This window comes from Oncorhynchus nerka, linkage group LG25 (assembly GCF_034236695.1).
Source record: "Oncorhynchus nerka isolate Pitt River linkage group LG25, Oner_Uvic_2.0, whole genome shotgun sequence".
Taxonomy (NCBI): domain Eukaryota; kingdom Metazoa; phylum Chordata; class Actinopteri; order Salmoniformes; family Salmonidae; genus Oncorhynchus; species Oncorhynchus nerka.
The window spans coordinates 24,929,732-25,073,910 of record NC_088420.1 but is presented as its reverse complement, the minus strand read 5'-3'; the positions used below and the strand labels follow the sequence as shown (position 1 = coordinate 25,073,910).

At 42.7% G+C, this 144,179-nt stretch overlaps 3 protein-coding genes and 1 pseudogene across 3 annotated transcripts; 2 read left to right on the top strand and 2 right to left on the bottom strand.

Moving 5' to 3' along the window:
• Nucleotides 1-22,728: 22,728 nt before the first annotated feature.
• Nucleotides 22,729-27,787, top strand: LOC115109781 (interleukin-1 receptor-associated kinase 4-like; annotated as a pseudogene).
• Nucleotides 27,788-27,892: 105 nt separating this feature from the next.
• LOC115109269 (twinfilin-1-like) lies at nucleotides 27,893-41,379 on the bottom strand. The gene is made up of 9 exons (XM_029633997.2): nucleotides 41,270-41,379; nucleotides 38,796-38,876; nucleotides 38,411-38,589; nucleotides 34,105-34,200; nucleotides 33,637-33,741; nucleotides 30,181-30,306; nucleotides 29,632-29,782; nucleotides 29,338-29,459; nucleotides 27,893-29,083 (listed from the first exon to the last, which is right to left on the bottom strand). Exons 1-9 carry the CDS (start codon nucleotides 41,292-41,294, stop codon nucleotides 28,916-28,918), a joined length of 1,053 nt encoding a protein of 350 aa, XP_029489857.1. The 5' UTR covers nucleotides 41,295-41,379; the 3' UTR covers nucleotides 27,893-28,915.
• Nucleotides 41,380-49,467: 8,088 nt separating this feature from the next.
• Nucleotides 49,468-143,813, top strand: LOC115109268 (transmembrane protein 117-like). The gene is made up of 8 exons (XM_029633996.2): nucleotides 49,468-49,751; nucleotides 52,693-52,999; nucleotides 86,426-86,558; nucleotides 120,870-120,969; nucleotides 131,064-131,161; nucleotides 133,953-134,112; nucleotides 139,749-139,878; nucleotides 140,979-143,813. The coding sequence occupies exons 1-8, from the start codon at nucleotides 49,662-49,664 to the stop codon at nucleotides 141,656-141,658; spliced, it is 1,698 nt and encodes a 565-aa protein (XP_029489856.1). The 5' UTR covers nucleotides 49,468-49,661; the 3' UTR covers nucleotides 141,659-143,813.
• LOC135564608 (P2Y purinoceptor 1-like) lies at nucleotides 71,976-75,824 on the bottom strand. The gene is made up of 2 exons (XM_065009974.1): nucleotides 75,698-75,824; nucleotides 71,976-72,982 (listed from the first exon to the last, which is right to left on the bottom strand). Exons 1-2 carry the CDS (start codon nucleotides 75,822-75,824, stop codon nucleotides 71,976-71,978), a joined length of 1,134 nt encoding a protein of 377 aa, XP_064866046.1.
• Nucleotides 143,814-144,179: the final 366 nt, after the last annotated feature.

Genomic DNA, 144,179 nt, shown 5'->3' with positions numbered 1-144,179 from the left:
ACGGCATCAAAGAAAGGGGTGTGTTCCTGCACTGGAGTAAACGGCATCAAAGAAAGGGGTGTGTTCCTGCACTGGAGTAAACGGCATCAAAGAAAGGGGTGTGTTCCTGCACTGGAGTAAACGGCATCAAAGAAAGGGGTGTGTTCCTGCACTGGAGTAAACGGCATCAAAGAAAGGGGTGTGTTCCTGCACTGGAGTAAACGGCATCAAAGAAAGGGGTGTGTTCCTGCACTGGAGTAAACGGCATCAAAGAAAGGGGTGTGACAATAATGGAAATAGTTTTGACATCCAGGATTAAGTAATTATTGGATTTAAATAAGAGAGGAATCCCATCCAATGTAAGGTAAAACAAATAAAACCGGGGAATGCATTTTATTCCACAGGCAGAAGTCCCCCTCCTCTAGCCTCTAGCCTCTAGCCTCTACTAGCCTCTAGCCTCTAGCCTCTAGCCAGGGATGTTAAATGTTACATCATGTACAGTATGCCATCAAATTACAAACAATGGAAACTTGCATTTACATCCTTGTAGTCTATCTGAAAGGTCAGCAATGGGAGACAAGTCAAGCTCTCAGATATGTCCTACATGAGTGAAAAATACATTTCTAATAGGAAATGGTAACTTTACAACAGCAGGTCTAGTTTGGACCAGCAGCTATGAGAAGTTTGTGTGTAAACAAGACACTGTATTTCTTTGGACCACCTGTGGCTGCGCCATTCCGTTCCCTGCAGTACGGTATTTTTGAAATGCAACCAACTCTGACTAATCTTTTTCCATATTCTCTACGGTGTGTTCTTTAATTAAGAATCTTAGATCTAAAATGTAAAACAGCAACGAGTAATCATCGACCTGTGAACCATTTGTCTATTTTTCTATAACTTTCACAAGCAGGTGGAGACAAATATAAAAGAAACTCTGACTACACACACACACACATACAAACATACAAACACACACACACACACACACCGAACTACAGAGCCTTGCTTGCCATTGAACTACACCTAATCTAAATCAGAGCCATACATTTATCTGCAGTGCATTCGGAAAGTATTCAGACCCTTCTACCTTTTCCACATTTTGTTAGGTTACAGCCTTATTCTAAAATGGATTAAATTCATATTTTTCCTCCTCAATCTACACACATTAGCCCATAATGACAAAGTGAAAACAGATGTTTTGAAGTTTTTGCTAATTTATTAAAATATAAAACAGAATAACTTATATACATAATTATTCAGACCCTTTGCTATGAGACTTGAAATTGAGCTCATGTACATCCTGTTTCCATTGATCATAGTTGACATGTCTCTACAACTTGATTAGAGTCCACCTGTGGTAGATTCAATTGATTAGACATGATTTGGAAAGGCACACACCTGTCTATATAAGGTCCCGAGACAGGATTGTGTCGACGCACAGATCTGGGGAAGGACATCCCAAAAATTCTGCAGCATTGAAGCTCCCCAAGAACACAGTGGCCTTCATCATTCTTAAATGGAATAAGTTTGGAACCGCCAAGACTGTTCCTAGAGCTGGCCGCTCGGCCAAACTGAGCAATCGGGGAGAAGGGAGGTGACCAAGATCCTGATTGTCTCCAGACGGAAGCCACTCCTCAGTAAAAGGCACATGACAGCCCGCTTGGAGTTTGCCAAAATGCACTCTCAGACCATGAGAAACAAGATTCTCTGGTCTGATGAAACCAATATTGAACTCTTTGGCCTGAATGCCAAGCGTCACATCTGGAGGAAATCTGGAACCATCCCTAAGGTGAAGCATGGTGGTGGCAGCATCTTGCTGTGGGGATGTTTTTTAGCGGCAGGGGCTGGGAGACTAGTCAGGATCAAGGGAAAGATGAACAGAGCAAAGTAAAGAGAGAACCTTGATAAAAACTTGCTCCAAAGCGCACAGGACCACAGACTGGGGCAAGGGTTCACCTTCCAGCAGGACAACGACCCTAAGCACATAGCCAAGACAATGCAGGAGTGGCTTCAGGACAAGTCTCTGAATGTCCTTGAGTGGCCCAGCCAGAGCCCGGACTTGAACTCGATCGAACATCTCTGGAGAGATCTGAAAATAGCTGTGCAGCGACGCTCCCCATCCAACCCGACAGAGCTTGAGAGGATATGCAGAGAAGAATGGGAGAAACTCCCCACATCCAAGTGTACCAAGCTTGTAGCGTCATACCCAAGAAGACTCGAGGCTGTAATCGCTGCCAAAGGTGCTTCAACAAAGTACTAAGTAAAGGGTCTAAATACTTATGGACGTGATATTTCAGCTCTTTATTTTTATTAACTTTTCAAAAATGTCTAAAAACCTGTCTTTGCTTTGTCATTATGGGGTATTGTGTGTAGATTGATGAGGGGGGAAAAAAACTTTAATTTAATCCATTATAGAATAAGGGTGTAACATAAAAAAATGTGGAAAAAGTCAAGAGGTCTGAATACTTATGACGCCAATCTAGTCTATGTAAAAAGTATGATAGTCATAATTAATCCTGTAAAGAATGTAGATTTCTTGTAATCTTGACACCAGACATTAACATCAGATGTTGCTGTTTGTTTCTTCTCAGAGTTCACTGCGGTCTAAATTATGTAAATAAGGTTATAAGGAACAAGCAACTTCAAACAACAAGAATAACCAAAGTGTCAGGAAACTTCAAAGTCATATGATCATAATCAGTCATGTAAAGGATTTTGATGTCTTGTAGAAATGTACTTAAGCTATCTAACCTGGCCTGTTTGTTTTTTCTCCGAGTTCACTGAGGTCTGCATTGATTCAGTTCCAGTTTTGGAACACATCCTCAAACAGAAAGGGCATATATATGTGACCCGGTGCTTTGGCAGAGAGGTCAGGGGGATCCAAACAAAGATATGAGCAAGCTAGTAAACAAACCCATGCAGGAAGCAGACTGCAACAGTCCCACATTTATTTGCTTTGTTGCTGAAACACATCCATGATAAAAGTTACTGGCCTGTAAATTTAGATAAAGCCCAAATGTCTTGAACAAACGGCCAATGACAGAACTGTTAGTACTCAAGAATAAGTGGAATGTAATCACTGAGAGGTCTGGGTTTGATGTTCTCTGCTCTCTCTCTTTCCGATATCATGTGTGCTGTCATCCTCAGTACTGTCCTAAAAAATATTTTGGACAATTTGAATGGAAATCTATTACATTAAGGTACTTCATTGTTACCCAGAAATTATTTAATTTTGATATAAAAATGGCTGCATTGGGCCTTTAAAGAACAGCTGATACATGAGATCTCTAAGGGCCACAACACCTCAATTTGTCTTCCTTGGTCCCTGAGGGTGAGTGTAAAGCATGTCTCTATAGAGGGGATATTATGTGCTTACGACAGATAATGATCTGCTTTGCAATGACTAGTCTGACCGGAGGAAGAAATACGTTTAGGCTACAGTTGTCGTGAGAGACGTTGAACATCTGAGGATGACACATGCACCACCAGTCCAAGCTCTTCTCTGTCCTGGCACCTCATGAAGTTAGGACAGCAGAGTCCCTACCCATCTTCCAAAAGCACCTGAAACACCTCTTCAAAGAGTATCTTAAATAGTCCCCTTCCTCACCTCAACAACCCTCCCCCCCAAAATAAATATTTCCTGAATCAGCACTTGCACTTGACCCCCCTCCTTCTAGCTTCGACTTTGCTGATAGCTACTGTGTTGAGGAAAGGTGTAGTTACTATGCCTGTGACATGGAATGGTCCCACCTAGCTATCTCAAGATGGATGCACTAACCGTAAGTCGCTCTGGATAAGAGCATCAGCTAAACGCCAAAAATGTCAATCTAAAAATGGTTGAAGGTTCACTGGTTCGAATCCCTGAGCCAACTAGGGGAATCATTGGTTGATGTGCCCTTAAGCAAGGCACCTAAACAATAATTGCCCCTGTAAGTGGCTCTGGATAACAGCATCTGTTAATTTACTAATATGTACAAAACATTAGGAACACCTGCTCTTTACATGACATAGACTATCCAGATAAAGCTATGATCCCTTATTTATGTCACCTGCTAAATCCACTTTAATCCATGTAGATAAAGGGGAGGAGACAGGTTAAAGAAGGATTTTTAAGCCTTGAGACAATTGAGACATGGATTGTGTATGTGTACAATTCAGAGAGAGGGTGAATGGGTAAGTCAAAAGATTTAAGTGCCTTTGAACTGGATATGGTAGTAGGTGCCAGGCGCACTGGTTTGAGTGTGTCAAGATCTGCAATGCTGCTGGGTTTTTCACGCTCAAAAGTTTCTCATGTGTATCAAGAATGGTCCACCACCCAAAGAACATCCAGCATTGGTGTCAAAATAGGCCAGCATCCCTGTGGAACGCTTTCGACACTTTGTAGAGTCCATGCCCCGACAAATTGAGGCTGTTCTGAGGGCAAAAGGTGGTGGAACTCAATATTAGGAAGGTGTTCCTAATGTACATTTCTGCTCGTGGTCCAGAGTCCTGGTTATAGCGTTCTAACATTCTCTGTTATCTTGGGGCTCAGATCTGGAGCCCTCCCCTGTCTCTAACAACCAGGAAATGAGAGGCGTCCAGTGCAATTAGGAGCAGCTAATAAATAAACCCCTGTCCTGTCCAGCAGCGTGGCTGCAAGACATTCCTGATACTGATAGGATCTGTACAGTGCCGGCTCTAGCCTTTTGCAGCCAAAACTCAACAGCACGCGCCACCAGGCAAGATCTACCTGTATGCTTTGATTGAAACAAAATACAAGAAAGGTTAATAGTTTGTTAACACCATCTGCACTAATTCGCTCATTCGTCATTCAGGAAGATCTAAATGCAAATTCCAATAAAATTGATTGAGATCAAATTATTGGCATGCAGATGCCATTTGGACAGGGACGCAGGGGTGTGTAATGATGGTGGCAGGAGTGCGTAGTGCTGGGCAACCAGGCACCCTCAAGCGACAGGGAGGGAGAGCGGGAGCAGGCGTGACAAACTTGGCGTTTGACGGTATGAACATAACATGTTCTTGAGACAATATGTGTGGGCATTGGCAGACGTTTCAATTGGAGGATGCATTTTATGCATACTTTATAATTATATTCAATAGGCTACATCTGTCAGTACAAACTTTGATTGATGATGACATTGTAAAACATTTTGGGGAGCTGCCGTTCCTAAAAAAAATTGCACTATACCACTCCTCAGGGGCAAAACATTTTAGTGGCCCCCAATTGACAGCAGAGAGAAACATTTACGTTTTAAAGTACATTTCCTGCAGTTCTACAAATTTTGCCATGGGGCGTAGAGAAAATCTTGCAATTTTATAACACATTTCATGCAATTCTACACATTTTGCCATGCGGTGTAGAGAACGTTTTTCAGTTTTAAAGCTAATTCACTGCAACTGTCCGCCTGGAGGTCAGGGTCCCTGGACATGTGCCCTGCGTGCCCGGTCGGTACTCGGCTATGATTATTACAAGTTTAGTTGGCTAGACTAATTTACCAATCTAAAAATTGTTAGCTGACATGGATAATTGAGTGACTGTCAGTGACTGACAAGAGAAAATGCATGATGCACTACCAAACTTGCACCTTGTGTATTCTACTATTCTAACTCTCAACAATAAGTTAAAACCCTGACTGAGTTTCTAAAAAACATATATATTTGTTTTGGGGGGGATCTGGGGCCTAAAGCGACAGCGTTTATGCCCAGAGCTAGCCATGGATCTGCACACTCTCACAGCCAGGAGCAATGACAGACAGGGTGTGTCCACTGCCTCAGACAGAGCAGAAGAGCTAAGGGTCTGAAAGACTGACTGGAGGAGCAGGACAGGCCATTCAATGCGATTCATCTCCAGTCTACTTTCTGAGGAAATTGGCCCACCGACCATAACTTACACTAACCCACACTTTGAAGTGGTTGTGAATTTAGCCTACCATTTACATTCTTGTGACCACGTGTGTAACAACCTCTCAACTTCTGGGAAATGGTAAAACACAGACCATGGTAGTTATGTTGTCTAAACATCACGTGATGAGCATAAAAGATAATGGAGGTGAATCTCCGGTTGACTGCTTCTTTACGGTAATGACAGGAACTGAGACACACAGACGTAGCACAGATTGACTCTAATGAATAGGATTTTCTGAAGACATTCTGACTCACCTATGACAACTTTAACCTGTCCTAGTCCTCCCAGAGGTTTCTCATAACACGTCTACAGATTGGCCAGGTTAGAGGAGGATTTGCTCCTCATTCAGCTACAGTAATGAGGCCGATTATCTCCTGAACACAGGCATGTTCCCAGCAGTCCTACTGCAGCTCTGTCTCTATACTGGCCTGGCTGACACTTCTGGTACCACTGCTGGCTGTGCTTTTGATCTACTCGTCAATTACAGCACTTCCATGACAAAGATGTTTATTGAAGTTAAAAGCATCCACACTGATAATTTAGCAGCATGCTCTGGGTATTTTAAACATCCTTCTTGTAAAGTATTGGGTTTCGGTTCATTTCTCTACTATAAGAGGAATTATATAACAACTTTACAGAATGGATAAATGGGCAGAAGAACAGTTCAAAGCAGCACCACAGCAGTCAAAAAAACCTTGCTCCAAAACACCTCTGGCTTTGAGATGACAGCCAGGCTGTGGAAAAAGGGGTCCCTTGGTTTGCTCAACTACAAGCCTTTCTTTATGTGCTATGTTTTCCAAAGATGCAAATGTGAACATCTGATTGACTGTTGGCCTATTGAAAGACATTACACTTTCTCTGGAGACAGCATGGGATTCAGGTACAGGAAAGCATGGCTGGATTAGAAATCTAAACGTTTTTGAAGATTGTGCAAGGGTGATTTTACATATCAAACTGTGAAGAATCCCCCTATGTCAGACAACAAAAGTCTCCTCCTATTAACAAATTGGGGGTGAAAAAGCACATAAGGGCCCCGTTTTCCAGGACCCTGATTAAGCCTACACTTGGACAAAAGAATGCTCAATGGAGAATCCCCGTTGGACATGAATAGGCTTAATCTGGGTCCAGGAAACCCGAAACCCAAGAAGATTAATGTGCTGTACTGTACTACCACATGGACCATAACCATGCTGGCCACCATTGTTGTGTAGATTAATCCATAGACGTAGAGGTGTGTTAAATCCTCCATATCATCAGAAGACCACCATTATATTCCAGTCTATACTGATTTCCCCTCCACCATAAATGTGCCCATTAAGAGAGTGTTTTGTATGGAGAAGGATCAGTGTTGGGTGGGATTAGGTCGACTCAGCAACGGGGTGCTGACGAGACTTTGGGCGGCCAGCGTTAACGATAAGCGTTAACGATACGCAAGAGAAGGCTTTGGTGTTTGGAATCAGCTAGGATGTAAACACTCGGACACGGCTGGTTTAGCGTCATAATCTCTTCCGTGGTACATAGAAACTCAAGAGCCATGCCCCATGCTGTGGTCGAGTTTCAGGCTCACGTCACTTCTCTACATCTGTGTCAAGTATCTTTAAAAACTGAATAATACACAAGACAAGGCCATTTGACAGAGAAATTATACAGTATGTGTGCTGTATGGTGATTATACAGTATGCGTGCAGTATGTGTGCTGTATAGTAAGGTACAGTAAACAGATGTGTTCCTAAATCCTTTCCCTCCTACCTACATTAGTGCACCAGATGGACACAACACAACTCTATGACGAACTCTATGAACTCAATGATGTTTCAACACAATATTTTATGTTGGTTCAGAAAACTCAGTTATGGATGATTGAAATAGCATATCCATGGGAAAAACCATGGGATATTGTTCAACCAATTCATTCTACCTTCATTCTCAAGTTGTGGAAAGAGACCATTAACCAAACTAAATCCATTTACAGGTTCTGACAGGTTTCCAAGGGAAAGTGAGGAAGAACCAATAATACGGTACATTGTTTTATTGTTTGAAGAATAAACCACCTGTGTCTCTCTTTTGTAATATGTGAGCCCATCATGTTCCTAAGACTGAGGGTCTTGAACCTGCAGCTTTGAAGTCTCAGTCAGAGCCCTATAAGCTAATGGAGGGTAACCAGTCCAATTCTCCCTGGGATATTTACTCAAGGAAAGATAAGTAACCATCTCCTTTCAAAATGCTACAATTGAGGTGACAATGAAAAGAACGAGAACCGCAGGAACAATAGCTGAAAGGGTAATGCCGACAAAAGAATAAGATAAAAATTTATGGAGAGCAATTTGGCTAGACGTTTAGACTGCAAGAAAACCAGTTATTGTAAGGGAGGGAGGTTGACTTTTGAGATGGGAAGGTAGGTTTCCAAGCCCACCTGGAGAAGAAAGCATCTACAAACAAGACCTCACTAAATACTCTCTTAAAACGATTGCTTATTCTATTTCTATTCAAGACTGCTAGAGAAACAGTGAACAACATCAAGTCCTAAATCGGAAGTGTATTTCTCTTCCCCTCAGAAAAACTACAATTGAAAGAGGCACCCGGACACTTTGTCTAGGCTTGGGACAAAACTACAGCACATTATATCTTGAACTTAATTTCAACTCTCATGGCTCAATGTGCAACAGGGAGATGGAGAAACCAACTCAGATGTTACAGACTGGACCCTTGACCTCTAACAGGGCTTGGGCACCCAACCAGAGTAGGGTTTAGTTTTCGTGAATTAGAAAAAAAATATCTCTGTATCTTTTCTCTGCTTAACCAAACAGTCAGCAACTTAACAATTGGGTTTTGGAGTGTCCCCATTGTGAGAGTGTGTGTGTTTGTGTGTGTGTTTGTGTGTGTGTGCATGCGTGTGTTTGTGACTATGTGTGTGGTGAGGGATATTTGCGTGTGGGTGTGCGTGCATGCATTTTTGTTTACTCTCTTGCTAACTCATCATCTCTATGGTGGGGGAATGTTGTGTAGGGGAAATGTGTCCAGGGTCTTTGTAACTGGGGAGACCAGGATTAGTATTGACGAGCCCCTGGATTACATGGTCCCCGCTGGGATGTCAAAGAGCCACGCAGGCTCCTTTCACCTCCCCCTCTGAGGAGAAAAGCACCACTGCCAGGGGTCACGTACCATCAAGGACTTGCCTAAGAAAATCAGAAGAGCCTTTGAATGATCTGGGTCACTGTTGACCTGACACCCCTAGATTCCCATAGATTACCCTGGGCGAGTCTATATCCTGTCAGGTCCTCCTAATCACTAACTACGAGCCCCACAAAAGGACCCCAAACAAATCTGTCCCTCACAATGGGGGTTATAAATTCAAGCTCCACGAACTACAAAGCACTTTTCTGGAGTTGACCCTCAGGAAGTGGAGCATTGTGGTGGAACAAAGGGATCTGGCAACTGTCATTAAAAAATACTTGTAGGACAAGCTATTGTTGTATCACTTCTTGTCTGTAGTTGTTAATATCGTCTCTCTAGACCCTTTTTTACGTGGTTGACATGATATACTAAAAGGCCTTGTGTGTGTATGACCTTCAAGATGTTTTAACCAATTTGCCCAGCCTTCTCTATGGCTAACGTGTGCCCTCAGAGTAGTGAGGGTGGCAGCCAGGGAGGGAGGGTGACTCGCTTCAATGGACAGATCATTTGGGATCTGAGCCAGAGGTTTAGTGGGAAATATGAGAGGCCAACCTCCTGCAATCATGCAGTGTCGGTGACTACTGGACTGCGACGCACCAGAGAGCTGCCTCTCAATCCCAGGCAACTGTGTCAGAAAGCTTTGGCTGCTTTCTCTGTATTTATCTTTGGTGATTATGAGTTGTATAGATGATCTAAATGCTTTGTACTTTTTGGTCAGTCAGTGTTACAATACAGGTAGAATATATGCAGGCCACTACTGCCCTCTATGTCTACCCCTGACAACTACAATAAGTCATATAAAGCTCTGCTAACAAGAACAAGGCGTGTGTTATTAAAAGGGTCTGTACAGTGTGACAACAATAAACATTTGATAGCACACTAATAAAACACATTTTAATACAAAAACATATAAAATACATCAGTACCTAAGATAATGCAATGTATAGTTTTCCTAACAGACTTCTAAGTGCCTTTGCATTAAGGTACTGCTTGTACAGTATGTAGCATGACAGCGTAGTAAAGCCATTATCAAAACAAGACAACAGAATGGTTTTCAGATCATTATGATAAATAAGAGAGAGAGAGAGAGAGAGAGAGAGAGAGAGACCAGGAAACATAGTTGAGGACCTTAAATGTCTGTCAGTGGTATTCTGCCAAGCCCTTCATATAGCCAGACAGTCTTCATACAGACTCCTCTATGGTTCTGACACGGTGTCCTATCCCCTGTTGCTCACTCTCTGTACAAATGAGTCTTTCCATTCAGTTGGCTCATTTACATTCTCAGATAAAGGAATTCTGATCCAGCCTATTGACCTGTTACATCACCTGACATGACTTGATTTCCCTAGATACATAGCCAACGTATACAGTATGCTAAAGCTGTTAGATGTCTGGTAAATGTATCTTTAAATCACATGTGCTTGAAAGCAACACAAGTGTGCATACAACACCTGATTTCATACCCTAACAAACCAGCATGGTCATAGAGCAAGGTAAGGTCAAAGAGTTGAAATTCTGTATCTCTATACATGAGAGTAGAGTATCATGGTCCTTCATTATCTTGCTCTATGTACTCTGCATGCTCTGTTCAAATGGAGCGAGAAGTGCCAGAAAATGACTGATATCACAAGGGCCATGTACGAATACCCATACTTGCGTACTACATACTTAAACTGCACACCATTTACTCATTGTTGCATTCTATTTAGCAAGTACTGCTTAGTAAAAATAATGCAGTACGCCAAGGCCGCAACACAGTTGCGGCTCCTGGCTGCCTGAGTAGGTGGGGCGGGGTCGAATGCAGGTGGATTTTTCCAAATTCAACAGACATGCATCACATTAACCAGCCTGGTCATTGCTCATTTCCAATCTTTGAAAAGACTCTGGTCTTTGCTGGTTATAGGCAGACTATCACATTTAGCCTACACCGTAGTAGAGCATATAGCTCATCTATCCTATTTAAAAAGGACTGAAGACAGAAATGGATCATTTGGTTCCATACACGGGGTGTACAAAACATTAGGAACACAGCTCTTTCCATGACATACAGTAGACTGACCAGGTGAATCCAGGTGAAAGCTATGATCCCTTATTGATGTCACTTGTTAAATCCACTTCAATTAATGTAGATGAAGGGGAGGAGATGGGTTAAAGAAGGATTTTAAAGCCTTGAGAAAATGGAGACATGTATTGTGTATGTGTGCCATTCAGAGGGTGATTGGGCAAGACAAAATATTTAAGTGCCTTTGAACGGGGTATGGTAGTAGGTGCCAGGTGCACCGGTTTGAGTGTGTCAAGAACTGCAACGCTGCTGGGTTTTTCACGCTCAACAGTTTCCTGGGTCTATCAAGAATGGACATCAAAAGGACATCCAGCCAACTTGACACAACTGTATGGAAGCATTGGTGTCAAAATGGGCCAGCATCCCTTTGCTTCCATGTTTCTTTCGACACCTTGTAGTCCATGTTGCTTTCGACACCTTGTAGTCCATGTTGCTTTCGACACCTTGTAGTCCATGTTGCTTTCGACACCTTGTAGTCCATGTTGCTTTCGACACCTTGTAGTCCATGTTGCTTTCGACACCTTGTAGTCCATGTTGCTTTCGACACCTTGTAGTCCATGTTGCTTTCGACACCTTGTAGTCCATGTTGCTTTCGACACCTTGTAGTCCATGTTTCTTTCGACACCTTGTAGTCCATGTTGCTTTCGACACCTTGTAGTCCATGTTGCTTTCGACACCTTGTAGTCCGTGTTGCTTTCGACACCTTGTAGTCCATGTTTCTTTCGACACCTTGTAGTCCATGTTGCTTTCGACACCTTGTAGTCCATGTTTCTTTCGACACCTTGTAGTCCATGTTTCTTTCGACACCTTGTAGTCCATGTTGCTTTCGACACCTTGTAGTCCATGTTTCTTTCGACACCTTGTAGTCCATGTTGCTTTCGACACCTTGTAGTCCGTGTTGCTTTCGACACCTTGTAGTCCATGTTGCTTTCGACACCTTGTAGTCCATGTTGCTTTCGACACCTTGTAGTCCATGCCCGGTCGTTCTGAGGGCTAAAGGGGCTGCAACTCAATATTAGGAAGGTGTTTCTAATATTTTGTACATATTATTACTAAAATGTATTAGTGAAACCACACACCAACATTTTTCAACTCTTCAAATCAAAAGGCTATTGCACAGAAAAACGTGTCTGGTGCGTTGCAAATTCAGAACCGCTGGACAGCACCATAATAAACTAAAGCAATGATCATTGGGAACGACATCAGAATGACTGCTAAGGCTTGATACATACAGTTGAACTCAGAAGTTAACATACACTTCGGTTGGAGTCAATAAAAATATTTTTTCAACCCTCCACAAATTCCTTGTTCACAAACTATAGAATTTGGCAAGTCGGTTGTACTTTGTACACAACACAAGTAATTCAACAAAGTCAACAATTGTTTACTGACAGGTTATTGCACTGTATCACAATTACAGTGGGTCAGAAGTTTACATACACTAAGTTGACTGTGCCTTTAAAAAGCTTGGAAAATTCCAGAAAATTATGTCATGGCTTTAGAAGCTTCTGATAGGCTAATTGACATAATCTGAGTCAATTGGAGGTGTACCTGTGTATTTCAAGGCCTACCTTCAAACTCAGTGCCTCTTTGCTTGACATCATGGGAAAATCAAAATAAATCAGCCAAGACCTCAGAAAAAAATTGTGGACCTCCACAAGTCTGGTTCATCCTTGAGAGCAATTTCCAAATGCCTGAAGGTACCACGTTCATCTGTACAAACAATAGTACGCAAGTATAAACACCATGGGACCACGCAGCCGTCATATCGCTCAGGAAGGAGACGGGTTCTGTCTCCTAGAGATTAATGTACTTTGGTGCGAAAAGTGCAAATCAATCCCAGAACAACAGCAAAGGACCTTGTGAAGATGCTGGAGGAAACCGGTACAAAAGTATCTATATCCACAGTAAAACGAGTCCTATATTGACATAACCTGAAAGGCTGCTCAGCAAGGAAGAAGCCACTGCTCAAAAACCGCCATAAAAAAGCCTGACTACGGTTTGCAACTGCACATGGGGACAAAGATTGTACTTTTTGGAAAAATGTCCTCTGGCCTGATGAAACAAAAATAGAACTGTTTGGCCATAATAACCATCGTTATGTTTGGAGGAAAAGGGGGGAGGCTTCCAAGCCGAAGAACACCATCCCAACTGTGAAGCAGCATCATGTTGTGGGGGTGCTTTGCTGCGGGAGGGACTGGTGCGTTTCACAAAATAGATGGCATCATGAGAATGGAAAATTATGTGGATATATTGAAGCAACATCTCAAGACATCAGTCTTGGACGCAAATGGGTCTTTCAAATGGACAGTTACATCAGCTCTGTCAGGAGGAAAGGGCCAAAATTCCCTCCACTTATTGTGAGAAGCTTGTGGAAGGCTACCCGAAACTTTTGACCCAAGTTAAACAATTTGAAGGCAATGCTATCAAATACTAATTGAGTGTATGTAAACTTCTGACCAACTGGGAATGTGATGAAAGATATAAAAGCTGAAAGAAATAATTCTCTCTACTATTATTCTGCCATTTCACATAAAGTGGTGATCCTATTGGTTAGAGCCTTTCATTGTAAGCCTTTCATTGTAACCTGTTGTATTCAGCGCACGTGACAAATAAACTTTATTTCATAACTGACCTAAAACAGGAGATATTTACTAGGATTAAATGTCAGGAATTGTGAAAAACTAAGTTTAAATGTATTTGGCTAAGGTGTATGTAATCATCTGACTTCAAAGGGGCGGCAGGGTAGCCTAGTGGTTAGAGCATTGGACTAGTAACCGGGAAGGTTGCAAGTTCAAATCCCCGAGCTGACAAGGTACAAATATGTCGTTCTGCCCCTGAACAGGCAGTTAACCCACTGTTCCTAGGCCGTCATTGAAAATAAGAATTTGTTCTTAACTGACTTGCCTGGTAAAATTTAAATAAAAAAAAAAAAGACTCCAGCCACCCCAGTCATAGACTGTTCTCTCTACTACCGCATGGCAAGCGGTACCGGAGTGCCAAGTCTAGGACAAAAAGTCTCCTCAACAGTTTTTTCCCCTAAGCCATAAGACTCCTGAACAAGTAACCAAATGGCTACCCGGACTATTTGCATTGTGTGCACCCCCCCTCCCCAAAATACTACCTCAATTGGGCCGATTAACCAGTGTTCCCGCACATATGCTAACCGGGCTATCTGCATTGTGTCCTGCCACCCGCCAACCCCCTCTTTTACGCTACTGCTACTCTCTGTCCATCATATATGCCTAGTCACTTTAACCATATCTACATGTACATAGTACCTCAATCAGCCTGACTAACCAGTGTCTGTATGTAGCCTCACTACTTTTATAGCATCGCTACTGTATATAGCCTGTCTTTTTACTGTTGTTTTATTCCTTTACTAACCTATTGTTCTCCTAACACATTTTTTGCACTATTGGTTAGAGCCTGTAAGTACACAGTTCACTGTAAGATCTACACCTGTTGTATTCGGCGCACGTGACAAATAAACTTTGATTTGATTTGAAGTTACATAATTATATACGTAGCCTAGCATACAAAACTAAAACAGTCCATATTTTCCAGAGTCCCAGGCGCCGACAGATTCAGAAATCAAAAGATGGTTTATTATTTAGTTTAAAAGCTCTGACGAAGGCCAAGAGAACAGGAAACACTTTTCAGTGAGAAAACAGAAATCCACTTTGGATAAAAATAAATAAAAAATACTTCTGTTTTCAAAGATGTAGCCTATGATGCAATACTTGTGATCATTCTAAGGAGAACAAAATATACTTACCATACATTAAAACACCACCGTACAAGCTTCAGGCATATTTAAGCAATAAGTCCCGAGGAAGTGTGGTATGGCCGATATACCACGGGCTGTTTTTGCACAACACAACGCAGAGTGCCTGGATACAGCCCTTAGTCATGGCATATTGGCCATAAAACACAAACCCGCGAGGTGCCTTATTGCTATTATAAACTGGTTACCAATGTAATTAGACCAGTAAACATATTTTTTGTCATACCCATGGTATACAGTCTGATATACCATGGCTTTCTGCCAATCAGCTTTCAGGGCTCAAACCACCCATTTTATAATTAAGAAATAAGACCCGAGGGTTGTGTGGTATATGGTCAATATACCAGGGCTAAGGCCCGTTCTTAGGCACGACACAATTTGGAGAGCCTGGATACAGCCCTTAGCAATGGTATATTGGCCATATACCACAAACCCTGAGGTGCCTTATTGCTATTATAAACTGGTTACCAACATAATTAGAACAGTAAAAATAAATGTTTTGTCACACCTGTGGTATACAGTCATAAATACCACAGCTTTTAGCCAATTAGCATTCAGGGCTCGAACCACCCAGTTTATAATCCCAATTAAGAAGCCCAGTTTTGGCATTGGCTACTTGAAGAGAACTAGGGCCTATCACTCGCAGCCCACCTTTTCCAATGCATTGTGGAAAAAAGAGCCAAAAATAGTATTACATCCTGGCATTTAAATCATACTTGATTTTAGAAATATCTCTCACTATTAGACATTATATTTTTGCATACTGAGAATGTGTCATGCATTATTTCATTGTTTCCTGCTATTCATTGATTTCGGTAGCGCATCCCCATATCTAATTAATCAGCTGTTGTCAAAGCCGAAATTAGTTTGACATCTGGGAATTTAAAGTACACTAGATTTTTGAAATGCTGCACACTTTTAAACATAATTTATTCCATACTCAAACGCCTACTATTTAGGACACAAGTATGGGTTTTCGGACACAACCAAGGTCTGGGTATGTGACAAACCGTAACCTAGCAACCCTGGCAATGTGGATCCTTCACTGCCCCAGCACCGCCACAACACACTTTTTTTTCACTCACGGAGGCCCTTCCATCACATGACTTAGTATGACCACATCGTACTATAATATATCCTGGGTTCACTCACGGAGGTCCTTCCATCACATGACTTAGTATGACCACATCGTACTATAATATATCCTGGGTTCACTCACGGAGGTCCTTCCATCACATGACTTAGTATGACCACATCGTACTATAATATATCCTGGGTTCACTCACGGAGGCCCTTCCATCACATGACTTAGTATGACCACATCGTACTATAATATATCCTGGGTTCACCCACGGAGGCCCTTCCATCACATGACTTAGTATGACCACATCGTACTATAATATATCCTGGGTTCACTCACGGAGGCCCTTCCATCACATGACTTAGTATGACCACATCGTACTATAATATATCCTGGGTTCACTCACGGAGGTCCTTCCATCACATGACTTAGTATGACCACATCGTACTATAATATATCCTGGGTTCACTCACGGAGGCCCTTCCATCACATGACTTAGTATGACCACATCGTACTATAATATATCCTGGGTTCACTCAAGGAGGTCCTTCCATCACATGACTTAGTATGACCACATCGTACTATAATATATCCTGGGTTCACTCACGGAGGTCCTTCCATCACATGACTTAGTATATGACCACATCGTACTATAATATATCCTGGGTTCACTCACGGAGGCCCTTCCATCACATGACTTAGTATGACCACATCGTACTATAATATATCCTGGGTTCACTCACGGAGGTCCTTCCATCACATGACTTAGTATGACCACATCGTACTATAATATATCCTGGGTTCACTCACGGAGGTCCTTCCATCACATGACTTAGTATGACCACATCGTACTATAATATATCCTGGGTTCACTCACGGAGGCCCTTCCATCATACATTACATTTACATTTAAGTCATTTAGCAGACGCTCTTATCCAGAGCGACTTACAAATTGGTGCATTCACCTTATGACATCCAGTGGAACAGTAGTGCATCTAAATCTTTTAAGGGGGGTGAGAGGGATTACTTTATCCTATCCTAGGTATTCCTTAAAGAGGTGGGGTTTCAGGTGTCTCCGGAAGGTGGTGATTGACTCCGCTGTCCTGGCGTCGTGAGGGAGTTTGTTCCACCATTGGGGGGCCAGAGCAGCGAACAGTTTTGACTGGGCTGAGCAGGAACTGTACTTCCTCAGTGGTAGGGAGGCGAGCAGGCCAGAGGTGGATGAACGCAGTGCCCTTGTTTGGGTGTAGGGCCTGATCAGAGCCTGGAGGTACTGAGGTGCCGTTCCCCTCACAGCTCCGTAGGCAAGCACCATGGTCTTGTAGCGGATGCGAGCTTCAACTGGGTTCACTCACGGAGGTCCTTCCATCACATGACTTAGTATGACCACATCGTACTATAATATATCCTGGGTTCACTCACGGAGGTCCTTCCATCACATGACTTAGTATGACCACATCCATCACATGACTACACTCACGGAGGTCCTTCCATCACATGACTTAGTATGACCACATCGTACTATAATATATCCTGGGTTCACTCACGGAGGCCCTTCCATCACATGACTTAGTATGACCACATCATACTATAATATATCCTGGGTTCACTCACGGAGGCCCTTCCATCACATGACTTAGTATGACCACATCGTACTATAATATATCCTGGGTTCAGTCAAGGAGGTCCTTCCATCACATGACTTAGTATGACCACATCGTACTATAATATATCCTGGGTTCACTCACGGAGGTCCTTCCATCACATGACTTAGTATGACCACATCGTCCCTTTCCATCCTTCCATCACATGACTTAGTATGACCACATCGTACTATAATATATCCTGGGTTCACTCACGGAGGCCCTTCCATCACATGACTTAGTATGACCACATCGTACTATAATATATCCTGGGTTCACTCACGGAGGCCCTTCCATCACATGACTTAGTATGACCACATCGTACTATAATATATCCTGGGTTCACTCACGGGTTCCATCAGTATATCCTGACCACATCGACTATAATATATCCTGGGTTCACTCACGGAGGCCCTTCCATCACATGACTTAGTATGACCACATCGTACTATAATATATCCTGGGTTCAGTCAAGGAGGTCCTTCCATCACATGACTTAGTATGACCACATCGTACTATAATATATCCTGGGTTCACTCACGGAGGTCCTTCCATCACATGACTTAGTATGACCACATCGTACTATAATATATCCTGGGTTCACTCACGGAGGCCCTTCCATCACATGACTTAGTATGACCACATCGTACTATAATATATCCTGGGTTCACTCACGGAGGTCCTTCCATCATGACTTAGTATGACCACATCGTACTATAATATATCCTGGGTTCACTCACGGAGGTCCTTCCATCACATGACTTAGTATGACCACATCGTACTATAATATATCCTGGGTTCACTCACGGAGGCCCTTCCATCATACATTACATTTACATTTAAGTCATTTAGCAGACGCTCTTATCCAGAGCGACTTACAAATTGGTGCATTCACCTTATGACATCCAGTGGAACAGTAGTGCATCTAAATCTTTTAAGGGGGGGTGAGAGGGATTACTTTATCCTATCCTAGGTATTCCTTAAAGAGGTGGGGTTTCAGGTGTCTCCGGAAGGTGGTGATTGACTCCGCTGTCCTGGGTCCTTGTTCCACCATTGGGGGCCAGAGCAGCAACAGTTTTGACTGGGCTGAGCAGGAACTGTACTTCCTCAGTGGTAGGGAGGCGAGCAGGCCAGAGGTGGATGAACGCAGTGCCCTTGTTTGGGTGTAGGGCCTGATCGAGCCTGGAGGTACTGAGGTGCGTTCCCCTCATAGGCAAGCACCATGGTCTTGTATATCCTGGGTTCACTCACGGAGGTCCTTCCATCACATGACTTAGTATGACCACATCGTACTATAATATATCCTGGGTTCACTCACGGAGGTCCTTCCATCACATGACTTAGTATGACCACATCGTACTATAATATATCCTGACTCACGGAGGTCCTTCCATCACATGACTTAGTATGACCACATCGTACTATAATATATCCTGACTCACGGAGGCCCTTCCATCACATGACTTAGTATGACCACATCATACTATAATATATCCTGGGTTCACTCACGGAGGCCCTTCCATCACATGACTTAGTATGACCACATCGTACTATAATATATCCTGGGTTCAGTCAAGGAGGTCCTTCCATCACATGACTTAGTATGACCACATCGTACTATAATATATCCTGGGTTCACTCACGGAGGTCCTTCCATCACATGACTTAGTATGACCACATCGTACTATAATATATCCTGGGTTCACTGAGGCCCTTCCATCACATGACTTAGTATGACCACATCGTACTATAATATATCCTGGGTTCACTCACGGAGGCCCTTCCATCACATGACTTAGTATGACCACATCGTACTATAATATATCCTGGGTTCACTCACGGAGGTCCTTCCATCACATGACTTAGTATGACCACATCCTTCCACATCGTACTATAATATATCCTGGGTTCACTCACAGGCCCTTCCATCACATGACTTAGTATGACCACATCGTACTATAATATATCCTGGGTTCACTCACGGAGGTCCTTCCATCACATGGCTTAGTATGACCACATCGTACTATAATATATCCTGGGTTCACTCACGGAGGCCCTTCCATCACATGACTTAGTATGACCACATCGTACTATAATATATCCTGGGTTCACTCACGGAGGTCCTTCCATCACATGACTTAGTATGACCACATCGTACTATAATATATCCTGGGTTCACTCACGGAGGTCCTTCCATCACATCACTTAGTATGACCACATCGTACTATAATATATCCTGGGTTCACTCACGGAGGTCCTTCCATCACATGACTTAGTATGACCACATCGTACTATAATATATCCTGGGTTCACTCACGGAGGTCCTTCCATCACATCACTTAGTATGACCACATCGTACTATAATATATCCTGGGTTCACTCACGGAGGTCCTTCCATCACATGACTTAGTATGACCACATCGTACTATAATATATCCTGGGTTGGCACTTCTCCCCTCTGCCCTTGTTCCTAATCAGTAGGGGGTTCCCCTTGTCTCCCTTCAGTTCAATTCGAAGGGGCTTTATTGGTATGGGAAACGTGTTTACATTGCTAAAGCAAGTGAGATAAACAATAAACAAAAGTGAGAAGACACAAAACAACATCAACAAAAATGAGAATCTAACAGTAAGTATTGCACTCAAAAAAGTGTAAAAAAGATGGACATTTCAAGTGTTATGTTATCAGCTATGTACAGGGTTATATCAATGTGCAAATAGTTGTAGTATGAATAATAGGGGAAGATAAATAAACAGATAAATATTGGTGGTATATACAATGTTGTTTGTGCTCCACTTGGTGCCCTTTTCTTATTGCAACGGGCCACAAATCTTGTTGCTATGATTGCACAACTGCAATATTTCACCTAACAGAATTGGGAGTTTATCAATGTTTGATTCGTTTTCAAATTCTTTGTTGGTCTGTGTGATCTGTGGGAAATACAGTATGTATCTCTAATGTGGTCATACATTTGGCAGAGGGTTAGGAACTGCAGCTCAGTTTCCATCTCATTTCGTGGGCATTGGGCAGAAAGCCTGTCTTCTGCTGTCAATAACAAGGCTATGCTCATTGCCCCAGAGTCTCTCTCCTCTCTCCTTAGAGTTCCCCCTGTCCTCTCCTCAGGCTTTTGGTCACTGTGAATTAGAACCCTGCTCTGGACCCAGACTGAGTCCCACTACTCACTCCTCACTACTCAGGTCCTCAACTATGTTTCCTGCTCTCTCTCTCTCTCTCTCTCTCTCTCTCTTCCTCTTCCCCCATTTCTCCCTCTTCCTCTGTCTCTCTCTCTCTCCCTGTCTCCCTCTCTCACTCTGCTCCAAGAATTAACACAAAGAAGAAACCAGAGCTGGCCTTACTCCCTGCATCTGGGACTTTGCGTGTGAACGGTAGTGAGATCCTTGGGGAAAAACACAGGAGACAGTTAGGGACTTCAAAGGGGTCCTGTGTGCAGGTGTGAGGGCCGTCTGACACAGAGCTCTACTCTGAGGGCCCTGTGTGCAGGTGTGAGGGCCGTCTAACTCAGAGCACTAATCTGAGGGCTGCTTGTCAGTTGCACACCCCTGTCAAACATGGAACTCCTTTGAAGGTCTCTCAGGCATAATGCAATATCTTTACATTCCAAACAACACACCTAGTTGGTTGCACCCTCCAGCTTGTACACACACGCACGCACACACACACACACACACACACAGACACGCACGCACGCACGCACGCACGCACGCACGCACGCACGCACGCACGCACGCACACACACACACACACACACACACACACACACACACACACACACACACACACAGCAAACACACACACGCTCTTGAATATATAGTACACAGCAAACAAACCCAGAACAATGAACTCATAAACGTGTTGTATTTTGTCAAGGAAGGCCTCTATGAGAGACCCACATTTTCGGCCTCCGCCATTCTGTTAATGGTTTAAATTATGTTGTTTCATAGAAAATAAAAATAAATAAAAACAATTTTACACATGGATGGTTTGCATTGTTAATTCAGTCCTCATATGAGTTATTGTTGGTAGAATTATTGTCGTAGAAATAATTATGGCCCCTGTGGGAACAGATACAAATACAGTGTTGACAATGGAGAGTGTCACTTGGTCCCTTATGCAGGCTTAGTAAACAGAGTAGAGCATGACAGTATTTCTCTGTCCTATCAGTATGGGTAAAGTACATACATCTGTATTCATAGGTGGCCATGGGTGGCCCTGTGACCTCAGGGTCACAGTCAAGATATGATTGTACTTCCACATATCAAATCAACCACAAGGTTCATAACCAGACACTGAGGCTATGAATCATATGCACAGCACAACATCTCATCTATTCCATCTACAGAGTGGACCCTGGGCCTCTCCTTCACTCTCAACCACCCAGTCAGCCATACAACCTACCAGCCAGACCTACCCACCCACAACTCCAGTAATCCATCAAGCCAGCCAGCCACCCTGCCAGGCTACCAGAACCCAGCATCAGCATGTGTAACTGATCATAAATCCTCAACCAACACACTCAGAGCAAAAAGCAACTAGCAGGCCATAAACAGATCAGGTACTGCTTATAAAGAGAGAGATACTAACTTCCAATTAACAATCAAAGAGCAAGCATGCACAGCATTCTGTCATGGTTATTTCATCATAATTGTTGATGTGTAAGTATGCGCCAGACCTCTGGACCTAATCACAACAGCATCTTGACTTGCATGCTTCCAACATTAATATCAGATACAGGAATGGAAAGTCTGTCTTCTATTACTATACTGGTGGAGAATAGTGGAATTTTAAAATCCCTGCAGATATTGCAAGATTTCCCACAAGAGGGCACTGATGTTAACCTACATGCTACAGTAATGACGAATGTGAAACCATGTCACATGGTGAGCCTATAATGTTACACTTTAGGGATATTGCTATTTTTTTTAAAGAGTACCTCAATGAACAAGGAAATAAATTATTTAGATTTCTACTCCATGAGTTTGCAAAATTGTAACATGACATTGTAACGCTTGCCTTTGAAGTGAACCTTCTCGTGTAAAAAGGGACTGTCCAACCAACATGTGTGATCATTATTTTCCAGGATGAACAATACAATAAAGTCAGCTACATTTATTCGGAACCTCCACTATGGTGTTCAACGAAAATTCTCAGACTTCTTGGACCCTCAAGAGAGCTGGAAAGACGTTCTTGTTTCTATACACAAACCCACAGGGGAGCCGAAGTACTCTCAGGTACTCGCATTTAAGGTCATGTGCTGGTCATCTACAGTACTTCACTGATAGGAGTGACACCAAAGTTGTCATCTTTGATGACAAAATGGTTACCTTCTGTCAAAGCTGTCTGTTACATTGCAACATTAGCATTGTATTCATCAGATGCTGGTTTTTGGTTGTTCCGGTCATGGTCTACTCTGGGGGACATCTAACAGCACTGTGGGAGAGGTGGCATCTTGATGAGCCACAGGTTAATGGCTGCAGCCAGGATGCTGCTACCGGGTATGCTACGGTCAACGTGTGTGTTTCATCAAACAGCTTGTATTGACTGTCTATTCCACTCGCTGGTTTTGATCGTCTTGTATAGATTTATTATCTATGATTTCACCCAAACATAAAAAACCTCTGCTCAACCATCCCCCAGCCACATCCCAGCCACCTGTGTCTCCTGGGGGAAAAGAGACAGTAAACAACACTGAAACCAGAACCTTGGGAAGGACAGAGGAACAGCCACTTCCAGACAGCACCTCAGAGCAGCAGGAGGTCGAGGAACCCAATGACACTTCAGGTTTGGACTAATGTTGTATGACTTTCATATGCATGTGTTATAACCACTTGAGGTGTTATGAGCGCCCAAAACATAGTAATACATGGGGTTATATAGATTATAGGTTATTTTACTGGTGGTTTAATTACATAGATGTGGTGACAAGAAGCTATTATAGATTGTGTTGAGTGAAATTTGACTGATCGTTTGATCCTGTTCAGAAATGTGTCGCAATGCACACAATATCCAGTAGATGGCAGCATTTACCTAAAAAAACGATGGTAGTATACCAAGACTGTCCCTTATGAACAGGTTAATAATCCATTGATTCTCAGGTTTTCTAAGGCTTTCTTTCCACTCACTGGCCTTGGTGAGGGCATCTTTGGAACGGTCTACAAAGGCCTCATCAATGGTAAACCTGTGGCAGTGAAGAAACTACTCTCAGTAGGTGCCAATATTATCTGTGGCAATAACACTATTCATATTGTACACAGAGTATACAAAACATTAAGAACACCTGCTCTTTCCGTGACATAGACTGACCAGGTGAATCCAGGTGAAAGCTATGATCCCTCACTTGTTAAATCCACTTCAATCAGTGTAGATGAAGGGGAGGAGACAAGTTAAAGAAGGATTTTTATACCTTTAGACAATTGACACATTCATCTACCGCACATCTACCATTCCAGTGTTTAAATTGCTATATTGTAATTACTTCTGTCAAAGCTGTCTGTTTAAATTGCTATATTGTAATTACTTCTGTCAAAGCTGTCTGTTTAAATTGCTATATTGTAATTGTAATTACTTCTCCACCATGGCCTATTTATTGCCTTAACTCCCTTATCTTACCTCATTTGCACTCACTGTACATAGGCTTTTGTTTTCTTTTGTTCTGCTATATTATTGACTGTTTTGTTTATTCCATGTGTAACTGTGTTGTTGTATGTGTCGAATTTCTATGCTTTCTCTTGGCCAGGTCGCAGTTGCAAATGAGAACTTGTTCTCAACTAGCCTACCAGGTTAAATAAAGGTGAAAAAAATATATATATTTTAAAAAAATGTTCAGTTCATTCAAGAGGTCCAAATTCTTATGGCATAAGTGTCTATTTTCTGCTCTTCCATTGTCCTATTGTAGGGAGTCCTTATAAACTAGCTGACCTACTGTGTGACCACTTCATAACCATTGCAGCTCTATTTCTTTAACAGAAGCAATAGCTAGTGTGTGCTCAATATCTCAATAAGGCAACTCTACTGTAATAAAAATCAACAGAGAAATGTCCTGCGAGAATGGCTTTTACTTAGGAGCTGTCCAGATATCGGTTTTAGATTGAATGGATATTACTAGATTTGATTTAGCTTGAATTGTCTTTATGGTTTGAAGAAAAGCCTACTGTTTATTTGATGATAGGCTTCTTGTTCCACAGGTTGAAACATGAAAACCTGGTAGACATAATCACCCTTGTTTTGTGTATGCTTACATGTCTAATGGGTCGTTGCCAGACCGGCTGGCTTGCTTGGTAAGCATGCACACTGTACAATGTCAGTATCAAAATCAATATTGATTGTAGCTACCTTCATTTGTACATAATCAATTAAATAAAATTGATTTTGGAAGAGAGCTGTTTTACAGGTGCTTTCTCTTTAGAATGAATATGTTTGTGTGGTTGTAGGACCGTAGTCCTCCTATGTCCTGGTACAGATGTCTGACCGCCTTGGGAACAGCCAGAGGCTTGGATTATCTGCACAGCAGCAACCATGTCCACGGAGATGACAAGAGGTAACTGGAAGTTTTTAATAAATGCCTTTCTTATGCCACTTGATCAAATATTTGACATTTGAATCATAGTCAGACATGAAAATGAGTCTCCGCACACTCAGGATCAATGCACAATTTTCAATTTATTTAGGCTGAGTTTTCGGTCATCAGACCTTCATCAGAGCATGACAAAATACATTTTAAATTGTGTATTAATCCTGAGTGTGCGGAGACCTTTTTATTTCAGCATTACTCTTTATCCCCTGCACCTTAGCTAGGGTCGGATGTGCGACAGATCCTCTTAAAAACCATAGACAGACAACCTTGTCATATCAGTCTCAAGAGTAGTTATTCATGAGTTCTAAACATAAGTGTCTGGCTGCAGAAATATTTTTCTGGATAAAGCACTTGTACTGAAAATCTCTGACTTTGGGCTGACACGGGCCTCGGCCATGCGGTCGTCTTCGACAGTGATGACCGAAAAAATCTAATCAAACAGTTTTTGGGTGGTACGTTGTACTTTACACCAACACACATCTATGGAACTAACACAATATGAAGACATTATACAATGTTGTGTGAAAATCCACACCAGCACTGATTTGAATATCACCTGAGTGACACTACATGACTGTCACGCCCTGACCTTAGTTATCTTTGTTTTCTTTATTATTTTGGTTAGGTCAGGGTGTGACGAGGGTGGTTTGTTTAGTTTTGTATTGTCTAGGGGTTTTTGCTAGTCTAGGGTTATATTTTTTGCAAGTCTATGTGTTTATATGTCTATGGTTGCCTATGATTGGTTCTCAATCAGAGGCAGCTGTTTATCGTTGTCTGATTGGGGACCATATTTAGGTAGCCATATTCCATGGGTAGTTTGTGGGTTCTTATTCTATGTTAAGTTGCCTGTCTGCACTAGCCATATTAGCGTCACGGTTCGTTTTGTATAGTTTGTTCATTGTTCTTTATTTCATTAAAGAAGTATGTACGCTTACCAAGCTGCGCCTTGGTCTCCTCCATATGACAACAATGACAAGCAATTGAGACAGCACCTCATGTGGCTACACCCCTAAACATTATGCCAAACAGGTCAAGCCTTTCACACTATCACTTTAAATACCTAAATATAACCCAGAAGATACAGTGACAACAATATTGAATTGATGATGAAACTGCAACGTAAGTCAAACTCATAAAATTGAATTGCCAGTTCAGCGCTTTACCTCAGTGCCTGACTCCAAAACCTACTGACACACAATTGTTGGACCCTTAAGTGAGAATTGTTTTATTTTTTATTTAACTATCCAAGTCATTTAAGAACTACCCTGGCCAAACCCCCCCCTAACCCGTACGACGCTGGGCCAATTGTGCACCGCCCTATGGGACTCCCGATCACGTCCAATTGTGACACGCCTCTAGCACTGCAATAGTGCCTTAGACCACTGTGTCAATCGGGAGAACTGCACTGAAACATGCACCTGTGCCCGTCTACCAGCCAATTCATTTCAAATGAAATACCAACAAATGAAAGGTTACTGCTCCTCAATGTTGGTAAATGTTGATGGAGGCTTATAATGTAAAGTGTGGGAACAGTACTGTATGACATAAATGATGTACTCTACTGTCAGCAGTCCAATATGAGGTCAGGTCTTCTGTGTGTTGAACTGATTGAACCTCATCATAAACCAACAGCTACTGTCAGTGTTCAGCCTGAACCCTGGGAACAGTAGCGTACAGTATCTAGACATAGCCTGCTATATTATTAATGAAGAGTAATAGAGGGCTGTTGTTGGCTAGAGCTGGAGCCAGCCAGGTGGTTAATCTAAGGTATCTGTCATCCACAGGTGTTGCTAGAAATATTGTCTGGAGTCCTGCCAGTTGATGAAAATTGTGATCCTATGTTCCTGGTGAGCAAGCAGAACAATGGAAGCTTTCTCTTTAGTACTCGTCTGTCTTCATCATACAGTGGGATGAATGCATATGATCTGAAGAAAGAAAATGTTTCACTTTTTGTATTTACTATGCAGTGTCAATCAAAAAGCTAATTACGCAGCATTACTTAGTTTCTACTCTTCACTCCCTGTTGAGCATAAGGCCACATTTGTACAGTATACAGTAGATGGCAGACAGTGTTGTATATCTCATCTGTCAGTGTAGTTACCACTGCAAGCAGTAGCTGAAGGATGTGTTGCTGCTGTTGATTGGTATGATTTGTTATGACTGTCACAGATGAACATGAAGGATGAGATAGATGAGGAAGGAATGGCCCTGGAGGACAAGAGGATGCTGTCTTAATGACAGAAAGAACAAACAGCCACTGACGAAAGAGGTGTGTGATGCCAGTACAGTTGCTAGCACTTTAGTTGACAGCACAGTCTCCACTGGTATATCAATGGGTACTTTGTGCTTCTTAGTTATAGCTGGGAGCCAACGCTTACTACTATGTGCTTAATTGTCTTTATCGCATTGAAATAATGTAGATATTTGAATAGGTCATGACGGAGCTTGAAGATGTTGTCAAAAGCATTTCACTAGAACAGCTGGGGCCTGAGAGGGAAGCAGACAACATGGGAGACGACCCCTTGCCTCACACTTTTTCCTTAAACAAGGTTACCTTGCTCTAGAGCAGTGACCAACATTTTTCCAAAGTCTTCTGTATTTTTTTGTTGCTTTAGGAATAAACGGCATTTGTTTTTTATATATATATTTGGAAAAACAGAGCATACTGTATATTTGATGTAAATATTTTTATTTTCCTTTTTAAAAAGCAGCTGTTTTAAGAATAATAAACAACTTAAGACCAAACAAGACAGTTCTCATGAGAGTGTATTCCCTTGTCCGAAGATGAGGTGTTAAACTAGTGATTTGCCATACAATAAATCAGTAGACAAGTGACTGTGGCAGAAAGAAATTCCATTTGGAATCACTGTCTCTGGGACTCCCACCCTGCATTCACACCATAGGAGCTGGCACAGTAGCATACTTAGCTTCCTCGAATGCTAATCAGAGCTATGAAATAGTGGAAGCCCCTGTTCTCTCCGTTACGTGACCCTCATTGACACTATAGATAGACAGTACAGACAATACCTTTTCATCAAAGACAGAGCAGAACACCTACAACATGTACAGCACTTGCATAGAAAAATACGTTTCTCAGCAGATGTGTTTTATGTAAACCACAGTTATCAAAAAAGAAATGTTCCAATATTTTTTTTAAAAGAAGAAAAATGACAGGAGCAAATATTACATCTTTAAGTGGGGTTTGGACCTCTTCATAGCTGTGCCCACATATTGATGGAGACATTTGATCAACTTTAGGTACAGGAAACACATAACAAATTGGCATTGATCTAAGAGGAATGCAAGGAATGATTGCAAGCATGTGAACTCAACTCATGGAGGATTCATCACATTGGCACAATTCACATTAGTCGCACTAACATATTTTTTTATTCTAGGCAACAGTGTAAAAACCTTTCTTACTTAACTTGTTCTAACCTCTGAATAGCTCAGTAAAATACTTTGAATGAATCGCAGGCTACAAATGGACATTCTCAAGTGTGTTTCAGCTCAGTTGTCCATTGGCGTGCATAGTTCAGTCTCTGGGTGAGCTTCGAGGGTTTAGAAGTTTTTTTATTTTATTTTTATTTTATTTATTTTTTACAAGAGATTGTTTCAAATAATCTTTCCCTCCATCACTTGGAATGTTCCATTATGGAGCGTGTGTGTGTGTGTGTGTGGGGGGGGGGGTCTGTTTAGTCATCCTCTTCTCCATCTCCGGGCGGTCTGGTGATGCGGCGTCCTCCCTTCTTCCCAGCGGGGCCCTTGGGCTTGGCAAAGGCCTGCTTGTGTGCGTGCTGCTTGGGATGGACTTCCTCATACAGGAAGTCACCAGTCAGCTCTTCCCCACTTTCAATCTCGAGCTATGAACAGTCACACACGAATAGTGAGGCGTTGGACTTTTAACCAAACCAGGGTTGGAGCCAATTCCATATAAATTCAGTAAATTTAGGAAGTAAACGCATTGAGAAAAAAATGTAATAATAGTGTCAGTTTACATCCTGAATTGAAACTAAATTAACCTGAACCAAACCTACTGACTTTTTTAATGAACCCTAAGACACATGGAACACTTGTATTGGTGTTAACACCAATTGTTTGATCTTTCGGTCCTTACCTTCTTCAAAATGTCAATTTGTATGTTGTTCTCCACCATGTCTACCAGGGGATTTTTGCAACTGGAATAGAGCATCCTCTCTTTGATGCTGCACTTGTACCCCGGCATGGAATAAATGAACACTGCAAAAGGCAAAATAACAATGGAGGATGTCTCATCACAATCACAGATATACAATGCAGTAAATATGAAAGATGTATTTTGTATATAGGTATGATGACAGCTGTGCTTGGTGTCTTCAGTTGGTTCTCTTCTATTGTTCTTTGTGAAAACAGTGAATGTGAATATATTCACCTGTGGACTCCAGGTAGTCTCCCTCGTGGGAATGATTGTAGCGGAAGAAGTGATAGCGAGCAGACTCTGTGGGGATCCTCTTGGGCAGGTCTTTCACCTCGGTTGGTTCAGTGTTAGACAACCTAATGAGTTCTTTGGCAAAGTCTATTTCCTATCGAGAGTAGATATGAAACCGTACTATGAATTAACCAGATATGACAGTCGGACAATTACGCTCTAATAAAATGTCATTTCATCTTTGTGTGATTTATTGAATAGCTCTTTTGATAACATGCCCATTATGAGAAAAAGGCAGAGCCGGTTCGACGTGTCACAATTATGCCTTTGTCAACAAATGTGATCTTGTGACACAAGCCCTTGAATTTCAATGAGAACTGACACAATGACACTTTGGTAAACAAAGAAGAACCACATCGTACTGTTCTCAATAGAACTCCTGACTCCAAAATTCCTTTGACAGTCTACAGAGAAGCCTGAGGATAAAAGAGGAACAGAACTTGTTCTCAACTGACTCACCTGGAAAAGCGACAGAGGAAGAGAAGTACTTACAAGTTGTACGTAGTTGACTTGCTTGTCTCTGAATCGTTTGAGCGCCTCGAACGCGTCTCCATGCATGGGGAACGCCACCCCCTGCAGTGTCTGCTGCTTGGTGTCTACACTGATGTCAGTCTGCACCTGAACACAACACAGAGAAAACGACGTAAGACAACTTAACCTTTACCATAGTCAGCACACAGCTCGCTAGTGGTAGTGCTAGTGATTCCATCAATATTTGATTTAACCAGGAAGTCCCTTTGAGGAGAACTGGCCACCTTAAATTAATATGAAGTAGATACGAGGCAAACAAATCCAGAACATTTACTTCCTTACTTCCTCCTGTTCAGATTCTCCACATTGGGGATAATGACTGATGTGGCTGATGTTTCTATTTCTGGACAGGAGAGACAGGAGTGATGATAAAATCACCTTAAAGACTGGAAATGGAAGGGGATGATACTGATGAATTGCACCTATATTTTTAGAGCCCTGCTGGTTCCCTCGGAATTAGAGGCTCTGTCGTGTACACATGATTGAGCAGCAGTGCACCCACCTCATGGACCAGAAGGATTGTGGGGTTTATCCATCAATTTAGTCAAGGCAGTCTCTCTCTCTCCAGGCACATAAATGATAAATACAGTTGAAGTCGGAAGTTTACATACACCTTAGCCAAATACATTTAAAAACTCAGTTGTTCACAATTCCTGACATTTAATCAGAGTAAAAAATCCCTGTATTAGGTCAGTTAGGATCACCACTTTATTTTAAGAATGTGAAATGCCAGAATAATAGTAGAGAGAATGATTTATTTCAGCTTTTATATTTCTTTCATCACATTCCCAGTAGGTCAGAAGTTTACATAGCCTGAATTAGTATTTGGTAGCATTGCCTTTAAATTGTTTAACTTGGGTCAAACGTTTTGGGTAGCCTTCCACAAGCTTACTACAATAAGTTGGGTGAATTTTGGCCCATTCCTCCTGACAGAGCTGGTGTAACGGAGTCAGGTTTGTAGACCTCCTTGCTCTCACACGCTTTTTCAGTTCTGCCAGGTTTGTAGGCCTCCTTGCTCTCACACGCTTTTTCAGTTCTGCCCACAAATGTTCTATAGGATTGAGGTCAGGGCTTTGTGATGGCCACTCCAATACCTTGACTTTGTTGTCCTTAAGCCATTTTGCCACAACCTTGGAAGTATGCTTGGGGTCATTGTCCATTTGAAAGACCCATTTGCGACCAGGCTTTAACTTCCTGACTGATGTCTTGAGATGTTGCTTCAATACATCCACATAATTTTCCAACCTCATGATGCCATCTATTTTGTGAAACGCACCAGTCCCTCCCGCAGTAAAGCACCCCCACAACATGATGCTGCCACCCCCGTGCTTCACAGTTGGGATGGTGTTCTTCGGCTTGCAAGCCTCCCCCTTTCTCCTCCAAACATAACGATGGGCATTATGGCCAAACAGTTCTATTTTTGTTTCATCAGACCAGAGGACATTTCTCCAAATAGTACAATCTTTGTCCCCATGTGCAGTTGCAAACCATAGTCTGGGTTTTTTATGGCGGTTTTGGAGCTGTGGCTTCTTCCTTGCTGAGCAGCCTTTCAGGATATGTCAATATAGGACTCGTTTTACTGTGGATATAAATACTTTGTACCCGTTTCCTCCAGCATCTTCACAAGGTCCTTTGCTGTTGTTCTGGGATTGATTTGCACTTTTTGCACCAAAGTACGTTCATCTCTAGGAGACAGAACGCGTCTCCTTCCTGAGCGGTATGACGGCTGCATGGTCCGATGGTGTTTATACTTGCGTACTATTGTTTGTATAGATGAACGTGGTACCTTCAGGTGTTTGGAAATTGCTCCCAAGGATGAACCAGACTTGTGAAGGTCTACAATTTATTTTCCTGAGGTCTTGGCTGATTTCTTTTGATTTTCCCATGATGTCAAGCAAAGAGGCACTGAGTTTGAAGGTAGGCCTTGAAATACATTCACAGGTACACCTCCAATTGACTCAAATTATGTAAATTTGCCTATCAGAAGCTTCTAAAGCCATGTCACCATTTTCTGGAATTTTCCAAGCTATTTAAAGGCATAGTCAACTTAGTGTATGTAAACTTCTGACCCACTATAATTGTGATACAGTGAATGTAAACAATTGTTGGAAAAATTACTTGTGTCATGCACTAAGTAGATGTCCTAATCGACTTGCCAAAACTATAATTTGTTAAGAAATTTATAGGAGAAATGCTAGCCTGTTTTCACCTGTCTAGCTTTTTATTGGTTGTATTTAGGAGTGTGACTGAATGCTTCTCAGACCACTTCCTTATACAGAGTTAGAGACATGGTTCATGTCAGACAGTCACAGCAACTAGGTTGTTTCCTCTTTAAGAAGGCTGACTTTGGTTTGGTTGGAATCATGAGCCACTGTGTGTTACTTTCTCTTTGGTTAATCACATCTCACAACTACCAAGAGAAAAGCAAACGTGACAAGCTTCATTGTTAGTAGCAAGTCAAGCACTGGCTATCACATAACAGTTTACCCTGATCTTATCAGTGGAGCCAAGCCCAGGCAGTGGTGTGACCTTGTCCAAGTGCTTTCCTGGACAGAATTATTGCAAAGTATCAATGGAAATGAATGATCATTCATCAACTTTCAAAGGTGGCCCCTCGTGTAGGCTGACTATACAGAACATTTTAGTTCAAGACCAGTGTATTTAGTGGGAGATCTCAACAACATCCTATTGCTTACAGTGCATTGTGACTTTTTTTTTTTACACACAAAAAACACCTATTTATATCGCTATGAGTCTCGACCCATACAGGGGAAATAGAGAAAGGGGATACCTAGTCAGTTGTACAACTGAATGCATTCAACTAAAATGTGTCTACCGCATTTAAACCAACCCCTCTGAATCAAAGAGGTGCGGGGGCTGCCTTAATCGATGTCCGCGTCAGGGAATCGTTTCTGGTTGGAGGTTAACTGCCTTGCTCGAGGGCAGAAGGGCATTCGAACCAGCAACCTTTCGGTTACTGGCCTAACGCTCTTAACCGCTAGGCTACGTGCTGCGGTTAGTTGTCCATCTGCCAACTTCCTGTAGTTCTAATGAATCACAGCACCTATCCAGTGACTCTTAGTGCCAGTTCGGCATTTTGCACAGCTGTATTGCTGACCTTGTGGTCTTATGGGGGTTAGGTATCACCAGCATTCATTAATATTCAAGACTGTCTTTTGGATTGAACACAATTCAAAGCATATGCTATGAGTTTACCATACATGTTGCTATGAGTTGCTCAGAATCACTCCCATTATTAAGAGAAATTTGTCTAGATGTATTGGTTTCAAAGCTTAAAGGTTTGAATCGACACCCATTTAACAATGACACTTTCAACCAACATAATTACTTTTGCACATAATCACTTTTAAACATCACAGGAAGTGTGAATACTGTTCTCTCTCTCTGTGTGTGTACCTCACTGAGTTTGATCTGTCTCAGTTCCTCCTCAGCAGCAGTGAGTGGTAGTGGTGCGGCCTTGGTCACCAGGTACTTCTTGTAGCCACTCAGAGACACATCCTCCTGGGGGAGTGGGGATAATCAGGAGGGGAGAGAGGATCACATACCAGTTAGCCTTTTATATACACTATTATAAACTGGTTGGTTCGAGTCCTGAATGCTTATTGGCCGACAGCCATGGTATATCAGACCGTATACCATGGGTATGACAAAACGTTTAGTTTTACTGCCCTAATTACGTTAGTAACCAGTTTATAACAGCAATAAGGCACCTCGGGGGTTTGTGATATAAAATCATTTCCATATTTCCATTACAACAACCTGAATGACAAAGCAGACTGAAAATCTGATCTTCAAAGTTCATTTCAGAAAGGCATAAGAGGATTTCACAACACAATCTAGGCTAATACAGATAATCTAACCAACCTTTGTAGTGCCAAAGAGCTCATCTTTGATAAGCCCCCCACCAAATTCCTTCTTTAGTGTGGCCCTGGTAGCAGCGTATAACATCTTATGTCGCACCTGTTTGAAATAGAATGTATTAGTGAATACACAAAGGGTACTGGAAAAGCAGTCTGTTTACATTTAACTATACTATCCACTTTCTATAACTCAATGACATTCAGTGATTTTATTAATGTGTTTGATTGATTTCTGATTCTTATCTTGCTGCCGCAACATAAGCCCCCATTCTTTTTCCCCATAGGAGAGTAAACTGTGCCTGGATAAACACTAAATAAATGCATCCCATTTGGATGTTTCAGTGAGTACTTTTACATGCACACTAATCATTTCTATATTAAACTGATTATGGCAGTAGGCAGATTATGCAATAGTAATGTAAACAGTATCTCAAATTGGAGTAAGGTCAAAATCGAAGTAAGCATATGCCGATTAAAATACCTGGTGTTCTGTGAAATCTTTTGAATTATTAGGACACGTGAACACCTTAATTCACGTTGCAGCGATGTATATAACGTTTATTTTGATTGCCAATTTTCTGCATCAAGTGGCCTGATTTCAGATGTGTCCGTGTAAACAGGACTATTAGGGAAATAATTATTCTTGAAAAGCATGTAAACGTTTTAATGAAAGTATTATATTAATCTCACTATCCACAATAAATCGGGAGTATTGTTTCTGTTATGAAAAGGTGGCACCAGACAATTGAGAAATTTCCCAGACCCATATGCATTGGGTGTGTACCCTGATTAGGGTGTCCACCCACGGTGTTCAGAATGACAGAAATCACCTTTACATTATGGTCATTATTTGTAACAACACAACATGCAAATCGAGGATGCAATGACGTGTCCTTACCGCCCACTTTGAAGATGTTAGAATAACTGTCCACATTCACTTTTCCTCAGCCAACAAGACGAGTAGCGGAGAGTAAAATCACCTATGCATAGGCGGCGGGTGAGTTTCTAGTTTGAGGAAGCAAATTTGCAGATCCTCTCAAGCTCTGTCAGGTTGGATGGTGATCGTTACTGCACAGCTATTTTTAGGTCTCTCCAGAGATTTTAGATCGGGTTCAAGTACGGGCTCTGGCTGGGCCACTCAAGGACATTCAGAGACTTGTCCCAAAGCCACTCCGGCGTTGTCTTGGCTGTGTGCTTAAGGCCGTTGTCCTGTTGGAAGGTGGACATTCACCCCAGTCTGAGGTCCTGAGAGCTCTGGAGAAGGTTTTCATCAAGGATCTCTCTGTATTTAGCTCTGTTCATCTTTCCCTCGATCCTGACTAGTCTCCCAGTCCCTGCCGCAGAAAAACATCCCCACAGCATGCTGCTTCCACCACCATGCTTCACCGTAGCGGTGGTGCCAGATTTCCTCCAGATGTGACGCTTGGCATTCAGGCCAAATAGTTCAATCTTGGTTTCATCAGACCAGAGAATCTTGTTTCTCATGGTCAAAGTCCTATAGGTAATTTTTGGCAAACTCCAAGCGTGCTGTCATGTGCCTTTAACTGAGGAGTGGCTTCCGTGTGGCCACTCTACCATAAAGGCCTGATTGGTGGAGTGCTACAGAGATGGTTGTTCTTCTAGAAGGTTTACCCATCTCCACAGAGGAACTCTGGAGCTCTGTCAGAGTTACCATCGGGTTCTTGGTCACCTTCCTGACCAAGGCCCTTCTCCCCCGATTGATCAGTTTGGCCGGGCGGCCAGCTCTAGGTAGTTCCAAACTTTTTCTATTTAAGAATGATGGAGGCCACTGTGTTCTTGGGGACCTTCAATGCTGCAGACATTTTTTGGTACCTTTCCCCATATCTGTGCCTCGACACAATCCTGTCTCAGAGCTCTATACAGACAATTCCTTCGAACTCATAGCTTGGTTTTTGCTCTGACATGCACTGTAAACTGTGGGAACTTATATAGACAGGTGTGTACCTTTCCAAATCATGTCCAATTGAATTTACCACAGGTGGACTCCCATCAAGTTGTAGAAACATCTCAATGATGTTCAATGGAAACAGGATGCACCTGAGCTCAATTTTGAGTCTCATAGCAAAGGGTCTGAATACTTATGTAAATAAGGTATTTCTGTTTTTGTTTTTTTTACGAATTTGCACACTTTTAATTTTAATTGCTTTGTCATTATGGGGTATTGTGTGTATATTGGATTAAATAGAAGTTTCCTCATCATTTCAGAATAAGGCTGTAACATAACAAAATGTGGAAAAAGTCAATGGGTCTGAATACCTTCCGAATGCACTGTAAATATAACTAAATCACTGTTCGCAAAAAAGACAGTTTTTTGCATGGCTGAGCACTTATAGCGTAGAAGCCTGGGCTATAGGCTATATCAGATACATTTCTTATTTCTTTGCATGGGAATTACACATTTCATGCAATGCTACTACACTTTATATGAACGGAGACATTAGCAGAATCTTAATTTCTTAAAACAACAAATTATAGGGTAGCCTGCTCTGCTGACACTGACAAACAGACCAATAAAAACTCCGTTGTCCATATAATAGGCCTACGAAAAGGGGACACACGAATAGAATGACGTCCATCTAAACTGGAGGAAATTATTGTCCAAAAACAGACTTTTAAGTGCCACTGACTCAACGATAAAGAGTGAATATGTGAACTGCGTACTCACCGGAGGTATGGCCAATGCTCTCCGCTGGTGCCAATAAGATAGGCTATAGGCCTACTGTTGTTCGCTCAATTAAGTTACAATTTTGATAACTAAAAGACAGATTATAGTATCTTCATTGTCTTCTCTTTAAAGCAATAACTATTTGCTTTCCAAACAATGTTTTCCCGCGATTTAATTGAGAAATATTGCGATACACCTGGTTGGGTCTCTACTTTTCACTGACAGTCTCAACTCAGCAATCATCTATTTGGTATTTGCCGCACACGATGCCCAAATTGAGAATGCTGCCTTTCCTTCCGACTTTAGGCAATGCGATTTCAAACAACTTATTCATGTTTTAAGGCTAGGGGAAGGTAATGATCCACTGTATCCTAATCATGCTTCAGTAGTATGGTTTGAATTATTTTATTTAGCTCTGTATAGACATGAGTAGGCTAATTAGGCTATATCATTTTGGCAATTTAATTCAATTTACTTAGGGAAAGCTCAGTTTCCCCTAGCCTTATGGACATGCTATACGTTTCCAAAGTGGTGTGTGACGCGCTGATGAAGCCTGCCTTCCGTTGCTTATGCATTTGAAAGGCAAGTAAATGGGAAGCATGCTTCAATTACCTGTTGGGAAATAAAAATAGTAGCTATTTTTAATCTTTGCCCAAAAACTATTTTTAACACAGGATTGCATTTGTTGCACAATGATTGGGCTTATAAAAGCGCTGACTGACAGATGTTCTGCTCAAAGGCTTTGATTCTGTATACTGTGCATGTGTGATATTTACATTTATATATACTTTTATTTAACCTTTATTTAACTAGGCAAGTCAGTAACCAAGATATAATGAATATACATGCACCAATTCAATTCCACTAAAATTATGCAAATTAACCCACAGACCGGAATGCATGACCAGTCAAATGTATTTACATAAACTGCTATTTCCATCAATGAATAGACTAAAGAGTATTATCATTTCGCAATGGGACTTTATTTCTTCTCCCAGACAATTGGCCAATGCCAATATTATTTATCAGCTTTTCAAAAAAATAAAAATAATTCCAAAAGCCAGCTATTGGAAACTCTGGTGTAACTGTACTCAGTCTTAGAACATGTGCAAGTGTTTTGAAACCTCTGCAGCTTTCCAGACAAGCCTGGACCTGTGGCACTCAGCCTACGGATAGTGGGTAGGAATGTCGAGCCCTGTCTGCTAGAGCAGGATGCAGTCAGTACTCCCTCGGTCTCTAGTCTCTGCCCCATGTTATTCAGCCTGGTACAGCCAGTGTAGGCCAGGGCACATTTCTCTCCTTTTCTGTGCATCATTCATTTATCTGTCTTAATTGTGCCAACTCATTCAATCTGGTAATGCTAAATTCCTTTCAGTCTCTGCCATTACATCAATTTGAAACAGTTGTGATGTTATCTGTATCAAGAGTTGGTCAAAAAGTTAAATGTCACATTTGCACTTAAGTACAAACTACATATAACCAACAACAATCAGTAATAAACACAAAACATGTTTGCTACGGGTCTGTTGTGAGTCGTGAGCATGAAGAGACTTGTCATTGACATGAACGTGCAACATAATTAGCAAACGGAAGCTGACATCTGTGTGTGAGAGGAGTTGCTTACAGGAGAGTGGTCAGGTGACCAGGCCATGAAGATCCACTCATAGCCCTGGTTGTTGGAGGAGTCCAGTCGGTACAGGATATAAGATGGCAGGTCGTCCTGTAGTAGAGGCAGGACTAACGAGTCATACTCTTGGTCCCATGTCTTTGATGCTTGCCTGGTCTCGCCCAAAGCTAGCTGCTCTGTAACACAAATATTATCAGAATTTAGTGGCTGAAGATTCAAAGTGAAAACATAATTTTGGTGAATAGAATCTCTCTGTGCTTTCCAACATTTCAGAAACTGTTTTAATTCTAAAAAAATATCTGTAATATATCCTTGAGAGACAGCCTTGGTGACAAACATTAGATATGTTTATGGTCAGATCAGTAAAACAAACACATCTTACCATCCTCAATCACAATCTTTAAGAGTCGATATTGGTCTCCACACCTCGCACTGGCAAAGATGTCCTTCACGTCGTTACCAGCTAGAAAAACAGTGGGGGAGTGAGTTTGGTATCGGCACAAGCATGCAATGTGTTCTAATATGGATGTTTCATAGTAGAAGCCTCATCACTGAAATTGGGCTTAAAGAAAAATTTCAAGCTGTTAAACCCATGTTAAAACCTTCCAAAGAACAAACCATGTAATTATCTTCAGCCTTATCTATTTAAAACAATCTTTGCCACAGAAGTTTGGTCAACATACATATACAGTTGAAGTCGGAAGTTTACATACACCTTCGCCAAATATATTTAAACTCAGTTTTTCACAATTCCTGACATTTAATCCTGTCTTTGGTCAGTTAGGATCACCACTTTATTTTAAGAATGTGAAATGCCAGAATAATAGTACAGAGAATGATTTATTTCAGCTTTTATATTTCTTTCATCACATTCCCAGTGGGTCAGAAGTTTAAATACACTCAATTAGTATTTGGTAGCATTGCCTTTAAATTGTTTAACTTGGGTCAAACCATTTCGGGTAGCTTTCCACAAGCTTCCCACAATAAGTTAGGTGAATTTTGGCCCATTCCTCCTGACAGAGCTGGTGTAACTGAGTCAGGTTTGTAGGCCTCCTTGCTCGCACACACTTTTTCAGTTCTGCCCACAAATGTTCTATAGGATTGAGGCCAGGGCTTTGTGATTGCCACTCCAATACCTTGACTTTGTTGTCTTTATGCCATAACTTTGGAAGTTTTGGAAGACCCATTTGCGACCAAGCTTTAACTTCCTAACTGATGTCTTGAAATGTTGCTTCAATATATCCACATAATTTTCCACCCTCATGATGCCATCTATTTTGTGAAGTGCACCAGTCCCTACTGCAGCAAAGCACCCGATATAGGACTCGTTTTACTGTGGATATAGATACTCAGTGATCTGAGTAGAGATTTCCTCCAGCATCTCCACAAGGTCCTTTGCTGTTGTTCTGGGATTGATTTGCACTTTTCGCACCAAAGTATGTTCATCTCTAGGAGACAGAACGTGTCTCCTTCATGAGCGGAATGACGGCTGTGTGGTCACATGGTGTTTATACTTGCGTACTATTGTTTGTACAGATGAACGTGGTACCTTCAGGCATTTGGAAATTGCTCATAAGGGGCCACAGTGGCTCGTGGGTCTGCGTACCAACATCCATACCTCCCTTCCCCTCGTGATACATACATTTAGTTTTAAAGTTAATTTCCTGCAATTTTATAACTAATTTAATGCAATTCTACTAATGTTGCCATGGGGTGGAAAGAAATGTGCATTTTCACAGCTAATTTCCTGCAATTCTATACATTTTTGCCATAGGGTGGAAGCAAATGTTTGCAGTTTTTAAGATGACAACTGATGGTCAATGGGCTCCTCCCTGGTTGGTAATTAGACCATGCTTATTACAAGTTCAGATAGCTGGCAGCTAGACTAATTTACCAATCTAAAAATATTTTGCTAACATGGGCTAATTGAGTGACTGCTGATGGACAATCACATTTCTAAATTGCAGCTTGTATATTCTATTATTTTAACTCTCAACAGTATATCACGACCCCGACTGAGTTGCCCATCCCTGGCCTAAGCCTATCCCTCACATAAGTCCATACTGAGCAAATAGTAGGATGAACGCATGCGACCCACAGCAATCTCCTTCCCACTCATAGATTTGAACAATGTGGCACACCACTATTTTACATGCATGTCGTCAAGTTCACCATATGAACCTTTTAACCCAAGTCGCATGCGTGTTGCTTGGTGAGTAGGATCCTCACTCATCCATGTTGTCAAAACCACACACACACACACACACACACACACCACACACACACACACACACACACACACACACACACACACACACACACACACACACACACACACACACACAAATATTTCAATAATTGTGCAAATGAAAAATACAATATTGGTATCTGTCATTGGGTTGAAAGCACTCAGATACTTTGGTTTAGGCTATTTGTCAGCTCATTTTTTAAATGTAAATGTCTGTTACATTTGAGTGCCAGATGTTTCAATGAAGGCGTTGCCCAAGCCAAAATGTTATTTTTTTACTCGAGTAGAAGCAGAGACAAACACACACACGGTTCTTTTAGGACACCTAGCTACATAACTACCGTTGCTACTTCTTAGCAGAGCATCGAATTAATTATGACAGATAGTTGCTAGCTAGCTACCGTTGCTACTTCTTAGCAGAGCATCGAATTAATTATGACAGATAGTTGCTAGCTAGCTACCGTCGCTAGCTAGTACTTAACGTTACTGTACTACAGTACATAAATAGTAAAACATTGCACATCGATTAAAAACAGATTTTTCAATTAAGATGTATACAGTTCAATCATGCTAAGATAGCGACAATATAACTTAAATGAAATAGCTACCTTGTATGCCCGTTTGGTGGGACATTTTGTATTTTTATCGCAAGAAAGGTTGATGAAGCAGAGAACCAAGCCAGGATAAGGAAGTAGGAAGCGGACTAGGCTAAATTCATGTGTCGTCATCATCATCATCATCATCATCATCAGCAAGGTCACGTGGTTCAACGGTGCGGGGTGACGACGAGGAATACAACAAATCGTATTATTAAATTCCTGCGTTAATTAAATGGTAAACAACAAATGCGCTTTGACCTCGGGAAGTCTATTGACATTCTACACATACACGCTGGACTGGAGGAGCTAGCTATTTTATAGGCTACTACCAATGACTGTATATATGAAGTCTCTGTCTAGCATGAGAGGATGCCACATTTGTTCCATTGTTTCCACTCCAGTCAAGACTGAAATGCAATGTTACATTTACAATGTTACATTCTGCAATGTTACATTTGTAACTTTTGTAATGTAGCCTATTGTTTGTGATGCAATGCCACCAGGGGCATCATTATATATGATATTTATGCCTCTATAACTTTCTCAATCATCAATATTCATGAATCTTTCAGAATTATCCATAATCAGGGTAGCATCCACATTAATGCATAAGTGTTTAGAAACATATTATATTCTTATTTACAATAAAAGTGACACATGACACAATAGATTATTTACCATTAATTTCTATTGGGCACAAAATTATTCGAAACAACCAAAACAAACAGCAAATGCATCCAACAAAGTTGTAGTCACAAGCTTCATGTAATTATTGTGTGCTTGGAATATGGGACCAAACACAAAACTTTTGACTACTTTAATACACAAATAAGTGAATTTGTCCCAATACTTTTGGTTCCCTAAACTGGGGGACTTTGTAGTAACCTCATTGTATAATTTCAAATCCAAAGTGCTGGAGTACGGGGCCAAAACAACAACAAAATATGTCACTGCAAAAGAATGTGGCAAAGAAATTAACTTTTTGTCCTGAATACAAAGCGTTATCTTTGGAGCAAATCCGACACCACACATCACCGAGTACCACTCTTCATATTTTCAAACATGGTGGTGGCTGCATCATGTTATGCATATGCTTGGCATCGCAAGGACTATGGAGTTTTTTGGGATAAAAAGAAAATGAATACAGCAGGAAAAATCCAATAGGAAAACCTTGTTCAGTGTGCTTTCCAACAGACAGAGGGAGACAAATTCACGTTTCAGCAATAACAGGACAATAACCTAAATCACAAGGCCAAATCTACACTGGAGTTGCTAACCAAGATAACATTGAATGTTCCCGAGTGGTCTAATTACAGTTTTGACTTAAATTGGCTTGAAAATCTATGGCAAGACTTGAAAATGGCTGTCTAGCAATGATAAATTAAATCAAATTGTATTTTTCACATGCGTTGAATACAACCTTACAGTGAAATGCTTACTTACAACCCTTTAACCAATGATGCAGTCTTAAGAAACTTCCTAAAAAATAAAAATTAAGAAAAAGTTAAGAGATAAGAAAAACAAATAATTAAAGAGCAGCAGTGAATAACAATAGCGGGGCTATATACAGGGGGTACCGGTACAGAGTCCATGTGGAGGCTATATACAGGGGGTACCGGTACAGAGTCAATGTGGAGGCTATATACAGGGGGTACCGGTACAGAGTCAATGTGGAGGCTATATACAGTGGGTACCGGTACAGAGTCAATGTGGAGGCTATATACAGGGGGTACCGGTACAGAGTCAATGTGGAGGCTATATACAGGGGGTACCGGTACAGAGTCAATGTGGAGGCTATATACAGGGGGTACCGGTACAGAGTCAATGTGGAGGCTATATACAGGGGGTACCGGTACAGAGGCAATGTGGAGGCTATATACAGGGGGTATCGGTACAGAGTCAATGTGGAGGCTATATACAGGGGGTACCGATACAGAGTCAATGTGGAGGCTATATACAGGGGGTACCGGTACAGAGTCAATGTGGAGGCTATATACATGGGGTATTTGTACAGAATCAGTGTGTCAATGTGCGGGGGCACAGGTGTCGAGGTAATTGAGATAATTATGTACATGCAGGTAGGGTTGTTAAAGTGGCTATGCATAGATACTAACAGAGAGTAGCAGCAGCATGGGGGGTGGGGTAGCAAATAGTCTGGGTAGCCATTTGATTAGCTGTTCAGTAGTCTTATGGCTTGGGGGTAGAAGCTGTTTAGAAGCCTCTTGGACTAATACTTGGCGCTCCGGTACCTCTTGCCGTATGGTAGCAGAGAGAACAGTCTATGACTAGGGTGGCTGGAGTCTTTGACGATTTTTAGGGCCTTCCTCTGACACCGCCTGGTATAGAGGTCCTGGATGGCAGGAACCTTGGCCCCAGTGATGTACTGGGCCATTCACACTACCCTCTGTTGTGCCTTACAGTCGGAGGCCGAGCAGTTGCCATACCAGGCAGTGATGCAACCCGTCAGGATGCTCTTGATGGTGCAGCTGTAGAACCTTTTGAGGATCTGAGGACCCATGCCAAATCTTTTCAGTCTCCTGAGGGGGAATAGGTTTTGTCGTGCCCTCTTCATGACTGTCTTGGTGTGCTTGGACCATGTTAGTCTGTTGTTGATGTGGACGCCAAGGAACTTGCAGCTCTCAACCTGCTCCACTACAGCCACGTCGATGAGAATGGGGGCGTGCTCGGTCCTCTTTTTCCTGTAGTCCACAATCATCTCCTTTGTCTTGATCACGTTGAGGGAGAGGTTGTTGTCCTTGCACCACATGGTCAGGTCTCTGACCTCCTCCCTATAGGCTGTCTCATTGTTGTCAGTGATCAGGCCTACCACTGTTGTGTCATCATTGTTGTGGTCTCATTGTCCTGAGACCACTTTTTTTCAGTTGATACTGGCAAATTGGGACACCTTGGTTGGCAAAGAGGTACACTTAATTCTTTATTGTAAAGAAGGATAAATCAGAGAGTATATTAGTCATTTTAATATTTTAATGATAAACTTGAATTATACATACAAATGAAATGTATTAAAACATTCTTTAAATCAAATCAAATCCAATTTTGTTGGTCACATACACGTGAATAGCAGATGTTAGTGCGGGTGTAGCGAAATGCTTGTGTTTCTAGAGCCAACAGTGCAGTAATATCGAACAAGTGGTATCTAACAATTTCACAACATTACAAACAATACACACAAACTTAAAGTAAAGGAATGGAATTAAGAATATATAAATATTTGGACGAGTAATGTCAGAGCGGCATAGACTAAGATACAGTAGAATATAATATAAGTAATGCAAAATATGTAAACACTATTAAAGTGACTAGTATTCCGTTATTAAAGTGGCCAGTGATTTCAAGTCTATGTATATATGGCAGCAACCGCTTAGGTGCTACTGGTGGCTATTTAACAGTCTGATGGCCTTGATATAGAAGCTGTTTTTCAGTCTCTCAGTCCCAGCTTTCATGCACCTGTACTGACCTCGCCTTCCCCCTTCTAACGGGGTGAACAGGCAGTGGCTCAGGTGGTTGTTGTCCTTAATGATATTTTTGGCATTCCTGTGACATTGGGTGCTGTAGGTGTCCAGGAGGGCAGGTGGTTTTCCCCCGGGGATGCGTTGGGCAGACCGCACCACCCTCTGGTGAGCCCTGTGGTTGCGGGCAGTGGAGTTTCCGTACCAGGCGGTCAGCCCAACAGGATGCTCTCAATTGTGTATCTGTAAAAGTTTGTAAGGGTTTTAGGTGCCAAGCCAAATTTCTTCAGCCTCCTGAGGTTGAAGATGTTCTGTTGCACCTTCTTCACCACACTGTCTGTGTGGGTTGACCATTTCAGTTTGTCAGTGATGTGTACGCCGAGGAACTTGAAACTTTCCACCTTCTCCACTGCGGTCCCATCAAAGTGGATAGGGGGGTGCTCCCTCTGCTGTTTCCTGAAGTCCACGATCAGCTCCTTTGTTTTGGTGACATTGAGTGAGAGGTTATTTTCCTGGCACCACACTCCCAGGGCCCTCACCTCCTCCCTGTAGGCTGTCTCATCATTGTTGGTAATCAGGCCTACTACTGTTGTGTCATCTGCAAACTTGATGATTGAGTTGAAGGTGTGCGTGGCCACGCAGTCATGGGTGAACAGAGAGTACAGGAGGGGGCTGAGAACGCACCCTTGTGGGGTCCTAATGTTGATGATCAGCGAAGTGGAGGTGTGGTTTCCTACCTTCACCACCTGGGGGTGGCCCATCAGGATGTCCAGGTCCCAGTTGCACAGGGTGGGGTCCAGACCCAGGGCCACGAGCTTAATGATGAGCTTGGAGTGTACTATGGTGTTGAATGCTGAGCTAGTGTCAATGAACAGCATTCTTACAGTACATAGGCATTCATCTTGTCCAGATGGGATAGGGCAGTGTGCAGAGCGATGGCAATGGCGATTGTATCGTCTGTGGATCTATTGGGGCAGTAAGCAAATTGAAGTGGGTCTAGGGTGTCAAGGTAAGGTAGAGGTGATATAACCTTGACTAGTCTCTCAAAGCACTTCATGATGACATAAGCGAGTGTTACGGATAGTCATTTAGTTCAGTTTCTTTTGTTTTTTGGGTACTGAAACAATAGTGGACATCTTGAAGCATGTGGAGACAGCAGACTGGGATAGGGAGAGATTGAATATGTCCGTAAACACTCCAGCCAGCTGTTCTGTGCATGCTCTGAGAATGCGGCTAGGGATACCGTCTGGGCCGGCAGCCTTGCGAGAGTTAACACACTTAAACGTCTTACTTACGTCAGACACGGAGAGGAGAGCCCACAGTCCTTGGTAGCAGGCCATGTCGAAATACGGACTCCACTTTGTCTCTATACTGACGTTTTGCCTATTTGATTGCCTCACGGAGGGAATAACTGCACTATTCGTATTCGGCATATTCCCAGTCACCTTAAATGCAGTGGTTTGCACGTTCAGTTTTGCGCAAATGCTGCCATCTATCCACAGGTTTGGTTAGGGTAGGTTTTAATAGTCACCGTGGGTACGTTCGGTGACTATACACTTCCTGATAAACTTGGTCACCGTATCAGTGTATTCATCAATGTTATTTATAGCTTCCCTGAACATATCCCAGTCCGTATGATCAAACAATATTGAAGCGTGGATTCCGATTGGTCAGACCAGCGTTGAATAGTCCTTAGCACTGGTACTTCCTGTTTGAGTTTCTGCCTATATAAAGGGAGGAGGAAAATGGAGTCGTGACCAGATTTGCCGAAGGGAGGGCAGGGGAGGGTCTGTTCGGTATCCCAGAAGTTGGAGTAGCAGTGGTCAAGTGTTTTAGCAGCGCGAGTACTACAGTCAATGTGTTGATAGAACTTCAGTAGCATTTTTCTCAAATTTGCTTTGTTAAAATCCCCAGCTACAATAAATGCGGCCTCAGGATATGTGGTTTCCAGTTTGCATAATGTCCAGTGAAGTTCTTTAAAGGCTGTCGTGGTATCGGCTTGAGGGTGAATATGTGACTATAACCGAAGAGAAGTCTCTTGGGAGTTAATACGGTCGGAATTTGATTGTGAGGTATTCTAGGTCGGGTAAACAAGGACTTGAGTTCCTGTATGTTATCACAATCACACCCTAAGTAGTTAATCATGAAACATACACCCCCGCCCTTCTTCCCGGAGAGATATCTATTCCTGTCTGCCTGATGAACTGAGAACCCAACTGGCTGTACGGACTCAGACAGTATATCCCGAGAGAACCATGTTTCCGGATAACAAAGTATGTTACAATCCTTGATGTCTCTCTGGAAGGAAATCATCGGCTTGAGCTCGTCAACTTTATTATCCAGAGACTGAACATTAGCGAGTAATATACTCGGAAGCGGAGGGTGGTGTGCATGCCTTCTGAGTCGGACTACAAGCCCACTCTGAATACTTCTTCTCCGGCTGTGTTTTAGATCAGCTTCTGGAATCAGTTCAATTGCCCTCAGGGTTACAAACAAAGGATCCGATTCGGGAAAGTTGTATTCCTGGTTGTAATGCTGGTGAGTTACCGTCGCTCTGATATCCAAAAGTTCTTCCCGGCTGTATGTAATAACAACAAAAATTCTGGGCTAATAATGTAAGAAATAATACATTTTAAAAAATGAAATACTGCAAAGTTGCTTAGGAGCTAGAAGCACGGCTGCCCTATCTGTCTGCTGCATTTTTTTGTGTAAATTGTTTGTGGAACATTAAGAATTATAATGTACTATTATTATTATCATTGTTATTATTAGTATAATACTTGATTATAATTATGATGTAGCCTATATGTAATTATATATCCTATAAATAAAATAAAGGCCTATCAGCTCAACATTCTCAACACTACACTGTAGAGGACATTTTTTGTTGTTGAATAAAACCAGAAAGACCTCATCCCTCAAAATGACAATTCATATTTTCACGACGGTCAAATACAGCAAAATGAACTTTTTTAGTCATCATATACCTGTATGGTTATGAATATTGTCAGCTAGGATTTTTATTGTTAGTGAGGTAATATTTTTCTAAGTAAAAGAAAGCTATGCTACTGTAGCTTTTGCTAGCAAGCTAGCTGATAGCAGATTAGAGGAAAATTACATTTAGCATTTGATCCTATTTAGAAAATGTATTTCATAATCCCCCGAAATATTTTTTCTGCATTAAAATGGCCTAGAGGAGTGTCCCAGTTTGACAGTAATAGGTTGTCCCAGTTTGACAGTAGTACTGGGACACTGTCAAAATGTAAATATTCTAAAAAGGTGAGAGTAGTAAGAAAACCATTTACAGTCATTTTGATTTACAATTACATCCCATTACAAAATACCCTATATGTACAAAAGTATGTGGACAAATTAGTGGATTTGGCTATAAAATCCATGCAATCTCCATAGACAAACATTTGCAGTAGAATGGCATTACTGAAGAGCTCAGTGACTTTCAACATGGCACCATCATAGGGTGCCACCTTTCCAACAAGTCAGTTCATCAAATTTCTGCCCCTGCTAGAGCTGCCCCAGTCAACTGTAAGTGCTGTTTTTGTGAAGTGGAAACATCTAGGAGCTACAATGGCTCAGCCGTGAAGTGGTAGGCCACACAAGCTCACAGAAAGGGTCCCCCAAGTGCTGAAGCACGTGTCTCGTAAAATCGTCTGTCTTCGGTTGTGACACTTACTACCGAGTTCCAAATTGCCTCTGGATGCAATGTCAGCACAAGAACTGTTTGTTGCGAGCTTCATGAAATGGTTTTCCATGGCCGAGCAGCCAGCGTCAGCTGGAATGGTGTAAAGCTCGCTGCCATTGGACTCTGGAACAGTGGAAACGTGTTCTCTGGAGTGATGAATCATGCTTCACCATCTGGCAGTCCGACAGACAAATATGGGTTTGGCAGACGCCAGGAGAACGCTACCTGCCGGAATGCATAGTACCAACTTTATAGTTTGGTGGACCAGGAATAATGGTCTGTGGCTGTTTTTCATGGTTCAGGCCGCTTAGTTCCAGAGATGGGAAATCTTAACGATACAGAATACAATGACATTCTAGATGATTCTGTGCTTCCAACTTTGTTGCAACATTTTGGGGAAACCCCTCATCCCCAACACCTTTGGGAAGAATTGGAAGAATGACTGCAAGCCAGCCCTAATCGCCCAACATTAGTGCCAGACCTCACTAATGCTCTTGTGGCTGAATGGAAGTAAGTCCCCGCAGCACTGTGGAGGCTGTTTTAGTAGCAAAGGGGGACCAACTCCATATTAATGCCCATGATTTTGGAATATGAGATGTTTGAGGACCAGGTGTCCACATTTTGGTAATGTAGTGTATGTTTTAATGAGACGAGGAATATAATTCCTTAGTTTTTTATAACCAGAACATTATTTAACTCTATGCAGTGACGATTTTAGCATGTAAATCACCCTAAATTTGCTGGCGTTCTATAAGAACTCCTCGGTGTTCTGCCACCAGCGTGCTTCCTTCGCCCTCGTGCGACAATGTTTGCAAACACAGAAAGGGGTATATGCATTCTCCTCTGGATATAAAAATAAATATTTGTATGCTCTATGAACATCACCCTGCCATCAGTGGGAAACTCAATGTGTTTGTTATATTGCAGTTACATTGCAATGCACTGATGGTATGCGCCAGTCGTGGGGATAGAAGCATCCAGCCATCGCGCGACTCTCCATCATCATCATCATCATCATCATCACCACACATAGAAAACTGCGGGCCGCTCCGGCGGTGCAAAGCAGCGCCTCGCTGCCCTGCCACGCCGCTGCATGGACAGCCAACACAATGGCAGAAGATTTGGGGGTGCATCTGTTTATAGCAACAACAGATAGCATGGATAATCCCGCCTCAACCGATTCAGCTCTCGTCGTTACGATGATTAGAGCGCCGCTGTCGGCTCGCTGGGCATGATAGGCAGGAGAGAGAGCAGTGCGGGAGCGGGGTTTCTCGTTTTGACAGTACTTTTTGAGAGGGAAACGCAAAGAAGCGTGGAACAGGTAAGTGCGTGTCTGTGTATGTAGGCCTATCCATATCAAAATACAGGGGATGCTTTCTTATTAAATCAATATGTAGATGCCGTGCACACACCATTGTGCACTGAGGTAGGTTTCAATTTTGTAATCAGATAATTCCATTCGAGATTGATAAAGCATATGGATAGGGTATTATATATATATAATGCTATGCTAACTTAATTATGCTAATTAAGTTTCCGCGTGGGCGCAGACATCGACTCTATTAATTTGATGAACTGGATACACAGATGCATCTCCCCAATCGGCACAACAGCGGTGCTGTGTCTAATGACAGGGCCCATTTAGCCCATCTCAGATAATACTCAACCCCTACTGACTGGAGTGGATTTAACAAGTGACATCGATAAGGGATCATAGCTTTCACCTGGTCAATCTACCTATATCATGGAAAGAGCCGGTGTTCTTAATGTTTTGTATGCTCAGTGTATATGGAAGTAGTTTTGTGCCAAAAAAGGGGTTAAATTAGGGTAAAAAATATTATTATAATTTCCTGATCTTTCTTATATACACTACACTACACTACATGTTTTTTGCTCTTTTGCACACCAGTATTTCTATTTGCACATCCTCGTCTGCACATATATCACTCCAGTGTAAATTGCTAAATAGTAATTACTTCTCCACTATTGGCATATTCATTGCCTTACTTCATTTGTACACACTGTATACAGATTTATCTATTGTACGCTTGTTTATCCCATGTGTAACTCTGTGTTGTTGTTTATGTTGCACTGCTTTGCTTTATCTTGGCCAGGTTGCAGTTGAAAATGAGAACTTGTTCTCAACTGGCTTACCTGGTTAAATAAAGGTGAAAAAAATATATAAATGTGGACAAATGCTTGTCAAACATCTCATTCCAATATCATGTGCATTAATATGGAGTTGGTTCCCCCTTTGCCGCTATAATAGCCTCCACTCTTCTGGGAAGGCATTCCACTAGCTGTTGGAACATTGCTGTGAGGACTTACTTCCATTCAGCCACAAGAGCATTAGTGAGTTCGGGCACTGATGTTGGGTGATTAGGCCTGGCTAACAGTCAGCTTTTCAATTCAACCCAAAGGTGTTCTAGAATGTCATTGTATGCTGTAGTGTTAAGATTTCCCTTCACTGGAACAAAGGGGCCTAACCCAAACTATGAAAAACCGCCCCAGACCATTATTCCTCCTCCACCAAACTTGACAGTTAACACTATGCATTCAGACAGGTTGGGTCCTCCTGGCATCCTCCAAACCCAGATTTGTCAGTTGGACCGCCAGATGGTGAAGCATGATTCATCACTCCAGAGAACGTGTTTCCACTGCTCCAGTCCAATGACAGCGAGCTTTACACCACTCCAGCCGACGCTTGGCATTGCGCATGGTGATCTTAGGCTTGTGTGCAGCTGCTCGGCCATAGAAACTAATTTAATGAAGCTCCCGACGAACAGTTCTTGTGCTGACGCTGCTTCCAGAGGCTACAGTATTTGGAACTCGGTAGTGAGTGTTGCAACTGAGGACAGACGATTTTTATGCACTACGTGTATCAGCACTCGGCAGTCCCATTCTGTGAGCTTGTGTGGCTTACCACTTCGCGGCTGAGCCGTTGTTGCTCCAGACATTTTACAAACTGACTTGTTGGAAAGGTGGCATCCTATGACGGTGCCACGTTAAAAGTCACTGAGCTCTTCAGTACGGCCATTCTACTGCCATTGTTTGTCTATGGACATTGCATGGCTGCATGCTCGATTTTATACACCTGTCAGCAATGGGTGTGGCTGAAATAGCAAAATCCACTCATTTGAATGGGTGTCCACCTACTTTTGGCCATGTAGTGTAGAACAGACACTTTAAAACAAACTTCCTTTTGATACATTTTTTTACTATCTGTTTTTCCATGTCTGAATGTGTTATTCAATGGGCCATGGGCTGATAGCAGTAAGGCCAAATTCAATGTTTCATCATAAAATGTTTTTATATATATTTTCTAACTAAAGGGGTCCTAAAATTCTAAATCAAGTAGCTAAAACTTCCTTGGTATGACCATCTTAACAAAATCCATAAGTTAGCTTATTTGTCATAAACCTCCCCTGAGTCATAACATCAACAACACCTAGGGTGGCACATTATACCAAGACAAACATGATGCTGGTGAAATGTTATATCCACATAGCCCAGTTTGACACTGCTCTATATCGGGGGTTTACATCATCATACAAATTCCCAGTATGGATATTTTAGGAAACAGGGTCGGAGGAGACCGGAGGGAAAATATTTGAGACCGCCAAGAATGTGCACGGCAGTGAGTGAGTGACGAGGTGGAGTCCTGGAGCGAATAATTGTCCACAGATTTGAAAATACAGTGGGCTCACTGTCCTGTTGAGAACCAACCCAAGCACTGCCTGGCAGTGGAACCAAAATATCAGCATGATGGTGATAAATCTGAGGGTGGGAACCAGACAAACAGCTAGGCAGTGAATGTGAGGCAGCTCCAAGAGACTGCCTTGTGTGACAGTGTATCTTTAGATAATTTTATTAATTGAGTGAATGGTCTCTGGAAAACCTCTGAAGTCAAAGGTCATCCCTGGCGAAATACTAGATTAAAAGGAAGAGAAATGTAAAATAAATACAAATCTGACACCATTTGAGGAGTAGATGACCATAATGATGCTCTGAAACTACACTGTTGACCTGACTGATAGACATTTTTCAGATAATCTCAGTCTGGATGATAGACCACTTGTCTGTCCTGCTGCTCTTAGCGTGGTGATCACGCTACAGAATAATCTGAGTCGTCTGAATTTAGAATAATCTCAGTCTGGACGGACGTCTCTAGTTTTTCCTCTGTAATCTCATGAACTCTGTAATATTTCCACTGTAATCTGTTGCAGATTTCACTCAGGCAACAATATTCTCTCCCTCTTCAGGTGGACTGTGGCTTGGGGTCCTTCAAAATGGATATAGATCCCTGTTTGCGGTATTATTTCCAGCACCCCTGGTCTCGTCTGTTTGTGGCCTACCTCGTCACTTTCTGCAACTTCCTTATCTTTGCTGAGGACCCTGTCTCCCACAGCCAGACAGAGGCTCACATGATCGTGGTGGGAAACTGCTTCTCCTTCATAGTGAACAAGTACCCTGGTGGAGGATGGAGCGTCCTCAAAGTCATTTCGTGGCTGATGGCCATTGTCACCGGAATGTTTGCCGGGAAGTTCATATTCCACCGCAGGCTCTTTGGTAAGTCAGTCAATTTAATGTATTTATAAAACCCTTTTTACATCAGCAGATGTCACAAAGTGCTTATACAGAACCCAGAGAGCAAGCAATGCAGATGTAGAGCCACGGTGGCTAGGAAAATCTCCCATGAAAGCCAGGAACCTAGGAAGAAACCTAGAGAGGAACCATGCTCTGAAGGGTGGTCCCCTCCTGGCGAGCTTTAAGGAGGAATACAGCCCTACAAAGACAACTGAAAAGTATTTTGTCATGTTAGGGTAATGGTTAGAGTGGCAAAGAAAACCACGTGATATGCTAAACACACATACACACACACACACACACACACACACACACACACACACACACACACACACACACACACACACACACACACACACACACACACACACACACACACACACACACAGAGCATATACAGGATATGAAGGGATCATGACTCTATTCCATGTGCTGCTCTCTATAAATATTGAATGTTGCAGTCTTCACTTAGGCCAGGAAAGAGAACATGTCTTGAGTGCTATTATGTTTCCTCTATGCGGAAGAATAGGTATCTGATAATGTGGCTACTCTGTCCTTGCACATCTTTCAAGCCTTAATCTATTGAATTACCCTATCCTAGTCTAAGGCACTGCATCTCATTGCAAGAGGCATCACTACAGTCCCTGGTTCAAATCCAGGCTGTTTCACATCCGGTTGTGATTGGGAGTCCCATAGAGCAGCGCACAATTGTCTCAGTGTCGTCTGGGTTTGGCCGGGGTAGGCTTTCATTGTAAATAAGAATTTGTTGTTAACTCACTTGCCTAGTTAAATAAAGGTAAAAAAATAAAAATGAGGGCAGTCTATTCAGATCAGAGTTTTACACTTAAAGCCCAGAGCTTCAGGGCACATAGCGGGAAAAGAGAGCAGAGTAGACCTCCCATCTCTCTCTCTCTCTCTCTCTCTGGAGCTGGAGCCAGGTAGGGCCAATGCACTTCACAGGCCACAGGGCACAGAGTGCAGGAGGAACAGATGGTGTGTGTGTGTGTGCATCTGTGTGTGTGTGTGTGGGCTTGAGTGATTGAGTGAGTGTGAGATTGGGAGAAGTGGGGTGAGATGGTGAGCGATAGACAACATTTTTGCAATGGCATTATGTAATCCCAAAAATGAGAGATGAGCAGAATATAGAGCACTCTATAGAGTACTCTGCAGCTCCTCTTCTCTCCTTTACTACCTACACTACAACATGGTAGGCATGCGCACTTAGTTAATTACACGTACAGTAATGTCTCATTTATCATGAATTCTTATGAGAAATTCAGTGTATTTATAATTGTAATGAGAGTCATTTGTCCAATAAATGCCAATCCTTTTATCTGGTCACTGATATTTCAACTTATTCTTTGTTTATTTGTTTTATTTTTTCCAAATGAAAGCACTTGTCTTTCCTGCGTAATAGATTAAGTTATTCATGCTGCTATTTCCATTTGTGTTCAACTATGTATCAATTTGTAACTAATGGAAACCAGACAATGTGTTGCTTGCTGACGCATTCCGCTGCATCATTTATAATTTATCATGGCCTAGAAAAAAAATCTGAATACCACAACCACTAATTTTACGTTGAATTACACCAACTCATCCCACTGGCGATTTTGCTTTTTCACAGAGAACTATACGCAATACACCATTTACTGTGTTTTTGTTAGCAATAACATTGGCTGCTATCTAGTGGAATGAGTGGAGGTGGATGGAGATCACAGTGGATTTGGTTTTTATTCTCCGGTAGCACAGCCAGCCACTTATCAGTTTCTCTCAAAGGTGATGGATGATTCATGACAGACTATGTGGGTTAAGACTACCCAGCCACTAAAGGCTATATGCTCTCCCATTGAGTGGCATGTCTTCTGGTCATTCAGTGAGAGCCTGTCTGTCTCTGTGCCTTTGTTATTACAACAAGGACTTGTATGCCATGTTGTTACAGTAGTGCATTATGGGTACGATGGCTCTGTGCTGTGGTGGCCAAAGGTCAGAGTTTGCTTGAGTGTGTGGGTTTAAGTGTGTGTGTGTTTACTTTGCATACGTGTGTGTGTGTGTGTGCGTGCCTGTGTGTGTGTGTGTACATCTGGAACCTCCTGTTTTTTCTGTTTAATACACAGCAACAATTCAGTTTAGACCTCCCTATGTTAGTTGTCACTCGGAGGCTGGCCTTTCACAGTAAATAATATATTGTATTGTTGTCACGCCCTGACCTTTAGAGAGACATTTTATTTCTCTATTTGGTTAGGTCAGGGTGTGATTTGGGGTGGGCATTCTATGTTGTCTATTTCTTTGTTTTTGGCCGAGTATGGTTCCCAATCAGATGCAGCTGTCTGTCGTTGTCTCTGATTGGGGATCATACTTAGGCAGCCCTTTTTCCCACTTTCTGTGGTGGGATCTTGTTTTTGTTAGTTGCTGGTTTAGCGCTCCATTACTTTACGCGTCGTTTATCTTTCTTGTTTGTTTGGTGTTCATTTAATAAATTCTAAATGTACGCCTACCACGCTGCACCTTGGTCTCATTCTGACGACAGCCGTAACAATTGTACTAGTGCCAGGATTCAAATATTTAAGACATGGATCAGCAGGCCGGCTGCTGTGTTGAGACGGATGGGTTGTAATGTAATATTGATGTTTGTAGCAGAGATTTGAGCAGAGGGGAATCGGCCACTATCTTAGACAGTAGCTCTTTCTTACATTGGCATGTTGTTGTTTTAGAGTGAATGGGTTTTTTATGTTTTGCTTAAAATAAATATGCTATAATAAATACGCATTAAATATGCACTAAATACGCTATATTTAGCAGAATCTTAAATGTGTTCATGATCTATTTTGTCCAGGATCAATTGTAAACAGTGAAGTTGTTTATCCACAAGACTGCTTTACACTCAAAACATTAATACAGTAAGTAACCTCCTTTCTTGTCTTGTATTCAGACAATGAAAGGTGTTTTATTTTTTTTATTCATGAAGTAAACTAACTCTAAACATCTGTCTGCTTTGAATGAAAGATACAACTGTCCAGGTGTTTGCAAAATCCAGGGAGAGAGAGAGATTGAGTGTGAGAGAGGAGGCAAACAATAAATTGGGCGAAGGAAATTGCTTGTTTACTTAAGATTAATGAAGTCTTTGGTACATACTGTAGCTCTTACGACTGGGGAAATTATTTAGCAAACCTCTCTGACAGTAATCAGATGTGGCTGTTGAAACAGCCCCAGCTAGACACTGGAACAGCTGCTTTCCATCTCCCGTTGGAGGGAGGGAGGGATTCTCACTCTTACAAGTACGTCTGCCTGTCTGTTTTATTGGGGAGACTTGTAGTTACCATGGGTGCAATTCTGGGGACCCCGGCAATGTTGTCAGGGTAATTCCAATGTTGAGTGTGACGCCTTGGCCACGGTAACACAGCTGGCGATATAATGACATGGAGCAGGGCTCTCTCCTCTCCTATCCAGCCCCAGGTTTGTCAGAGGGAAGCAAGTAGTCTGTTCTAGGGTCCATAAGGAGGGCAGGAACTGTTGTTCAAATCACCAAATCAAATGTATTTATATAGCCCTTCTTACATCAGCTGATATCTCAAAGTGCTGTATGGAAACCCAGCCGAAAAACCCCAAACAGCAAGCAATGCAGGTGTAGAAGCACGGTGGCTAGGAAAAACTAGAAAGGCCAAAACCTAGGAAGAAACCTAGAGAGGAACCAGGCTAGTGGCCAGTCCTCTTCTGTACCGGGTGGAGATTATAACAGAACATGGCCAAGATGTTCAAATGTTCATAAATAACCAACATGGTCAAATAATAATAATCACAGTAGTTGTCGAGGGTGCAGCAAGTCAGCACCTCAGGAGTAAATGTCAGTTGGCTTTTCATAGCCGATCATTAAGAGTATCTCTACCGCTCCTGCTGTCTCTAGAGAGTTGAAAACAGCAGGTCTGGGACAGGTAGCACGTCCAGTGAACAGGTCAGGGTTCCATAGCCGCAGGCAGAACAGTTGAAACTGAAGCAGCAAACATCCAGGTGGACTGGGGAGAATTAGAGAGAACATACTTAAATCCACACAGGACACCGGATAAGATCGGAGAAGTACTCCAGATATAACAAACTGACCCTAGCCCCCCGACACATAAACTACTGCAGCATAAATACTGGAGGCTGAGACAGGAGGGGTCAGGAGACACTGTGGCCCCATCCGATGATACCCCCGGACAGGGCCAAACAGGAAGGATATAACCCCACCCACTTTGCCAAAGCATTAGCCCCCACACCACTAGAGGGATATCTTCAACCACCAACTTACCATCCTGAGACAAGGCCGAGTATAGCCCACAAAGATCCCCGCCACAGTACAACCCCAGGGGGGGCGCCAACCCAGACAGGAAGATCACGTCAGTGACTCAACCCACTCAAGTGACGCACCCCTCCTAGGGACGGCATGAAAGAGCACCAGTAAGCCAGTGACTCAGCCCCTGTAATAGGGTTAGAGGCAGAGAATCCCAGTGGAGAGAGGGAAACCGGCCAGGCAGAGGCAGCAAGGGCGGTTCGTTGCTCCAGAGCCTTTCCGTTCACCTTCACACTCCTGGGCCAGACTACACTCAATCATATGACCCACTGAAGAGATGAGTCTTCAGTAAAGACTTAAAGGTTGAGACCGAGTCTGCGTCTCTCACATGGGTAGGCAGATTATTCCATAAAATTGGAGCTCTATAGGAGAAAGCCCTGCCTCCAGCTGTTTGCTTAGAAATTCTAGGGACAATTAGGAGGCCTGCGTCTTGTGACCGTAGCGTACGTGTAGGTATGTACGGCAGGACCAAATCAGAAAGATAGATAGGAGCAAGTCCATGTAATGCTTTATAGGTTAGCAGTAAAACCTTGAAATCCCTTGCCTTAACAGGAAGCCAGTGTAGGGAGGCTAGCACTGGAGTAATATGATCAAATTATTTGGTTCTAGTCAGGATTCTAGCAGCCATATTTAGCACTAACTGAAGTTTATTTAGTGCTTTAGCCGGAAAGTAAAGCATTGCAGTAGTCTAACCTAGGAGTAACAAAAGCATGGATACATTTTTCTGCATCATTTTTGGAGAAAGTTTCTGATTTCTGCAATGTTACGTAGATGGAAAAAAGCTGTCCTTGAAACAGTCTTGATATGTTCGTCAAAAGAGAGATTAGGGTCCAGAGTAACGCCGAGGTCCTTCACAGTTTTATTTGAGACGACTGTACAACCATCAAGATTAATTGTCAGATTCAACAGAAGATCTCTTTGTTTCTTGGGACCTAAAACAATTATCTCTGTTTTGTCCGAGTTTAAAAGTAGAACGTTTGCAGCCATCCACTTCCTTATGTCCGAAATGCAGGCTTCTAGCGAGGGCAATTTTGGGGCTTCACCATGTTTAATTGAAATGTACAGCTGTGTGTCATCCGCATAGCAGTGAAAGTTAAAATTATGTTTTCCAATGACACCCCCAAGAGGTAAAATATATAGTGAAAACAATAGTGGTCCTAAAACTGAACCTTGAGGAACACCGACAAACTGATATCTTTCCAACAGATTAGATCTAAACCAGGCCAGAACTTGTCCGTGTAGACCAATTTGGCGTTCCAATCTCTCCAAACGAATGTGGTGATCGATGGTATCAAAAGCAGCACTAAGGTCTAGGAGCACGAAGACAGATGCAGAGCCTTGGTCTGATGCCATTAAAAGGTAATTTACCACCTTCACAAGTGCAGTCTCAGTGCTATGATGGGGTCTAAGACCAGACTGAAGCATTTCGTATACATTGTTTGTCTTCAGGAAGGCAGTGAGTTGCTGCGCAACAGCTTTTTCTAAATTTTTTGAGAGGAATGGAAGATTCGATATATGCCGATAGCTTTTTATATTTTTAAGGTTTGGCTTTTTCAAGAGAGGCTTTATTACTGCCACTTTTAGTGAGTTTGGTTCACATCTGGTGGATAGAGAGCCGTTTATTATGTTCAACATAGGAGGGCCAAGCACAGGAAGCAGCTCTTTCAGTAGTTTAGTTGGAATAGGGTCCAGTATGCAGCTTGAAGGTTTAGAGGCCATGATTATTTTCATCATTGTGTCAAGAGATACATTACTAAAACACTTGAATGTCTCTCTTGATCCTAGGTCCTGGCAGAGTTGTGCAGGACAACTGAGATTTGGAGGAATACGCAGATTTAAAGAGGAGTCCATAATTTGCTTTCTAATGATCATGATCTTTTCCTCAAAGAAGTTCATGAATTTACTACTGCTGAAGTGAAAGCAGGAATGCTGCTTTTTAGTTAGCTTTGCGACAGTATCAAAAATACATTTCGGATTGTTCTTATTTTTCTCAATTAAGTTGGAAAATAGGATGATCGAGCAGCAGTGAGGGCTCTTCGATATTGCACGGTACTGTCTTTCCAAGCTAGTCGGAAGACTTCAAGTTTGGTGTGGTGCCATTTCCGTTCCAATTTTCTGGAAGCTTGCTTCAGAGCTTTGGTATCTTCTGTATACCAGGGAGCTAGTTTCTTATGACAAATGTTTTTCGTTTTTAGGGGTGCAACTGCATCTAGGGTATTGCGCAAGGTTAAATTGAGTTCCTTGGTTAGGTGGTTAACTGATTTTTGTCCTCTTGACGTCCTTGAGTAGGCAGAGGGAGTCTGGAAGGGCATCTAGGAATCTTTGTGTTGTCTGAGAATTTATAGCACGACTTTTGATGCTCCTTGGTTGGGGTCTCAGCAGATTATTTGTTGCGATTGCAAACGTAATAAAATGGTGGTCCGATAGTCCAGGATTATGAGGAAAAACATTAAGATCCACAACATTTATTCCATGGGACAAAACTAGGTCCAGAGTATGACTGTGACAGTGAGTAGGTCCAGAGACATGTTGGACAAAACCCACTGAGTCGATGATGGCTCCGAAAGCCTTTTGGAGTGGGTCTGTGGACTTTTCCACGTGAATATTAAAATCACCAAAAATTAGAATATTATCTGCTATGACTACAAGGTCCGATAGGAATTCAGGGAACTCAGTGAGGAATGCTGTATATGGCCCAGGAGGCCTGTAAACAGTAGCTATAAAAAGTGATTGAGTAGGCTGCATAGATTTCATGACTAGAAGCTCAAAAGACGAAAACGTCATTTATTTTTTGTAAATTGAAATTTGCTATAGTAAATGTTAGCAACACCCCCGCCTTTGCGGGATGCACTGGAGATATGGTCACTAGTGTAACCAGGAGGTGAGGCCTCAGTTAACACAGTAAATTCATCAGGCTTAAGCCATGTGTCAGTCAGGCCAATCACATCAAGATTATGATCAGTGATTAGTTCATTGACTATAACTGCCTTTGAAGTGAGGGATCTAACATTAAGTAGCCCTATTTGGAGATGTGAGGTATCACGATCTCTTTCAATAATGGCAGGAATGGAGGAGGTCTTTATCCTAGTGAGATTGCTAAGGCGAACACCGCCATGTTTAGTTTTGCCCAACCTAGTTCGGGGCACAGACACGGTCTCAATGGGGAAAGCTGAGCTGACTACACTGACTGTGCTAGTGGCAGACTCCACTAAGCTGGCAGGCTGGCTAACAGCCTGCTGCCTGGCCTGCACCCTATTTCATTGTGGAGCTAGAGGAGTTAGACGGGGCTCTATGTTGGTAGATAAGATGAGAGCACCCTTCCAGCTAGGATGGAGTCCGTCACTCCTCTGCAGGCCAGGCTTGGTTCTGTTTGTGGGTGAGTCCCAGAAAGAGGGCCAATTATCTACAAATTCTATCTTTTGGGAGGAGCAGAAAACAGTTTTCAACCAGCGATTGAGTTGTGAGACTCTGTTGTAGAGCTTATCACTCCCCCTAACTGGGAGTGGGCCAGAGACAATTACTCGATGCCGACACATCTTTCTAGCTGATTTACACGCTGAAGCTATGTGACCTCTGACTGTTTCATCCTAACATCGTTGGTGCCGACGTGGATAACAATATCTCTATACTCTCTACACTCGCCAGTTTAGCTTTAGCCAGCACCATCTTCAGATTAGCCTTAACGTCGGCAGCCCTGCCCCCTGGTAAACAGTGTATGATCGCTGGATGATTCTTTTTAAGTCTAATACTGCGGGTAATGGAGTCGCCAATGACCTAGCGTTTTCAATTTGTCAGAGCTAATGGTGGGAGGCTTCGGCGTCTCAGACCCCCAAGAGAAGGCTCGGCCTCAGACTCGATGCTTAATGGGGAAAACCGGTTGAAAGGTTCTGTCGGCTGAATGAGCGACACCGGTTGAGCATTCCTACAGCATTTCCCTCCAGAAGCCATGAGAAAGTTGTCCGGCTGCGGGGACCCTGCGAGGGGATTTATACTACTATCTGTACTTACTGGTGGCACAGACTCTGTTTCATCCTTTCCTACACTGAAATTACCCTTGCCTAACGATTGCGTCCGAAGCTGGGCTTGCAGCACAACTATCCTCGCCGTAAGGCGACTGTTCTCCTGTATATTATGAGTACAGCGACTGCAATTTAGATGGCATCATGTTAATGTTACTACTTAGCTTCGGCTGTTGGAGGTCCTGACGAACCATGTCCAGATAAAGCGTCCGGAGGGGAAAAGTTGAAAGAAAAAAAGTTGAGTGAGGGAAAAACTAAAATATAAACGGTAACTAAAAAGAAAAATGTAAAGTTGTCAGTTAGCAAAGTAAGGTTGGCAACAAAACGCACAGTAACACGTAAAACTTTGTTATGTGTGTGAGTGGACTAACAACCACTTTGATGGTGCAATACCCCAAAACAGGACACCCAGTTATAGACCCAACAGCATGTAAATTAATTGGGTTATTTTTTTTTGCCCAGTAAGTTAACTGAGAACACATTCTTATTTACAGCAATGACCTGGGGAATAGTTCCAGGGGATGAATGAGCCAATTGTAAACTGGGGATGATTAGGTGACCATGATGGTATGAAGGCCAGATTGGGAATTTAGCCAGGACACCAGGGTTAACACCCCTACTCTTACAATAAGTGCAATAAAATTAAAAAAAAAAAAAATAGGATCTTTAGTGACCACAGAGTGTCAGGACACCTGTTTTAACGTCCCATCTAAAAGACTGTGTGACCAATCACTTCCCTGGGGCATTGGGATATATATATTTTTGAGACCATAGGAAAGGGTGCCTCCTACTGGCCCTCCAATACCACTTCAGCAGCATCTGGTCTCCCATCCAGGGACTGACTAGGACCAACCCTGTCTTAGCTTCAGAAGCAAGCCAGCAGTGAGATACAGGGTGGTATGCTGCTGGCAATATATCATGTGTGGTATAGAAAAGGATAAGGTGTAACACATGGAGGGTTGGCTATTTGAAGGCTGTATGTATCAATACAGATATATCCTCAAGTAAAGTGATCAAATGTTGTTTTTTAAAAGCTCTATTTGATCTCATTGTGCCTAGATTGATTTGACCACTTTTTCCATGTCCGGCACCCTGTCACTGCCAGTAAAATATCAGTTGGTGTTTTTATCCCCCTGGAAGACTGTGTCTGTGAATGCAGCAGGTATTCGTGCAGCTCTGATATTTTAATTTTAAATTTGTTTAATATAACCTTGGTTTAACTAGGCAAGTCAGTTAAGAACAAATTCTTATTTATAATGACAGCATAGGAACAGTGGGTTAACTTCCTTGTTCAGGGGCAGAACGACAGATTCTTGTCAGCTCGGGGATTCACTCTAGCAACCTTTCGGTTACTGGCCCAACGCCCTAACTAGGCTACCTGCCGCCCCATATTAAAGGATATTGTTGTCCCCCAACTACAGAATTACTATTTCTATTTACTGTTTCATCTTGAAGATGTTAAATTCTAGCAAGGGCCCCTGTTTGAACGTCTGTTTTCTGGAATATAATATTTTCAAAAGTGTTTTGACACTGTAACATATACAGTGAGGGGGAAAAGTATTTGATCCCCTGCTAATTTTGAACATTTGCCCACTGACAAAGAAATGACCCGTCTATAATTTTAATGGTAGGTTTATTTGAACAGTGAGAGACAGAATAACAACAACAAAAAATACAGAAAAACGCATGTCAAAAATGTTATAAATTGATTAGCATTTTAATGAGGGAAATAAGTATTTGACCCCCTCTCAATCAGAAAGATTTCTGGCTCCCAGGTGTCTTTTATACAGGTAACGAGCTGAGATTAGGAGCACTCCATGCTCATAATCTCAGTTCGTTACCTGTAAAAAAGACACCTGTCCACAGAAGCATTACATTTTACATTTACATTTAAGTAATTTAGCAAACGCTCTTATCCAGAGCGACTTACAAGCAATCAGATTCCAAACTCTCCACCATGGCCAAGACCAAAGAGCTCTCCAACCATCTGCCTCCTGTGTCTGCATTTGGATCTCGCCTTGTGCCTTGATACATACATTTGGCAGGAGGTTAGGAAGTTCAGCTTAGTTTCCACATTTTGCACATAGCACATACTGTAGTGTGCACATAGCCTGTCTTCTCTCTCCCAGCTCTGCCTATCAATGCTTACTGAGTCTGTACATAATCAAAGCTTTCCTTAATTTTTGGTCAGTCACAGTGGTCAGGTATCCTGTTGAGGCCCAAATAGCATTTCAGTTTGCGCTGTTTTTTTGTTGTTAATTATTTCCAATGTGTCAAGTAATTATTTGGTTGTTTTCTCATGATCTGATTGGGTCTAACTGTGTTGCTGTCCTTATGCTCTGTGGGTTATGTTTGTCTTTGTGAACAGAGCCCCAGGACCAGCTTGTTGAGGGGACTCTTCTCTGAGATCATCTCTCTGTAGGTGATGTATTTGTTATGGAAGGTTTGGGAATCGCTTCCTTTTAGGTGGTTGTATAATTTAACAGCTCTTTTAAGGATTTTGTTCATGAGCAGGTTTCGTCCTAATTCTTTTCTGCATGCATTATTTGGTGTTTTACGTTGTACACAGAGGATTTTTTTGCAGAATTCTGCATGCAGTCTCAATTTGGTGTTTTGTGAATTCTTGGTTGGTGAGTGGACCCCAGACATCACAACCATAAAAGGCAATGGGTTCTATAGCTGATGCAAGTATTTTTAGCCAGCTCCTAATTGGGATGTCAAATTTTATGTTCCTTTTGATGGCATAGAAAGCCCTTCTTGTCTTGTCTCTCAGATAGTTTCATAGTGTATTTCTGTACTGTTTTGGGGTTTCACCATATTGAAGGCGTAGGCTCAGGTTTTCTGGGTCTCTATGTCTTCGGTTTGATCGTTTTCTCAGTTTCTCTCGTAAGTTTTTGCATTCTTCATCACACCATTTGTCATTGTTGTTAATTAGGATGTCAGCTTGACATTTTACATTTGATAGGGAAGCATACAGTTTAGGCTTTCTACGGCCAGGTTTACACCTTTTCAATTGCAGTAGGGCTGAACCCATTTAGTCGACTGGTCGATTGTTTGGTCGATAGGCTGTTAGTCGACCCGAGATTTAGTCGAGCAGTCTCAATTTTTGTAAACTTTTCATGGTGCACAAGACACCTGTCTGATTCGCGCCTGTCTCAGTGGACTAATCCATTGCGGAGGCCTGTCTCAGTGGACTAATCCATTGCGGAGGCCTGTCTCAGTGGACCAATCCATTGCGGAGGCCTGTCTCAGTGGACTAATCCATTGCGGAGGCCTGTCTCAGTGGACCAATCCATTGCGGAGGCCACAGGGATGGCACAGTCCAACACTCATGTGACATGTGATACTGAAATTGTATATGGTTATATTGTGTAATAATACATCTAATATTATTTTATAACAAATGCGCTTTCTCCCACGTTGGATACGGTCGCTGTCCGCAGTTCTGAAATATAACTTCAGTGCGCCGTAGAATTGGCGCCTTTCTCTATGTTGCTATGTGCATAATAGCAAAGTCAACCAGCATATTGGGATTGAGCAGCAGCAGAGATGAGGAAACAGCCCTTGCCTTAGCTTAATTGTCTAAGGAAATTGAGGAGATAGGAAACTCCAACTTAATCAATAGCCTAACTGTTAAATGTGCTTGGCTTTATAAATCGTCCATATATTTCTACAGAAATAAGACAGAACTTGCTTCTGTTGCCTGTTTGAGTGTATGTTTAATAAAGTACTGATTTTGCAAAGAACCAAGCATCATGCCTACGGAAAAATATTGAATAAAGACATTTCACAGATTCTGCTGTTTTGAATCTTCGCTAAGCTGTAATAAAGGGTTAGAACAGACTGTTGTTACTTATCATTTATTTACTGTTGTTTACCCTGTTCCAAACAGCCAGAAAAATAGCATTGTAATCCTACAGCACCTGTTTGTCACACTCGCAGTTTGCAGCTCTCGCTCCTATACCCTATTTTTTCTTAATCTCCTTCTTCTTCTTATAATTATTATTATGATCATCATTAGAATAATAAGTAATGTTATCATCATTAGCAGGCTTTCTGTAGGACCTTGTATAACCGCCATCGAGCTGTAGGCGTCCTGTTTATTCTTAATTCAACAACTTACTTAGGCCTATATTTCAATATATAGGCTACTGTATCAATCAATCATTCATTCTTTCATGCCATCACACAGCATACGAGACATTCATGCTTTGGAATGCAATCAAGCATTTTAGTTTTAAGATTAAATTACAAAAAAAGCTTTGGATAATTTGCCTAAACAATAAATAAACCGCAATTTACGAATGCATCAACTGTTTTTAGTCTGCAGTAATAAAGGCTATATATATATGTTGTTTTTGTTAGAACAGACTCTCTGGTACATTTATTTATTTAGTGTTGTTTACACTGTTACAGTTGTTTAAAAAAAATAATATTGTAATCTAACAGCAACTGTTTGGCACATTTTAATACTTACGCAACACTTGCTCCTGTATCCTCCTTTTTTAAATCTCCAGTCTTCCACAGATCTGACTTTTCCATACTGGAGTTGCAGCGATGGGACAGGACTGTACCTACTAATTGGACACCACGAAAAATATTATTATAATTAAAAAATAATAATAAATACATTTTAAAATCTAAACATTCTGATCTGTTGCATCTGCCTCATTGCTTAAAAAAAATTATTATGCTAGAGGTTGGATTAATTTGGGATTTATCGCATCCCACAACTTTCTCAGACTACGTTTGGAATATTTATTTCTCGCACTGAAGGACAAGTTGACCAATAGAATAGGTTAACTTTTGTACTGTGGGGGATAGTAGATTAACAGAGGCTTGTGCATTTTGCTGTTCTTTAGACCTACTCATCTTGTTGGCCGAGGAAAAGTAAATGTGGACAGTTCTTCCATTACCTTGAATATGCGCCTTGGATTTCGATTAGGACAATGTGTTTGTCTTCACTTATAGCTAGTGAGAGGACCTGAGATGGCTATGAGAAGGACCCGATCACGTGACGGGCATTGGCTAATAAGAATTGAGATATCTGAGAGAGTCATGTGAGTGAGAGGTGCTTCGGAGCACGCAGCCGGGAGAAGGGAATTATAATTGTTATATTCAGCCCAAGGGTACAACGGACACTGGCCGCAAAAGGCATGCATTTTTTTAGAGGGCATTACGGCCACACAAAGGGGATGCCACCTCGAAATTCAAAAGAAATTTGTGGAGTGGTTGAAAAATAGTTTTAATGACTCCAACCGAAGTGTGTGTAAACTTCCGACTTCAACTGTATGTTCAATAGTTTTTTTCATACTAAAAAATAATATAAAATAATGCCACTGAATTCTATGCAAATCTTGTCTGCTAAATGAACCAGTGTAGCCCACAGCCAAACTATATGGCATAGCCAGATCAGGGCCTAACCTATGGACAACTCAGAGTATGCTATTCTGTTCTTCGGTAATAGACTACATTTTCTTCAAATCATGTTTCTAGACCTGTCTAAAATAAATTATGGATTTATTGTGATGGTGTAGGCTTTATTTAAATGGATGTATTATACTTCTTTAAACTTAGATGTTCCAGAGGTCTGCATCAGTGGCTTGTAGGTTATGCGTGGAAGCCAGGAGATCATAAATGTGTTTATGTTAATTAACGGTCAATTACCGTGAGACCGGCAGTTATTTGCTTGACAATCACCGGCTACAAAATTAAATGAGCACTAGTGACATACATGCGATGCTTACATGTTTCACGTAAAGAGAACAAGGGTTGAGGGAATAGGAAATGTTTTTCCTAAACAAATTTGGGTTTTTCGGTAACAGAACTTTTCAGAAACAAGATTTTTTTTTGTGGGGGACAGCCCTATATTTCACTGAAACGTTTTGTCCGGGAAGTTGTCTAAAAGGGATTTAATCTGTTGCCTGATGGTTTCAATAGTTTTCTACACTACTTTCCTTCCATCAATAGCATTTCTTAATATTATGCATTAATTTTGTTTTTGATACCTCCTGATTGAGTATTGCGCTGTTCAAATAAACTGGGAATTTGCTGGGATCTGATAGGGGTGTCAGTGGGCTTACTGTGAATGCACTGGGTTGAGGTCAGTGACAAAGTAATCTACAGTATTGCTGCCAAGGGATGAGCTGTAGGTGTACCTACCCTGGTAGTCCCCTTAAAGCCTACCATTGACACTGTACAGACCCAGCGTGTGACAGAGCTGTAGGAGTTGTGACCCGTGTTTGTTGTGTCTAGGGGGGCATATTGGCATATTGGGGTGGGAATGCTGTCACCTCCAGGTACAGTGCCTTCAGAAAGCATTCACACCCCTTTACTTTTTCCACATTTGTGGCCAACCGGCTCGATTTGAAGTAGTGTTTTTTACATTGGATAAAAGTAAAGACTCAGAGCTATAAAATGGTATATCATATACTACATTTGAGGAACAATGGGAAAGTAATTCTGCTTTGAAAGTTGATAAACTGGTAACCTCACTTTTGAGAAAATGGACCTTGAATGTTTTGGTACCTACTGCAGAACTCTTCTTTGTCTACACCCATTCAGCATCGTTCACACCCTTTTAAGCTTTAGCCCCACCCATCTCTTTAAGAATTCACATGTGAGGCTATGTACTAAACAATCAAATATTTCAAGTCTAAAGGCTGGCTTATACTACGGGTTGGTTATGGGGTTTTCTAAACTCAGAGCGTTGTCAGATTGGCCGTTTGTAAATTCAGAGTATTTTGCTCTTGGAGCGCACACTGGACACTCTGGCCGAAAAGTAGGGCTGATCTGAGCGTCCTGACCTAATAACAGCAGTAAAGCACCCAAGCTAACTGGCTAATGTTGGCTAGCTACTTCCAGACACAAATGAGAGAACAGCTCACTCTGACCATTTTACTCGCCCTAGCAGAGCTGGTTTATGTTATCCAGAGCGATGGTGACTGCAGCGGTGCTGCTGGCAAAAATGTAATTACACTTTTTTGCCAATGTTTACTGACACCGGCCATATTCAACGGGTGTTGAGCGTTTGTAAATTCGACAGTTATTCTGCGCTCTGGCACACTCAGACGAGAGTTCTCTGAAATCGGAGTAGATCGACGTAGCTGGTAAATTCCCTCTGGCTATTAACCTGTTGCGACGAGCAATCCCGTATCCGGGAGCGTAAATATAGCCTCAAGCTCATTACCATAACGCAACGTTAACTATTCATAAAAATTGCAAATGAAATTAAATAAATATATTGGCTCACAAGCTTAGCCTTTTGTTAACAACACTGTCATCTCAGATTTTCAAAAAATGCTTTTCAACCATAGCTACACAAGCATTTGTGTAAGAGTATTGATAGCTAGCATAGCATTAAGCCTAGCATTCAGCAGGCAACATTTTCACAAAAACAAGAAAAGCATTCAAATAAAATAATTTACCTTTGAAGAACTTCGGATGTTTTCAATGAGGAGACTCAGTTAGATAGCAAATGTTCAGTTTTTCCAAAAATATTATTTGTGTAGGAGAAATCGCTCCGTTTTGTTCATCCCGTTTGGCTAAGAAAACATGGCAAATGTTGTTTAGAATCAATCCTCAAGGTGTTTTTCACATATCTATTCGATGATAAATCACTCGTTGCAGTTTGGTTTCTCCTCTGTTCAAAATGGAAAAATGCACGCACCTGTAGATTACGCAATAGTTTCGACGGAGGACACCGAGCGGACACCTGGTAAATGTAGTCTCTTATGGTCAATTTTCCAAGGATATGCCTACAAATACGTCACAATGCTGCAAACACCTTGGGGAAACGACAGAAAGTGTAGGCTCATTCCTTGCGCATTCACAGCCATATAAGGAGACATTGGAACACAGCGCCTCCAAAATCTGGCTCACTTCCTGTATGAAATTTCATCTTGGTTTCGCCTGTAGCATTAGTTTTGTGGCATTCACAGACAATATCTTTGCAGTTTTGGAAATGTCAGAGTGTTTTCTTTCCAAAGCTGTCAATTATATGCATAGTCGAGCATCTTTTCTTGACAAAATATCTTGTTTAAAACGAGAACGTTTTTCATCCAAAAATGAAATACTGCCCCCAGAGGTTCAAGAGGTTAACAGCTAGCTAGCTAACAGTAGAATTTCTGACTTTCTGACTAAATTAGAAACGTGTAATATCTGAAAATGTAGCTAGCTAGACTCTCTTACCCGTATACATGGATGGATGCTTCTCCCTCTGTCACGGATGCCATGGTTGTCCTTAGTTTGAAGATGTAATCTGGAGACAGGTGTTTTATACAACACAGCCTTCTGTGTGATCTCTTTTATTTGCAATCAATCTCCTTAGCTATCATACTCTAATTTCACTGATTTCAAAACTCGGTCCTCCAAAAAGTGGAGAGCAATGCTTATGCAGTTCCACTATGTGATATCTTTAAAAAAAGCTGCTTTAGAAAGGATTACCTACACATACTGGAAAGCTCATATTATAGACAGAAGCGTGCTACATGGCAGACCAATCCGAGCTCATCTCTCGGCATGTCCAGCCTACTCATTATCTCAGCTAATCATGGCTAGCAGGAAGGTTTCTGTCTTTTTCCATGGCTAAACCAACTAGGCTCGTAATTTAACAATTTTATTCGTATTTACAGATGGCAAATGAAAGTTCACATGTTCCAGAAGGCATTTCTGCCCCAAAAACGTTCATACGTTCAAATGGTGCTCCTGTGATGTAGTGACGCGCCTTTCCTGAAACAATTCACATTTTGGTGTTACAGCTTGAATTTAAAATGGATACAAATTCAGATTTTGTGTCACTGATCTACAATACCCCACAATGTCAAAGTGGAATATTTGTTTGTTTTTTTCCCCTCTCAAATGAATTAAAAATGAAAAGCTGAAATGTCTTCAGTCAAAAAGTATTCAATCCCTTTTTTATGGCAACCCTAAATAAGTTCAGTAGTAAAAATGTGCTTAACAAATCACATAAGTTGCATGGACTCATTCTGTGTTGAGTAATAGTGGTTAACATCATTTTTTATGATTACCCCATCTCTGTACCCCACACATACAATTGCAGTTAATTCAGAAAGTATTCACACCCCTTGATTTTCCCCCTATTTTGTTGTGTTACAGGCTGAATTTAAAATGGATTAAATTGCGATTTTCTGTCAATGGCCTACACACAATACCCCATAATGTCAAAGCGGAATTATGTCGTTTTACAAATTAATAAAACATGGGGGTTTGGGGGTTTCCAAAGCTTCACAAAGAAGGGCACCTATTGGTAGATGGGTAATAATAAAAATAGCAGACATTGAATATCCCTTTGAGCACGGTGAAGTTATTAATTACACTTTGGATGGTGTATCAATACACCCAGTCACTACAAAGATGCAGGCGTCTTTCCTAACTCGGTTGCCCGGAGAGGATGGAAACTGGTGATTTTGGTGATTTTAAAACATTTACAGAGCTTAACGTTTGTGATATGAGAAAATTGAGGATAGATCAACAACATTGTAGTTACTCAACAATACTAACCTAAATGACAGAGTGAAAAGAGTGAAGCCTGTACTGATGTAAAAATATTCCAAACATGCATCCGGTTTGCAACGAGGCACAAAAGTAATACTGCAAAAAATGTGGCAAAGAAATGAACTTTTTGTCCAGAATACAAAGCGTTTGGGTCAAATCCAACACCACACATCACTGAGTACCACTCTTCATATTTTCAAGCATGATAGTGGCTGCATCATGTTGTGGGTTCACTATAACATGATGCAGGATAATAACCCAAATCACTAGGCCAAATATACACTGGAGTTTCTAACCAAGATAATTCCTGAGTGGCCTAATTACACTTAAATCGCCTTGAAAATATATGGCAAGATTTGAAAATGGCTGTCTAACAACCAACTTGACAAAGCTTGTGTGCAAAGCTCTTAGAGACTTACCCAGATAGACTCACAGCTGTAATAGCTGCCAAAGGTTGATCTTCCCATCTAGGAAGGAGAAGCTGTCATCATTAAAATATGGGGATTCTATACGGGGAATATTGGTAGCACACTTGAGGACATTTTGCTCCGTTGAGTTAATTTCCTTATTTATTTCTAGACAGATGTAAAATGCTTCTGTTTTGACTAATTTAATAGAGTGGGTTAGGTCTGATTTATACCAAGTTAGCATACCCCCAGAGTCTCTTCCCTGTTTCACACCTGGTACAGTAGTTTGGTGGATGGGACTACCAGCTCTCTGTAACCTAGATGGCAACCGGTTGCCGTCTCCTCTATACCATGTTTATTAGGATGACAATGTCTGTATTTCCAATTTATTTGATGAAGTCTGGGTTCCTGCTCTTTCGGCCAAAGGTAGATGACCTAAGACCTTGTATATTCCAGGATGAGATAGCAAAAGGACATCATTAAAATAAATTATCAATATTTAAATATTTGATTTGGTTGGGCAAAGAGGTACGTTAGGTGTGCCAGGCCCACTAATGCCTGCACATAACACCGGCCCTTAATATGTGTCTTATTAGATCATCAAATAAAACAATCAAACTATTTTGTAGTTTACTAAATGAATTGAATTGAATAAAGCTGACTATAATAGAAGGCCCTTTCCGCTGTCAGCCCTCCACCTCTACCCTCCTGCTACGCCTGCAGCATAGCGCCCTGTGGTGGCCCCTCCTGAGGGCCTGCAGTCTCCTCTGGAACCTGTCACTGGCCAGGATGTACAGCATGGGGTCCAGGCAGCTACTCACGCTGCACATGGCCTCGAAGAACTCATAGGAGGCATAGAGGATGTGCACGTTGGCGGGAGTTACCTGGTCGTGGATCCTCATGAACACCAGGGTCATGATCATGACGTGGTAGGGCACGAAGGACACCACGAACACCAGCAGGGCAGCGGTGATGAGCAGCAGGGGTTTCCCCACCCACTGACACCCGCCACAACCCCTTCTCTTTCCCCTGGGCATTCCTCGTAACACCCGCACTGTCATCACATAGAAGGCTAGCATGACACTGAACGGCAGGGCGAAGCCCACCAGAGTCCTGATGATGGAAATGGTTTTGACATAGACGAATGGACCCTGGATGTGGTCCATGCACACGGTCACATTCTCCGGTCTTTGGATAGCGAAGTTCAAGAAGAGTTCAGGGATGGAGCCCAGGAAGAGGAAGACCCAGACGCAGGCGGAGCAGAGCTTGGCTTTGCCTACGTCCCACCACCGGCGGGAGCTGATTGGGTGCACGGTGCCGGCGTAGCGATCGAAGCTGATCAGAGTGAGGAAGAGAATACTACCGTAGATGTTGATGTTGAAGAAGATCTTCTTGAGTTGGCAGAAGGTATGGATGTCCTTGAGGAAGGGCCTCTGGAGGCTGAAGTAGATGGTGAAGGGCAGGGTGAGGATCCAGGCGGAGTCGCACATGGCCAGGTTGAGTAGGAACACGTTGCTGGTGGACAGACTACGTGTCCTCCTGAAGCAGGTGTAGTTGAACAGCGCCGCCACGTTACCCAGGATGCCCAGGGGCAGGGTGAAGGTGAAGAGAACGAGGAGGACATAGCAGTACCAATGGCCGTTCTTAAACTGGCTGCAGAATGCTTCCGACTGGTTTAGGGGCAGGAACGGTACTGTGGGGGTGGGAAAAGACAATAGACAGCCACTTAAAAACATATTGATTTCAAACAGCTTGCATTTACCCCAAAACATTACCTCTGTTGTTGTGGGATGGGGACATTTACAAGATCACTTAATACAGTATAAAAACATAATCAAGGGTAGCCTTTCATGCCATATATAATTACATGCATTTCAGTTGATCCACATCAAGGTTATTCTAGCCACGGTTCAGCCAGGATATATCATTATCATTAAATCAGATAGAGTCCCCTGCCTGCCTGTCTCCAAACCTTCTCAACCCCATCCACCCCCTCAGTCCTGCTGTGACCAGTCACCAGGAAGTGACAGCCTGGCTATTGTACTGTATGTGCTGAGAATAATGAGCCCTGGATTTCACTGTTGATCTATTACCTTCAATATGGAAACGTGCTGTTTGCTTTCAATCAAGACTGGCCATGCATGCAAAGGTTACATTAACTTTTATCACATTTCAACATAGTGTCTGTGACGCTGAGAGTGACAGGATAGATTTTTCACTCGATTTTTAGAGATTTAAAGACTAATTCTGAACTTTATACACATGGAATGTCCTAAATTTGTTATTAAGTATTTTTTGTGGACATTTAGCATTTTCTGTCATCCTTCTCATCACAAAACTTTACAAACATACTGATAAGCATTTAGCAAATTAATACTATACCCATTCAAAAGACCACATTAGGTGCATCAAAGCTGGGACTGAGATATTGATAAACAGCTTTTATCTCCAGGCCATCAGACTGTTAACAGTCACCACTAGCCGGCCTCCGTCTAGTACCCTACAGTGAACCTTAGTCACTGTTACTAGCCGGCTACCACCCGGTACTCTACGCTGCACCTTAGCGACTATGTACATAGTCATTGAACACTGGTCACTTTAATAATGTTTACACTAATTTACCCACTTTATATGTATATACTGTATTCATGCCTCATCATATATAGCTAATTCAGTATACAGCTTTTCTGTTCATATACTGTCCATACTGTCTATACACACCATTATTTGTATATATATTTATATACATTATACAGTATGTATATATATTTATATTCCGGACTCTGACAGTGATCGTTCTGATATTTCTTAATTTCTTATTTAAAAAAATCATAATCAATTGGATTATGTGTGTATTGTTTTTTATTGATAGGTATTACTGCACTGTTGGAGCTAGAAACACAAGCATTTTGCTGCACCTGCGATAACATCTGTAAATCTGTGTACGTGACCAAAAAACGTCAACACCAATAACACAATAAATAATGTTTTGATGGCCACAAACTACCGTCATTGCTCAAAAATATATGTATGAATGTATCTGTACAGGTATACACCATGATGTGTCAGTGAATCATAATGTGGGTGTGAAAGAATGAATGAGGAGCTGTTCTTACCCTGTTTAATAAACAGCGAGTTATTGATGAGCAGTTGTATCATGATGACAGGAGAGACAGTGTTCGGGTCTCAGGTCTCACTCACTCATTCTGTCACTCACTCAATCATTCTGTCACTCACTTAGTTGAACACCTCCACCAGCTGTGTACTTCTCATCAGTCTGGGGCTGAGGCTGGTGACAGGTTGCCTGTCTGTGTGTGCCGCCCATTGTGCGTGTGTGTGTTTTTGATTGATTGCCTGCTCCAGTTTGCCCATGTGTGTTTGTATTTTAGCTGTCTGGCACCAACGTTCCTGCTTGCATGCTTGTTGTCAGAAAAAGATTGGAGGGTTTTTTGTCTTTTTCAAATTCTGTTTTTGTGCCATGACCTTTGTTTAATGTTTATTATCATTTATTATTCCACTGATTTGCTAGAATTAAACAGGGGTAACCAGCGTGGTCATGCACATATCACGTTTAACGATTTCCACATTTACATGATGGTCAATATTAATGCTGTATAATTAAAAAAGGGGCCCCTTTTCAGTTCTGTTGTACTATCACTATATCACCACTAGATGGAAACAACCACACATGATGGAAGCTGTAGTGGCCAAGAGTCAGTCTCAAAATTGAATCAAATTTTATTTGTCACATGCTTCGTAGACAACAGGTGTAGACCAACAGTGAAATGCTTACTTACGGGTCCTTTTCCAACAATGCCGAGTAAAGATAAGATAAAAAATAGAAATTGTGACGAGGAATAAATACAGTGAATAACGAACAAAAATAAGAGTAAAAATATGATGGCTATGTAAAGGGAGTACAAGTACCGAGTCGATATGCAGGGGTACGAGGTAATTGAAGTAGCTATGGACGGCTCATAATAATGGCCGGTATGGAGTAAATGGAAGTGTATGGTTTTTTACCATTCTATTCACTCTATTCCAGCCATTAAAATCCATTCCAGACATTTTTATGAGCTGTCCTCCCCTCAGCAGCCTCCACTGCTGTACATATAGGTAGGGGTAAAGTGACTAAATTGATAGCAACAGGATTGATAATAGACAGTAGCAGTAGTGTGTGTGTGTGTGTGTGTGTGGCGTCAGTATGCAAGTGTGTGTGTGTGTGTGTGTGGGCGTTAGTAGTATGTGTGTGTTGGGGTGTCAGTGTAAGTATGTGTGGGTAGTGTGTGTCCAGTGTGTGTGCATAGAGTCAGTGAAAGAGAGTTGATGCAAAATAGAGTAAATGCAGTAGGTCCTGGTAGCCATTTGATTAGCTATTTAGCAGTCTTGTTTAGTTGCCATACAGTACCAAGCAGTGAACCAGTCTGACTCTTCAAGATGCCCCAGATGGTACAGCTGTAGAACTTTTTGAGGATCTGAGGGCTGTCATAACTCTCCCGTGTGACTCCAAAGATCAGGTTACAATGGATCAACATCTACCAGATCCCTCTCACCTGCAGAGGGGAGGAGGGATTGATGTAGGGGTTTTGTGACACCTCACGCCCAGTTGTAAATTGTAAATAAATCGGACTCTTTTTGGTCTTTAGTAGTGGTGATTGGAATGTTCCTTTGTTAAAGAGGCATTTTGCCGCCCAAAAACTCTAATGTCCACAAGTGAACACTGGGACAATATTTCTAACATCTGAATGTGGGGAATGATGAGAGATGGTCTATGGAAAACTAATGTTGATTTTGTGATGTCATTAAAAATGGTATAAACATTTTGACAAAAATATTGTAACTTGAACAGTATACACACTGTATATGTCAGGTTTTTGTCCTTACGCGTAGGAAATATCAAGATGATGATCATATTTATGAATTTGATTTTGAGATATGAATTTGATGAATATGAATATGAATTTGATTTGAGTTTTTAAACGAGATCATAGTTTTGATGATACATTGCCCAGTAAATAGCCATGCTCGAGGGAGCTCAAAGAGTGTGTCAGCATGATGGAAACGCCCCCTTTTTGCCAGTGTATAAAGGATGAGTTGAGAATTAACATATCAGACCAGAAGGACTCTAGCTGCAGCCTAGATCTCCATTGGTTAAGACGAGGTGAAGACGGCAAAGTAGCCTCTCTAGCAATCAATGTTACGGCTGAGTAGCTGTTCTAAGTACTGTATCTAAGAAAGTGAATTTAAGTAGGACCACCATATTACTCTCTTCAAATCCTCATCAACTACACTGCTCTCATCACCTCAATGGGGATCATCGACACAGCTGATTAGCTGCGTTCAGAGGACCCCTCTTCCTGGGAATGAAAGTAAACAATACCCTGTTAGTCTGCTTCAGACTACAGGACAAGAACATTGTGACCTCTTGTGTACAATCAGAGCCTTACACTTAAGAGCTCGGGAGAAGGCCAACGGAATCCTTTTCACGAAGGCATGGGTCCAAAAGAGATAAACGACGAAGGAGACATCCAAACACGTAAATGCATTCATTACTTTGTCGTGTCTTTGGCTATGCCGGATGAAGTGATATGACATGCTATTCTATAAAATCCTTTCTCCGTAATTAATATTACCCGATTGAGCTAATCATGTAAATGTAATTAACTAGAGAGTCGGGGCACCAAGAAATAATATTTATAGAGCTGTTATCTTCCCGAATAAACTCTTAAAGACCTAGTAATATTTTACATCAATAGCAGTCAATATTAATCGTCACCTTAATTCAGTCTCATCTGAAAGTTGTAAATTCTTGGTTATCTTCACGAACCCTGGCTAACAAGTTGAATCAGCAATACAAAATTGGGTTTAATTATTTATTTACTAAATACCTAACTAATCACACAGAATTACATGTACAAAGAATGAATCATACCTTGATTACAAATGAAGTCATAAAGGAAAACGTCCCTAGCGGGCGGAACAGATATGACAGCTGGTTACACAAAAGAAAAGGGGATGGGTTTGAGTGAAAGAGCGGGAAGACTGAGGGACAAAGGGAGAAGCTGTGCTATCGTATGCATTCTAAATTACCGCCCATTTGGAAAAGGAAAATGCAATAAATATTTACTCTGGGCTGAGCTTCGGTAGGTTGGTGGTAGATGGAAGGCCGTGTTGCCAAACCGAGTCCTTTGTCCATTAAAGAATGTCTCTGGTGGTCAATTGTATACGTTGTAGTAACGTTGTGGTGTGGTAGAGGGGATACTCGGTCTGTTCTTTCCTAGCCTGCGTTTGCAGCTGCTGTTGCTAACTCAACGGCTAGGAGGTATCACTTCTGTAGTGAATAAGAGTTCAAAGTTCATACCATTCGCAAACAAAGCTCACGCTGAGGTTGGCTTAGTTCTGTAGTTGACATGTTAGTCCTTTTAACGCAGAGGCTGCAGAACTCACATACTTGGAACCGGAGGTTATATTGTCGTCAAGGCTTTATATAGGAAGGGAGAGGAGAGGTGAGGTGTTTGAAAAGTTTTATAAACCATGTCCCTTCACAGGGGCGGGCCACGGATTGAGCAGAGCCCTAACCTTATGAAAGCTCAAATCTCTCATTTGGAAGCTAAAATTACATTTAATCTCTTCACCAATAATTTTATATTCAAACATTTAAATTGAACAACAATTCCATGTGAATCCGATAACTACAATGTGCAGACTTTCCACTGTAGAGTTTATGTCATCTTATCATTGATGAGAATGTCTCAGATGACAAACGAACTGACATCATATTCATTAAGTACCACCGCATATGTTCAATTGGTCGGATTACCAGAAAATAGTTCATTTACCCCCACCTTCTGATGTTCCCAGAATCTCTATGTTAACCAAGAAGTTTTCAAATTTCACATCAGTAGGGTAGAGAGAGGAAAAAGGGGGGAAGAGGTATTTATGACTGTCATAAACCTACCCCCAGGCCAACGTCATGACAACTTCTTACCCCAAATGGGCGGTGGTTCGGAGCAAAGAATCATGATTACTGTGAGCGTAGTTCCAAGTATATAAGTTTGTCTCTCTTTGATTCTACCTTTGTTCCTCTCTACCCCTCCCTCTTTTGATAAACAAGCAGTCATGTTGTTGTTAGTCCGCTAAGGACCTGTTTCCATCGTATTACGTTTCTAATCAATAACCTATACCGTGTGTGTGTATATCCTGTGTTATCATGTAGTTAGGTAGTAAATCAATAATTAAATAGATTTTTGTGGTACGGAATGATCAGTAAAGCTGGGGTTTGTGCATTTGCAAGGAGTATGCGACGTTCAAAGTTGAGACTTTTACCGATATATATCTTATATATCATCTAAAGTTTAATTTGGGAAATTGAAATTCGTTAAACAACTTCTTCAGTGGTGCCCTAAATCCTAATGAGTTAACTGTTACATGATTAATTTAATCGAGTAACATTTAAACCTAGTTAATTGATTTGATACATAACAGTCATCAGATTAATGTTTAGTCACGTCACAACAGGGCCCATGCCAATTCTTTTCAGGCTTTTGAAGGGGAAGAGGCGTTGTCGTTCCCTCTTCACAACTGTATTGGTGTGTTTGGACCATGATAGGTCTTTAGTGATGTGCACACCGAGGAACTTGAAGCTCTTGATCTGCTCCACAACAGCCCCGTCGGTGTGAATGGGGGTGTGCTCGGCCCTCCGTTTCCTGTAGTCCACGATCGGTTCTTTTGTCTGACTGATATTGAGGGAGAGCTTGTTGTCCTGGCACCACCCTGCCAGGTCTCTGACCTCCTCTCTATAGGCTGTCTCATCGTCGTCAGTGACCACCGTTGTGTTTTTGGCTAACTTAATGATGATGTCCACGCAGTCGTAGTTGAATAGGGAATACACTGTACCTCTGAGGGGCCCCAGTGTTGAGGGCAAGCATGGCAGATGTGTTGTTGCCTACCCTTACCACTTGGGGGTGGCCCAACAGGAAGTCCAGGATACAGTTGCAGAGGGAGGTGTTCAGTCCCAGGGACCTTAGCTTAGTGATGAGCTTCGAGGGCACTATGGTTTTGAATCTTGAGCTGTAGTCAATGAACAGCATTCTCCTGTAGATGTTCCTTTTTCCCAGTGGGAAAGGGCAGTGTGGAGTGCAATAGAGATTGCATCATCTGTGAATCTATTGGGCGCGGTATGCGATTTGGAGTGGGTCCAGGGTGTCTGGGATGATGATGTTGATGTGAGCCATGACCAGCCTTCCAAAGCATTCCATGGCTACAGATGTGAGTGCTACGGGGCGATAAGGGAAAGGGGGATACCTAGTCAGTTTTAGACAGGTTACCTTGGCGTTCTTGGGCACAGGGACTATGGTGGTCTGCTTGAAACATGTAAGTTAGGGATCATCCACCAGATTCAGCCGTGGGACGAATATTTCTTGATTGGATGGTCGGGGGGCCGGAACATAATTACAAATAATTTGTAGACGGACTATTGACCGCAAGAAGCCCAAACAGATATAATGTTTGGCTAAAACATAATCATTTTAAACCTTGCTTACATTTGTATATGATCACATGTTCTCTCTATTACAGTATGTATGGAAATACTTGGGAACAGATTTCTTAAATTAGAATAACTTGGAGCTGATTTCCTGGTGTTGTTAGTCTATTATGTCCAACAATAAAAATTAAAATAAAAAACTTGGGGGGCAAAATAAAATCACCCGCGTGTCAAATTCGGCCCAGGGATTTCCATATCCGAGCAGCCATACACAAGCCTGAGATCACCATGTACAATACCAAGCGTCGGCTGGAGTGGTGTAAAGCTCACCACAATTGGACTCTGGAGCAGTGGATACTCGTTCTCTGGAGTGATGAATCACACTTCCCCATCTGGCAGGCCGACTGACGAATCTGGTTTTGGCAAATGCCAGGGGAACGCTACCTGCCCAAATGCATAGTGGCAACTGTAGAGGAGGAGTGGAGGAGGAATAATGGTCTGGGGCTGTTTTTCATGGTTCGGGCTAGGCCCCTTAGTTCCAGTGAAGGGAAATCTTAACGCTACAGCATACAATGACATTCTAGATGATTCTGTGCTTCCAACTTTGTGGCACCAGTTTGGGGGAGGCCCTTTCCTGTTTCAGCATGACAATGCCCCTGTGCACAAAGCGAGGTCCATACAGAAATAGTTTGTCGAGATCAGAGTGGAATAACTTGTCTGATCTGCAGTTTCCTGACCTCAACCCCATCGAACACCTTTGGGATGAATTGGAACACCGACTGCGAGCCAGGCCTAATCGCCCAACATCAAGCAAGCAGAAATGTTCCAACATCTTAGTGGAAAGCCTTCCCAGAAGAGTGGAGGCTGTTATAGCAGCAAAGGGGGGACAACTCCATATTAATGCCCATGATTTTGGAATGAGATGTTCGACAGGCAAATGCCGACATACTTTTGGTCATGTAGTGTAGATCCCAAATTCACAAATCCAGTAAGGCTACATAAGAAACACTTTAAAAAGCAATGAGTCTGATGCAACAGATCAGAACGTTTAGCTTACAATGTTGATAAACTACTATTTCTTCACATTATAAGCGCAGCAATGCGCACAAGGCAGTAGGCTACTTGCAAAGATTCATTCCATAATGCAATTAGCGGGACAATGCACATGCTAGTGATTTCATGTGACAGATAAAAATATGTGTCCGAAATTTAGAAAGCGAGGATATCTAATTGGCTACTTTGAAGCAAGTTAATTGGCTACTTTGAACAATTAAGTTTATTTTTTGAAAAGGCATTGCCTACTGCCTCCAGCTTATTGCAAAGTGCTGATGAAGTTTGAGATGCTGCAGCAGCTGCTTTTGCATAGGCTGACAGATTTTCCGCTCAACGTCGCTGTATCCGTATGCTGTACGCGTGTGATAAATAATATACATAACGGATATGCTTTACCCTACACACATGCCAATTTAATGCCGCTAAATTATGGAAATTAACCTATAGACGGATAAGCATGACCAGTAAAATGTATTTCCATCGACTGGTATTTCCATCGATGAATAGGATAAAAATCGTTATTTCTCAATTGGATTTTGTTTTCTTCTCCCGGACAATTTGCCGGTGCCAATTGTATTAATCGGCTTCTCCATTTTTTTTTATAGGCCAATAGCCGGCTATTACCGGCTAATGGAAACCCTGTCCTGTATTGACGCTTCGCCTGTTTGTTAATTTGTCGGAGAGCGTAGCGGGATTTCTTATAAGCGTCCGGTTTAGTTTTCCGCTCCTTGAAAGCAGTAGCTTTAGGCTTTAGCTCAATGCAGATATTGCCTGAAATCCATGGCATCTGGTTGGGATATGTATGTACGGTCACTGTGGGGATGACGTCGTCAATGCACTTATCAACGCACTCATCAGCCAGTGACTGATGTGGTAAACTCCTCAATGCCATCGGATGAATCCAGGAACATATTCCAGTCTGTGCTAGCAAAACAGTCCTGTAGCTTAGCATCCGCTTCATCGGACCACTTCCGAATTGAGCATCTCACCGGTACTTCCTGTTATAGTTTTTGCTTGTAAGCAGGAATCAGGAGGATAGACTTAGATTTGCCAAATGGAGGGCGAGGGAGAGCTTTTTTTCCCTCTAGTTGCACAGATGACATGCTGGTAGAAATGAAGTAAAACTGAGTTTTCCTGCAGTAAAATCACCGGCCACTAGAGGAACTGCCTCTGGATGAGCGTTTTCTTGTTGGCTTATGGCCCTATATAGCTCGCTGAGTGCGGTCTTAATGTCAGCATTGGTTTATGGTGATAAATAACCAGCTACTGAAAATTGTTTGCTTGAGTGTGTAGGTTTAAGTGTATGTGCCTGTGTGTGTGCGTGTCGCTGAATGGTGTAGAAGGGGTTCATGAATCACTCGTTATCAGGCCTACACTGATTGGCTCCGAGAGGCTTGCCACCGTGTTCGCTGCCTGGGCTGGCCACTTTAAGAGTCAGATCTGCCTATACTATGCAGGCTGCACCTAGATCAGAGCTAGGGCTCACTGGCACTGTAATTAAATTACACACAGACCAATTCCATTATGGAGCTGTGAAGAATCTCGAAAAACCACAATCCACACTAGCTAGGCACCTGCACATCGATTCGTCCACAACTTTACAACTGTTTGAATGGGGTTGAACACAATTTGGTTTCAGGGAATATAGCAAATGTAATCTCTTCCTTCAGTATAATGGTACAGTATGTCACCACTGCTTTGTTGTATCTTACACAGTACATGGTGCATTGAGTAGTGGAGACCTCAATTTGTCTTCTGTATAAAGGCTGTTTAAGAATGCATTTCAGTATGAAAACCCAAACACACACTCAGTGTCTGTACACCTGAAGGGAGATAATGGATATCTTTATTATGGATGTAAAACAGCATTGGAGGACTCCATCTCTCTGATGCAGTCTCAGCGGCTTTGGTTTTATTAGGGAGAATGAGGTGAGCGAGCTGAAATTGAACAGCATGTTAGGCACTCGGAGAGAGGGAGCCTTTGGCCTTGTGGTAATGGGAAAATAAACGGAGCATTGGGGTCCTGTCTTTGTGGCTGCTACTGCATCTGGACACAACACTACACTGCAGCTATACTACACTACACAACACAACACCCCTCCCAGGGGCTGCACCTCTTAGGGAGACTGGGGCAGACCAAAATAAAGAGTTGTCTCTGAGAGAAGCAGGCTGCTGGTACTGGGTTGGCACTGGCTGAGGTTTCTGAGGAGGAACCAGAAGCCTGCTGTGTGTGTTAGTAACACCTATATTTTAGAGGGGCCTCCCGGTGGGGAGAGAGGACTTGGGGTCAGGGCCACTGACATGGCATTGTACTGTACTGTATGAGCACTGAGCAGCAGGAGTGAGATCAAAATTGTGGTATACACTAGCCATAGTCTGATTGTACATCCCCCCCAAAAATAAAATGTTCTGTTTTGCAGTTTCATTAGCTTAAGCCACTACTCATGCAATAGGTTTATGTTCAGAGTTGTCATATGGATTATATTGCCTGGTTTGAATTGATTCATATTATTGCCATGCAACATTTCATCTGAAATAGATGGCTGTCAAAATGATACAAGCCTTTTAGGCTATGCACTTACTTTAGTCTTTTCTGGGCATTGCAATCCAAGGATTAGCTAAACAGATGGATTCATTCAAATTCCAAAACAACAATGTTGTAATGGAACTCAGTGTCTTCATAAACTGTGTAGAGGATCTCTGGCACCAGAGGCCAGCTGTGATTATGTATTCTGGGCAGAAGGTGGACTGCCTGAATCAATCTCATGCTCTAGTAGAGAGATATTTCCCAGTAATTGAATTCCCAGCCAGAAGAATGGAAAACACCACAGGTCACAAATATCAGCATAATCTATCTAATCATGCTGAACTGTCCTCATGGAACACAATCAAGGCAGCATCAGAGGCTTGGAACACAACAGGGTCTCAGTCAGGTTGCTAAAAATCATGTTACCTGTTTAGACCAAAAAGCCAGTGATATACCAAAGAGCACAGACAAGGCATTGTTTCCCCGATATGCATTCAGCAGTGGCGCCTTTGCCACTGCTAAATCGCGGCCACCACTGCAAAAAATAAAATACTAAAATAAAATGTATAATTATATACATTACCAGTCAAAAGTTTGGACACACATACTCATTCAAGGGTTTTTCTTTATTTTACTATTTTCTACATTGTAGAATAATAGTGAAGACATCGAAACTATGAAATAACACACATGGAATCATGTAGTACCCAAAAAAGTGTTAAACAAATATATATATTTTAGATTCTTCAAAGTAGCCACCCTTTGCCTTTATGGCAACTTTGCACACTCTTGGAATTCTCTCAACCAGCTTCATGAAGTAGTCACCTGGAATGCATTTAAATTAACAGGTGTGCCCTGTTCATTTGTGGAATATCTTTCCTTCTTAATGCGGTTGAGCCAATCAGTTGTCTTGTGACAAGGTAGGGGTGGTATACAGAAGATAGCTCTATTTGGTAAAAGTCCAAGTCCATATTATGGCAAGAACAGCTCAAATAAGCAGAAATGACTGCCCATCGTTACTTTAAGACATAAAGGGCAGTCAATCCGGAAAATGTCAATAACATTAAACGTTTCTTAACTTCTCTAGGGTAGGGGGCAGCATTGGGAATTTCAGATGAAAAGCGTGCCTAAATTAAACTGCCTGCTACTCAGCCATGAAAGCTAGAATATGCATATAGTAGATTTGTAGATTAGTAGATGTGGATAGAAAAACACACTGAAGTTTCTAAAACTGTTTGAATGATGTATGTGAGTATAACAGAACTCATATGGCAGGCAAAAACCTGAGAAAAAATTCAACCAGGAAGTGGGAAATCTGAGGTTTGTAGTTTTTCAACTCTTGGCCTATCGAATACACAGTGTCTATGGGGTCATATTGCACTTCCCAAGGCTTCCACTAGATGTCAACAGTCTTTAGAACCTTGTTTGATGCTTCTACTGTGAAGTGGGGACGAATGAGAAGGGAATGAGTCAGAGGTCTGCCAGAGAGGCACGAGCTGGCCACGCTCGTTCACATAAGAGTTAGCTTGCATTCCATTGCAATTCTGAAGACAAAGGAATTCTCCAGGTGGAACATTATTGAAGATTTATGTTAAAAACATCCTAAAGATTGATTCTATATCGTTTGACATATTTCGACGGACTATAATGGAACTTTTGGACTTTTCGTCTGATCCTAGTGATTGCGCGACATGAATTTGGAATACTGGGCAAAATGCAAGAACAAAAATGAGGTATTTGGACATAAATGATGGACATTATCGAACAAAACAAACATTTATTGTGGAACTGAGATTCATGGGAGTGCATTCTGATGAAGATCATCAAAGGTAAGTGAATATTTATAATGCTATTTCTGACATCTGTTGACTCCAACATGGAGGATATCTGTTTGGCTTGTACTCAGATTATTGCATGGTTTGCTTTTTCCGTCAAGTTTCTTTGAAATCTGCATTAAGGAGAAGTGGATCTAAAATTCCATGCATAACAGTTGTATCTTTTAGCAATGTTTATTATGAGTATTTCTGTAAATTGATGTGGCTCTCTGCAAAATCACCGGATGTTTTGGAACTACTGAACATAACGCGCCAATGTAAACTCAGATTTTTGGATATAAATATGAACTTTACGAACAAAACATACATGTATAGTGTAACATGAAGTCCTATGAGTGTCATCTGATGAAGATCATCAAACGTTAGTGATTCATTTTATCTCTATTTCTGCTTTTTGTGACTCCTCTCTTTGGCTGGAAAAATGGCTGTGTTTTTCTGTGACTTGGCTCTGACCTAACATAATAGTTTGGTGTGCTTTCGTCGTAAAGCCTTTTTGAAATCGGACACTGTGGCTGGAATTACAATAAGTGTATCTTTAAAATTGTGTAAAATACTTGTATGTTTGAGGAATTTGAATTATGGGATTTCTGTTTTGAATTTGGCGCCCTGCAGTTTCACTGGCTGTTGACGAGGTGGGACGCTAACATCAACTGTTCAGAGGAGACCGTGTGACTATCTATCTAATATATTAATTTTAAATTGTTGATTACTTCTCCTTGCTATTATCATTCACCTGATTATAAGACAAAACATGTGAAAAAATGTTTTGCTAACGTATGACGGGTGTCCCTGGCTCGCGGGTTTACCTGAGAGGGTTTCCCTGGGCAAGAAAAGGATGAAGATCCCTGTACTAAGGAGATGCCATTTTAGAACAGTCAGTTCAGTTGGCAAGATTTATTTCACCAAAATAAATTGCACTGAAATTGGAAGGGAGGATATAGTGCTCCAGAATGGTCTTTTAATGATAATTTCAATGCTTTAAAGGCCGAGTTTCAGACACATGTTTATTTATGTGTATGAGCACAGCCTATCATTTCATCCTTGTTTGTTGAGCCCATATTTGCTGGTACAGCAGACACAGGTTGCATCTAAAATGGTAGCCTATTCCCTATATAGTGCACAACATTTGACTAGTGGTCCTGGTCAAAAGTAGTACACTGACTGAGAGAATATAATGCCCAGTGAATGGACCCTGCCACTGAAAAGGTTTGTCGTCCTCATGCCCTCCTCCTATAGGTCGATATCTGCGTCTGAAAATGTTCCGTGAGGATCACGGCTCCTGGATGACCATGTTCTTCAGCACCATCCTCTTCCTCTTCATCTTCTCACACATCTACAATGTGATCCTTCTAATGGCAGGAAGCATGGGGTAAGCCACCGCTCAATGTCTCATCCTTCTCTCTCATTCTCTCACTGCTGCTTTCATTTGTTAGAGCCTCTGTCTCTCTCAGTCCCATCAATCACCTCAAGACTTTAATTCAGGGGTGGAGGAGATGAAGTTGGGGTGGGTGGGAGGGAGGGCACCTGAAAGATCACCTTCAGCACCACCATAACTCTTCAATGATGATCAGGGCGGCCATCTTGGTTTATTGACTACATAGTCAAGAGTCAAGATAGCTTCCCCTTTACCTGCTGTTCTATTGGTTTACCTACACTCAATGGGTAACCAGCTGCAGAGCCGTGTCAGTCACACACATCAAGCCAGTGACAGGAATCCATTTTAGCATTTGATGTTTCAGTCAGAGAGAAGCTCCCAGTTAACAACAAACGTTCCCACAACTTTAGAGAACGTACCCGTAAGAGTCCCATTAGGTCATTAACTAATGTTTTTAAAGGAATGTTCCCGTAATGTGCAAGCAATGTTTCCAAGAGACCATTCCCTTAATGTCACAAGATATTAATGTTCTAGATGTTCTAGATTAAACGAGAACATTGCAAGAACATTCATGTGTCCAGTTTTTTGTGGGTTAGGAGAATATTTCATCAATGTCCCACCAAACATACACAGAACGTGGTTGCCATGTTCTCAGAATATAAGATATAAAAATTCTAGACATATATCACGTGTTAGGAGAATATTCCATCAACTTCACATCAAACATACGCAGAACATGGTTGCTATGTTCTCCGAATATAAGATATTAATGTTATAGACATGTTTCATGGGAACTGTGCAAGAACATTTGTGTAAAAAAAATGTCATTACACATTACACCTCTTGTTACTGTCATTACATCACTTGTTACTGTTGCTGAGCCAATCCAAGGCTCTGAATGGTGGACCACTGATCCAGTCATAGATATTTGTCTGTTGGCAAGGTTAGGTTTGTTAAAATATTAAATAATCAAATATAATAATCCATTTTGAATTCAGGCTGTAACAATGAAATGTGGAATAAGTCAAGCACACAGTGCTTTTAACATAGTGTTTTCAACTTAGTGCCTTCAGAACATATTCATAACCCTTGACTTATTCCACATTTTGTTGTGTTACAGCCTGAAAATTTAAATAGATTAAATGTATGTTTTTCCTCACCCATCAACACACAGTACCCATAATGACAAAGTTGTAAAAAATGGTTTTATGTTTTACAAATTTCGTGAAAATGAAATACAGAAATACCTCATTTACCTCATTTACATACAGTACATACCTCATTTACATACAGTACAGTACATACAAGTCGGAAGTTTACATACACTTCGGTTGGAGTCATTAAAACTTGTTTTTCAACTACTCCACAAATTTCTAATTAACAAACTATAGTTTTAGTAAGTTGGTTAGGACATCTACTTTGTGCATGACACAAGTCATTTTTCCAACAATTGTTTACAGACAGATTATTTCACTTATAATTCACTGTATCACAATTCCAGTGGGTCAGAAGTACACTAAGTTGACTGTGCCTTTAAACAGCTTTGAAAATTTCAGATTTTTCAGAGATGTCATGGCTTTAGAAGCTTCTGATAGGCTAATTGACATCATTTGAGTCAATTGGAGGTGTACCTGTGGATGTATTTCAAGGCCTACCTTCAAATTCAGTGCCATGTTGCTTGACATCATTGGAAAATCAGCCAAGACCCCAGAAAAGCAAATTGTAGACCTCCGCAAGTTTGGTTCATCCTTGGGAGCAATTTCCAAACGCCTGAAGGTACTGCATCTGTACAAACAATAATGCACAAGTAAACACCATGGGACCACGCAGCCGTCATACTGCTCAGAAAGGATATGCATTCTGTCTCCTACAAATGAACGTAGTTTGGTGCGGAAGTGCAAATCAATCCCAGAACAACAGCAAAGGACCTTGTGAAGATGCTGGAGGAAACAGGTACAAAAGTATCTATATCCACAGTAAAATGAGTCCTATGTTGACATAACCTGAAAGGCCGCTCATCAAGGATGAAGCCACTGCTCCAAAACCGCCATAAAAAGTCATACTACAGTTTGCGAATGCACATGGGGGGAAAGATCGTACTTTTTGGAAAAATGTCCTCTGGTCTGATTAAACATAAATAGAACTGTTTGGCCATAATGACCATCGTTATGTTTGGAGGAAAAAGGGGGATGTTTGCAAGCCTAAGAGCACCATCCCAACTGTGAAGCATGGGTGTGGCCGCATCATGTTGTGGAAGTGCTTTGCTTCAGGAGGGACTGGTGCACTTCACAAAATAGATGGAATCATGAGGTAGGAAAATTATGTGGATATATTGAAGCAACATCTTAAGACACCAGTCATGAATTTAAAGCTTGGTCGTAAATGGGTCTTCCAAATGGACAATGACCCCAAACATACTTCCAAAGTTGTGGCAAAATGGCTTAACCTGTTGCGTCGAGCAATCCCGTATCCGGGAGCGTAATTATAGCCTCAAGCTCATTACCATAACGCAACATTAACTATTCATGAAAATCGCAAATGAAATGAAATAAATATATTGGCTCACAAGCTTAGCCTTTTGTTAACAACACTGTCATCTCAGATTTTCAAAATATGCTTTACAACCATAGCTACGCAAGCCTATGTGTAAGTGTATTGATAGTTAGCATAGCAGTAACCCTAGCATTCAGCAGGCAACATTTTCACAAAAACAAGAAAAGCATTCAAATAAAATCATTTACCTTTGAAGAACTTCGGATGTTTTCAATCAGGAGACTCTCAGTTAGATAGCAAATGTTCAGTTTTTCCAAAAAGATTATTTGTGTAGGAGAAATCGCTCCGTTTTGTTCATCACGTTTGGCTAAGAAAACCCCCCGAAAATTCAGTCATTACAACTCCGAACTTTTTTCCAAATGAACTCCATAATATCGACAGAAACATAGCAAACGTTGTTTAGAATCAATCCTCAAGGTGTTTTTCACATATCTATTCGATGATAAGTCATTCGTAGCAGTTTGGTTTCTCCTCTGAAGCAAATGGTAAAATGCACGCAGCTGGAGATTGCGCAATAATTGCAGCACCTGGTAAATGTAGTCTCTTATGGTCAATCTTCCAATGATATGCCTACAAATACGTCACAATGCTGCAGACACCTTGGGGAAACGACAGAAAGTGTAGGCTCATTCCTTGCGCATTCACAGCCATATAAGGAGACATTGGAACAAAGCGCATTCAAAATCTGGGGCATTTCCTGTTTGAAATTTCATCTTGGTTTCACCTGTAGCATCAGTTCTGTGGCACTCACAGATAATATCTTTGCAGATTTGGAAACGTCAGAGTGTTTTCTTTCCAAAGCTGTCAATTATATGCATAGTCGAGCATCTTTTCGTGACAAAATATCTTGTTTAAAACGGGAACGTTTTTTTATCCAAAAATTAAAAGAGCGCCCCCTATATCGAAGAAGTTAAGGACAACAAAGTCAAGGCATTGGAGTGACCATCACAAATCCCTGACCTCAATCCCATAGAAAGTTTGTGGGCAGAACTGAAAAAGTGTGTGCGAGCAGGGAGGCCTACAAACCTGACTCAGTTACACCAGCTCTGTCAGGAGGAATTGGCCAATATTCACCCAACTTATTCTGGGATGTTTGTGGAAGGCTACCCAAAACGTTTGACCCAAGTTAAACCATTTAAAGGCAATGCTACCAAATACTAATTGAGTGTATGTAAACTTATGACCCACTGGGAATGTGATGAAATGAATAAAAGATTAAATAAATAATTCTCTCTACTTTTTTTCTGACATTTCACATTCTTAAAATAACTAACTGACCTAAGACAGGGACTTTTTACTCTGATTAAATGTCAGGAATTGTGAAATACTGAGTTTTAAATGTATTTCGCTAATGTTTATGTAAACTTCTGACTTCAACTGTAAGTAGTCACACCCTTGAGTCAATACTTTGTAGAAGCACCTTTGGCAGGGATTACAGCTGTGAGTCTTTCTGGTTAAGTCTCTTCTGGTTAAGAGCTTTCTACACCTGGATTGTGCAACATTTGCCCATTATTATTTTCAAAATTCTTCAAGCTCTGTCAAGTTGGTTGTTGATCATTGCTAGACAACCATTTTCAGGTCTTGCAATAGATTTAAGTCAAAACTATAACAGCCACTCAGGAACATTCACTGTCTCCTTGGTAAGCAACTCTAGTTTAGACTTGGCCTTGTGTTTTAGGTTATTGTCCTGATGAAAGGTGAATTAATCTCCCAGTGTCTGGTGGAAAGCAGACTGAACCAGGCTTTCCTCTACGATTTTGCCTGTGTGTGGCGGCATTCTGGTTATTTTTTATGCTGAAAAAACTCCCCAGTCCTTAACAATTACAAGCATATGCATTACATGATGCAGCCACCAGTATACTTGAAAATATGGAGAGTGGTACTCAGTAATGTGCTGTATTGGATTTGCCCCAAACATAACACTTTGTATTCAGGACAAAAAGTCTCCACCTCCCACTATGGAGGTGGAGGCACCAGACGGACCTCTCAACACGGGAATCCTCACAGGCAAGTTTGGGACGGCCCAGTTAGAAGACCCCAACCTCCAGAACATGAGGGGCCAGGTGATTGCGGTGGATGGTGCACTATTACCCGGGGTAAGTGAGTGGCGCTACCCCCACTTTGCCATCAAGCATAATTTATTGTATCAGGTAGTAAAGCACAATGGGGAGTCAAAAGACTTGTTACTCATACCCACCCAGTATCTTAGGACTGTCTTGCAGCTCGCCCCCACACCCACCTGCTCGGGGCACACCTGGGGATGTAGAAAACCAGGGAGCGGATCGGGAATCGGTTCCACTGTCCCGGAGTCAAGAGTGCCGTTGAGGACTACTGCCGTACCTGCCCGGAGTGCCAGATCACAGATATATTATAGAAACCCTTTGGTTCCCTTGCCCATTATAGGGGTGCCGTTTGAGCGGATGGAGATGGATCTGGTGGGTCCGTATGTGAAGACCGCGAGGGGACACCAAATACATCTTGGTAATCGTAGATTACGCTACCCGATATCCGGAGGCGATCCCATTACGCACGGCGGCAGCGACCGTTATCGCGCAAGAGGTCTTCCATTTATTCAGCCGGGTGGGTATTCCACGGGAAATTCTGTAGGACCATGTCTCGTGTAATGAAAGTGGTCTGCAATCTTTTACGAATCAACCAAATGAGGACCCGTGTGTACCATCCACAAACGGATGGGCTAGTCGAACACTTCAATAAGACCCTAAAACAGATGCTGAAAAATGTCATCGAGAGAGACGGGAAGAAACTGGGACCAGCTGCTGCCCTACCTGATGTTATTGGTGCGCGAGGTACCCCAAGCGTCCACTGGGTTCTCCTCATTTGAGCTCCACGGACTTCTGGATCTAGCCAACGGAGAGCAAATTCCTGGCTACGTGGCATGGGCCCTATGATATTGTCGAGCGGGATAGGCAACGTCAATTATAAGGTCTGCCAACCAGGGTGGAGAAAACCCCTTCAACTTTACCATGTGAACCTTCTGAAGAAGTGGCACACACTAGAGGCGCTGTGCGCAATGTGGACCCGGGCACAGCAGAATCCGCCCTATGTCGAAGTCTCCATGGGGTAAGACCTCAGCCCGACCTAACGACAAGCGCACTCAGAGTTGGTCCAGCGGAATACGGCCTTGATCTCCGAGGTGCCAGGGAGCACGGATCTCGTGGAACATCACATCTACACAAAAGTGTGTAAACGGCCATACCGGATACCAGAATCCCGGAGGACGGCGGTCCAGCGGGAAGTGATGATAATGCTAACGATGGGGGTACTGGAGGACTCCCACACTGAGTGGTCTAGCCCCGTCGTGCTGTTACCGAAACCGGACAGAACCGTCCGCTTCTGCAATGACTTCTGGGAACGAGGTCAGTAAATTCGACGCCAACCCCATGCCCCGGGTGGACGAACTGATCAACCGCTTGGGGAAGGCAAGATACGTCAGCACCCTGAACCTGACGAAGGGGTAATGACAGGTGCCACTGCCAGCAGTCTCCCGGGAGAAGATGGCTTTCTCACAATTCCTGGAAGCTAAAAATGTCCCCTTTTCTTCCATGGCCTGCATACTGACCAGACGTGTCACCCATTGATCCTGTTTGGGATGCCCTGGATCGACGTGGATGACAGCGTGTTCCAGTTCCCACCAATATCCAGCAACTTCGCACAGCCATTGAAGAGGAGTGGGACAACATTCCACATACCACAATCAACAGACTGATCAACGCTGCATGAGGCAAATGGTGGTCACACCAGATACTGACTGGTTTTCTGATTCATGCCCCTACTTTTTTAAGGTATCTGTGACCAACAGTCATGTATTCCTAGTCATGTGAAATCCATAGATTAGGGCATAATTAATTTATTTGAATTGACTTGAGTTCCTTATATGAACTGTAACTCAGTAAAATCTTTTTAAATTGTTGCATGTTGCATTTATATTTTGTTAAGTGTAGGTTAGTTTTGTGGAGGAACTACAATGTTGTTGATCCATCCTCAGTTTTCTCCTATCACAGCCATTAAACTCGAACTGTTACTATTGGCCTCATGGTGAAAACCCTGAGCGTTTTCCATCCTCTCCGGCAACTGTTAGGAAGGATGTCTGTACCTTTGTAGTGACTGGGTATATTGACACACCATCCAAAGGTTAATTAATAACTTTTTTTTACCCATCTACCTACATCGCCTCACAGTGGAGGTGTCATAATATGCATAAAACCTAGCCGTCAAACAGTGAAATGGTTCCAATCATTTTTCTACCGTTAATTTCCCCCTTAGGGGATTTTAGATACACTTTAAATAAGGTCTGTTTCGAGTGGACTTAACCTGGCGGGCCGTTTTGATCATGTAAATCTCTCTCAGACAAGGTGACTTTTATCAATATATTCGGCTCTATTTAATCTCAGATTCGAAAATGCTAATTAGCATCAAAGAAGACATCATGCAAAACTACAAATCCCTGCAAGCCCTTACATGTCATCTCTAGCTGACACCTATGCTAACAGTTAAAACTAGCACAAGACAGTTTAAGAAATGTTGCCTATTTATTCATTACTACCTTTGGCTAACATTGGATAGTTACTACAGAGATTCTTACCTTTGCCTCAATTCGTCAGTCTCGTCTGGATCATCATGGAATTTGTAGTTCTTTATGATAGTCACATTAGCAGCAAATTAGCATTTCATTTTGGGGGGATAAATACATGTGAATATATTGATAAAAGTCACCCTGTCCTAGAGAGATTTACAAGACGTCATGCCAGGGTAAACCTACACGAAACACAGCTCTTATTTTAATTGCTTCTAAAATTCCCTATGGGAAAAATGAATGGTGGAAAAAACTATTGGAACCTTTTCCCTGTTTCACCGCTAGGTTTTATGGGTATTATGACTCATACTGTGGTACTCTATAGGTGCCCTTCTTTGCGAGGTAAAGAAAAATCTCCTTGGTCTTTGTAATTGAATCTGTGCTTGAAATTCTTACAGATAATTGTATGTTTAGGGTACAAAGCTGGGGTAGTTATTCAAAAATCATGTTAACCACTATTATTGAATATGGAATGAGTCCATGCAACTTATTATATGACTTGTTAAGCACACTTTTACTCCTGAACGTATTTAGGTTTGCCATAACAAAGGGGTTGAATACATATTGACTCGAGACATTTCAGCATATCATTTTTATTAAAAAAATAAAAGAACATAATTCCGTTTGACATTATTGGTTATTGTGTGTAGGCCAGTGACAAAAAAAAAATCTAAATTTAATCAGGATGTAACACAACAAAAAGTGGATAAAGTCAAGGGGTGTGAAGGCACTGTATTTGACACACTTTAACATACAGTGCATTCGGAAAGTATTGAGACCCTTTGACTTTTTCCACATTTTGTTATGCTACAGCCTTATTCTAAAATGTATTAAATAGGTTTCCCCCCCCCCCATCAATCTACACACAATACCCCATAATGACAAAGCAACAACAGGTTTTCTTAAATGTTTGAAAATGTTTATATATATATATATATATATACAGTGAGGGAAAAAAGTATTTGATCGCATGCTGATTTTGAACGTTTGCCCACTTAAAAGAAATGATCCGTCTATAATTTTAATGGTAGGTTTATTTGAACAGTGAGAGACAGAATAACAACAACAAAAATCCAGAAAAACGCATGTCAGAAATGTTATAAATTGATTTGCATTTTAATGGGGGAAATAATTGACCCCCTCTCAATCAGAAAGATTTCTGGCTCTCGGGTGTCTTTTATACAGGTAACGAGCTGAGATTAGGAGCACACTCTTAAAGGGAGTGCTCCTAATCTCAGTTTGTTACCTGTATAAAAGACACCTGTCCACAGAAGCAATCAATCAATCAGATTCCAAACTCTCCACCATGGCCAGGACCAACGAGCTCTCCAAGGATGTCAGGGACAATATTGTAGACCTACACAAGGCTGGAATGGGCTACAAGATCATCACCAAGCAGCTTGGTGAGAAGGTGACAACAGTTGGTGCGATTATTCGCAAATGGAAGAAACACAAAAGAACTGTCAATCTCCCTCAGCCTGGGGCTCAATGCAAGATCTCACCTTGTGGAGTTGCAATGATTATGAGAACGGGGAGGAATCAGCCCAGAACTACACGGGAGGATCTTGTCAATGATCTCAAGGCAGCTGGGACCATAGTCACCAAGAAAACAATTGGTAACACACTACGCCGTGAAGGACTGAAATCCTGCAGCACCCACAAGGTCCCCTGCTCAAGAAAGCACATATACATGCCCGTCTGAAGTTTGTCAATGAACATCTGAATGATTCAGAGGACAACTGGGTGAAAGTGTTGTGGTCAGATGAGACCAAAATGGAGCTCTTTGGCATCAACTCAACTCACTGTGTTTGGAGGAGGAGGAATGCTGCCTATGACCCCAAAAACACCATCCCCACCGTCAAACATGGAGGTGGAAACATTATGCTTTGGGGGTGTTTTTCTGCTAAGGGAACAGGACAACTTCACCGCATCAAAGGGACGATGGACGGGGCAATGTACCGTCAAATCTTGGGTGAGAACCTCCTTCCCTCAGCCAGGGCATTGAAAATGGGTCATGGATGGGTATTGCAGCATGACAATGACCCAAAACACACGGCCAAGGCAACAAAGGTGTGGCTCAAGAAGAAGCACATTAAAGTCCTGGAGTGGCCTAGCCAGTCTCCAGACCTTAATCCCATAGAAAATCTGTGGAGGGAGCTGAAGGTTCGAGTTGCCAAACGTCAGCCTCGAAACCTTAATGACTTGGAGAAGATCTGCAAAGAGGAGTGGGACAAAATCCCTCCTGAGATGTGTGAAAACCTGGTGGTCAACTACAAGAAACATCTGACCTCTGTGATTGGGGTTTTGCCACCAAGCAAGTCATGTTTTGCAGAGGGGTCAAATACTTTTTCTGGATTTTTTTGTTGTTATTCTTTCTCTCACTGTTCAAATAAACCTACCATTAAAATTATAGACGGATAATTTCTTTGTCAGTGGACAAATGTACAAAATCAGCAGGGGATCAAATACTTTCTCCCTCACTGTATATATATCACATTTACATAAGTATTTACATAAGTATTTACATAAGACCCTTTACTCAGTACTTTGTTGAAGCACCTTTGGCAGCGATTACAGCCTTGAGTCTCCTTGGTTATGACACTACAGGCTTGACGCTGCTGTATTTGGGGAGTTTCTCCCATTCTTCTCTGCAGGTCCTCTCAAGCTCTGTCAGGTTGGATGGGGAGCATCACTGCACAGCTATTTTAAGGTCTCTCCAGAGATGTTCGATCGGGTTCAAGTCTGGGCTCTGGCTGGGCCACTCAAGGACATTCAGAGAAGCCACTGCTGCATTGTCTTGGCTGTGTGCTTCGGGTCATTGTCCTGTTGGAAGGTGAACCTTTGCCCCAGTCTGAGGTCCTGAGCGCTTTGGAGCAGGTTTTCATCAAGGATCTCTCTGTATTCTGCTCCGTTCATCCTTCCCTGGATCCTGACTAGTCTCCCAGTCCCTGCCGCTGAAAAACATCCACACATCATGACTCTGCCACCACCATGCTTCAACGTAGGGATGGTCCCAGGTTTCATCCAGATATGACGCTTGGCATTCAGGCCAGAGAATCTTGTTTCTCATGGTCTGGGACTCTTTAGGTGCCTTTTTGGCAATTTGCTGTCATGTGCCTTTTACTGAGGAGTGGCTTCCGTCTGGCCACTCTACCATAACGGCCTGATTGGTGGAATGCTTCAGAGATGGTTGTCCTTCTGGAAAGTTCTCCCATCTCCACAGAGGAACTCTGGAGCTCTGTCAGAGCGACCATCGGGTTCTTGATCACCTGCCTAACCAAGGCCCTTCTCCCCTGAATGCTCAGTTTGGCGGCCAACTATAGGAAGAGTCTTGGTAGTTGTAAACTATTTCTATTTAAGAATAATGAAGGCCACTGTGTTCTTGGGGACCTTCAGTGGTCCAGACATGTTTTCGTACCCTTCACCAGAAGTGCCTCGACACAATCCTGTCTCTGACCTTTACGGACAATTCCTTCGACCTCATGGCTTTGTTTTTGCTCTGATATGCACTGTCAACTGTGGAACCTCATATAGAAAGGTGTATGCCTTTGCAAATCATGTCCAATCACTTGAATTTACCACAGGTGGACTCCAATCAAGTTGTAAAAACATTTCAAGGATGATCAATGGAAACAGGTTGCACCTGAGCTCAATTTTGATTATCATAGAAAAGGGTCTGAATACTTATGTAAATAAGGTATTTCTGTTTTTGTTTTTTTGTATACATTTGCAAAATAAAAAACAATGAACTGTTATTACCTGTTCATTATGGGGTCCTGTGTGTAGATTGATGAGAAAAAGCATTAATTTAATACATTTTAGAATAAGGCTGTATAAGGCTGTACTTAATAAAATGTGGAAAAAGTCAAGGGGTCAGAATACTTTCCGAATGCACTGTATGTGATTACATTGTGCATGGTCATTTATACCGTAATTATTATTCGACATTTTGTCGCCTGGGATTAGAACTCACAACCTCTTAATTCACGAAGTTCCAATCTTCCAGGTAATCAGACTGTTCTTTTATCATTTGTTTCATTTACTAATTTTAGATAATTGTACTAATTGTAGAACAGGTAATCAGAATGTTTTTTTATCATTTGTTTTATTTACTAATTGTAGATATGTTAGGGCTTTCTGTATAGTTGTCTAATGCCGGTGGGGCATATTAACCTGTTATAATGATAGTCCTGAAAATCTAGTGTACTTTTACCATAGCTGAGATTTACTTCAAATTGCATTCACCCTATTTCTTACTTGTATCAAGTTGTTCCAGATCTACACAAATGCCTAGGGTTAGGGTTGCTTCTGGACAGGGCAAAACTACACTGGCCCGATAAGCACATGCACTAGAGATATCCCTTATTGGGTATTGAGTATCCATCCAGCTGCAAGGTCAAGGGCTTGTGATTTACCATTTGTTTGTTTTGGTTGTAAAACATTCAAATTAAATTACGTATTGCAAACATGCTGTCAGTGGAAGTAGACAGGGCAGGCTAATAGCTAGCGGTAAGGTGTTGTTGTTCTATACAGGGGAGGGGAATATGCTTGTATAATCTGTCAAACTGGCCAGAGCTGTGACAGTGACATCCATCATGCCCGCTCTTTCTGTTTGGCAGGAGGAAGGGAAACGCAGAGATGCTGAACGGAGCAGCCGGTCCACTGAGACCATAAATGTTACCCGCTACCACTCTCCCATTTCATGCTTTACCAAAATAGTGCCTGTACTGCCTTCAGCAAAACAAATCAAATTGTATTTGTCACATGCACCAAATACAACAGGTATTACAGTGAAATGCTTATTTACAAGCCCTTAACCTACAATGCAGTTTTAAGAAAAATAAGTGTTAAGTAAAAAATAGATAGGTAAAAAAAACTTTTTTTTTTAAATTAAAGAGCAGCAGTAAAATAACAGTGGCGAGGCTATATACAGTGAGTACCAGTACAGAGTCAATGTGCAGGGGCACAGGTTAGTCGAGGTAATTGAGGTAATATGTGCATGTAGGTAGAGTGACTATGCATAGATAAACAGAGAGTTGCAGTTGCATTAAAAAAAGGGGGGGGGTAGCCATTTCATTAGCTGTTCAGAAGTCTTATAGCTTGAGGGTAGCAGTTGTTTATAAGCCTTTTGAACTTAGACTTAGTGCTCTGGTACCGCTTCTCGTGCGGTAGCAGTAGGAGAACAGTCTATGTCTAGGGTGGTTGGGGTCTTTGTCAATTTTTGGTGCCTTCCTCTGATACTGCCTGGTATAGGGGTCCTGGATGGCAGGAAGCTTGGCCCCAGTGATGTACTGGGCCGTACGCACTACCCTTTGTAGTGCCTTGCAGTCGGAGCCCGAGCAATTGCCATGGTGTTGATGTGAGCCATGACCAGCTTTTCAAAGCACTTCATGGCTACAGACGTGAGTGCTACGGGGCGGTATCATTTAGGCAAGTTACCTTAGTGTTCTTTGGCACGGGGACTATGGTGATCTGCTTGAAACATGTAGGTATTACAGACTCAGTCAGGGACAGGTTGAAAGTGTCAGTGAAGACACTTGCCAGTTGTTCAGCGCATGCTCAGAGTACACATCCTGGTAATCTGTCTGGCCCTGCGGCCTTGTGAATGTTGACCTCTTTAAAGGTCTTATTCACATCGGCTACCGAGAGTGTGATCACACAGTCGTCTGGAACAGCTGATGCCTTCATGCATGCTCCAGTGCTGCTTGCCTCGAAGCGAGCATAGAAGTAATTTAGCTTTTCTGGTAGGCTAGTGTCACTGGGCAATTCGCAGCTGTGCTTCCCTTTATAGTCTGTAATAGTTTGCAAATCGAATCATATCCAAATATATTGGTCACATACACATGTTTAGCAGAGGTTTTTGCAGGTGTAGCGAAATGCATGTGCTTCTTGTTCCGACAGAGCAGCAATATCTAACAATTTCACAACATATACCCAGTACACACAAATCTAAGTCATATATAAATTAACAATATATAAATATATGGACGAGCAATGTCAGAGCGGCATAGACTAAGATACAGTAGAATAGTATAGAATACAGTATATACCAATGAGATGAGTAATGCAAGATATGTAAACATTATAAGTGACATTATTAAAGTGACTAATGTTCCATTTAATAGAGTGGCCAATGATTTCAAGTCTATGTATATAGGCAGCAGCCTCTCTATGTTAGTGATGGCTGTTTAACAGTCTGATGGCCTTAAGATAGAAGCTGTTTTTCAGTCTCTCGTTCCCAGCTTTGATGCTCCTGTACTGACCTCGCCTTCTGGATGATAGCGGGGTGAACAGGCAGTGGCTCGGGTGGTTGTTATCCTTGATGATATTTCTTCACCACACGGTCTGTGTGGGTGGACGCTGAGGAACTTAAAACTTTCCACATTCTCCACTGCTGTCCCGTCGATGTGGATAGGGGGATGTTCCTTTTGTTTACTGAAGTCCACGATCATCTCCTTTGTTTTGGTTGACGTTGAGTGAGAGGTTATTTTCCTGGCACCACATTCCCAGAGCCTTCACCTCCTCCCTGTAGGGTGTCTCGTTGTTGTTGATAATCAAGCCTACTAATGTTGTGTCGTCTGTAAACTTGATGATTGAGTTGGAGGCGTGCTTGGCCACGCAGTCATGGGTGAACAGGGAGTACAAGAGGGGGCTGAGTACACACCCTTGTAGGACCCCAGTGTTGAGGATCAGCAAAGTGGAGATGTTGTTTCCTACCTTCACCACCTGGGGGCGGCCCTTCAGGAAGTCCAGGACCCAATTGCACAGTGCGGGGTTCAAACCCAGGGAATCGCGCTTAATGATGAGCTTGGAGGGTACTATGGTGTTGAATCCTGAGCCATAGTCAATGAACAGCATTCTTACATAGTTATTCCTCTTGTCCAAATGGGATAGGGCAGTGTGCAGTGTGATGGCGATTGCATCATCTGTGGACCTATTGGGGCGGTAAGAAAATTTGAAGTGGGTCTAGGGTGACAGGTAATGTGGAGGTGATATGATCCTTGACTAGTCTTTCAATGCACTTCATGATGACAGAAGTGAGTGCTAACGGGGTAATAGTCATTTAGTTCAGTTACCTTTGCATTCTTGGGTACAGGAACAATGGTGGCCATCTTGAAGCATATGGGGACAGCAGACTTGTATAGGGAGAGATTGAATATATCCTAAAAAAACACCAGCCAGCTGGTCTGCACATGCTCTGAGGACGCGGCTAGGGATGTTTTCTGGGCCCGGTAGCCTTGCAAGGTTTAACGTGTTTAAATGTCTTACTCACATTGGCCACGGAGAAGGAGAGCCCACAGTCCTTAGTGGCGGGCCGTGGCGGTGGCACTGTGTTATCCTCATAGCGGGCAAAGAACGTGTTTAGCTTGTCTGGAAGCAAGACATTGGTGTCTGCGACGTGGCTGGTTTTCCTTTTGTAGTCCGTGATTGTCTGGATTCCCACATACGTCTCATGTCTGAGCCGTTGAATTGCGACTCCACTTTGTCTCTATTCTGACGTTTTGCCTGTTTGATTTCCTTGTGGCGGGAATGACTACTCTGTTTGTATTCTGCCATATTACCAGTCACCTTGCCATGGTTAAATGCAGTGGTTTGCGCTTTCAGTTTTGTGTGAATGCTGCCATATATCCATTGTTTCTGGTTAGGGTAGGTTTTAATAGTCACAGTGGGTACAACATCTCCTATACACTTCCTGATAAACTCAGTTACAATTTCAGTGTTTTCGTCAATGTTATTCTCGGAGGCTACCACATATCCCAGTCTGCGTGATCAAAACAATCTTGAAGCGTGGATTCCGAATGGTCAGACCTGTGTTAGCACGGGTACTTCCTTTTTGAGTTTCTGCCTATAGTAAAGTAAGGTAGGAGCAAAATGGAGTCAGATTTTCCGAAAGGTAGGTGGGGGAGGACCTTGTATGCATCCCGGGAGTTGGAGTAACAGTGGTCTAGTGCTTTAGCAGCTCGAGTGCTACAGTCGATATGCTGATAGAATTTAGGCAGCCCTTTCCTCAAATTTGATTAGTTTAAATCCCCAGCTACAGTAAATACAGCCTCTGGATATTCCAGTTTGCATAACGTCCAGTGAAGTTCCTTGAGGGCCATTGTGGTATCGGTTTTAGGGGGGTGTACACGGCCGAGACTATAATGAAAGAACATTCTCTTGGGAGATAATATGGTTGGCATTTGATTGTGAGGTATTCTAGGTCGGGTGAACAAAAGGACTTGACCTCCTGTATGTATCACAATTACACCATGAGTCGTTAATCATGAAACATACACCTCCGCCCTTCTTCCTGGAGAGATGTTTTTTCCTGTCGGCGTGATGAACTGAGAATCCAGATGGCTGGACCGACTCCGACTTTATATCCCGAGAGAGCCATGTTTCCGTGAAACAGAGTATGTTACAATCCCTAGTGTCTCACTGGAAAGATACCCTTGCCCTGACCTCGTCAACTTTGTTATCCAGGGACTGAACATTAGCGAGTAATATACTCGGAAGTGGTGGGTGGTGTGCGCGCCTCCTAAGTCGGACTAGAAGACCGCTCCGAATTCCTCTTCTCCTCCGGCGCTGTTTTGGTTAGGCCACCGGAATCAGTTCAATTGCCCTGGGTTGTGAGAACAAAGGAACCGCTTTGGGAAAGTCATATTCCTGGTCGTAATACTGGTAGTGCTGATGAGTTACCACTCCTTTGATATCCAATAGTTCTTCCCGGCTTTATGCAATAACACATGACATTTTCTGGGCTAACAATGTAAGAAATAATACATAAAAAACCTAAATACTGCAACATTTCCTAAGAAATAGAAGCGAGGCAGCCCTCTCTGTCAGCGCCTCCTTGAAACGCCCTGCCACATCCGACGAGCGTCGGAGACGGTGTAGTACTATTCAATCTCAGTCCTATATTGACGCTTCGCCTGTTTGATGGTTTGTCGGGGGGCATAGCGGAATTTCTTATAAGCATCCAGGTTAGAGTCCCGCTCCTTGAAAGCGGCAGCTCTACCCTTTAGCTCAGTGCATATGTTGCCAGTGATCCATGGCTTCTGGTTGGGGTATGTACGTACAGTCACTGTGGGGACGACGTCATCGATGCACTTATTGATGAAGCCAGTGATTGATATGGTGTACTCCTCAATGCCATCAGAAGAATCCCAGAACATTTCCTGTCGTGCTAGCAAAACAGTCCTGGCATCTGCGGCATCTGACCGCTATTTATTGACCGAGTTACTGGTGCTTCCTGCTTTGGTTTTTGCTTGTAAGCAGGAATCAGGTGAATAGAATTGTGGTCAGATTTGCCAAATGGAGGACGAGGGAGAGCTTCATACACATCTCTGTGTGTGGAGTAAAGGTGGTCTAGAGTTAGAAATGAGGTAAAACAGATTTAAGTTTCCCTGCATTCAAGTCCCCGGCCACTAGGAGCGCCACCTCTGGATGAGCGTTTTCCTGTTTGCTTATGGCCGTATACAGCTCATTGAGTGCGGGCTAAGTGCCAGCATCGGTTTGTGGTGATAAATAGACATCTACGAAGAATATACAGTTGAAGTCGGAAGTTTACATACACCTTAGCCATTTAAACTCAGTTTTTCACAATTCCTGACATTTAATCCTCATATCAAATCCCTGTTTTAGGTCAGTTAGGATCACCACTTTATTTTAAGAATGTGAAATGTCAGAATAATAGTAGAGTGATTTATTTCAGCTTTTATTTCTTTCATCACATTCCCAGTGGGTCATAAGTTTACATACCCTCAATTAGTATTTGGTAGCATTGCCTTTAAATTGTTTAACTTGGGTCAAACCTTTCGGGTAGCCTTCCACAAGCATCCCACAATAAGTTGGGTGAATATTGGCTCATTCCTCCTGACAGAGCGGGAGTCAGGTTTGTAGGCCTGGAAATGATTTGCACTTTTCACACCAAAGTACGTTCATCTCTAGGAGACAGAACGCGTCTCTTTCCTGAGTGGTATGACGGCTGCGTGGTCCCATGGTGTTTATACTTGCGTACTATTGTTTGTACAGCTGAACATGGTTTATTCAGGCATTTGGAAATTGCTCCCATGGATGAACCAGACTTGCGAAGGTCTACAATTTTTCTTCTGAGGTCTTGGCTGATTTCTTTTGATTTTCCCATGATGTCAAGCAAAGAGGCACTGAGTTTGAAGGTAGGCCTTGAAATATATCCACAGGTACACCTCCAATTGACTCAAAGGATGTCAATTAGCTGATTTCTTCTAAAGCCATGACATAATTTTCTTGAATTTTCCAAGCTGTTTAAAGGCACTGTCAACTTAGTGTATGTAAACTTCTGACCCACTATAATTCTGATACAGTGAATATAAGTAAAATAAATTGTTGGAAAAATTACTTGTGTCGTGCACAAAGCAGATGTCCTAACTGACATGCCAAAACTATAGTTTGTTAACAAGAAATTTGTGGAGTGGTTGAAAAACGAGTTTTATTGACTCCAACCTAAGTGTATATAAACTTCCGACTTCAACTGTAGATGAAAACGCTCTTGTTAAATAGGGTGGTGTACAGCTTATCATGAGATACTTAGATTTTGTGCACCAGCTGTTGTTTACAAATATACATAGACTGCCACCCCTTGTCTTACCGGAGTCGGTTGTTCTATCTTGCCAATGCAGCATAAACCCTGCCAGCTGTTATTCATGTCGTCGTTCAGCCACGACTCGGTGAAACATAAGATATTATTGTTTTTAATGTCCCCTTGGTAGAATATTCATGATGGTAGTTAGTCTATTTTGTTATCCAATGATTGTACGTTGTCTAATTGGACTGATGGTAGAGGCAGATTACCCACTCGCTGTCGGATCCTTACAAGGCACCCCGACCAGAGTCCCACAAAAGTCACTGTAACATACACTCATTGTTGTCATCTATTGCCAACCAGTTGCCCTTAGAGAGTTCCTCAATGAGTTTGCCACCTTGATAAGCTAATTTCCATTGTTCTTACTGGGCAACTTCAACCTCCCGATGTCTGCCGTCAAATTGTTTTTTTTCCCCCCCCAATTATTTTTTCTTTCTCCTCCCACTCCCTCTTTTGACCCACTCACAAAGCAGGCCTTATATTTACTCGAGGCTTTTCGCATACTAATCTCACTGCAACAGGTCCCTGATCACTACTTTGTTTATTTTTCTGTCTCCCTCTCCTCCAACCCTAGCCACTCAGCCCTTACCCAGATGGTCATGCGCTGTCGCAATCTTTGTTCTCTCTCTCCCACTACTCCTTCCTCTTCTATCCTATCATCTCTCTCTTCTGCTAAATCCTTCTCCATCCTGTGTCCTGATTCTGCTTCTTTGACCCTACTCTCCTCCCTTTCCCCATCCTATGACTCGTACTGTCCCCTTTCCTCCCCTCCTGCTCCGTGCCTGAGTGACTCATTGTGAGCTTACAGAACAGGGCTGTGGGCAGCTGAGAGAAAATGGAGGAAAATGAAACTTCCGGAGAACCTATCACTCCCTCCTCTCGACCTTCTCTTCCTCTGTATCCGCTGCTAAAGACACTCTCTGAGGACGACTTTGTCAACCTCTTTGAAAGAAGGTTGACGACATCCGCTCCTTGTTCACTCAGCCTATTGAGTCTACTGGTCCTACTCACACATAACTTTCTTTCCAATACACTTGAGTGTGCTGTCTCTGAACAGCTCTCTCGCTATCTCTCGCTCAATTATCTTCTTGGCCCTAACCAGTCAGGCTTCAAGACAGGTCACTCAACTGAGACTGCTCTTCTGTGTCACGGACGATTTCTACACTGCCGCAGATGACACTCTCTCCTCTATTCTCATCCTCCTAGATCTATCCGCTGCATTCGACACTGTGAGCCATTAGATTCTCCTCTCAACCCGCTCAGGGCTGGGCATCTCAAGCTCTGCACACTCATGGATTGCATCTTACCTGGCAGGCTTCTCCTACCAGGTAACGTGTAGAGGACCTGTCTGCTCCACATACTCACTACTGGTGTCCCCCAGGGCTCGGATCTCGGCCCTCTCCTCTTCTCTCTCTACACCAAGTCACTTGGCTCCGTCATATTCTCACATGGTCTCTCCTATCATTGCTATGCGGATGACACTCAGCTACTTTTTACTTCTCCCCCTTCTGACACCCAGGTGGCGACACCTGCGTGCCTGACAGACATCTCCACCTAAATTTCAACCGTGACAAGCCAGAGCTGCTCTTCCTCCTGGAGAAGGCCTTTCTCGTTCCAAGACATCTACATCATGGTTGACAACTCCACTGTGACTCCCTCCCAGGGTGCAAAGGACCTTGGCTTGACCCTGGACAACACCCTGTTGTTCTCTACAAACATCAAAGCAGTGACTTGCTCCTGCAGGTTCATGCTCTACAACAGGTGTATTCAACTCTTACCCTACAAGGTCCGGAGCCTGCTGGTTTTCTGTTCTACGTGATAATGAATTGCAAGTACCTGGTGTCCCAGGTCTAAATCACTAGAGGGGAACAATGAAAACATGTAGTGAAACTGGCTTCAAGGTTGTTACGCACGCCTCTATGAAGAGGGAACGCTACACCCTGCTACAACTAAACTCTCTGTGAAGCGAAAAGGGTATGGACTGTAGGTGCGAGTAAAAATGACAACAAGCAGAATGTGGTACCGTTTACAAGGACTTTATTCCTTTACACGGTAATATGGGGAAAAGGGGCTGGACGGAACCAAAGCAAAGAAAGTAAATCTCAAAACCTCCCCCTCTCCTATCTTACCTGCCTACCCACTACTTACCTAATTTAGCACCACCTGGTGCCCTAACCAAAATACAGGGGGTGGTCCGCCCAGGTCTTACCTAGTGTGCCTAGACAGCGAATATGCTACGGGTATATGTATGCCCGCGGGCCTCTTGCCTAAGCACTCCCAAGGTGCCTTCCCCTTCTCCCCCTGGGAACAAATTAAACAGAATATTAAACAATTTTCAAACAAACGACATCAAATAAGCTCTATCTGAGCAACAAACTCACAAAATATACAAACTCTCAGCAAAATCAACCTCTATCAAAATCTCTATCAAAATCTCTGCAAATCTACCTCCAGCAAATCTCTCTACAAAAAGCTCCCTCTCCTGAACAGAACACTGGCTTTTTCTATAGCTTCTGAAGGAATGTGTAATTGGAGACAGCTGAGTCTTGACGAGGAGGCGGGGTCAGCTCTCCAATTAGCCCTGGAGTCGACCAATCAGCTGCTTGAGGGCTTACCGGAAGCCATTTCCTGAAATAAACACATGCACAAACACAAACTACAACACATAAACTGGGGAACGTAACACGCCCACCACAAAAATTGCAAACCTAATTTTGCAATACCAAAGCCAAAGTATCCCCAGTTAGTAAACCCATGATAGAGCGTCAGCAACCACATTCGCCGAGCCCTTCACATAAGCTATCTGTACATTTTTGTTAGTAGGAACTGGTTACCTGACCTGGTTTTCGGCAATGGACCTACACAATCAATTATCACTCTTTCAAACGGTTCCCCCACCACAGGAATCGGGCAGAGCGGCGCTCGAGGAACTGTTTGATTCACTTTCCCAGTGAGTTGACATATGTGACATGTTTTACAAAATTGGACCACATCAGACTTCAAACCTGGCCAGAAGAAATGACGAAGGACCCGGTTATAAGTCTTTGTGATCCCCAAGTGTCCAGACCACGCCTGGTCATGGGCGAGTGACAGCACCTGCTGTCGGAACGGTGTAGGAACAACCACTTGACACACTTCACTCCAGTCATTAATGGTGTCATGAGATGCCCATTTCCGCATCAAAACTCCTGCTTCCATAAAGTAAGCGGTCTCTCTAGTTTTAGCTTCCTCAATGGAAATTACCGAAGAAAACACTTGCGAAGACTGGTGTCTTCTTTTTTGACATTCAATCACCTTCTCGGGGTGACAGACAAAAGAATGTCATGTAACTGGGGCACAATTTCGTTTTCCCCTGCCTTAGTTTTTACGGGGGTAAAAACTGTCGGCATTGCAGAAGGCATACTCGGGGCATTGTCTTCTACCTCAACATTCTCAAAAATGGAACTAGCCAAATCCACCACATCTCCTAGCTTGCGAGATTGTGCCCTCGTTAACACACAAGCAGGAAAAACATGTGGAAATGCTTGAACCAATTTCTCATCTGTAGTTCTGATTTCTGGATTGTCTACTACCTCTAACACAGGAGTGACATTACCACCAGCAATATCATTCCCTAGTAGCAATTTGACTCCTGATACTGGCAGTGTAGACACTACACCAACACGGAAACGTCCTGATACCAAGTCTGACACTAAGTGGACCCAGTGTAGTGGTACAGGTACGGTTTTTGTCTCTATCCCCTGTAATATCCCGGATGAGCCCCCATTATGTTACGCACGCCTCTTTGAAGAGGGAACGCAACACCCTGCTACAACTAAACTCTCCGTGAAGAGAAAAAGGTATGGACTGTAGGTGCAAGTAAGAATGACAACATGCGAGCCACAATACGTTTCAGGAGACCAGGGTAAAGTATCAGTAACGATTACTGACTGAGCCGCCCCGGTGTCTCGTAGGATTTGGATAGGCTTTTGATCAGCTCGTTCTCCTGTTAAGGAAACATAACCGGCAGAGATAAACGGAGCATAGACAGGATCCGGTTTCTCAAATGCTGAATCAATAACTCGATCCAAGGGACGAGCCAAAGACTTGACTAAACCCAAACTTTTCATTTTTTGGGGACGGTGACTGGGACTGTTTCGGTTTATTTTTCAAAATTGGGCAGTCCGCAATCATATGACCCTTTTGGTGACAGTAATAACATTCACGGAATTCATGAAAAGGCTTAGGGTTGTCAGAGGAAAAGCGACCTGAACGAGGAACTGATGACGTAATCGTCCGGCCTTCAAAACGTGGTGCACCAAAGACAGTCTTGTGTGTCAAAGCGTACTCATCTGCCAACACTGCTGCTTGGGCCAACGTCGCCACCTGCTGTTCATTTAAATGAACTACAATTCTATCTGGGAGGTTGCTTTTAAAGTCCTCCAACAGCATCAACTCCCGAATATCAGCAAAGGTGTTAGCTTTGCTGGCTGAACACCAGCGACTAAACAGAGACTCTTTGTCCCTAGCAAATTCAACAAATGTACAGTGAGATGTTTTGTGGTTCCTGAAGCGCTGTCTATACGCTTCAGGCACCAACTCATAAGCCCGCAACACTGTAGTTTTAACCATATCGTAGTGTAAACTGTCTTCCAGGGAGAGAGCAGCTACTACTTCCTGGGCTTTCCCAGACAATTTACATTGTATCAGGAGCGGCCAAACCTCGAGTGGCCAATGCAGCGCAGCGGCCACACGCTCAAACGCAGAGAAATAATAATCAACTTCCGACTCTCGGAATGGAGGGACTAAAGCTATGTTTTTACTCACATCGAAGTGGGCTTGATGATGAGCAGCTTGTGGAGTCGCACTGGAGGCAGCGTCTAGCTCCAGTTGTCGGATCCTCACCTCCTTGTCAGCTTCTATTTTCCTAATTTCAAGTTCAAAAGTCATCTGTCTCTCTTTATCTTTTTGCTCCATTTCTAACCGAGCCAGCCTCACCTTCAGCCTAGCAGTCCCATCTGAACGACCTGAAGCAGAAGATAAAGGATCGAATCGGGGCAATGTAAAGGGGGTACGAGGAACCCCTTCCTCCGCCCTGTCCTCTGACTTGGCATCAGAAAGTCTACCCGTCTCCTCTCCTTGCAATGAGAGAATCCGTTCTCTCACTAAACCCTCCCTGACTAGCACCAAAAGCTCAGCCTTTAGGGCTTTCTCAGGGAATACAAATCCATAATGGTCAGCTATAGCTATAAGGTCTACTTTACGAAATCTCACCAAACAATCAATAGAGGGCGCGTCAAAAAACTTGGAGATGGCTGATGCAGCCATCTTATACAATGTAGTCTACTGAACACACTAACTAAACAAGTCATCCAAACTCACAACCTACTATCACACCTCAATCACTAACCAGAGAGAGAGCTCAGAGCAGCAGGGTCCTGTGGGTTTAATGGAAAAATCCCGGACGAGCCCCCATTATGTTACGCACGCCTCTATGAAGAGGGAACGCTACACCCTGCTACAACTAAACTCTCTGTGAAGCGAAAAAGGTATGGACTGTAGGTGCGAGTAAAAATGACAACAAGCAGAATGTGGTACCGTTTACAAGGACTTTATTCCTTTACACGGTAATATGGGGAAAAGGGGCTGGACAGAACCAAAGCAAAGAAAGTAAATCTCAAAACCTCCCCCTCTCCTATCTTACCTGCCTACCCACTACTTACCTAATTTAGCACCACCTGGTGCCCTAACCAAAATACAGGGGGTGGTCCGCCCAGGTCTTACCTAGTGTGCCTAGACAGCGAATATGCTACGGGTATATGTATGCCCGCGGGCCTCTTGCCTAAGCACTCCCAAGGTGCCTTCCCCTTCTCCCCCTGGGAACAAATGAAACAGAATATTAAACAATTTTCAAACAAACGACATCAAATAAGCTCTATCTGAGCAACAAACTCACAAAATATACAAACTCTCAGCAAAATCAACCTCTATCAAAATCTCTATCAAAATCTCTATCAAAATCTCTATCAAAATCTACCTCCAGCAAATCTCTCTACAAAAAGCTCCCTCTCCTGAACAGAACACTGGCTTTTTCTATAGCTTCTGAAGGAATGTGTAATTGGAGACAGCTGAGTCTTGACGAGGGGGCGGGGTCAGCTCTCCAATTAGCCCTGGAGTCGACCAATCAGCTGCTTGAGGGCTTACCGGAAGCCATTTCCTGAAATAAACACATGCACAAACACAAACTACAACACATAAACTGGGGAACGTAACAGAGGTCCAGAGTTGAGTTTGAAGGTTCTACAACATCCGTAGAGTACAAACCTAACTCACATAATCCAGGCACTTGTCATCTCCTGTCTGGACTTCTGCGGATCGCTGTTGGCTGGGTTCCCCACTTGTGCAATCAAACCCCTCCAATTTATCCATAATGCTGGAGCCCACCTGGTATTCAACCTTCCCATGTCATCCCACGCCTCCGTAAAATCCACTAGCTTCCAGTCGAAGCTCGCATCAACTACAAGACCATGGTACGGCTTTCCCCTGAAGCTAGGACAGCAGAGTTCCTGCCCATCTTTTGAAATGATCTGAAACCCTAGAATATCTTAAATAATCCCACAGCACCCCCTTTCTCAGGAATTCTAAATGAGTGTGACAATAGGAAAAAATAACTGTCTCTATGTATACAAAGAACAAAGATCTTTTAAACACTGTAACCTTCTGTACTGTTCAGATAAATGTAAAACACACATACTGTAGGCCTACACGCTCTCCCTTCCTCCCACACACTTACTCCTGCTATCACACGCATCCTCTCTCACAAACACGATAATACACACATCACTCTTGCATATGCAGCCTACCTTTGATGCATCTCTTTGAGTAGCCTATTCATTTTCAGTTATTTCTGTGCCATCCATATCTATGCATAGCCTAGTTAGTGGTTAATTTATCAGGTTGCTAGCTAGCTAGCTAGTTTTTCAGGTTCCTTAAAAGTGCTGAGAATGTTCCCAAGCCAAGCAACTATCATTCCCAGAAAGTTGTGGGAAGTTTGTATGCAAAATAACAATAGGACAACCATACTCTCACTAAGCTCTAAGAAATGGTTCTCAGAATGTTATGTGCTAGCTGGGTGGAAAATCCTCATTTACTCCTCACCGTGAGCGGTAAACACTAAATGAACAGAGATACAGTACAGACACAACGAGCCAGGTACTTTCAATTAGCCAACTATGTGTCCCAGACATAAAAAAAATAATAGTCTCCCTTATGTAACAAACTACCTCTGATGTGACAGTTCCAATGACATAACATAGTGAGCGGCAGGGTAGCTTAGTGGTTAGAGTGTTGGACTAGTAACCGGAAGGTTGCAAGTTCATACCCCTGAGCTGACAAGGTATAAAACTGTTGTTCTGCCCCTGAACAGGCAGTTAACCCACTGTTCCTAGGCTGTCATTGAAAATAATAATTTGTTCTTAACTGATTTGCCTAGTTAAATAAAGGTAAAATAAAATTTAAAAAATAGTCATTTCAGGGTGTGTCTTTTCAGATCGATAGATGGTGCTGTTGTAAAGCAAGTGGACGCATCGAGCCAGCAACCAGCCTTTTCTCTGCTCTACTCCTCTACTTTTCTCTGCTCTACCCCTGCTTCTTCCCAGGACCTCGTGTCTTGCTCTTTCTCGGTGTCCTCTTAAGGCTGGCGGTCTGCCAGAGATGACTAGTGTTTGCATCTCTGTTTAAGGTGGACCTATAAGAGCAGTGTTCACATTCTACCAGCGAGGACCAGGACACGCCTCAGAAGAGATGTGTTCGGGTCTCTGATGGCAGCCAATGCAGCAGTTAGCAGAGAGGGGAGGGAGGTAGAGCGGGAGGAGGACGGATGGAGAAGAGAATGGAAGTGTTCCAGCTCTGATGATGCAGTGAAACTTAAGTCTTTTGATCCGTGTCCAAAGCTTTTCTGCATCCATATCCCGCGTTCCTTTACTCAATATGAGGCCGTTGTAATTTTACTGAGGCAAAGCATAAAAGAGAAGTACAATAATATCCCTTTGTGGCAAATAGGATAGGAAGCCTCTGTGTGGGAATTAATTATGTTTTCCTTTTCATTTTTTTGTTCAGAGAGGATAAGGCACAGTTATTGCCAAGGCTCTGTAAAGGCCATCTGCTGGCATTGGTTTCCCTCGGAATAATGATGTCTTTGAAAAAACACACCATGATGCCTTGCGCTCGGCATACAACTGTGATGGAGCGGTGCAGGAGAGGTCCTACTGCTCGTCCCCCCCCACACACACACACACACAGCACATATTGTTTCCATCTCACACCCCTTTCTAGATGTCTGGCTGTGTCTTGTGTGTGTCTGACTGTGTGTGTCTGACCTGTGTGAGTGTGGCTGAGGGGGAGGTGTGTCTGTCTCCGTGCTCTCTGACCTGTCACCGTATGCTGTCCCTGTCCCAGTGCTCATTGATATGCTTTCATTTTCTTTGACCTTTCAGACTCCACTGAGCTTGATTCAATGACAGGAATGTATATTTTCTCTAGAAATTGCCTAATATTTACTTATTCAAATTAAATTCATTCAAATATGATAAATGATGAGAGCGACATGTCATTACCTCTATGTTAGATGTGTCCATCAGAATTTAAAGCTGTCCAGACAAAGGACATTGATCAAACATGTAACCATGAGAGCCAATGTTTAAACATAACCCAGGGTCATCAGCTATCAACCAGTTGCCTTCATTCATATGTAACACCAGGAAAGCATCCCTCCATTGTGGCTCCCACAGCACACAGTGTTATCCAGAGCCACACTTGTTACCGGGCGGCTTTCACATCTGGGCCATTTGCATTTGAATGTAAGTGTCAGATTAGGGGTCTTTTGTTTGTGTGAAAACCCAGGGAGTTTGACGCCCTTCACCGGTGCTCCGTCACGCTGCCTAATCCCATTCTGGCATTTTACAGCACCATTACCTGCAGAAAGAAGCCCCTAATTAGGCAGTGTTATTTAATTAAGAGAGCCCAATGCGTGGCACCGCACATGTTAATCATGACTCATTTAGATGAGGGGGGACTGCTATTACCAGGCTACACTGCTGCATGGGATGGGTGAAGGCTGGGGGCGGCTGCCTGCGTGCCCCATGTCCTCACCCAGTGGCGGGCGGGAGGGAGGAGGAAGATGACCACAGCCGCCCCTTTGACTGAGCTGGGTTATAGCAGCACATAAGAACATTGTCTCTGTTTACCACCATGCCTCTGTGTTCCTTGTGTGAGAGTCCCTGTCTAGCTGAGTGGGCATAATGCAATAGACTAGCAGATTTAAAAGGCAGAATAAATGGCATGTTGTGGTATTTAGGTTTTCCCTGTCGGAGTACCAAACATAAACATGACCAGGGGTGGAGTGACCATGCTATTTTTTGTAGCTGAGGGTCGATAGTGAGAGAGAGAGAGGAGAGACGGGTCTGTCATTACCTCAGTATCATAAGCCCACCTTCCCCTGCTGTTATCTGGGACAAGGGGGAGAGGCCTCATTGGGTGTTGGCCTCTTACAGGTCATCCTCATGCAGAGACATACAGACAGCTACTATCAACAGCATAGCACATTAACCTTGACAACTCTATGGGGAAGTCCACTGGGAACTGCAAATAGGAAAAAGCCTAACACGGTGTGTGTGTGTGCATACATCTGCATCAGTGGAGGCTGCTGAGCGGAGAACGGCTCATAATAACATCCGGAACGGAGCAAATGGAATGCCATCAAACACCTGAAAACCATCTGTTTGATGTATTTGATACCATTCCACTTATACTGCTCCAGTCATTACCACCATTACCACCACGTTCTCCCCAATGAAGGTGCCTCCAACCTCCTGTGGTCTGCATGTGTGAATCTCTCTACCTTTTCATTATGTTTCACACCAGCCAGTCATATCATTGATAGCATTTCAAAATCTTGCCTTTAAGGCTACAGTTTTGCAGGCCCTGTACTATAAATGGTTTGTGCTGCTCTGCAGACAATTTGCGATAAAATATGATTTATAAAATGTGTCCTGACATTTCTAAATGCCACACAGTGCAGAACCAATCTTCCCTTGAGGGACATCAAACAACTTGAAACGTGTCTTTTAATCAATATTTTCAAATTTGTAATGCATCTACAAGCAATAATTTTTTATAAAAGCTTACCACAGTTGATTTTGTGTGTGTGTGTGCGCGTGCATGTGTGTGTGCCTGCCTGTGTGTTGATGTGTGACTTTATGTAAGTACTTGAGCACTTTCCCATCTCGAGAGGAGGTGGAAAGGTAAACTCAGAGCTTGTCTTGACTATCAAGTATAAAGTCATGGTCTGGCTGTATTTATCAAGTAAGGCAAAGCTACAAAGCCTGTCTCACCCACCTGTTTGTAGCCTTAATTAGCAGGCATATGCCAGCATCTACAAGCAATACTTTTTAGAAAAGCTTATCACGATTGATTTTGTGTGTGTGTGTGCGCGTGTGCCTTTTATCACTTGTGAAATTGTAAAGCCCAAGTCAAGTGGATTTATACGCTTCTTGGACTTGCAGACTACATTTAAGACTAGTTTAATGGCAGACTGATACAGTGGACAGATACTGGTGCTGGCCTGGAATGTGCCTGCTGGTTATTCACTCTCACTCCCCCCCTGTATGAGCCAGTAGAGTGATAAGAGAGACTAGAGAACTCTATCTGGAGGAAGTTTAATACAATATGTGGGCTGATGTCGCTCTGACTAAAAAAGAGGGGGATGGATGGAGATAGAGATTTTAAGTCGCCTTGGGAGATGATTTGGTGATAGGAGAGAGGCCCTTCCATGACAGCTTGATGTTCTTCAGTCAACCATTCTCCAGTCCAAAGCTGTGTACACTGTCAAATGTGTGCTCTTATGTACTGTACATGTAACGGATGTGAAACGGCTAGCTTAGTTAGCGGTGTTCGCGCTAAATAGTGTTTCAATCGGTGACGTCACTTGCTCTGAGACCTTGAAGTAGTAGTTCCCCTTGCTCTGCAAGGGCCGCGGCTTTTGTGGAGCGATGGATAACGATGCTTCGTGGGTGACTGTTGTTGATGTGTGCAGAGGGTCCCTGGTTCGCGCCCGGGTATAGGCGAGGGGACGGTCTAAAGTTATACTGTTACATACACACGGAGGAGACAGAAAAAATCTCAATGTAGATGACGGAGGATCCAATGCCATGTTCGTGTACTGAAGTAGGCTAGACACCTCCGAGGCTTCAGAGGTTACACACCTGCCAGGTTCTTCCACAATCACGGATTGTGAAATTTAGAGTAACCGTTTGCTACAGACATTTTTATAAGAAGACCGGTTTTCTGGATGTTTCCTGGTCTGACAAAGAGGACTGTAGCTCTGTCACTTTCCAACGCAGATTTTGAAGGCTGACTTAGGCGGATGTGGTGGATTGAGACGCAGCCCATGCAAAAAAACAAACAGATATCTCTATATCTCTCTCTTAAACTGACGGATTTGGATGTATATATGTTAATTAGATTGACGCACGGGTGACTCTTAAGGTGTCTTAAAAATACAATTTTGTTCCATAGAGAGTGCAGATTTTGGCGTAACTGGTTCACTGCTTTGCGCCACAGGAGCCATTTTGGATCCGATTATTCATGGTAGTTAGTGTACTGATGTTCCACCAGGAGGGAGCCATTTTGGATCTGATTATTCATGACAGCTACTTTACTGATGTTCCACGGCTGACGTGAACCCTCTCATTAGGTCAGAGGGTTCACGGCAGCCGTGGAATCGTTGCCTTTAATCTCACTGAGAGAAGAGTCCCCAAACTCTTCCTCTGTGCTCTTCTGCTTTCCAAAGAAAATTACTCTCTCCAGAAATAAGTCTCTCACTGTTGCCGCCTGCTACCGACCCCCCTCAGCTCCCAGCTGTGCCCTGGACACCATTTGTGAATTGATCACCCCCATCTAGCTTCAGAGTTTGTTCTGTTAGGTGACCTAAACTGGGATATGCTTAACACCCCGGCAGTCCTACAATCTAAGCTAGATGCCCTCAATCTCACACAAATCATCAAGGAACCCACCAGGTACAACCCTAAATCTGTAAACAAGGGCATCCTCATAGACGTCATCCTGACCAACTGGCCCTCCAAATACACCTCCACTGTCTTCAACCAGGATCTCAGCGATCACTGCCTCATTGCCTGTATCCGCTACGGAGCCGCAGTCAAACGACCACCCCTCATCACTGTCAAACGCTCCCTAAAACATTTCTGTGAGCAGGCCTTTCTAATCGACCTGGCCCGGGTATCCTGGAAGGACATTGACCTCATCCCGTCAGTTGAGGATGCCTGGTCATTCTTTAAAAGTAACTTCCTCACCATTTTAGATAAGCATGCTCCGTTCAAAAAATGCAGAACTAAGAACAGATATAGCCCTTGGTTCACTCCAGACCTGACTGCCCTCGACCAGCACAAAAACATCCTGTGGCAGACTGCAATAGCATCGAATAGTCCCCGCGATATGCAACTGTTCAGGGAAGTCAGGAACCAATACACGCAGTCAGTCAGGAAAGCTAAGGCCAGCTTCTTCAGGCAGAAATTTGCATCCTGTAGCTCCAACTCCAAAAGTTCTGGGACACTGTGAAGTCCATGGAGAACAAGAGCACCTCCTCCCAGCTGCCCACTGCACTGAGGCTAGGTAACACGGTCACCACCGATAAATCCATGATTATCGAAAACTTCAACAAGCATTTCTCAACGGCTGGCCATGCCTTCCGCCTGGCTACTCCAACCTCGGCCAACAGCTCCGCACCCCCCCCCCCCCCGCAGCTACTCGCCCAAGCCTCTCCAGGTTCTCCTTTACCCAAATCCAGATAGCAGATGTTCTGAAAGAGCTGCAAAACCTGGACCCGTACAAATCAGCTGGGCTTGACAATTTGGACCCTCTATTTCTGAAACTATCCGCCGCCATTGTCGCAACCCCTATTACCAGCCTGTTCAACCTCTCTTTCATATCATCTGAGATCCCCAAGGATTGGAAAGCTGCCGCATTCATCCCCCTCTTCAAAGGGGGAGACACCCTGGAACCAAACTGTTACAGACCTATATCCATCCTGCCCTGCCTATCTAAGGTCTTCGAAAGCCAAGTCAACAAACAGGTCACTGACCATCTCGAATCCCACCGTACCTTCTCCGCTGTGCAATCTGGTTTTCGAGCCGGTCATGGGTGCACCTCAGCCACGCTCAAGGTACTAAACGATATCATAACCGCCATCGATAAAAGACAATACTGTGCAGCCGTCTTCATCGACCTCGCCAAGGCTTTCGACTCTGTCAATCACCATATTCTTATCGGCAGACTCAGTATCCTCGGTTTTTCGGATGACTGCCTTGCCTGGTTCACCAACTACTTTGCAGACAGAGTTCAGTGTGTCAAATCGGAGGGCATGCTGTCCGGTCCTCTGGCAGTCTCTGTGGGGGTGCTACAGGGTTCAATCCTCGGGCCGACTCTTTTCTCTGTATATATCAATGATGTTGCTCTTGCTGCGGGCGATTCCCTGATCCACCTCTACGCAGACGACACCATTCTATATACTTCCGGCCCGTCCTTGGACACTGTGCTATCTAACCTCCAAACGAGCTTCAATGCCATACAACACTCCTTCCGTGGCCTCCAACTGCTCTTAAACGCTAGTAAAACCAAATGCATGCTTTTCAACTGTTCGCTGCCTGCACCCGCACGCCTGACCAGCATCACCACCCTGGATGGTTCCGACCTTGAATATGTGGACATCTATAAGTACCTAGGTGTCTGGCTAGACTGTAAACTCTCCTTCCAGACTCATATCAAACATCAATCGAAAATCAAATCTAGAGTCGGCTTTCTATTCTGCAACAAAGCCTCCTTCACTCACGCCGCCAAACTTACCCTAGTAAAACTGACTATCTTACCGATCCTCGACTTCAGCGATGTCATCTACAAAATTGCTTCCAACACTCTACTCAGCAAACTGGATGCAGTTTATCACAGTACCATCCGTTTTGTCACTAAAGCAATTTATACCACCCACCACTGCGACCTGTATGCTCTAGTCGGCTGGCCCTCGCTACATATTCGTCGCCAGACCCACTGGCTCCAGGTCATCTACAAGTCCATGCTAGGTAAAGCTCCGCCTTATCTCAGTTCACTGGTCACGATGGCAACACCCATCCGTAGCACGCGCTCCAGCAGGTGTATCTCACTGATCATCCCTAAAGCCAACACCTCATTTGGCCGCCTTTCGTTCCAGTTCTCTGCTGCCTGTGACTGGAACGAATTGCAAAAATGGCTGAAGATGGAGACTTTTATCTCCCTCACCAACTTCAACCATCTGCTATCTGAGCAGCTAACCGATCGCTGCAGCTGTACATAGTCTATCGGTAAATAGCCCACCCATTTTTACCTACCTCATCCCCATACTGTTTTTATTTATTTACTTTTATGCTCTTTTGCACACCAATATCTCTACCTGTACATGACCATCTGATCATTTATCACTCCAGTGTTAATCTGCAAAATTGTAATTATTCACCTACCTCCTCATGCCTTTTGCACACAATGTATATAGACTCCCCTTTTTTTTCTACTGTGTTATTGACTTGTTAATTGTTTACTCCATGTGTAACTCTGTGTTGTCTGTTCACACTGCTGTGCTTTATCTTGGCCAGGTCGCAGTTGCAAATGAGAACTTGTTCTCAACTAGCCTACCTGGTTAAATAAAGGTGAAATAAAAAAAAATGGCAAACATTGCTGCCTGGTAGAAGAGGTGCAATGTTTGCCCAATTAGATAACCATGGAAGAGGTGGAGAGAGGGCAAGTGTTTTCTCTGATACAGCCAGCTATCGGCTAGATTTAAGTCTGAGTTGTGCTGGGCTAGACAGCGTTTCCAGGACTATCGATTATAATTTTGCAGTGGGTACACGACTCCCTGTGGGATCTCCTAGGCAACTGGACCGGGGCCAAGCTGCTGAGCATCTAACTGACTTAATGCAGGTAGGCTTATAAATCCCCATTCTAATCAAGTTTAGTTTTATTTACTTGCAAGGTGTTAAGTCACCTATGCCATGCCCCTCATGTTTCTGTTAATCAAGCCCTTTCACAGCAACCTAATGAATATTGATGTCATATGATTTATATTGTAGCCTACCTTTAATGCAGCATCTTAATTGTATTTTTAATTAGCAGTCTATCTGTTTTGATGACTACAGAGACTGTCTATGTAGGCACAAGAAAACAGGTGCCATTTGGGGTCAATGGTTTGTCATAGGTTCTAGGAGACACTTGAAACAGGACAGTTATATGGTAGCACTTTTACTCTACACTGAGCATGAATGACAAGTCAGACAAAATGATGGGTAGGAGTAAATTATACCAGACCCTATCATATTTAACACATTCATTTTCAAAAGCAGCTCATTTTTATGACTTCAAAGAACATGAAAACAGCAGAAGAAGACAAGTGCCATTTGGGTTCAGTGGTTCGTCATAACTGATAGCAATTCTGCCCCAGGACCACCTTCAATTCTTTATTATGTTTTGTTACGAAGGGGAATTATGAGTTAATGGGTGAAAAAAGGGAGAGCAATTATCATTAATTGGAGATGAATACCTATTCAAGTTTAATTTAAACATGCCTAAGCTCTTTAATAGGATTTAATGGATAATCCTGTACCGCTTTGAGAGAGTTGTATTTTCATTCACAAAAGCAATGTTATGTACAGTCATTGTAAACACTATTAACATATCAAATAAATGCATGGGAAAGTAAAACAGGCATGGTTGTCATTTTCTAGATGCCTCTGTCCACATAGCCAACTAAATATTTCATGGTTAATGTGTGGCAGGTTGGAAAACAGCCACGGAGCCAACAGAAGATGAGTGGAGTAGCTGCGGTTGTCATATAGACCTGGCTTGTGACCCAGTTTCTCCCAGTGTTATTACCAGGATAAGTTGGAAGATTAATGAATACCCTGAACAAAAGGCTCCTGCTCCCATCTCCACCTACAACAGGAAATAGAGGAAGAATAACTAGGACTTCAGCGAATGCATGTCATCTTTTTCCCTGCACCAAAGACAAACTGCATACCACAAATGGTTTCCTCTTCCATGCCCTTTGTATCAGGGATGTTCTGTTAGTTCCAACAACCAACGGAGACATCTTATGCTTTTGGATAATGCTGATTTAAATTCACCTAGACACTGGTACAAATTTGCGAAATGGAAAGTTAATTCCCAAACAGTAGGGGGGTAAACAATTTCATGGAAGCTCAGTGTATATTGTTTACAACCCTGAGGGCCCCACGAAGGTAGAGCCGCTTGCCGCACACTGTTTTCACGGGGCTAGTTTGATTTGGATGGGATCTGACAGTTAGCATCAAGACACTTAGCAGCCGCAGTGACCGTTTTTCCCTCCCTCCCTCCCTCCCTCCCTCCCTCCCTCCCTCCCTCCCTCCCTCCCTCCCTCCCTCCCTCCCTCCCTCCCTCCCTCCCTCCCTCCCTCCCTCTTTCTTTCTCTTTCTATCTCTCTTTCTATCTCTCTTTCTAGGCCTCACATGGTGACAGAGTACATGGGTATCAGGAACGAGAGCTTCATGAAGATTGCAGCAGTAGGGACGTGGATGGGGGACTTTGTGACTGCATGGATGGTAAGATGGTAAGATGGTACTACCCAGTAGTAGCCCAAAACGGATTAGAATCAACTAGAATATCAGCACAAAGACAGTGGGATTAGGGTTTATACCCTTAGCACCTGGTCCCAGGCCAGATCAAACAGAAGTAACAGGAACAGAGCAACAGTACGATGTCACAGGAAACACAGAGAAACATAGCGGCACAGCGAGGGGTGGAGTGGAGTAGAAGAGAGACAGTGAGGGGTGGAGTAGAGGAAAGGAGAGACAGCGAGGGATAGAGTGGGGGGAGAACCCCGCACTACCCCTGCCGACACCCTCGCGCCCCACAGTTTGGGAACCACTGGAGTAGAGGAGAAACAACTTGTCACGCTTCCTCAGCCGCCATTATTATTCTACTGTACGAGAGGGAGGGAGGGAGGGAGGGAGGGGGAGAGGGAGAGGGAGAGAACTTTTTTACAGTTGATTAATTCAACAAGGCACTTTCAAGACGACCTCTGTGTGTCTCCTCGACAGAGCAGATATTTTGAATGTGTCATCGGTAGATGAGTGAGCAGGAAATTGGTGTTTTTGCAACACTGCTCATAACAAAAATGATTAAATGATTTTCTCTACTAGGGCTGTGGTGGTCATGAAATATTATCAGCCGGTGATTGTCAAGCAAATAACTGCCAGTCTCACATCAATTGACCGGTAATTAACATAAACACATTTATCATCTCCTGGCTTCCACGCATAGCCTACAAGCCACTGACGCAGACCTTTGGAACATCTACATTTTAAAAAGTCTAATAAATTCATTAAATATATCTTCGACCATCATAATAAATCCATTATTTATTTTAGACAGGTCTAAAGAAACATGATATGAAGAGAATGTAGTTATTTCCGAAGAACAGAATAGCATACTCTGAGTTTTCCTTATGTTAGGCCCTGCCATATGGCTTTGGGCTACAGTAGTTCATTTAGCAGACAAGATTCGCTTATAATTCTATTGCGTTATTTAATATTATTTTATAGTATGAAGAACACAGTTGAACATAGCTAAATAAAATAGAAAGGATATTTTCTCCAAACCATTTCCGAGGGAGTGTGCACATGCGGCTATTCTGTGTTGAGCAGTTAACAAAGAAACAGGTCCTCCTATATGCTAAATGTAGTGTTATTTATGCAACATTATTTGTGATACAAATGTTGGCTGCATGGCTGATTTGAAAAAAGTTGCATGAAAGGCATGAACTCTGCTTTGTTTCTTGTGCAGGCTGCACACACTCTCAGTCACAATTGGACAAGCACTTGATAATATTCTCACCAGGCCCCGAATGTCATGGCACCATCCCCCGTGTGTGGCCGTAATGCCCTTGGGCTGAATATAATAATTACAGCCTAATTCCCTTCTCATGGCTGCCAATCTCCGTGCTCCGAGGCACCTCTCGCTCACATGGCTCTCTCAGATATCTCAATTCTTATTAGCTAATGCCCGTCACGTGATCGGGTCCTTCTCACAGGCATCTCAGTTCCGAAGTAGGCTACCTGGGACGCAACTGCACGCGTCTTTCTTAACGAATTCTGAGGCGCATACTGTCCACATGGACTTTTTCGTCAACCAACAAGATGAGTAGGCCTAATGAACAGCAAAAGCATTTCCTATGTCAATCTACAGTCATGGCCAAAAGTTCTGAGAATGACACAAATATTAATTTTCACAAAGTTTGCTGCTTCAGTGTCTTTAGATATTTTTGTCAGATGTTACTATGGAATACTGAAGTATAATTACAAGCATTTCATAAGTGTCAAAGGCTTTTATTGACAATTACATGAAGTTGATGCAAAGAATCAATATTTGCAGTGTTGACCCTTCTTTTTCAAGACCGCCCTGGCATGCTGTCAATTAACTTCTGGGCCACATCCTGACTGGTGGCAGCCCATTCTTGCATAATCAATGCTTGGAGTTGGTCAGAATTTGTGAATTTTAGTTTGTCCACCCACCTCTTTAGGATTGACCACAAGTTCTCAATGGGATTAAGGTCTGGGGAGTTTCCTGGCCATGGACCCAAAATATCGATGTTTTGTTCCCCGAGCCACTTAGTTATCACTTTTGCCTTTTGGCAAGGTGCTCCATCATGCTGGAAAAGGCATTGTTCATCACCAAACTGTTCCTGGATGGTTGGGAGAAGTTGCTTTCGGAGGATGTGTTGGTACCATTCTTTATTCATGGCTGTGTTCTTAGGAAAAATTGTGAGTGAGCCCACTCCCTTGGCTGAGAAGCAACCCCACACATGAATGGTCTCAGGATGCTTTGCTGTTGGCATGACACAGGACTGATGGTAGCGCTCACCTTGTCTTCTCTGGACAAGCTTTTTTCCGTATGCCCCAAACAATCGGAAAGGGGATTCATCAGAGAAAATGACTTTACCCCAGTCCTCAGCAGTCCAATCCCTGTACCTTTTGCAGAATATCAGTCTGTCCATGATGTTTTTCCTGGAGAGAAGTGGCTTCTTTGCTGCCCTTCTTGACACCAGGCCATCCTCCAAAATTATTCTTCTCACTGTGCATGCAAGCTCTGTACTGGTGGTCCCCCAATCCTGCAGCTGAATCAGCTTTAGGAGATGATCCTGGCGCTTGCTGGACTTTCTTGGGCGCCCTGAAGCCGCCTTCACAACAATTTAACCGCTCTCCTTGAAGTTCTTGATGATCCGATAAATGGTTGATTTAGGTGCAATCTTACTGGCAGCAATCCTTGCCTGTGAAGCCCTTTTTGTGCAAAACAATGATGACGGCACATGTTTCCTTGCAGGTAACCATGTTTGACAGAGGAAGAACAACGATTCCAAGCACCACCCTCATTTTGAAGCTTCCAGTCTGTTATTCAAACTCAATCAGCATGACAGAGTGATCTCCAGCCTTGTCCTCGTCAACACTCACACCTGTGTTAACAAGAGAATCACTGACATGATGTCAGCTGGTTCTTTTGTGGCAGGGCTGAAATGCAGTGGAAATATTTGGGGGGGATTCATTTGATTTGCATGGCAAAGAGGGACTTTGCAATTAATTGCAATTCATCTGATCACTCTTCATAACATTCTGGAGTATATGCAAATTGTCATCATACAAACTGAGGAAGCAGACTTTGTGAAAATTAATATTTGTGTCATTCTCAAATCCCCATAGTACAAAAGTTAACCTATTCTATTGGTAAACTTGTCCTTCTGTGCGAGAAATAAATATTCCAAACAGTTGTGGGATGCGATAGATCCCAAATTAATCAAACCACTCATCAAAAATGCAACAGATCAGAACGTTTAGCTTAAAATGTTGATAAACTATTAAGCTATCTATTCACATAATATGCACAGCGATGCTCACAAGGCAGTAAAGTTGCAAAAAAGCCATGTGCTATTTCTTGCCTTACTGCAAACACTGGGCATCATTCACAAGTGGTGTAAAATGGCGTTGATAGAGAGGGCAGCTGTGCTTCTAGCCCCTAGGCAACTTTGCAATCTTTTTTAAATGTGTTATTTCTTACATTATTAGGCCAGAAATGTTTTTGTGTTATTACATACAGCTGAGATGAACTTTTGGATATCAGAGCGGCGGTACTCACCAGCATTACAACCAGGAATACAACTTTCCAGAATTGGATCCTTTGTTCTACCCCTAGGGCCTAGGGCAATTGATCTGATTCCAGAGGCTGACGCAAAACATCGCTGGCGGAGAAGAGGTACGTGGAGTTTTAGTCCGACTCAGGAGGCGCGCACACCACCCACCGCTTCCGAGTATATTACTCGCTAATGTTCAGTCTCTGGATAATAACGTTGACGAGCTGGGGGTGAGGATTTCCTTACAGAGGAGACATCAGAGATTGTAACATACTCTGTTTCACAGAAACATGGCTCTCTCTGGATTTACTGTCTGAGTATGTACAGCCAGTTGGGTTCTCAGTTCATTGTGCCGACAGGAATAAATATCTCTCCAGGAAGAAGGGCGGGGGTGTATGTTTCATGATTAACTACTCATGGTGTGCTTCTTCTGATTGTGATAACATACAGGAACTCAAGTCCTTTTGTTTACCCGACCTAGAATACCTCACAATCAAATGCCGACCCTATTACCTTCCAATAGAATTCTCTTTGGTTATTGTCACAGCCATGTATATTCCCCCTCAAGCCGATACCACGACGGCCCTCAAAGAACTTCACTGGACTTTAACCCAACTGGAAACCACATATCCTGAGGCAACATTTATTGTAGCTGGGCTCTCCCTTACCCTCCATTCTGGCAAATCTGATCATGACTCCATTTTGCTCCTCTCTTCCTGTAGGCAGAAACTCAAAAAGGAAGTACCCGTGCTAAGGACTATTCAACGCTGGACTGACCAATTAGAATCCACGCTTCAAGATTGTTTTGATTACGCGGACTGGGATATGTTCCGGGTAGCCTCCGAGAATAACATTGACAAATACACTGATACGGTGACTGAGTTTATCAGGAAGTGTGTAGGAGATGTTGTACCCACTGTGACTATTAAAACCTACCCTAACCAGAAACCGTGGATAGATGGCAGCATTCACGCAAAACTGAAAGTGCAAAGCACAGCATTTAACCATGGCAAGGTGACTGGGAATATGGCAGACAATACAAACAGTGTAGTTATTCCCTCCGTAAGGCAATCAACGTCAAAAACCTCAATATAGAGACAAAGTGGAGTCGCAATTCAACGGCTCAGACATGAGACGTATGTTGCAGGGTCTACAGACAATCACGGACTACAAAAGGAAAACCAGCCTTGTCGCGGACACCTACGTCTTGCTTCCGGACAAGCTAAACACCTCCTTCGCACGATTTGAGGATAACACAGTGCCACCGACGCGGTCCACTACCAAGAACTGTGGGATCTCCTCCTCCATGGCCGACGTGAGTAAGACATTTAGGCGTGTTAACCCTTGCAAAGCTGCCGGCCCAGACGGCATCCCTTGCCGCGTCCTCAGAGCATGGCAGACCAGCTGGCTGTTGTGTTTACGGACATATTCTATCTCTCCCTATCCCAGTCTGCTGTCCAAACATGCTTCAAAATTGCCACCATTGTTCCTGTCTGTACATTTACATTTACATTTAAGTCATTTAGCAGACGCTCTTATCCAGAGCGACTTACAAATTGGTGCATTCACCTTATGACATCCAGTGGAGCAGCCACTTTACAATAGTGCATCTAAATCTTTTAAGGGGGGTGAGAAGGATTACTTTATCCTATCCTAGGTATTCCTTAAAGAGGTGGGGTTTCAGGTGTCTCCGGAAGGTGGTGATTGACTCCGCTGTCCTGGCGTCGTGAGGGAGTTTGTTCCACCATTGGGAGGCTAGAGCAGCGAACAGTTTTGACTGGGCTGAGCGGGAACTGTACTTCCTCAGTGGTAGGGAGGCGAGCAGGCCAGAGGTGGATGAACGCAGTGCCCTTGTTTGGGTGTAGGGCCTGATCAGAGCCTGGAGGTACTGAGGTGCCGTTCCCCTCACAGCTCCGTAGGCAAGCACCATGGTCTTGTAGCGGATGCGAGCTTCAACTGGAAGCCAGTGGAGAGAGCGGAGGAGCGGGGTGACGTGAGAGAACTTGGGAAGGTTGAACACCAGACGGGCTGCGGCGTTCTGGATGAGTTGTAGGGGTTTAATGGCACAGGCAGGGAGCCCAGCCAACAGCGAGTTGCAGTAATCCAGACGGGAGATGACAAGTGCCTGGATTAGGACCTGCGCCGCTTCCTGTGTGAGGCAGGGTCGTACTCTGCGGATGTTGTAGAGCATGAACCTACAGGAACGGGCCACCGCCTTGATGTTAGTTGAGAACGACAGGGTGTTGTCCAGGATCACGCCAAGGTTCTTAGCGCTCTGGGAGGAGGACACAGTGGAGTTGTCAACCGTGATGGCGAGATCATGGAACAGGCAGTCCTTCCCCGGGAGGAAGAGCAGCTCCGTCTTGCCGAGGTTCAGCTTGAGGTGGTGATCCGTCATCCACACTGATATGTCTGCCAGACATGCAGAGATGCGATTCGCCACCTGGTCATCAGAAGGGGGAAAGGAGAAGATTAATTGTGTGTCGTCTGCATAGCAATGATAGGAGAGACCATGTGAGGTTATGACAGAGCCAAGTGACTTGGTGTATAGCGAGAATAGGAGAGGGCCTAGAACAGAGCCCTGGGGGACACCAGTGGTGAGAGCGCGTGGTGAGGAGACAGATTCTCGCCACGCCACCTGGTAGGAGCGACCTGTCAGGTAGGACGCAATCCAAGCGTGGGCCGCGCCGGAGATGCCCAACTCGGAGAGGGTGGAGAGGAGGATCTGATGGTTCACAGTATCGAAGGCAGCCGATAGGTCTAGAAGGATGAGAGCAGAGGAGAGAGAGTTAGCTTTAGCAGTGCGGAGCGCCTCCGTGATACAGAGAAGAGCAGTCTCAGTTGAATGACTAGTCTTGAAACCTGACTGATTTGGATCAAGAAGGTCATTCTGAGAGAGATAGCGGGAGAGCTGGCCAAGGACGGCACGTTCAAGAGTTTTGGAGAGAAAAGAAAGAAGGGATACTGGTCTGTAGTTGTTGACATCGGAGGGATCGAGTGTAGGTTTTTTCAGAAGGGGTGCAACTCTCGCTCTCTTGAAGACGGAAGGGACGTAGCCAGCGGTCAGGGATGAGTTGATGAGCGAGGTGAGGTAAGGGAGAAGGTCTCCGGAAATGGTCTGGAGAAGAGAGGAGGGGATAGGGTCAAGCGGGCAGGTTGTTGGGCGGCCGGCCGTCACAAGACGCGAGATTTCATCTGGAGAGAGAGGGGAGAAAGAGGTCAGAGCACAGGGTAGGGCAGTGTGAGCAGAACCAGCGGTGTCGTTTGACTTAGCAAACGAGGATCGGATGTCAAGGGATTTATTGTCGACCTTCTTTTCAAAATGGTTGACGAAGTCATCTGCAGAGAGGGAGGAGGGGGGAGGGGAGGAGGATTCAGGAGGGAGGAGAAGGTGGCAAAGAGCTTCCTAGGGTTAGAGGCAGATGCTTGGAATTTAGAGTGGTAGAAAGTGGCTTTAGCAGCAGCGACAGAAGAGGAAAATGTAGAGAGGAGGGAGTGAAAGAAAAGGTATAATCTGCGAAAACAAGAACAAAAACAAGAATATGGACATGGAACAAAGGCTACAAAAGGCAGAGGAATTAAAACGAGGCCTCAAATCTCGATGCCAGGTCCGCAGGGAGCGAGAGTTTGTTTTCCTCCATTTCCGCTCGGCTGCCCGGAGCCCTGTTCTGTACCCAAGAATGCAAAGGTAACTGAACTAAATTACTTTCGCCTCGTAGCACTCACTTCTGTCATCATGAAGTGCTTTGAGAGAGGGTCAAATCAAGGGTCTAATCATCTCTACCTTACCTGACACCCTAGACCCACTTAAATTTGCTTGCCGCAAATAGATCCCCAGACGATGCAATTGCATCGCACTGCACACTGCCCTATCCCACCTGGACAAGAGGAATACCTATGTAAGAATGCTGTTCATTGACTATCGCTCAGAGTTCAACACCATAGGACCGTCCAAACTCATCATTTGGCTCCCGAGTGGCGCAGTTGTCTAAGGCACTGCGTCTCAATGCAAGAGCGTCACTGCAGTACCTGGTTTGTATCCAGACTGCATCACATCCGGCTGTGATTGGGAGTCCCATAGGGCGGCGCACAATTGGCCCAGCGTCGTCCGGGTTTGGCTGGGGTAGGCCGTCATTGTAAATAAGAATTTGTTCTTAACTGGCTTTCCTGGTTAAATAAAAAATATTCAAATGTAAACAATTAAACTTGAAGCCCTGGGTCTGAACCCCGCCCTGTGCAACTGGGTCCTGGACTTCCTGACAGGCCGCCCCCAGGTGGTGAATGTAGGAATCAATATCTCCACTTCTCTGATCTTTAACCTTTTCTAGGGCAGGCTCGACAACATTCCCGCTGAAAAGGCAGCGTGCGAATAAAAAAAAAAAAAATTATATTTAATTTTCACACATTACCAAGTCCAATACAGCAAATGAAAGATAAACATCTTGTTAATCTACCCATCGTGTCCGATTTAAAAAATGCTTTACAGCGAAAGCACAACATATGATTATGTTAGGTCAGTGTCAACTCACAAAAACACACAGAGCCATTTTCCAGCCAAAGATAGGAGTCCCAAAAAGCAGAAATATAGATAAAATTAATCACTAACCTTTGATGATCTTCATCAGATGACATTCATAGGACATCATGTTACACAATACATGTATGTTTTGTTCGACAATGTGCATATTTATATCCAAAAATCACAGTTTACATTGGCGCGTTAAGTGCAGTAATGTTTTGATTCCGAATTTCATTGTCTGAAGAAAAGCATTGGAACGAGAGCAACCTCTGTCGGGAGCGTGCGTCATGAGACCGAGTCTCTCTGCCAGACCACTCACTCAAAGAGCTATTATGAGGCCCTCCTTTATAGTTGAATCATCAAACCAGTTTCTAAAGATGGTGACATCTAGTGGAAGCCCTAGGAAGTGTATCCTCATTCATATCTCACTGGGATTTGAATAGGCACTGTTTTGAAAATCGATTTCTCATTTCCTGTTTTGAATTCTTCTCAGGTTTTTGCCTGCCATATGAGTTGTGTTATACTCACAGACATCATTCAAACAGTTTTAGAAACTTCAGAGTGTTTTCCATCCAATACTAATAATACTATGCATATATTAGCATCTGGGACAGAGTAGGAGGCAGTTCAGTCTGGGCACGCTATTCATCCAAAAGTGAAAATGCTGCCCCCTATCCCAAAAAGGTTAACACTGGGGCCCCACAATGGTGCGTGCTCAGCCCCCTCCTGTACTCCCTTTTCACCCATGACAGCATGGTCATGCACGCCTCCAACTCAGTCATCAAATTTGCAGACGACAACAGTAGTAGGCTTGAACTTTGATTTGATACCAACCATGACGAGACAGACTACAAGGGTGAGGTGAGGGCTCTGGGAGTGTCTTTGGCTATGCCGGATTAAGTGATATGACATGCTATTCTATAAAATAATTTCTCCGTAATGAATATTAACTTGATTGAGCTAATCATGTAAATGTAATTAACTAGAGAGTCGGGCACCACTAAATAATATTTATAGAGCTGTTATCTTCGAAAAAAATCTTAAAGACCTAGTAATATTTTACATCAATAGCAGTCAATATTAACTGTCATCTTAATTCAGTCTCATCTGAAAGTTTTAAATTCTTGCTTATCTGCACAAACCCTGGCTAACAAGTTGAACCAGCAATACAAAATTGGGTTTAATGATTTATTTACTAAATTCCTAACTAATCACACAGAATTACACATACACATAATTAATTCATAACTTGATTACATATTACGTCATGAACAGATATGACAACTTGTTACACAAAAGAAAAGGGGCTGGGTTTGAGTGAAAGAGCGGGAAGACTGAGGAACAAAGGGCGAAGCTGTGCTATCGTAAATACAGTATCTTATGCATTCTAAATTACCGCCCATTTGGAAAAGGAAAATGCAATAAATATCTACTCTGAGCTACGCTTCGGTAGGTTGGTGGTAGATGGAAGGCCGTGTTGCCCAACCGAGTCCTTTGTCCTTTGAAGAATGTCTCTGCTGGTAAATTGAATACGTTGTAGTAGCGACGTTGTGTGGTAGACGGGATACCCTGTCTGTTCCTTCCTAACCTTCGTTTGCAGCGGCTGTTGCTAACTCAACGGCTAGCAGGTATCACTTCTGTAGTGAATAAGATTTCAAAGATCATACCATTCGCAACCAAAGCTCACGCGGATGTTGGCTTCGTTCTGTAGTTATTATCTGAACCATTCTGACATCGGTCCGTCGTCCTCGGAACAGGACATTCCATTGCGGCGTTCCATCGGCAGAATGGCAAATTCTAAACATCCATTTTAACACTGTATTCACAATGAAATAACACAAGCTCAATCCTGTACGAATGTGATTCTATGAATTAATTTTAGCCTCATTCAGAGATCGCTCAGAAATGAATGATTACTGGAAACACCATCTCAGTTTGATGTTTATTTCTCCCTCACACACGTCACGTGTTAAGTTACCCTGTTTTATTCCCAGGTCACAGACATGATGCTCCAGGACCAGCACTACCCAGACTGGGGCAAAGCTGCCAGAAGGTTCTGGAAACAAGGCAACCACAGGATCGTCCTCTTCTGGTATGTTCTATTCTCCAGTCTAATGCATTTACAGTATGCTGCCTCTGAGCACAATCAGTGTGTGTGAACATGTGTGTATGCTGCGGATTATGAGTATGTGTGTGTGGGTGCTAGGGTTCATAGTATGAGTATGTGTGTGTGCATTAGTATGCATGTATTCTTTCATGTATTGGTATTCAGACAAAGCCCTGTGCTCCTCGTGGGGTTACACACAGTAACACACAGTCAATAGCCCTGTTAATCTTTCACCTTTAATTAGAAGAACAGGAAGAGGAAATCAATAGACACAGCAAGGTCACGAGGCCAGCTATACCTCTGCCTTTACACACACACACACGCACTCACGCGCACGGACACACACACACACACACACACACACACAAACACACACACTGCTGCCTTTACCTCACTGAGCCAGACAAGGTCTATGACCCACTCAAACTGTTACACTGTGCCCAATAATGCTTATTACAAAAGAGCAGTCAATGGTCGTTTTAGACCGTCCTGAATCTCACGGTCACCTGTGGTCCCAGAGGGCGTCTCTCCACCAGGTCAGCATGAAAATGGTTCGCTACTGCCAGTCAAACATGACAGGTTGATGCCCTTATCTCAAATCAGTTTATTGGTTTATTGGTTGCGTACACATTTTAGCAGATGTTATAGCGGGTGCAGCGAAATTCTTGTGTTATTAGCTCCGAACAGTGCAGTAAAAATGTACACAAATAATCAAAAACAAGAAATCAAGAATGTCCAAACTAATCTAATTAACAACCCCAAAAATACTGTATCAGTAATCCAAATGCAATCTATGCGGATAAACTCAAAAATATATATGTATAGCAGTAGATATATTACAGTGAGTTGTGTCAACAATCCAGTATATAAATATGCAGCGTGTATAAACAGTGTAACATAAATCCAATGTACAGTAGTATATTTATGTTTATGTATTGGACAAGACACTAGGGTCACTACTGGGATGGGGATATTTGAGCTTATGTACAAACATCAACATGTGTTGGAGTAGTTTGGTATTATCTGAGCATTTTTTAATTTGTAGATTACCAATAAATGGAAGTTCAAAGTCACACTCTCCAATGCATTATGTTTCCCATAGAATTGATTGTTCTTCTATTTTAGGATGCAGAATGTCGAGTCTCTGTGGCTCCTTTGGAAGCCTTTGTCTTATTAATGAATGCCCCCAGTCTGACTGTCACAATCAATGTGTGCTCTCGGGAGAAAGTATGATTTGTAAATCTCAAATACTGGTTGAGAAAGTATGATTAATAAATATGTTGAGGAATGTATCTTGACATTATGCGGCAAAGAATCTGGGTAAATCACAAATGACAGTGCCAAAAATCAGTAATCTGGAATGGAGGGGAAAGAATCCACTTTAGATTTTTAAAATGCAAACTGTGTCTCACAACATTTGAAATATGATATGATGAACTTGGTGCAAGCTACCGGCAACGCAGCCAGTCACCATGGGGATGCAGCAACCCACACAACACCAGTTCAGTGTAATAATTACTGAATGACATTGAAACAAGTACAATGAGGAGCCAAATATAGTTTGCTAATTCCAAAGTCCATAACACATAGATAAACATCAAATGATACCTAACATAATTATTAACCATCATTAATATTTACATATACCTATAATAACTTCCTGTTATAATTATATTGTTGTTGTGTACCGTAATTTCCGGACTATAAGCCGCTACTTTATTCCCACACTTTGAACCTCGCGGTTTATACAATGACGCGGCTAATTTATGGATTTTTCCCGCTTTCACAAGATTCATGCCGCCAAAAAACTGAGCACCGTCACATAATGTGACGTAAATCGAGCGCGCTCAAACTTCCCATCATTCTGATTACGGTAGTAATTTTGTCACCCTCATCATGGCAAAGACACGGAGAAATGCATATGATGCAGCTTTCAAGTTGAAGGCGATCGATCTGGCTGTTGGAAAAGGAAAGAGAGCTGCTGCACGGGAGCTTGGCCTTAATGAGTCGATGATAAGACGTTGGAAACAGCAGCGTGAGGAACTGACTCAGTGCAAAAAGACAACAAAGGCTTTCAGAGGGAAGAAAAGCAGATGGCCCAAAGTATTTGCAGCCACTCGACATCAGTGTAAATCGTGCATTTAAGGTGACGCTCCTTGTTCAGTGGGAGTCTTGGATGACAAGTGGAGAGAAATCCTTCACTAAAACGGGCTGCATGCAAAGAGCAACTTTTAGTCAAGTCTGCCAGTGGGTCCTGACAGCGTGGAGCATTGTCAAAAAATCCACTATCATCAACGGGTTTCGAAAGGCTGGACTGCTGCGTGTTGAAGGGGCAGCATGAGCTCAGCGGGGTATTTGCCTCCGGATGAAAGTGACGAGAGCGACAATGAAAACGATCCAACATCGGATGAAGCAATTCTGAGGCTATTCATCTCCGACACCGAAGGAGATGACTTCAGTGGTTTCAGTGCACAGGAGGAAGAAGATAGGGACCAAGTTAATTTGTTTCAATGTACCGGTAGGCACCTGCGGCTTATAGACATGTGCGGCGTATTTATGTACAAAATACATATTTTTTAATAATTCAGTGGGTGTGGTTTATATTCAGGTGCGCTTAATAGTCCAGCAATTACGGTACTTTAGAGAAATGAGCAAAAGGCAAATGATTGTCGTCTGCCGTAACAAATGGACTACTAAAGTGGTAATTAGTAAATCTGTGGAGTGTCCCAGGTTATTACCAGGAAAGTAATGCGGTTTTACTTCCTGTCTCCTCCAGGACGGTCCTGATCACTCTGACATCGGTGGTTTTGTTATTCATCAGCACTGACTGGATCAGCTGGGACAACCTGAACCGGGGATTTCTGCCCAGCGACGAGGTCTCCAGGGCCTTCCTGGTATCCTTCATCCTGGTCTTTGACCTGCTCATTGTCATGCAGGTAGGGGCTCCCCCATGGCCAATTAAAAACTAGGTGGACTCCTATACTCTCCCCCACTTTTTCCTCTATCTCTCCCCTTCCTCACCCCTCCCTCAGCCACAGGGGCGGCAGGTAGCCTAGTGGTTAGAGCGTTGGGCCAGTAACTGTAAGGTTGCTAGATCAAATCCCTGAGCTGACAAGGTTTCTGCCCCTGAACAAGGCAGTAACCCACTGTTCTTAGGCTGTAAATAAGAATTTGTTCTTAACTGACTTGCCTAGTTAAATAAAGGTTCAATAAAAAAGGGACACTGTGGTACTTGGATGAGAGAGGGAGACATTTAATCAGTCTGAATCTGCATGTCTACAAACCCCTCTTCTTTACCCTTAATCCACCATCCACCCAGCTATCCAGCAATCAATCCCCCCATCCGGCCAGGCTTCAGGCAAGGAACTACACCCTTTCCTCCTCCGTGAACCCAGGCCTTCCTTAATGATGACTCATAACATTTTATGTTTTCTTTCCTTTTTTCCACCCAATGTTCTACATCCCACAGGAGACTATACATCAATGAAGGATTTGTCAGTGGCATACTCATGAATATGCAAATGTTTTGTCTGGGTAGAAAATGCATAACAGTGTTTCAAAGAGAGAAGGCTTTCAACCCAGTAGCTCCAAGCTAAATGCAGACTGGTTGGTTTGGAACGCTAGCCGGATTTAGTTTGGCTTCTGCTAATGTTTAATTAACATACACTATATATGGATACCCCTTCAAATGAATGGATTTGACTATTTCAGCCACACCCGTTGCTGACAGGTGTATAAAACCGAGCACACAACCATGCAATGTCCATAGACAGTGTCAGTAGAATGGCCTGTACTGAAGAGCTCAGTGACTTTCAACGTGGCACCGTTATACTGTACTTATACTGGATGCCACCTTTCCAACAAGTCAGTTCATCAAATTTTTACCCTGCTAGAGCTGCCCTGGTCTACTGTAAGTGCTGTTATTGTGAAGTGTAACCATCTAGGAGCAACAACGGCTCAGCCGTGAATTGGTATGCCACATAAGCTCACAGAATGGGACTACCGAGTGTTGAAGTGCCTAGTGCGTAAACATTGTCTGTCCTTGCTTGCAACACACACTACCGAGTTCCACACTGCCTCTGCAAGCTACGTCAGCCCAATAACTGTTCGTCGGGAGCATCATGAAATGGGTTTTTATGGTCGAGCAGCCGCACAAGCCTAAGATCACCAGGCACAATGCCAAGCGTCGGCTGGAGTGGTGTAAAGCTCGCCGCCATTGGACTCTGGAGCAGTGGAAACACGTTCACTGGAGTGATGAATCACGCTTCACCATCTGGCAGTGAACACAACCTGCCCGAATGCGAAGTGTCAAATGTAAAGTTTGTTCCCCCATACACAAAGCGAGGTCCATACAGAAATTGTTTGTCGAGATCGGTGTGGAAGAACTTGACTGGCCTGCACAGAGCACTGACTTCAACCCCATCAAACATCTTTAGGATGAACACCTTTGGGACGAACCAGACCTAATTGCCCAACCTCACTAATGCTCTTGTGGCTGAATGGAAGTCCCCACAGCAATGTTCCAGCATCTAGTGGGAAGCCTTCCCAGAAGAGTGGAGGCTGTTATAGCAGCAAAGGGGGGACCAACTCCATATTATTGCCTATGATTTTGGAATGAGATGTTCGATGAGCTGGTGTCCACATACTTTTGGTCATGTAGTGTATTTCCACAGCTTTGTTGTTTTAAAGGATATGGAGTAGTCTAATCTGTAGTATCCCTTAAATATCTGTTTCTACATGATTCATTATTGAAACTACCTAGTAGCTGCTCATGGATAAGTGCACAACCTTATTGTGTCAATAATACCTCAGCCTACTTTATTCTGCACACTTGGCACCTGTTGTTACCACACTTTTATTATTAGCTAACACAAATGATTTATCTGTAGCACAATAACTGACAAAAAAAGAACGAATCCGATATAATGTATTTTCAATGCTATTTCATTTGCCTCAGCTCAGCCATTCAATAGTTTTAAAGGATTTTATTACAAGATTACAACTTCTCACAACTTTTTACCATGCCTGCTTTTGTTTGCATAGGCCTCCTTGCTTTTCACCAGGGCCCCTTTCCATCTCAGAAACAGGCACCATCTTGGTCCTGTATGGCTCAGTTGATAGAGCATGTTGTCTGCAATGCCAGAGTTGTAGTTTTGATTCCTGTGGCCACCCATTTGTAAAATGTGTGCATGCATGACTGTACGTGACTTTGGATTAAAGTGTCTGTTAAATGGCATATATTATTATTATTCAAATCAAATCCAAGTTTATTTGTCACGTGCGCCGAATACAACAGGTACCTTACATTCAGCATGCTGTCAGTTTCAGCACTCATCTCCTGCCTCATGACTACAGCAGTCTCCATAGTATGACATCCCTATTTTGACTCCATGGCCCCAGCCAGTACCCAACTACCCACCAATCACATCACCCCTGCATCTTTCAGACTTTGTTGTTTATGATTGCTAGCCTCCTCTCGTTTTCTGCTCTGTGTACAGCAAGCACGTTTACTACGGTTATTTATGATTTCAATCAGTCCCCGCCGGTAGTGCTCACATGGATCTGAGGCTGGCTGTCCATGCACTTTACTCTGGTAGTCAACAAACACTCCTCTACTCAGCCTCTATGTCACAGCCTTTGAAATGGCTTCATTCACCTTCATATGTGCGGGGCGGCAGGGTAGCCTAGTGGTTAGAGCGTTGGACTAGTAACCGGAAGGTTGCGAGTTCAAACCCCCGAGCTGACAAGGTACAAATCTGTCGTTCTGCCCCTGAACAGGCAGTTAACCCACTGTTCCCAGGCCGTCATTGAAAATAAGAATGTGTTCTTAACTGACTTGCCTGGTTAAATAAAGGTAAAATAAAATAAAATAAAATAAAATAAAAATGTATGTGTTCTGTCTGGTATAGTCTCAAAAATGTTGGGTTGTTTGGATGACCCAACTGCAGGGTGCAGGCATTGGGCCACTTAGTTGGGTTGTTTTCTAAAAAGAGCAAAGTTGAGTTGTTGATGCTGGGTTATTGAGATATGACCCAGCGGGTTAGATCAGAAGACTGGAGGTGTGGCTTAGTAGAGTTGTGGCTTTTAGATCGTTATATTTGGCCATTGTTTTCACATGGTAAGGTTGAACACAGACACTTTTGAAGCTTTACTGAAGATAATGGAGTCCCTTAAAAGCCTATACAAATCTCACATTGCATCACTTTGTTGCAATGTGTAAAAAAAATCCTGTTATTAATATTATAGTAGAATATGTCATGTAAAAATATTTAAGGAACATTTTTATTTGCAGTGTACAAACTTAAAGTGGCACTCCAGTATCCTTTTCACCTCATGTCATCTGATTTACAAAAGGCACATCTCAATAGGTGGTCCAGGTAAGTCATGAACTAGCACAAGTGAGGGGGGTGGGCCTTTCCTCTTTTGTTCTCTGTTGTTCCTCTATTGTTCCTCTATTGTTCCTCAAGTGAGAGGCAAGGCCGATGACATCATGACTTCCCATCAAACCAACTCTTTGAATGCCCTACTCCTTGAAGTTTGCAGTTGTCTAACCACTATTTTTCTCAAAACATTTTTTTTTTAACCTTTTAGTGTGTGCACTGTATTTATACTTGAGATAAAGCTTTTCAACAAGAAAAGTAAAAAACATGATGAACAGGAATGACATTTACTCTCACGGATGGCCAAAAATAACTGTCGGAAGTCACACCCCTAATAAGCCACAGCTCCTGAAAAGAATCTGAGGATTACGTTAAAAAAGACCCAGCTGCTGGGTCAACCCAGCATGAAAAGGAATAAAACCCAACTGATGGTTAAATTAACCCATGTTCGGGTTATCCCAACACTTAACAATACATTAATTGCACTATAACAGCGACAAGCGATGCCCAGAAACTGTTAGGGCTTACATAAAGATGTCCCAACAGCACAATGGAGTGAATTCTTACCACCGCTACACCTGGCTATCAGCAGAGCCTTGTCTGGCAGTGAAACAATTCATTCAGCCTTGTTTACTGCCTTACTGCCTCTTTTTTTTAAACAAAGCTGATATGGCTGACCATATCTCCCTGGCATATTACATCATATAAGACATTTTTGGACTCACCTTGTTGTGCGCGGCGTTCCTTCAATGGCAAATTTTGTCATCAAAGAAAAATATTTTCAATTCCAAGTTGAATGACCGTTCAAAACGTATTTTTCAGTCTGACTTCCCAGTTGCAATGCTTGCGGATAGCCACTGTCACCGATTCCTTCCAAACAACTCCAACTTGTTGTGTAACGTTTATGTCCAATGGCCGATGAGCACCAATACGTTTTATATATAATTTCTCTTCAATATTTATCTTCATAAGACAAGGATTACAAATATTGTCTACTTGATTTATGATGATGACTGCTAACTAAGATTTTGAAAGTAAGATGTTGTCCAATCAAAGCTACTGTAGATATCACGTGATTAGACGTAATTTTATCTGTGGCCAATGACATTGAGCCTTCTTTGGAAGGGCACTTCTAATGCAACTCTATGGCAACACCCAAAGGGCTCACATTCTTGATGTCTACCTTTACTAAAGGCGGGTGACGCAGTGTCCCCATGAGTGACAGAACACTGAACACAGCCAATGTGTGAGTGTCTCTGCCAAAGAATCAATTGTGACCTAGCAAGCTTGTAATTGTTTTGTGTGCTTTTGTGCGTGTGCATGCATGTGTGCGTGTGTGCACTGTTTACTACAGTATGTCCTAGAGACTCATTATTTGTTGTGAGGGGGGCACATGACTTAAATGTCAAGCTTAAAAACGAAGTACAGTTGAGTAGGTGGAAGGTCTAATTAATATCAAGGGGGAAATTCCTTCTCATATTTTTTCATACGAACATTCATACATATGGATTCTTCATTCACCCTAACATCTTAAAATGTATAGAATTGAATAGCATTAGAAATGGCTGCTGGTTAGGTATGTAACTAGACTGTTAGAATCTGAGGAAAATGCAGCTATTCATAAAAAGATAGAAAGATCTCAGTGTGCTTTTGTTGTCTAAAATGTACAGTATGTCCCTCTATCTGTTCAACACACATCACATTCTTCCCAGACATTATCACCTGTTTATTTCAGACGATGTTCCGGGATCTCATATCTATACGATAATGAGTCTGTATTGACTATTCCAAAGCAAAGACTGAGACACAGAGGGCAACATATAGATGTCTGTGAGTGATTCCTGAGGTGTTTTGACTTGAGAAAACCTCAATGCACACAGGCACAATACAAGGCCATGTAAACACACACTGTGCACTGCAGCTCACAGTTAGGCTTTTGACCCCTGTGGAACTTACCCATCAATGGACAACAATGAATCCTTAGTTAGTATCATTTTATATATTAAAATAAATCCCTGCTACACACGCATCATTAGACTTTGAAGCCGGTGTATTGTTCAGTTTCTTCTTTTGTCTTTGCTTTTATTCTAGGTGTTACATGATGTGTGTTTACTTCAGTAAAAGCTTTCACTATCAGTAAATGATTTTGATGGCCTGATGTATTTTGTATTTGCATTGTTTGATGTCATTAGGATTGGGATTTTCCTCAGTTCATGGGCGACCTGGATATGAACCTGCCTGGCATGTCCACCACTCAGCTCAAGTTCAAACTTCCTGTCTGCAAGAGCATCTTCAAAGAGGAATACCACATCCATATCACAGGTACATATATTAGCAAGCATACTATATAAGTAAACCTACTATCCCAATTGATTTAGGTGGTATAGAGGGTTACCACTATTACTTCAATATTTTCACATTCCATCTGACTAGCTGTGTTTTGATGGTTGCACCATGACACTGGCCTAAGATGAATACAGATCAGATATACCTGTTCTGACATGTCTTCTTCATCCTACCAGTGTTGCTTGTTTCTGCCCTCCCCCCTCACCTAGCATCCCTGCTGCGTCAGACAGAAAGGTGCAATGTGTATAAGCATATGAGAGTTAACTCTTCCATTTAAACAATCACCCAGGTTTCATTCTGTTCCACAGCATTCCCCAAGTATTGATATTATTAAATGTGTTGCACTTGTTTTCTTTCATTTTATGTAATTTGGTAAACTCATGTGGGGCGACAGGTAGCCTAGAGGTTAAGAGTGTTGGACCGGTAACTGAAAGGTCACTGGTTCAAGTCTCTAAAATGACTAGGTGAAATATCTGTGGATGTGCTCTTGAGCAAGGCACTTAACCCTAATTGTTCCTGTAAATCGCTCTGGATTAGAGCATCTGCTAATGTGTAAATGTGACAACCATTAAGGGGGAGAGAAACTAATGTTCCCATGCTAGATGTTAAAATGTTCAAACGCTCCCTGATTTGCACTTGGTTGTTAACCCTAATGCATCGCACATCCATTTAGCATTATGTTAATATTCTTGATTGATACGTGATTGCTTTGTTAACGGTGGTGGTGCGTCTCAGGAAAGGGAAGGAATTGTGTCACATGTACAGATGAAGCTATCTGCCTTTAGATCAGTAAACCTGGAGAGATTGCTACCATTAATATTATGTCAATGTTGGACCTGATACCTGCAAATATATTATCATATGCCTTAACACACTGTCTGCCTGTCTGTGTGTCTGTCTGTCTGTCAGTCTGTCTGTCTTTTGTCAATTGATTACCTTCAATGAATTTGATTCATAAAGAAATCAGTGAATTAAAGAGCATGTCAACGTCAGCTTGGGCACAATAAATACTTTAAAACTGGATTTTGACATCTAGAAATGACCCTAACTGCCCTCCATATTGTTTGTCCCTGCAGGTAAGTGGTTCAACTACGGCATCATCTTCCTGGTGTTAATCCTGGACCTGAACATGTGGAAGAACCAGATCTTCTACAAGCCCTACGAGTACGGCCAGTACGTTGGTCCAGGGGAGAAGATCTTCACTGTGGAGGAGCCCAACACACTGGGCGACTTCAACCGCAGCACGCTCACCTACAAGTGGCGCTCCAGCCACGTGGACCCGCTGACCAACCGCTCGTATGTCCATCGGGACATGTTCCTGCATAGCCGCTACGTGGGTGCCAGCCTGGAAGTCAAGTGCCTGGCCTTCATTCCCAGCCTGGCTGCCTTTGTCCTCTTCGGCTTCTTCATCTGGCTGCTGGGACGTTTTCAGGACAGCGAGACCTTCCCGGAGGGCCAGGTGGACAAGACGTACGAGAGGATCAAGAGGAAGTCTCCGTCTGAGTATAGTAAGGACATGGGACTCACGCCAGAGGAGGTGCACATCTCTATGAGCGAGGCGCTCAAACGTTCCGGAACCCCCATGCTGCTATCGGTGGACGGGCATCATTTTGCTCTGCACTCTGCCACCTCCACCAACTCCACTTCGCCTGTTTCCATGGAGACCCAGGAGACGCATCCCAGCATTGTCATCGAAGGCACGGAGCCAAGAGAGCCGGCGGTTTCCTTTGATGTCGGTAAACTGTCACCGCCCTGACCTTACTGCCCTGAGGGGAAGTACTGCTATGCTTCTACTGACAGACACACAGCCTGGAGGGAGGAGAGGAGACACAGGAGAGAGACTAAACTGTCACCGCCCTGACCTTACTGCCCTGAGGGGAAGTACTGCTATGCTTCTACTGACAGACACACAGCCTGGAGGGAGGAGAGGAGACAAAGGAGAGAGACCAAACTGTCACCGCCCTGACCTTACTGCCCTGAGGGGAAGTACTGCTATGCTTCTACTGACAGACACACAGCCTGGAGGGAGGAGAGGAGACACAGGAGAGAGACCAAACTGTCACCGCCCTGACCTTACTGCCCTGAGGGGAAGTACTGCTATGCTTCTACTGACAGACACACAGCCTGGAGGGAGGAGAGGAGACACAGGAGAGAGACCAAACTGAAACTCAATTTCAGTCTAGATCTTTTTCAGTCTGGGTAGATTTTGAACCCAACACTGATTATTCCTGGAGCAGGAGGATGTAGCTACAATGGCCACTTTGTTTTGCTACTGTGATATCCCTGATGGCATTTTATTATTATTATTTATTTGAATTGTAAAACCTCTAAGCTGACACCAACACAATGACAAACAGCTTATTTTAACCTCCCTCACTGTAAAGTTCTATTGTCAACATGGTGCTCTCGTTAGATTTGACGTTTTTACAATATCAAGATGTTTTCTCTTTTATCGTGACATATTTTGGTGCCTATGTGGGGAACTATTTCTACAGTCGATGTATGACACAATGGTCATGGCTAGTTTATATTGTACAACTTGAGTATTACAGTTGAAGAGGTGCCTTGATAAACCCACGCCCAATAAAGGACAGCAACATAGTCTATACCATAGGCAGCAAAACACAACATGTCTGATAATGTGTGTCTGTCTTGTTTATTTCAATGTTCCACTTCACAATGTTGGACAATGTTTACCCTTTCAGACTTTATCACAGGTTTTTGAATTAATTTCCTATCTTTTGATAATTCTTACATATCCCATTTTCACGTGCCTCTTCTCTTGTAGTCATAGAAATGACTAGATTGCTAAACATCGTTATGATGATGATAATACTATGACCACCTATTCATTTTCTGGTTGTATTATCAAATGCAAGATAAAAGGCATAAGCTATTTTCAAATAACATTAAAAAGTCACCTCATGATCGCTTATCTGGTCAAAATACTCAGATGTAATGCCAATTAGGTCAGAAAGGTAATTTGCCCTTGGCGGGGTAAATGTGCTTTTGTTTATAGATAGAAGGAGAGAGAAGAACACCAAATCTAACTGATGCACCTTACCCATATCATATCCCCCAGCAGTATATGTACCACAAGTAAGACCTTGGTTCGAAGCCAGTATTGGGGTACGGATTGGTTTGAGAGAACACATAGAGAATTACAGCTGACAAGCAAAAGAGAGTGGGAGTTTTTATTATTTATGAGAGTTATGAGTGTTATTATATCCCATACGTTAAGTGTGCAACTACTGTATACCAATGCTCTGTTAAGTGTTTTCTAACAAAGTGTTGTGCGTCTGAGTTTGTGCGCGTGTGTATGTGTCAGAGACAGCGAGAGCTGACAATTCTGTGAAGAGGTCAATGTAGTTCATGTAAGTGGCGTATGGTCCTTGGTTCAGTGATCCCCCTTCTACACTTTACAGGTCAGAGTCCTCATTACAGCTCAACTTATTTCATTTTGGAGATACGGCTTCGCAACAAGGCAACAAAATGCTATATGTATGGGGCAATGGCTAAATGAGTGTGTTTATCTCACTAGAAGTGATCGAGTGATATGTTTGTCAAATATTGTACTTTGGTTGGAACTGAATGTTCCCCTGCTGTTATACATGGTATTGTGTTGCATAACTGACAGCTATTTTGCATTCTTGTGTGTGTGGTTTTTAAACAAAGAATATCTCTTTTTAAGATGTTGACGCAATAAATGTCTATAAATGGTATCAATAAAATGAATACATTTTGCTACATACTAGGTTGCCGGTGCCCTTATGAACTGATATACTTTGTGGGATTGAAGAATATCAGTGTGAGATAGAATGAGGTGCCTATCTGTTACATAACCTCAATGCTGAAACTAGTTCATATTTTATATACAGTAGATATAGCACGAATTGACACTGTTGCCAAGCAACTCCTCAGGTCAACTTCATACAGCTGCTGACCCAATTACATGGAATATGTAAGATTACTGTTGCATTGTCAAGAGGGAACCTGCAAGGAAACATTTCATTGGATGGTGTATACCAGGTGTATCCTGTACATACAACTAATAAAACTTGGAAAATGAGAGAGATAGTATAATTATAGTAGTACTGTATTTACACAAGGTAAGATATGAAAGATATTATCTACACTTAAACATAGCCCTGCTCATGCCATTAGGCCATGATTAGCCCTCTTCTCACTACTGACGTTCTGTAGTTTACTCGTTTGTTGATACAGAATACAGTATACTGTAGCTAGTTTACAAAGATACAGACCATGTCAAACATTGG

Bases quoted from the DNA above. Each gene is read 5' to 3' on its own strand.
- LOC115109269 (XM_029633997.2), bottom strand. From the start codon at position 41,294: ATGTCCCACCAAACGGGCATACAAG. The intron at 38,877-41,269 runs GTAGCTATTTCA...CTGTTTTTCTAG, and splicing joins CCACCAAACGGGCATACAAG to CTGGTAACGACGTGAAGGAC. The intron at 29,460-29,631 runs GTGAATATATTC...TGCCTTTTGCAG, and splicing joins AGACTACCTGGAGTCCACAG to TGTTCATTTATTCCATGCCG.
- LOC115109268 (XM_029633996.2), top strand. From the start codon at position 49,662: ATGATAGGCAGGAGAGAGAGCAGTGCGGGAGCGGGGTTTCTCGTTTTG. The intron at 53,000-86,425 runs GTAAGTCAGTCA...CTCCTCCTATAG, and splicing joins ATTCCACCGCAGGCTCTTTG to GTCGATATCTGCGTCTGAAA. The intron at 131,162-133,952 runs GTATGTTCTATT...TGTCTCCTCCAG, and splicing joins CACAGGATCGTCCTCTTCTG to GACGGTCCTGATCACTCTGA.
- LOC135564608 (XM_065009974.1), bottom strand. From the start codon at position 75,824: ATGTTGATCCATTGTAACCTGATCTTTGGAGTCACACGGGAGAGTTAT. The intron at 72,983-75,697 runs GTACTGTATGGC...CCACCCCCACAG, and splicing joins TCAGACTGGTTCACTGCTTG to TACCGTTCCTGCCCCTAAAC.